The 119391-nt window shown below is 46.9% G+C and overlaps 7 protein-coding genes across 16 annotated transcripts; 4 read left to right on the forward strand and 3 right to left on the reverse strand.

The window, feature by feature from the left end:
* Positions 1-39758: 39758 nt before the first annotated feature.
* Positions 39759-41366, reverse strand: DRD1 (dopamine receptor D1). Its single transcript, XM_082063449.1, has one exon. It carries the CDS (start codon positions 41358-41360, stop codon positions 40005-40007), a length of 1356 nt encoding a protein of 451 aa, XP_081919575.1. The 5' UTR covers positions 41361-41366; the 3' UTR covers positions 39759-40004.
* Positions 41367-53084: 11718 nt separating this feature from the next.
* On the forward strand, positions 53085-73597 carry SFXN1 (sideroflexin 1). 2 transcript variants are annotated; one of them, XM_082063286.1, is made up of 12 exons: positions 53103-53318; positions 55135-55228; positions 60386-60560; positions 61183-61353; positions 62803-62901; positions 63511-63586; positions 65117-65202; positions 65570-65697; positions 66219-66268; positions 71298-71347; positions 72007-72054; positions 73459-73597. In XM_082063286.1, the coding sequence occupies exons 3-12, from the start codon at positions 60397-60399 to the stop codon at positions 73553-73555; spliced, it is 969 nt and encodes a 322-aa protein (XP_081919412.1). In that variant the 5' UTR covers positions 53103-53318; positions 55135-55228; positions 60386-60396; the 3' UTR covers positions 73556-73597. The 2 variants fall into 2 exon arrangements, with proteins under 2 accessions (XP_081919413.1, XP_081919412.1); XM_082063287.1 differs by lacking the exons at positions 71298-71347; positions 72007-72054; positions 73459-73597 and adding an exon at positions 67809-68403 and having other exon boundaries at positions 53085-53318.
* Positions 73598-73891: 294 nt separating this feature from the next.
* On the reverse strand, positions 73892-82619 carry KIF20A (kinesin family member 20A). Its single transcript, XM_082063285.1, has 19 exons — positions 82505-82619; positions 81988-82163; positions 81429-81518; positions 81178-81297; positions 80583-80721; positions 80309-80496; positions 80078-80222; positions 79154-79354; positions 78797-78908; positions 78632-78703; positions 78056-78199; positions 77806-77971; positions 77403-77567; positions 76623-76762; positions 76428-76530; positions 75601-75808; positions 75118-75209; positions 74701-74838; positions 73892-74176 (listed from the first exon to the last, which is right to left on the reverse strand). The coding sequence occupies exons 2-19, from the start codon at positions 82144-82146 to the stop codon at positions 73904-73906; spliced, it is 2655 nt and encodes an 884-aa protein (XP_081919411.1). The 5' UTR covers positions 82147-82163; positions 82505-82619; the 3' UTR covers positions 73892-73903.
* A 108-nt stretch (positions 82620-82727) lies between these two features.
* On the forward strand, positions 82728-98732 carry BRD8 (bromodomain containing 8). 7 transcript variants are annotated; one of them, XR_014185262.1, is made up of 23 exons: positions 82728-82787; positions 83094-83190; positions 83835-83904; positions 84903-84952; positions 86033-86155; positions 86297-86377; positions 86829-86893; positions 87498-87634; positions 88057-88272; positions 89538-89682; positions 90860-91069; positions 91476-91756; positions 92239-92694; positions 93050-93143; positions 93352-93398; positions 93762-93976; positions 94271-94363; positions 94562-94630; positions 95352-95529; positions 96175-96279; positions 97126-97170; positions 97768-97944; positions 98316-98732. XR_014185262.1 is itself a non-coding variant. In XM_082063974.1 (22 exons), exons 1-22 carry the CDS (start codon positions 82769-82771, stop codon positions 98373-98375), a joined length of 2856 nt encoding a protein of 951 aa, XP_081920100.1. In that variant the 5' UTR covers positions 82728-82768; the 3' UTR covers positions 98376-98732. The 7 variants fall into 7 exon arrangements, 2 of the variants coding, with proteins under 2 accessions (XP_081920100.1, XP_081920101.1); XR_014185263.1 differs by having other exon boundaries at positions 93762-93840; positions 94276-94363; XR_014185264.1 differs by lacking the exon at positions 90860-91069.
* A 3458-nt stretch (positions 98733-102190) lies between these two features.
* LOC309444997 (bromodomain-containing protein 8-like) lies at positions 102191-107748 on the forward strand. The gene is made up of 6 exons (XM_082063406.1): positions 102191-103112; positions 103483-103686; positions 105012-105157; positions 105886-105972; positions 106337-106405; positions 107324-107748. The coding sequence occupies exons 1-6, from the start codon at positions 102828-102830 to the stop codon at positions 107556-107558; spliced, it is 1026 nt and encodes a 341-aa protein (XP_081919532.1). The 5' UTR covers positions 102191-102827; the 3' UTR covers positions 107559-107748.
* Positions 107749-108256: 508 nt separating this feature from the next.
* NHP2 (NHP2 ribonucleoprotein) lies at positions 108257-109591 on the forward strand. Its single transcript, XM_082063421.1, has 4 exons — positions 108257-108441; positions 108515-108584; positions 108660-108765; positions 109340-109591. Exons 1-4 carry the CDS (start codon positions 108294-108296, stop codon positions 109463-109465), a joined length of 450 nt encoding a protein of 149 aa, XP_081919547.1. The 5' UTR covers positions 108257-108293; the 3' UTR covers positions 109466-109591.
* A 225-nt stretch (positions 109592-109816) lies between these two features.
* On the reverse strand, positions 109817-115156 carry N4BP3 (NEDD4 binding protein 3). 3 transcript variants are annotated; one of them, XM_082063452.1, is made up of 5 exons: positions 115061-115156; positions 112815-113258; positions 112047-112601; positions 111571-111828; positions 109817-111349 (listed from the first exon to the last, which is right to left on the reverse strand). In XM_082063452.1, exons 2-5 carry the CDS (start codon positions 113226-113228, stop codon positions 110777-110779), a joined length of 1800 nt encoding a protein of 599 aa, XP_081919578.1. In that variant the 5' UTR covers positions 113229-113258; positions 115061-115156; the 3' UTR covers positions 109817-110776. The 3 variants fall into 3 exon arrangements, with proteins under 3 accessions (XP_081919578.1, XP_081919580.1, XP_081919579.1); XM_082063454.1 differs by having other exon boundaries at positions 112815-113221; positions 115061-115132; XM_082063453.1 differs by having other exon boundaries at positions 112815-113261; positions 115061-115116.
* Positions 115157-119391: the final 4235 nt, after the last annotated feature.

A 119391-nucleotide genomic window follows, 5' to 3' on the forward strand; every position in this document is an offset into this window, starting at 1 on the left:
AGTTGCATCTGAAAAGGTTTTATTCTAAGTGATATTTTGTTTACTTCCCTCCTGCATAAATCATCCAGGCATTTCATTGTCTGTTTGGATGCATTTCTTCAGCAAGTTGTCAGACAGGAGTGGGTGCAAAATGATGGCCCAGGAGAGAGGCTATGCTTGGAAATGTCAAAGCCAGTCACACAAGGAGATGGTATCACTTGGCATTTCATTCATTAGAATTGCTAGTCATGGAGATTTCCAGATCCCAAATGTTAAGCAAGCATGTATTTAAGGGGCACTGGTGGTCCATCTTAAACAGCTGATTTTTTTCCAAATGATGCATTTGTTGTCTCTATGGTGATTCTGATGATTCGTGTGACTCAGATGTCCAATTAGCTCAGGAACATGCCGTGCTATCTTTAAAGAAGGGTTCAACTGCAGAAGAGATGCTGTACGAAGCTGCAGTTTGGGGAGGGGGTCACAGTGCTCTCCCTGCCTCCTCTTACTCTCCATTTGTGGAAATGACCTTCCACTAATTCCTTCAACAACTACCAACTTCTTTCTTTTACAGGCTCTGTAGTGCCTCAAATGTGGCCAATGTGCTAACGTAGCCAGCGATGCAAACGACAGGGGAACTGGAGTAAAAATTGCAGTATATTCTCATTCTCGCTCTTCTTTACACACAGCTGTATCATTTGAATTAGTTTCACCCAGTCTTCAGTCGGAGTTTAGGACACAAGTGAGTAAAAGTGATTTTGTCACATTTATTCCTCCTTGATCCCGGCCTGGCTTTAGGCCAGTCCAGCCTTCTTCAACTTGCTATTTTTAGGTTCTGCACCAGCTCACATTTTGAAGCTTTTGACATGATGTGACAAACATCTTTAAGATCTATCAATAGAAAGTTTTGCTAAGAAAGAGCATACAAACCCAATAGCCCAATAAATGACTTTGAGAAAGTAATTTTTACACTGCTGCTGGAGGGATTAATGAAGGGAGGTTGATAAAATTATGAGAACTGTTGATAGAATATGGATTTTTCTACTCTGAACTTCTTTTGGTCCTATGAACAAGTGAGCTGTGACAGAACCAATATGTGTGGTTAGACTGTAGTCAATAAAAAGATTATGTTTGTCTATTAATGATAAATTAAACAAAAAAATGGGGAAGAATTTTTTTAATGAAATGTCAATAAGCTGTTATTGATCACAAGGTGAGGGAATGACTGCAGTTATTCTGCAGCCAGCAGGCATGTTTGCAAGTAGTTTTATCTTTATCCTTATTTTGCATCTCATGCCCACGGACAGTAATTAATTCAAGGTTGTTTTGGGAAAGCAGACAAAATCAACATTCTGGTACTTTTTCTCTCTGTACTAGAGAAACACATTATGAAGGAGCTGCAGAAGCACAACTGGGGGTTCAAAACGCTGGTTTTAAGTAGACATTCACGAACATGGAAGCTGAAGCCGTGTACAAACTCCCAGTCAGATTACTTCCCAAGTCTCTCAAAACACAGACCGGGCTAAACACCACCTGCTGCCTTATGGACTGAATGAAGGCATCTATTTTTATCACTAAAAATTAGCTTCCCAGTGGCCAATGTTTCATTTGTGCCGTAGAAAAAAGCAAGGTGGAGATTCAATACGGATGCTCCACAGCACACATAGGGAGCTCACTGTGTTTCTAACCAGCATTCGCTTTTCCCGCCGAACTGAACATCTTCATCGCCTGTTGTCAGTGCCAGGTACCTCCTTCCCAGCTCGTCACCATCTCATATTGCAAAGACACGCTGGTTTTAATTTGCAGCATTTGCAAAAGAGCTCTCGTGCCTGCCTTGGGGCAGCAGTGCTAATGTCTTAGGCTCTGATTAAGAAGCTTGTCACCATCTTTGAAGATGACGGTTTATACAGCGTTTTGCTGAGATGGAGACCCCTTGCAGCTCAGTCTTCCAACTCAGCAAAATCTGTGTGTATGAGAAAGAATCAAGGGCTTAAGTAACTTAAGCGGGTTGATAGGTGATGCTTCTGGTTTAGGAAGTTGTTGACATATCAGCTTTAGGTGTATGCAAACTTCTCTGGGGATTTCTGTTATGTGTAAAATTAGGCACAGTGTCACAGCCCCTTAGGAACTGGAGTTACAACAGGTCTGATTGTGCTTCCAGAAGGCAGAGTGTCACCATTTATTGCAGGGCAATAATAAAGAGTGGCAGATGCCCTCTGTTAACCCTCGCCCTCCCCACTAAGGAAAGGGAATAAGATGGAAAAGGAGAGAGAGTTAGAGTTGGAAAGGTTACAGAAAAAAAACAATACTAATAATTAGAGAAAATTATGCAAAATATACAGAACCAATATTGAATTTCTTGGAGTTGTCAGTGGTAGTTCTCAGAAATCATCAGGATATTGTGCAGCGGGAGCTAAGGCAGCATCATTTTGCAGATACATAAAAGCTGATGATTCTCATGTCTTTGAGGACGGTGGATGTCCCAGTCTCCACAGCTCGAGATAGAAGCAGTGGCAGCAGAGAAGATAAAAAGGGCAGCTAAAATGATCAAGGGGAAGAAGTTGTTTTATAAGACACTGAAAAAAAACCACCTTCAGCCTGGTGAGAGGGTGGCTGGGCAGACAAAATTCATGAAGAGTGAGAGTAAAGTGAATGCAGAGCTGCAATACTAAATCAAAGTAATTGCACAGCAATGAACAACTGGAACTGGCTGCACTTGGGGACACTAATAGTATTAACAGGATAACAAAGGGATAAGACAAATTCCTGCACAGCAGGTGTCTGAGCGGATATTTGAAGGATTAGGTAGGGACGTGCCCTCTGACATCCTAAATACAGCAGCTGGGAATGCCAGGGATACAGGGGGGATGAACTGGAGGATGTGGCCATTTTTCTGTGTTCTTTCCAACTAGCAGCTCCTATCTCTGATGGATGGAGAGTACTGGGCTATTGGGCCCATCCAGTAGGACATTTCCTATGTTTTCTTACACTATTGCTCGTATTGGAAATGGGACATTCAGAATTAGATAGATATCAAAAATTTAAAATCATCATTAAGTGACTGGCTGCACTTTTTCAATTCTTCAGACAAGTAATGGTACCAGAAGGAAACTGTTTCTCCTAATGATTTGTTTATTCTTTGAGCACTCATGTACATCTGGCCAGTATTGTGACAGATTTCAGTTCTATATTGCAGTTTCCATCTTATTCCTGATTGATTAATTCGTCTTTGCCAGTATATGAAGAATAGATTTGCAAAGCTGCTCATTTTTTCCAGTTTGTCAGGTGTCAGTCCAGCACTAACAGTCTGATTCAAAGCACAGTGCTGTCGATTGACATTACACCCTAATTAATACCACTTAGCAGAAAAGCTGAAAATTTGAATTGCTGCTCTCATCTTCTCCGGTCCAGCCTAGAAACATCATTAAGAGCATACCTTGAAAAAAGGCTTTGCTCCCAAACTCCTTGCTCCAGTCTTTCCCAGGATGATTTTTTGGATGGTTAATTTGAACAAAAACTCCTAGTCTTATCAACTGTATATTTACTACTGGTTATGAGCTGTTATAATGGAGTTATATCTCTTGAGACCAGTAAGATCAGCTGCAGCAAAACTGCACAGTGTTTGCAGTCTAGTTTTCTAGGATAAGAATGGGAAACCCATTGGGTTTTCCATCTCGGATGAGGTAAGAACCTGAAGCTCCTGAGGCTTCATGCCTGAGAGCCCAGAGAACAGATGAGAAGTGCTGCCAGCTCTGGATTGTCACAGTTCTCTTTAAGAAGGGAAGGCAAGACCAAAGCCCCAGGACACTGACCAGAAATACCTGCACTCGTTATGTGCCCAGAACCCCAGTTCTCTTAAAACACAAAATCCAATTTGAGAGCTTTCTTTTAAATGCTCAGACCATTATCCCAGCCTCACCTACCCTATGCTGTCCTAGTGGCAGCAGAATGATATGAAAGCACTTTGATTTTTCTTTGTAGACTCTTGGAGTTTGACAGTAAGTCACCGAATTTGTCTTACAAGACACATTTGTCACACATTGGTTGCTGTGCAATCACAGGCACTGTTCAACAACTCCCTTATACTTGTCACCTTCCAGACAGCAGAGGTCTTCCACCTGAAAGAAAAAAGGTCCTAAAAGTGAATATAGACTGTGACACACAACCAGGCAGCTCTGACTCCATCCATGCATGGTCTCAAATTCATTAGGGTATTTTAAGAGCAGCTGAAATGGATCATTGTTATTTCTGCTTCTCAGAGACTTCTGCTATGTTTATTCCCATGACAAAACGTTTAAAAAAAAAAAAAAAATGATGTGGCAGATGTAATCTGTCTGAGATTTGATGGCTCCTGAAGATAAATGTATGCACAAATCTACAGACTGGATTGCACAAAAGAGCTGCTTCAGAAAACTGTCCTTCCTCATCTGTAATGAATTCACATCCAGAAATCCTCAGATTGTTACAAATTAATACTCTATAAATGATGCTGTTTCAAAATAAAACACAGTCCATCTGGCTGGCAAGGCAAACTGGAGCGCTGTGACATGCAGAGGAGTTTTCATCACACTCTGGAAGGAAACGGTCACCAGTGGTGACCAGCAGCCTCCCACCTTGGACAGATCTCTGCTATAGAGCCGCTGGCATGAGCCTGGGGCTGACCCTGAGATCACTTGTAAATACCAGTATAGAAATAGCCTGGAAGATAACTTTGGCACACAAAGAAAGGGAGTACTTTAATGCCACATGCTTTTGGGTAGTTTCACACCCACTCAGGCTTAGGGGAAAAGAGAACTGGAGTTTGGGACCCCCATGTTCACCAGCCAGACCATCCTTGCTTTCTCACTTTCTCCACACAATTCTTGTGAAGAAACATGCCCGATATCAAACAGGAAAGTACTTTCTAAGAAACACATTCCTGAACTCCATGGTGCGATTCCCCCTATGCACTGCACGAAGCCTCCTGCCTGTCCTTTCAGTTCCTGAGCAAAATACAGTAGGGTGCATGGAGCTGTGTCATGCGAGACCCCAAACCTCTCACCATTTGCAACAGCTATTGGAAATATGACATTCAGGTGCGTGCAAACTCTGGCTAAACCCCAAGCCGCAAAATAAACAATCACTCAAAAAAAAAAAAAAAAAACCTGGCTAAATCCAGAAAGATGGCAATATGTTTGCTATTTTAGGCTTTGCTACCAGGCTGCATGCAGCTATGCACAATGCACTCTTTGGAAAGGCAGGAATCAGCAGCAAGATACTCAGTGAACCATTACATTCTCCATATATCCCTTTTTCCAATTTTATATTTATATATTTCTATCATTTTTGCAGTGTGCATCTGCACAACAAGGCCTCTCTCTTTCCAGATGGTGTCTTGCCTGCTTCACTCTGGCTTCCATCTGGAAGAATTGCTCTGCATCTGCCTCTGAAACTACAGCCAGCTCTGCTCCAGTTATCAGTCAGTAACGTGAAGCAGTGAGATAGTTCATGCTCTCTTAGAGGAGGATCAGTGCTGTGATCCCCCAGCTTTCAAAAGGATTGGCCCTCAAGCTAAAAGCTCTGCTATCTCCTTTTCTCAACAGAGCTGCTCAGAGCAAACCACTGGCCCAGCTTTGCTGTTATTCATGGACCAGAGCTAGATGGGACCTATGAAAGAAAAAGATATTAAATGCATCCATGACATTAAGGATTGGATGACTTGTTTTTAATTCCTGACAGCTGAAGCTAAATCCTGACAGAGTTAAGGCAGAAGCAAAAGATAAGATTGCAAAGTACCTCTACACCAAAGGATTTATCTTATCTAAGCTTGAAAGGAAAATATTTAATCAAAACTACTCATCTAGTCAGAGGACAGAGACAGGCAATTCATCTGGCTCATCTTATCTTGCAGTGGGGGGAATCACTGACAATCATGCTAAACTATCTGTCAAGTCTGGCTAAAATCAGATTATATGAATCCCAGCCCCATATAGATCTTGATCACAATTCAGAGTAGGCTGAAGAAGTTAAAAACTGATTTTCTAGACCTCAGAGTCCTTTCGTGACAGTGTTGGAGATGACAAATGTCATCAAGATGTGTTCACACCAGCTATTGATTTTAGTTGAAGTGTTACAATATTTTCAAATGCAAGTGGTCAACTATCTGATAATAAGTTACAGAGAAGATATCTTCCACGGAACATAGGAAAATGATTGTGCTAAACTTGTCCTGGGAATGCCACATGGAAAAGTCTCTCTTTGCAGTCATTTGTAGCCATCTCCTTAAAGCTCCCCTCCCACTCTCCTGCCATGGATGATGGCATATCGAGAGGAAATCTTCTTGCTGACATGTGTGGGCCCACTGTCTGCTGAGCACACTGGTTGTGTTCACTGTAAGGATAAACGTTGACTAATTAAGGCTTATAAACTATCAGCCACAGATGGTACCAGTTTTAATGCCTCCTTGCATGAGTCTACATATGGCTGGGAGAATAGGAGCCAAACACCACCGGTAAACTTTCATTAACAATTATCCAGGACCTAAAGCAGGTCTTTCCAAAAGACTGAGTTTTATTCTCATTTTCTGAAGTCCCCATGAATTTTGAAGCATGCACCTCCTGTAACTTTTTGGGTGTTGGCATTTCCTTTTCTGTGTGTTTCTCCCTTCTGAATAATCCTGTAGCAAAACTTCTGTATTAACACATAGGTTGGATGTTAAATTCAGCCGGGCTATTTCACTTTCATTTTGACCTATTGTGTGAGTACAGATAGCAGGCGACTCCCATTGATGTTCAGGTGTGTGGAGGTGTTTATCGTCTTCTTATACTTTGAAAAGTCTCTTTGTGATCTTTTGCTGTCACAAATGTAAAATGTTTTTGTATTTAGTCCTCTCCTCAGGCTTGTCTCAGTGGGAGTTTCTGCTGTTCAACCTTCACCTTAGCATCTCACCTTGCTAGTGCATTTCTTTGTGAAGCTATTTTTGGTATCAGCATCTTACCTGATCATGCTTTTTATTCTTCCTGCAAGATATGAGTTGCCTTTAGCCCTTAGGAAAAAAGTTTGTACTGGATTAACACTCAGGAACAAATAAATGAGAAACTGGGCCAAATTCTGCTCAGCCGCAAATGCAGAGGCACACTGAAAACACTGATTGTTTAAAAAAATGGCAGGGGAGGAATCCTGCAAACTTGCTATAATAAAATATATAATGAAAAGAGAAATTACAAAACATGCATCTGTTCATAGTCCAGTATTTATATCCATCTGCTCTTTAACACAGTAATGCCCCAGTAAGATCTGTGTATTGGATTAACTACCTCTGCCAGGTATGAAGCATGGAACTGAGATATAGATGGGACTTATCTCCTGCAGGCAGCTGGAGTGGAACACAAAAAAGCTTCTTCAGTTCTGTGCATGTCTGTACAGAAAACGGTCACATTTGAAATGACAACATGATTGTATTTTAATGGGACAAATTCAGGATGAACCAGCACTGAACAGGTGTCAACCCCAACGTGTGCCACAGTTGTCACAGCCTCTGAGCATTCATACAGACTGTTTGTTCTACTGCTGCAAGAATGGCACCTTTCTGATGAGGAGAGACGGAGACAGCTGGGGCTGTTCAGCTGGAGAGGAGAAGCTGAGAGGTGATCTCATCAATGCTTATAAATATCTCACGGGTGTGTGTCAGAGGATGGACCAGACTGTTCAGTGGTGCCCAACGACAGGATGAGGGGCAATGGGCACAGACTGAAGCACAGGAGGTTCCATCTGAATATGAGGAGAAACTTCTTTATTCTGAGGGTGCCAGAGCCAGGACCAGGCTGCCCAGAGAGGTTGTGGAGTCTCCTTCTCCAGAGACATTCAAACCCACCTGGACACCTTCCTGTGTGATCTGCCCTGGTGAAGATGCTTTAGCAGGTGGGTTGGACTGGATGATCTCCAGAGGTTCCTTCCCACCCCAACCATTCTGTGATTCTGTGATATCCACCCAAACTGTCTTGAGCAACCTTTACCCAGCAAAACCAATGCTGTTACTCAGCTACTGAGTTATCCACACTTGTGGGCAACAGTGGATATACAAACACACCAAAATAACTCTGTCCCCACATTAGCACAACCCAGCACAGCCCACACTACAGCTCACACAAGAAAGAAATGTCTGTGCTGCTGGGCAGTGCTCTCCTCCTCCACCCCACACCAGCACGGTGTTCAGAGCCTTGTACTAAACCAAAGGCAAAAGGCATGTCCCAAAACTCAGCCCTCTTTTTAGCCTCTTGTACAGCTTGGCAGCACAAGGTAAACACCGTCCCATAGTGCTGTTTCTATAGCACACAGCAAATGTGGTACGGGAACACTTGGAGGAGCCCCCCTGGAGAAGAGAGGACCTCAAGGACAGCAGATGTGGTTGGCTGCATGGCATGAGGAGATCGCTTAAAGAGATATGTAGAAAAATGATCCATAAGATGAGGTGATAACACCACTTCAGCTGACTTCTTTTGAATGATTCAAGGTACTGAAAACATCTCACTTCAGCTTCAGGGAATTTTATATCATACCCTATGTTTTTTTTATCCGAAATGAATAAAATATAACATCTCTATTAATAACTGAACAACTTCAGCTTGTCTTCTTCAAAAACTTTTAGAGCATCAGTAATAGAGTAATAGCAGTGGCTGGTAATAGGCCTGCTCCACCTACTCCCTCTAAATAATGAAGTAATGTTTTTAGTACAGCGTTTTAAAGCTGGATTTGCCGACAGAGATTGTTTCTCATCACGTGCTGTGGTTAGGAGTGTTCGGCTTTGCATTTTCCTCTGCAGTTCCAGCTCTGAAGCCCAGCGGTGGGGAAGCTGCTGGATGAGCTTTTCTAACTGTGCCGGGGAAATGGTTGTGACAGTGGTCACTGCAAGTCATACAGTCATCAGATGTAACCGGACATGAAGGAACGCTTGAAGCGTGTCACGGCTTATTTTTAACTCACTACCCTGCCCTACTTATTCATTATTTTTGATGCAAAGTGCTTTTAATTCCATGCGAATAAATGAACAAAACAAAGCATGTCCCCAGTGCTGAGCCTGAGACTAAACAGGCTCAGTCTTTGCAGGGTGGGGGGTTCTGAGCAAAAGGGTAAGAATCCTTCAGAGCTCCCAGAAAAAGGCTGCCTGAGTTAATGGAACATATTCACCCAAGGCAAGAAATGAGGCAGGACAAATAGAACTCAGTATTTTTGAAGGGATGTAAAGAAGCTGAAGCTTTGATAGTCGGTGATAAATGACAGGTCAAATTTCTGTTGATACAGAAATTGGTACAATGGTAACTGGATCGAACAACATAATTAACGCAGTAATAGATCTGGGACAAAAATGGCAGGGAAATAAATGTGTAAGAATGAGAATGGATAGAACCAAGGGAATAACATGGTTTATCTGAATAACAGGGCAAATTCTGGAAATGCTGCCACCAAGCAGAGTCTTCCTTTAGCAGAGACAACCAAAAGCAGATCTGTTCAAAAGACGCTAATACCAACATTATGCTCCATAAAGGAGTCTTCCAGTCCCAGTGCGCTGCTCCTCACAATGTTATTTGCTTAACAGGAACTTAGTAGTTCCCTGCAGCCAGAATTTCCCATCGTTTTATCTCTGAGTGAAACACTTGGATGTTTGGAAACAGATGCTCGTTGTCCCCAGGCTCAAATCCTCACTGCAGGGAGGTTCAGGGCAGCTCTGTTCTTCTGCCTCTGGACAGGAGCTTCTCCTTCCACATTACAGCTCTTCTGTCAGGATCAGATGTGTGTTACCTTGATGCACTGCATGACATTTGATGTCTCAGGAGATCTGTAACTGATGAGCTAGACAACTTTATGTTTCTATGACAGAAACAAAATTTATAAAAAACCTAAAAAATTAGGTTTAGACATAATTAGACAGACTTCTATTTAACTTTACTAAAATTGGCTATTCTTTCTTATATTTGATTGCTTTTTTCAACTGTAAATTGTTCACTTCATAGTCTTTCATCACAGAGACCCCCAGACCTTGTGCTGTACTTGATTCATCACTATTGAAATCCCATACAGGTTTGAGTATTCCAAAATCAGCAATTAGTTTATAAATACAACCTTGCATTATCAGAGTGCAGAAATAGCATATATTTCTGTAACAATATGTCTTCCTCCCCTTACTTTGTATTTTATATATGCATTAAAAATATTCTAAAAGCATTGAAACACTTACTCAAAGAGAAACAAGGAGCATAACTCCATTTGTCAAGCAAACTGTGGTTCTGGAGGTGTTTCTAACACAGAGAAGTCTGGCCATATGTGTGGGGTTTAATTTAATATCTGCTCTGTTCCCATTTTGATTATTTAGGCAGAGGACACTTCCTGGATTTTCCTTTCCATGTTTTAATTTTTCACCACATGAATTAAACTTACCGTACTTTCACCAGTTCATTGAATCTGTGCATATTCATACATATACCAATAAATGAGTTGAGTTCATTTATCCCATATATCTTCTTTAATGAAAGGATTTCCTTCCAGCCTGCATGTATGATGCAAATAAGTATTTTTATGCTCAAGCCTAGTGAGCCTTTCCTTTCTTTGCCATTAAAACAGCAAAGCTATTGGCTGAACTAGGCAGTGAATAAGCTTAGGGAGCTGGAAAAGACCTAATAGAAGGGAGCAAGGGAAGGCACATTAGCAGATCAAAGCTATTCAGTCATTAAGTAATTGTTAGCAGCTCAGGTTAGGAATGGTGCTGCATCTCCCACAGTTTGGCTCACCAACCCACTGAAATTCAAATTGTCACCGGAAAAAATATCCATTGAAACTTTCCAACATGAGCTGAGCCCAGAGAGGGTTTGTTCACATCCCGTGTGGGACTGTTGGACACCAATAGGTGCTCAGGTTCCCCAGACCAATCAACCTGAGCGTGAGCACCTCTTGTCCATGCCAGGTCCCACCTGGTGGACCAGCCCCTCTGCCATCAGGGCTCCGGATGCTCCCTGTGAGCCGCATTAAACCTTTGGTCCCGTTCAGGGTCAACTGGCAGCGACGTTTTCACCTGGGATACGGCCATGACCTCAGTCTCAGCCATTTGAGATCTCGTCTTCAGTGATGCATGTTCTCTGTCACAACAACATGAAGAAGAACAGAAATATTTAGGAGGATGGTTACTATCCTGAAATCCAGCATGCAGTGACAGTCCTGATCAGGGATGTATCAATCACAGGAAATAAATGCTACTCATCAGGTTGAGAGGGATAATTTATTTTGTATCGCTACAACCATAAAAGGCCACTGTGGCTGTGAAGAAAAAGGAGAAAAAGGAAAGAAAACTATGCCTGGCATGTTTTCAGTTTGAATAAGATTTCTTTAGCAGAATAGTTTAGTACTCTCACATCTCCACATAATCAGTGCAAAGATTAATTCAAGGGCACGGTGTTATCACCTTTGGAAAGCTTTATGCTCTTCAGTATAAACTCAATATAAACTTAAATATTAATATTTACACTTCTATGTACACTTCTCAGTCATGAAAATCAGATATGTGCATGGATTCTAGGAGGGGGATGAGTTTTCCTGAAGATCAGAAGCGCTATAATCATAATTACTGATAAACTGACTGATTAATTAAGTATTAGAGAGATATTAATTCATCTAGTGCCTGATCCAGTTTTAATTTAGAACTCCCATTAGTAACATTGATGTGAATTGCAATAGGTATCTCATCCATTTCAGTCTCTCCACCCATTATGCTCTAGGAAGAGTTGATTGAATGCTGCAAAGAGAGTGAGTGCATCTTGGCAAATATTAATTTGCACTTTGAAATGAATTTGCTGTGACTGTTCTAGTTTGCCAGCTGGAATAACCATCAGAACAGGGAATTTTAAGCAGAGATTGGATACCATTCAAGAAAAGTAGAATTAGGATGGTATGATATTCCCCAGCAAAGCTTTTCTGTTTGTTTATAAATTCATTCAAATAAGAAAAATACACTGTATCACTATAATGTGCAATAAAAGGAGTAGTGTTTTGCCACCTGATATCATATATGAGTTGAGGATTATGAACTGCTTATAGCATGTAACGAACCAAGCACTGTTCACATAAATCATTTGATTAATGTAGGCAAAGAACAAAACCCTGCAGATCTGAGGTGATCTGGCTGACAGTTTGCAGTCAGAAAATGACAAAATTCACTGAATCTCCTTTTCATTTCAAAGCCTCCTTAGGTGATTTGAAACCCCCAGAGGAGAGCCCAGCATTCAGCACGAGGCAGAAAAGAAGCTGTACAGCAGCTGTCATGTTGGAGAAATGTGGAACAACCTCTCTGAATCAGTTCACCAGCCTCATGGTCGCACCGTAACTGCCCCAAAGACCTGTCACGTCAAAATCCCCGTACCCTCCCTGTGAACGCGGGGTCACTGAAAAAGCAACAATACATTTATAAGAGAAAAGTCCTTCTGTATTCAATGGTTGGAGAACAAGAGGAAAAATTTCAAAGCATCAAGACCTATCGGTTGACACCTGTCAGTTGAAACATCAGTAGGACTTTCGCCGTGACAAAGCAATTCACATGTCAGCCTGCACACTCTTGCTTAGCCCACTGTTCCCTCATTCATCCCAGAATAAATGACAGGGGCTGGTCTACTCCACCTCTCCATTTCAGTCTTCTAAACGCATATAAATAATGTCACCTCTTCAGCATTATTCAACAATTGCATCATATGAAGCAGTTCCTCAGCTGACTGGAGGCAACATTAATCCTATTGCAATATTTCTCTAAGCCAGAACAAAAAATTAAGTATGGTTAGAAGCATTGCATTCATCACTCACTTTTCCAGTGGACCTCGGCAAAGTGTGTGTTTGAGCCTTTTAGCTCTCTGGTGCAATTTTTTTTAACCAGAAATACATGAATCAAGTGCAGGATCCGAACTGCTGTGTGGACAGATGAAAAAGGGACATCAGCTAATTTTCATCTTCACATCCTATAGTCCCCACTTACTGTTCTCTGAAAACATAGTGAAATAAACACTTTTAGACAATATTTCAGCAAATCTTCCAGCTCAAACCTCAGCTGGGTGGCACAACCCGGTGTGCTGAGGGCCAGGGGCTGTAACTACCTGATGAGTTGGCAAACAAAGGGAAGGCGAGAGCCGCCTGTTACAAAGATGATGCTCACTGTGGGCAACAGAAAGTATAAGTGCTCAGACAACACACACAGCTCGACTTGTTGGCACATAACTCATGGGCAAAGCAAAAAAATAGGAATACAAAGCCCAGTTCATGGCATTTAAAGACTCAGAATGCTGCACATTTAAATACTTTTTATACAGAGAAGGTAGCAAATAGCTTGAAGTTTCTTTTAAAACCTTCTGTTTTCTACTTCTCAAATTTTGGACAGCTCCAGACTCAGGAAAGCAACGATGGAATTTACATGAAAATTAAAAACCATTTTACATGTTCCATCTGTGTCACTTTTTAAAAGTTACTTTCATGAGGGCGGAGGATGTCAGAATGACATCCCTGCGGACTGGCATCTCTACTCATAGCCCAAGGGCAGGGAAAACAAGGGTGGGAGCAGGGCAGACACCTGCCCAGATGCCCTCTTGCTTTCTTCCTTTGCTGCCTTCTGTCTGTCTTGCCTGGAGTCCCTCGGGGAGCTGCAGACGTTGTTTCTCCTGCTCTCCCTGCAGAGATGCCCTCAGAAGAGCTGATGGCCACCTCGAGCCACCAGCCAAGCTGGGGCCGTCACTGTTACCCCACGTCTCCAGGTCCTCGCAGGCCAAAGGTGATCAACCAACGTGCAGCCAACAATATGAAGAGACTGAGGAACACAATAGAGAAACTTGGGATTATTTTTAGAGGATAATGCCCATCAAAACAGCCTGGGGTGGGCTGTTTCCAGGCTAGAGGCAGAAAGTTGTAGAAATTAGGTTGCTGGAATTTAGTGCACAGGACTGGAGAGTGAGCGTTCAACAGCAGGACAATTAATGGTAAAGCGATTAGTGTAGGGCAGGACTGATATTTAGCACAGAGTAACAAGTTTATCATAAATTCATCTGAAGCCAAGGATCAAGGGTAAATAGTCTAGTAAGATGAAAAATTAGTTTCTCAAGCCTGAACCAGCACAGCCTACATAGGGCAATGATTTCATTTCTACAGCCACATTTTTGGGAGGAAAACTTCGCATGCTTGCAAGACTGTGAGCAGTTGATTCAATTGTCAGGTCTGTTTGAATATCTTAGCATCACATTTTGAAGAGGCTCTTGCTTTATTTTTAAATTCTTTTTCCATTTCAAGAGCAGACAATGACATCTCAAGTTGAGACAAGGCTGTCCTTTCTTTTTATTTGCAAATTGAATCAAGGCGATAAACTGAAAATGGCTGTGACAGAGACTAATAGAAATTGGTTAAAGACCACACAGTGATCATTAGATCAGAGATTATTCACAGAATCCCAGAGTGTCAGGGGTTGGAAGGGCCCTGGAAAGCTCATCCAGTGCAATCCCCCCATGGAGCAGGAACACCCAGCTGAGGTTACACAGGAAGGTGTCCAGGCGGGTTGGAATGTCTGCAGAGAAGGAGACTCCACAACCCCCCTGGGCAGCCTGGTCCAGTGTTCTGATACTCTTCCTGAGAAGAAGTTTCTTCTCAAATTTAAGTGGAACCTTTTGTGTTCCAGTTTGCACCCATTACCCCTTGTCCTATCATTGGTTGTCACCGAGAAGAGCCTGGCTCCATCCTCCTGATGCTCCCCCTTTAGATATCTGTAAACATGAATGAGGTCACCCCTCAGTCTCCTCTTGTCCAGCTCCAGAGCCCCAGCTCTTTATTCCTTTCCTCACACAGGAGATGCTCCACTCCCTTCAGCATCTTGGTGGCTGCGCTGGACTCTCTCCAGCAGTTCCCTGTCCTGCTGGAACTGAGGGGCCACAAGTGGACACAAGATTCCAGGTGTGGTCTCACCAGGGCAGAGTAGAGGGGCAGGAGAACCTCTCTGACCTACTGACCACCCCCTTCTAACCCACCCGAGGTACCATTGGCCCAGTGCTGGCTCATGGTCATCCTGCTGTCCCCCAGGACCCCCAGGTCCCTTTCCCCAACGCTGCTCTCTAATAGGCAGGTGGCTTCCCAAGCAGGGAGAAGAAATGAAAGGTGATCTGTCAGACTGTGCTTTCCCTCCACAAATTCCAAAGGAAGCTTTTAAAGCTTTGCTGAAGGCAGCAGAGACTCTGCCGCGTGGTGAGTAAGAAGAGTAATGTCAACACAAAACTGAAGCCAGAGAGAGGAATGGGAAAGAGAAAACGAATGAGTCAGAGTAGCAATTGTGGGGGTGTATCAATATTTATAGTAAAAATCCCCAGGCTTCAACTGACTCTATCTAGTGGCACAAAATAGATTTTCTTTTTTATTTATTTTTTTAGCGCTAATCAGGAAATCTGTTTGACAACAATGAGAACCTGTTGATTCAAACCTTGTGCTCTGCAGAGCTACACAAAGCTCTGAAGATCAGTTTTGGATAACTCTCTGCTATTGGCTGTACATTCCAAAATATAAATGTTTGCTAACAGCTTCCTTAAAGAGCAAATCAGTTTGCTTTTTCAGTGCACAATGACTGCTTGTACTGCTTTTTACCTAATCTGCTATCCTGTCATTAAGGCAAAAGAAACTAAGAATGAAATTAGCTAGATTAATCTATCATTTATTTTCTATGTACAAATAGTTTTTCCAATTGCATAGTTGAAACAATCTAAATTTGCTGAATCTGTTGCTAAGAAATTGAAGCCACCAAAGTTTAAATCTTGAATTCTTATCCTTTATTGTCTGAAAATATGATGCAAGTGAATGGCTCAGAATGTGAGCTGATATGTTCTAATTCAACTTCCAAGGGTGCGTCCCAATCAAATTTCACCACGATTCATATGACAGGAGTAAGCCCATTTTTAAAAGTGACAAATTATTTTCCTGTTAAGCTTTCCCTTTCAAAGTACCATTTGCCAAAGAGACTTTTGAGGGCAAGGAAGCAGCTTTTAATAATGAAACGTATAAATGTATCATCAAGCATTTTAAATGCTTAGAGCACAGCAGTTAGTGTATGGGGAGGCATTTTAAAGAGTGGAGAAAACAACACCTAATGGAACAGACAGTTTCTCACATCCAGCCATTATCTTGTCCCCCAAATGAGTGTCTTTTGCTCACAACAGCTAATGATATACTATGCTCTGGACATGTTTGGAGTTGTGTTTTGTTTCTTAAATACTGATAATTCTGTTTATTACACACAGATATTTAATCACCCGTGGCTTAACTTTCAAAGCACATTATCATCACTTGTTCACTTAATCGCTTGTTTCAGGCTGGGTTTTCAGCAGGAAATGGTCCCCAGGCAGCAGGAGAAGTTTGGGGAGCTGCTGATGGAAGCCGGTTTGGGAATTATCGATTGCTGATATTTTCATACTGTGCATATTTTTATTTCAGGTTGGTTGGGGTTGTGGGACTCTGTGCTCTCTCATGTGGTCTGAAAAAGATTTATACCAATAAGAATGAATATGGTTGGAAAAAGTAAAGTAACATTAACAGCACTCCATATCACGTTTCTGCTTTGATCTGCCTACTTAGTGGGTTTTAAAATGTCGTTCTTGATTTTAGTAACATTTCTGGAAAGTAAAATTAGAGTGGATTTTGGTTTTCTTTTAATGTTTCTATGATTTCAGATAGATATGTAAGAATAATGTCATGTAAAAAATACACAGCACGACATACACAGTTCTTTATTCTTGCAGTCTTGTAATATATAATTTAGTTCAGTGAAAGATATAAGTATAGAATATATACTGGAAAAGATTCATGGAAACCTCTGGGCCTTTAAAATGGAATAAGCCCATGTGTATGGAAATCCTGGGACACCTGCAGGAAGCTCCTGTTTCTACTTTTCAAGTGAAAACATCCTGGAAAAGACTGAGAATTTGGCCTTGCATGAATTCACATCTCTCGGAATTTGTAGACACATCAGACCAAAATAATATTAACAATTGTCCCAGTAATTATGATTATGTGCACCTGGTGAAAATAACGTACGGCAAATAGTACTTTCACTGAGGAACAAAGCAACAGAGGAAAGCATGAGGGGATTGAAGTGATATATGTTCAAAGAAATCCTGTTATGGAGCTCTTAACAAATACTTGTCCACTCCAACACAAAATGTCATTAAACTACATTTGTTTATCATCCAAGATAATGAGAGAACTATGACTCCACTGAGATAAACCAGAGGGTAGTTGTTCTCTAGTCTATTATATGTTACTCAAGAAGGGAAAGGGGAAGTAGAACTGTTAAAATAACCTTGAATTGTTGTGGTTTGTACTCACACCTCCAAAGGTGAATTATCTGATGGGCACTTCAGTTAATGCTTTTACAGCCTCCAGGAGGTGATAGAAACAAAAGGTCTTTCAAAAACGGCAGGTGTAAAATGGAATAATTCAAGGACAGATTAGAAGAGTAGGAGATGAAATCGAAGTATGGGAGGAAAAAAAACTTCTCATTGTATCTTTGTGCATGCTTAACAGAACTGTCGTTAAACCCAGCCTGTGTTAGCCTGATCAACACTCTGCCCATCGTCAGCAGAAGCCAACATGAAGGTCCAAGCACAAAGACATTCCCATTACAGGGTTACCAGCCGCAACAGCTTTTAGAGACCCCTCAAGCAAGAGCTCCAATATGTTCTGGTATCTTTTCGATATCCTTCCTCACCTCGCAGGCTGGTTTGTGCAAAGACAAACATTCCTCTCCTGAAGCACAGGAATCCTAGCATATATTTCAAACTAAAAGATATAATTTCACCCTGGGTTTCCAACCTATCATTTTCACAACTGTTGTGAGATACATGCAAGTAGTAACTTAATCAGTTGATTTGAAATGCAGGAGTTGATAGCTCTACCACAAAGCTGTCAGGAGTCCCTAAACTTTTTGGGCTGAAAAATCACTTATTTGGCTCAGCTAGAGCTGAGCTAGATTCAGAAACCACCGTGTGAAACTCAACAGGCTGTATTAGAGAGAAAGCCCAGTAGATGCTGAACACGGTGTCTTCAGTCCATATAACAGCGATCAGTTTACTCAGTTTTGCCTCATGCTGGACAAAAAGCAGAATGTGTCACTTGAGCAAAACCCACCGGGTAATCAGTCACTGTGGGGGCGGATTGAAAACAATCTGCCCTCCCACGGTAGGTTCAAAACCACCAGCACTGTTCATGGCACATGTTTTATGCATCTGTTATTCCGTAGTGGGAAGCCATTCAACAGATGGGTTTGTCTCACATTAGGTATATAAAGTTGTGAGCTTGTTTGCAACAAATGATAACCAAGTTTGAGCTATTAAAAAAGAAAAATCATATTTATGCCATCCAAATTTTCATTGCAAGTTTGCTACTACATTAATGAGACGTAAAGTTTTGAATAGACAGAGACTCGTGCTGGTAGGGACACAGAAGGATCCACCTGGTGAGCCAGGGTCAGGGCTCCTCCAGCCCCTTCTGCTTTAGCTCTGGTGACAGTAACATCAGCCTGGGATGCTCGGAGATTTTCCAAAATGTTTACAAAACACACCACTTGTTCTTTAATAATTCCAAACTGGAACAAAGACACACCACAAAATTTCAGCACTTGTGGTTTTCAAGAACTTTCAAGTTGTAACCAGCGCTGTCCCTATGCTGCAGTTTGCCCTTGCTCTCTCTTCGTCCCTTTATTACTTGAGGCATTTTCCAGTGTTGTTGTAGGAGTGTTTCAGTCCTTAATTCTTCCTTAGGGAGAGATATAAGTAGATTGGCAGCAGAAAAGAATTGAGTGTGAGAATTTAAGTAGGTGAATGAGCTTTGGGTGTAATACTAATGGGTTTTTTTCCTCTTTCATAGTGAGATACAAGTTCTCACACACTTTCCCGGTGACTCCACCTCCATCTTTCTATGCAGGTGATAAAATAGCTCCATGGCCTGCCAGGGGCTGCCAGGTGTGCCTGGGATTCCTTCCACATCCAGATGTGGCCACCGAGGACAGAAATGAAACCAGCGATCTACTGAAATGGCCAGTGATCAATAGTTTAAATGGAAAGGGCTTTCAGATAGCATCTACCTGGGTTTAATGTCAGTTTATGACTAGAGCGGTGGCTTAGTATTAGAAAGCTGCTAGCTAGGTCATAAGCAATGAAATGCACAAAGTCGTCATCTTTTCCAAAATTCTAATTGCAATCAATAATAAAAACTGAATATTCCTTGATATTCCTTCCTATTCCTATATTCTTGGTGTTCATATAAGCCCCAAATTCCTCTGGAATTCTTGTCTTTTTTTCTCTCAATGACTGTTGCTTAAGTGAATGTCTCATGAAATTATTCCCCACTGCCAGCAGCTTCACACCTTCCAGAGCCCCTTTGTTCATGGAGCACGACACACAGAGAAGCTTCTGATCCACTGCTCATCAGCCAGGTGTTGCTTTGTGCCTTTCCATCATGTTCCTGTCTTCCCAAAATAAAGAATCCATTTATAAATTCCAGGAAAAGAGTTCTAACTATGAGGAAACAAAGTTACTTTATGTTCACATTTTAAGCAAGTAAATGATTTGCACTTAATAGACAAGATGACAGAGCTGAGTTGAAGCACAGTTTCTGAATGCAGATGTTTCAAAAATTCATGTAAAATAGACTCAGAGTGGATTTGTGATGGCTTTGGGGGAAAAAAGTGAAACATTTCTGACAGTGATGGTGTTGGTATTTTTCTTGCATCGTTTTCTCTTTTTCTTTCCTTGCCAATAGCAGGTTTCACCCAAGGTAAAAACAATTTCCATTTCTTGAGGAAACAGACAGATAAGTACTAGTGAAAAAAAATATATATATAATAAAAACACATGAAAGATGAGCAGATATAGGCACACGGCAGTAAAAGGAACCTCCTGAGTCATCAAGTGCAGCTGCTGCTCAGGCACAAGCATCATGCAGTCACTTCCATGACCTGGTGGAGCTGCTGCAATGTGCTCAGAGCCCTCGTGTGCATCTCTCCCACCCACACTGCCCTTCACACCATTTCACCCAACAGGGTCATGAATTCTGTCCTTTGAGCAAACCATTCTGGTAAGCCCCGGATTTGTTGGGTTTGGGATTTTTATGGGTTTTTTTGCAACATTGCCTGAAATATTCAGTTCTGCTGGGGAAAAATGTTGGTTCTTCCGCAACGTTTCCTGGGCTGCTTGCCTGGAAGGCTCCTCTCCATCTCACATTCTGCCTGCAGGGAAGGGAGGGAGCTGGCAGGCAGAGGAGCGGGCAGGGGGAGCGGCAGAGAGACAGGGAGGAGGAGGAGGCTCTGCTCTGTGAATCTTCTAAGCCCTCAGCTGGCACGTCAAAGAAATAGAAGAACAAAGCTATTTTGACTCCTTCAAGAAAGACAGAGACTCGCTCGGTACTGCTGTTGTGGAAGAGGGCAGCATCAATAGCATCTTTACTTGGAGCAATTCTCCTTGTGACCCTTTTTCCCCATCTCCAACCCGCTCTTTCCACCAATGCCCTCTTTGTACCCCCCACTCTTCACAACTCTCAGTTTCCTCATTTGTCCTTTATATTATAATCTCATAAACACCTTCCTCTCTCTTGTCTGCTGGCAAAGCGCCTACAGAATTTCAGAATACGACCAGGCAAGTCAAGCTAATAACAGGAAACTGGCAATTTGCAAATATCTGGGCAGTTTTGTGTAGCCAAGATGCCTTGAGTACATGCGCCAGTGCCTGGGGATTGGGCATACCAGGGTCATTGATAGTAATGGCAATTCCACGGCTCTGTCACAAATGCGCTGTTGGGGAACGCACCCAAACATGCATCAGACACGGAACGTCCATAGGATGGCATACTTTTACATGATGATTCCTCTGTTACTGAACTGTTATTTTCCTGCAAACTGCCTGTCCCACTGAGTCTGTTGACATATAAATTCATGCTTGAATTTGTGTGTTGACTTACTCAGGAGAACTTTCTGAGAAATGACATCCTGAAAGACCTCATGGGAAGAGCCAGAGAACTGTGGGCAAAAGAGTAAATGTCATTTTATTTAGCGGGGAAAAAAAATGCATCAAAACAGCTCCATGAAAGTTGTTAGGACACAGCTTAGCTTTAATTTGTATGTGTAAGATCGCAGGACTCATTTCTACGCTGTCATTTCAGTTATACCGTTGCCATCGTTGCCATCACTCATTATTGGCAGCTTTGAATACTTGATTACAACCTCACACACATGTATGCCTACCAACAGGCTCTGATTTCTTTGTGTCATGACAGCTTAAGCGAGATCCTGTTGGATCTGTCATCAGCCCTAGACCTCTAAAGAAAATTCATGTAGCTGCAGTTTAGGAAGAGTAAAATGTCCACTGTTACCCCACTGCTTAAATCTGTGGAAACCACGTCCTTTACCTTAGTGACAAGTTGTGTTGGGTTTCTTTGTTGAGCAAAAAGGAAAAGCAAAGATCCAGCTTTCATTGCTTAGTAAAGATCCAACAGTTACTATGGAGGATTTCTCCTGCTGAATTTCTGCATGAGCAGTCAGTTGCTTTCTACCTCAAATTCTCCTTCAAAAGTAATAGGTGCAAGATATTTTCTCCCTTCTTGCCCCAGCCTCTTTGCACTGACTGATATGTATTGTAAAAAGCCTGTTATTTCAGCCCAGAAGGGGCTGTGGGGAGCTGGTGAATAAAAGGATGATTTTTTTAGAAAGATCCCTAGAAAGTAGTGCTGGAAAGGACGATAAAAACAAATGTTACAGTGAAACTTGTCCTCAAGATGTTCTGAGGGCTGAGATAAAACATATTTTGTGTACACGGTTGTTCAGTTAAAGTGGACAAAATCACTCTCGATACGTTCAGGAATCACTGCAACTGAATTTTTTTGGAAATGAATTAGCCCTGACAGGGCTGCATCTTCTCCAGGTTTTAATGATCTATGCTACCCAAAGCCCTGGTCTTTGTGAGTCCTTTCCAACAAATACTTTAATCAGCCTTGGAAGCGACGGGGATGCGCTGGATGCTGTTCTGCGTCCTCAGTGAAGCGAGCAGGCGAACACACGGCTCCAGTCTCTCTGCAGGTTCGCTAACACGATCAAAGCAAAGCCTGGGCATTGATTTGATGGAAGGTGCCTGTGCGGGGAGAGGTCGGAGCTGGGCAGAGCTCCTGGAGCTCAGCAGCAGCTACTCCAGCCCTGGAGAGGGAGCGACCCTCCACGATAGCTGCACGACAACGGGAATTCCCGGGGAAAATGTCATGGCAAATTGCCCCCGTTCATGTGCTGAGCACAACAGCGGAGCTGCCGTGTTGTAAAGGAAAATACAGAGGTTTTAAGTCTCTGTTGCAGGGGGGGAAGCTGCGTGCAGGCGCCGAGGAGGAAGAGCAGCTGATGAAGAGCAGAGCTTCGGGGATGGAAAAGCAAAGCTTTTCGCAAGCTCTGCGGACTCTCCTTCATCTGACTGATAAATAGCAATACAACTGGACAACATAAGCAAAGGAGCTGAACCGGGGAAACGCTGTTATTCAAGAAGGGACTGAAAAAAAACCTTCACTAACAAGCCTTCGTGTTGCTTCTAAAATAGCCCACTTCTTATAGGTTATTTATTAATAACCTAGATATTATCTAAAGTGATAAAACCCACTTTAATCTTATGTTACCCTGAAGCTGCAAATTATTTTTTTTTACCTTTTTACTTTGCAGTTTGGGTTCTTTCCATGTATTTTTAAACATACATTAAACTGATGGAGGTTTTACTTTTGCTTGATAAAGCTTTGAATTTGCACTCTGGGCGAATGTGCACTCTGACACATACACAGTTCAGAAAACCTCCTGTGAAAACGTTGCTTGTAAAATATCACCTTCCAACCAAAAATCTCACAAAACCAGCCCCACTCTGAATTTTCAGGGACATTTCAAAAAAACGCTCAGATTTCAGGTATTTCACATTTTGCTGCATGTATTGCATGGCATACTTAAAAACAATCCTGGGCCTTTTGAATGAATTAATACTTATTCTTTTTCTGAAATAGCTTCATTTTATAAGACAAAAGGTTTTACAATTCTCTCTTTTGTTTCAGGAGAATATTCACACTAGATAAGCATTCATGTTGTTATAACCAAATCGTTTATCTTTACATTTTCTGTGGGAGGAGAACTTCTTTATAGCTTGGAATCTCATGAAAATTTCCAAATAGGTAAGGGCAGCATATATAGGAAATAACATTTTTTGTGGCTGTTCTGCATGTACAACAGGACAAGCATTGATTGATGAAACCACCCTTAGCCCACCCAGCTGTATGTAATACATCCTTATTAAAGAGGACCTTGGCAGAAGGAAAGACCAGGTGTAGGAAGAGCAGAAAATGCCTCAACTGCTAAAGCACATGAGGTTGAGGGGCAGAGCCAAAGAGGGAGCATCTGTCCGTATCAGTGGCCTAGATTTGGGTGCTGGGATCACTGAATTTGGAGCCACCTCTATCCAGCCCCAACTCCCCACCAGAGCTTTGCCTGGTGGCTTTTAACATTTGAAAAAATAGCACGAGTTATGTAACGCAGCGAATTCTCTTCAAAGCACTTTAAAAGAGAGAAAGGGGAGGGAAAGGAAAATATTTTTAAAAGCTTTGATACTGGGAAAATTTTGAAAGAGGTTAGGCTTGAAGCATTTGCTTCATGTTAACAAGTGTTCTCTGTGGCTCAGCATCGACACAGCTGTGATTCTGCTTTGGCCCAATGCCTCTGGAGAAGAGGAGCGAGTTGCTGCCCTTGGAGGCGAGGCTGGAGCTCCCCAGGGTGCAGACCGGCGAGCACGGGGCCTGCCAGGGCTTCCTCGGGCACGGAGCCCCAGGACCAAACGGTGACAGAGGCTTTTGTGTCGTTTGAAGTCCTTGCAGAGCTCTCTCCATCCAGCCCCCAGAACGAGAGATCTCACACAGCCAGGGAGACAGGTGCATTCTCTGCTGCACCCCTGTGCACGGTGTGTTAATGACTTTGTCCCCTTCACAGCCGCTAAACAGCAGGGGACATTTCCAAACCTTCCTGGGGAGCCACGAGTCTGGCTCCTTTAGCCTGCACCTCTCCTTTTGACTCCATCCCCAGGCACACAGAGAGAGGTGAAGGTGGCGAGAGCCTCGCTGCAGCTACTCCAAAAATTTATCCCCCATGTCACCTAACAGCCGGTCCCTCCTGCCGGGAGTACAGGCTCGTGATGTCCCCACGCACAAACCTCCCCAAACCCTGTGGCAAAACAGGTGCAGGGGCAGGCCGAGCAGCTCTGTGCACTCCTGTGGGTCTCCAACCTTTTATTTTCCCAAAGTAGCCTCCTCTATTACAATCTTTCCTAAACCATGTACATAATCGCACCAGGACCACGGGTTTCAATACCTCTCCCTGATCTCCCACTGGACATTTCCAGTGCCGAATCTGAAAGAGACGCAACATAAATCAGCTCTAAAGTCAATGCCAAAAGATCCAAAGTGAAGCAAGCATGGATTAAGTAGTAAGACAACACAAGAATGCTCTCTTTTTTTTGTTTGCAGGGTAGGCTAAATGACACTGTAATAGGACCAGAGTTACGTCTGGACGAGGATTTGTCTCAGCCCCCCAACTGAGAGCACGGTGGGCGCTGGAGCAGGTAGAAATCTGCCCTCGGACACCTCTGACGAGCAGCCCTGGGCTGAGCTCTCCTGCTGCTCACGCGCTGGCTGCTCTTCTCCCGCTGCAAGTTTTCCAGTTCCTCTGTGGAATGAGCATCATCAAGTGCCTGCTTGCCTGACTCATTCCTGCATGGAGATGACTAAAAATCTGAGTTCACTTTCTACCTCTCGGGCTTGTGATTGAGTTCCTGTGACTCACATGTTACAGCTTTGGTCTCCTTTGCGTTACGGACATTTTCTAGTTTCTCTCCACAATACACTGTCCATGACCCTTTTTTAAAAATTAGGTTATTTTTTTGCCTTAATCCTCTTCCGTCTTTCTGCTGAATGCCTTCACTCTATGTTGTTATTTCCTGCATCCTAAGCATACAGCCTGAGCCCCATCATACATCTACATACATGAAAGGAAATTTCCCATGTATTATTCAGCCTTTCCTCTTTTACTCTGCTTTCCAGGGCCAAGTTGGCTTCACCGCAAGCACCAAATTGTTCCAGAGACAAACTGCTGATTTTGTTGAGTACATTTTCCAGCAGACACCCTGTTTGGTTTTTCGAGCTCTTGGTCCTGCCTGAAGACAGTCATCCATCAGACATCTTGGGAGCAAATCAAACCTGTCGTCCTACCTGAGCGCCCCATCTCCTGACGAGCTGTGTTAAATACTTCTCCAAACAGAGAACCTGGACTATCTTGTGGTGAAACATGCCTTTCTGTGGTTATTTCAGCATTCAGCTGATGCCTTACTCAACCCCCGGGATGCATTACAGTGTGCTTGAAGGGCAGAAACACATCATGGAAAATAGGATGCTAAATCTGTAAAATTTGTTTTATTGCTTATTCTCAACCACAAGCTGCACGCCTTTTTCTTTATATGTTTACCATAGTCTACATATGCTACAATAAGATTTATATTTCAAATCTGAAAACAGCCATTTCTTGGAAAAATAAACAAACAACAAGCAACTCATTCCAATCAGAGAACTGATATTTTTAAAACCTCCTGAAGACTTATCTATTGCTATCTGAATAATAGATAAATGTAGCAAGGTAAAATATAATTCAAACTAAAATCATAGGTGCACACAACATCTTTTCAGGCAAGTTTAGGGGATTTGGGCATGCTAAAGTATGGCACCTTCTCCTCATTCGCACCCACATGCCGTAGCAATGCTGTTGAAAGAATAAAAGAGAATAAAATCAGATGATGGATAATACAATATAGAAGGACATATCTGCTGTCTGCGTGGGTGGTTGGGCAATGGAGCAAGCTCCCAGCAGACCTCCCCTTTTTAGGAAAATAGATGAAGCATGACAAGAAATGTGGTAGCAAGCTAATATTCATGGACCTCAGCAAAAAGGTTCAGTTTTGCAGTCTGTCAATATTCACAGCCATATTTAAATACAATTCATTCCAAAGGGCTGCTTCAACTTGAGGTGCCAGTTGAAAATGAGGTGCTACTAAAGCCAGTGGAGCTATGACAATTCATACAGAATTCACCGTGAGTGTCCAAAACACTGGTGAAAAATGAGCGTGCAGTATGCAGTAATAAATTTTGCTTTTGGAGCAAGTATTTCAAGGGGGTACTTGCTTTTCATGTTCATTTCTGCCTTCACTGGAGCCTGGCATTAGAATGAAATTATTTCCTCTCATTTAGAGAGTAATATATCTGAACACAGTAAAATGCACATCAGCTTTATTATTATCTAAGAGTGAAAACAGTGGTTAACTGAGGGCAGAATTAAGAGGGATAAAACAATGACATTATTAGTGTTTGCTCCACAGACGGGGTTGTACTATATAATCACAAGTCCATTACAGGGGATTTCTCATTTGCTCAGAAGGTTAAATGGCTGAATGACTTATCCAAAAGTGATTGCTTTTCTGATCCCAGGTCCCTCGTGTTATGGCAACATTATCTTATTACGTTTAAAATCACTCATGTGGCTTTTTTTTAATTATGATTTGAGTCTTCTGTGAGGTACCATGCCGACCATCTGGAGCCCATCAGCTCTGCCCAAGGTATGCGAAGCCACTGCCAGCTCCGTGTGCCAACATGGGCAGGACGTCAAGGCATGAACAACCCCAAGGCTGAAGGGACCAGGGACAGGTTGAAGGTTTTGTGCAGGAACAGCCTTGCTGAGCTGCCTGTAGGTCAGGATGGGGCTCGGCCATTCCCTCCAGCTGACGGGAAATGCTTTTCTCAATGAAGCACGTGGCCTCCCATACATACATGAACACATCCCATTGCTCCCTGTGGGACATGGCCAGGGCTCTGCTTGCTCTGGTTGATGGGGAATATTCCTTTTCCACAGCAGGGGGGTAGGCGAATGGGAACTGCACTCACACAGCAGGAAGAATAATGTAGATGCTGAAAACGTGAGTGAAGGATTGTGACCCAGAGGAATATGAAGTCTAGTTTTGTCCTCTCTCTCCTTTTTCTTCTCTCTCTTTGAGACTGCAGCTTTTCCATCACCTTAAATGGTTTCTTTCTCCAAACTTTCCACAAATTTAGGGGAAAATAAGCAGGCTAACACCAGACATTAGTGCAGGCAGAGAGGAGCTCATCGCTGCACTTACTAGTGATGGGCCAGGAGGGCAGGCTTGGAGCAGGAAGGGATATCTCTTGGGTGTCTAAGGACGAAGTGATGTGGGGGTGGTTGGACCGTTAAGTGAGATCACCCTGCAACACGTGGCAGTGGAGCAGATCTTCTAGGCTTTCTCTCCTCTTCCTAGAAAGCTTCAAACACCGAGTAATTGGTCAGGAAGAAGGTGAGGACATCAGTAAAATAAAATAAAGACTTCTAGGAGCTATGGACAAAAGCACTGAGGTTTTCTGAGAAGCATCTCCTTCTGAGATGCTCCAGAAAATGAAAACTGTAGCTTGATCTGTTTCTGGATTCTTTCAAACTCAGATTCTCAATCTAAGCAATTCCTGTCCTTCTCCCTTCGTATCAGCTCTGTCAAAAGACCTGGATACTTGAAGTGGAAATAAATCGTGTAAAGGAAGTCTGGATTTGTCTTCCAGCTCTGGTGAAGAAAACTTCCTTTGATCCTATAAGTATCCTGCAAGTTGTTACGCTCATGGCCTCAGCATGTCAGAAAACCAAATTATGGGGCTGTCACGCTTTTGCTGCCTCTCAGTTCCTGTGATGCAAGAATTATAAGGGATTCTGCTTCTTTAGGCTCAGATAAATATCAGCAATCCAGTCGCTTTCCTTAAGCCTGGGTTTGCGAAGCTGATGGGAGCATTACGAAAACAGCGTCATTTCAGTGTTTTATTCAGTCAGCTAAGGAAAAAAATGTAACTATGATGCCTAAAGGCATCAAAACTAATTTAAACATTTCTCCCCCCTCTCCACACTCATTTTAATACCTCAAAAAGGACACATCTGATTGGAATACAGAACCAGAATGCAGATTGTTTTTATTTCAGACCACTCCATGCAGTCTTTATCATCAAAACTCCTGTTCAGAGAGACTAGTAACATACAGATTATTTTAAATGTATGACATTTGGCAAGAAAATGCAATCCTACAAAGCTTCTGCAAGCAATTCCTGCTTAAAAACAGGCATGTGCAATGCCTGAAGCTAGACCACGGAAACGCTCTGCATCGTGGGTTGGGAACATGAGTTGGATATGGTAGTATGAGACAAAACGGGTGCGAATTCCAGCAATGTGAGCTGACAGCCTTGTGGGGACTGTTTCCTCCAAGTCTTCTGCCCAAGGAAGGCGTCTCAAGTTGGGTTTGTGCATCAAGGCTGGGAGCAGCATCTCACCGCGTTGATCTTTGCTGCCGGCAGCATGTTACAAATGGGACACTATTTATCCTTTCTTTTCAGATTCACCAAATCCCTTGTACCTCTCCCCCACCTTTTGCCTTGATGTGAAAGGAAGCTCCAGCTGTTTGTTTTCCTTTTTAGTGTTGTTGTTTAAGTCCTCTCAAGCTGTGTCAGCTTTAATAGGAAAGACCTCTGCTGGTTTCATTTCCTGGATGGCAGCGCTGGCGTCACCCTGGGCACACAACTGTCACTTCAACACACGCATGGAAGCAAGCGATTAGCGATATCTTCCCGTTCTGACACTGGTGTATCCTTTCAATAAAGACAAAAAAGAGCAAACAAAACTTCTTCCTCTTCTATTATTTAATAATAAATTCTTAATATTGAATGAGAAAACCCAGCTTCGCAGCCCACACGGTGGGGCTGGGAGTGGAGGGTCCTGAGTTCCCATCTCCCACCCTCAGCGCTGTTTCCCACCTGCCGGCAGCTTTTCTGTCCCATTCACCATGAGGTCCCTTCTCTGGGCAGGAAACCTCAGCCCTGTTATTTCGCCTTTTCTAATAACAACTGAAAAATACCTTAGCTCCTTCCTGTTAAACTACTCATGCAATGAGGTGATTCTGCAGCAAGAACAGCAGTTTTCATCCACCTCATGTTTCAACTGAAATGTCTCAGGTAGATAGACCTCCCTGGAGCATCAAAATGGGTTTTTAAAGGCACAGGATAGAAACTGCTTCTCCTCTAATATGTGATACCACCATAGTCAAGGCAAGCAAAATCCTCCTCTGCCTCTGCAGACCTTGTCTTAGACCATGCCCAAAAGCCCAGTGGAGATGAACCCAGTTCCAGGTGAAAGGAAAGGAGCACGCTTGGTGGGGACGTGTTCATCAGAGATGCTCATCACTCTCCCGAGCATGCACAAATTAAGGTGGTTCCAGAAACACCTATATTGCTGGAGTTTAGGTATATTTTTCCCTGCTGGAACAGCAATATCCAACAGAAGGCACCGCCAGCACCAGCCGCCTGCAGAGCTGTCTGCCCTCCCCACAAAGCGCAGCAGCTTTGGAGCTTCTCCTCACAACAGCCACAAATTTTCACGTGGGAAACGCAACTTTCTTCTTGCTGCTGTTCTCTTACACTGCAGTGACTTCACTGTTGTGACTGACACTTTTGAAAGTTTGTAGATTTGCCTGGGGCACATACCCAGCATAGAAAAATCTCCATCCAAATGGCTGAGGCGCAGCGGAGAGATAAGCGACTGAAAAAAGGGTCTTCTGAGGGAAACGGCAGACGGTCTTAAGGTGATTTGGAATTTCATCTGAATCGCATTCTGCTAATCAGCAGGGGAACCATGCGTGCAGAACTTTGTGGTCTCATATATGCCAGGGTAAATCTAATGCAAATCCCAGGGAATAAATTATATTACTGTGGATTTATTCAGCTGTAATAGATCAACGTTTGTCCCCGAGTGACTCCGGCATTTCTTTCCCGTGTGTACAGTCTCTTCCCTGCTAATGCATCCCCACCGGAGGGAACATTTCTTCTGCTAAGCAGAAAATAGGGCAAGAAACCAATTGCATTTTGCTTGATGGGAGAATTTCAAGTGTACAATTGCTCTAAGACAGGGCCTCTTGTCTCAAATGAAAGCAGATATGTAACCATGCCCCCACATGGAAAAAAGTGATAAACTCAGATTGTGAACATCTGAAACAGAAACTCCTCAGAGCTCAAGAGGATTCGCACCTCTGCATTTCTCTCCTGAAAACACCTTTCACGTTAATCCAGAAAGAGACAGTTTGTCCGGTTTCTTCTAAGCGTGTGCCCCCTTTCCTGCGTGTTTTTGGATGCATCAGAAATTAAGTAGCTGCTCATCTGGCACTGTGTCTTTCCTTAAACTCGCTGATTAGAACGTGCTCCCAGGCAGAGCGGGGATTGCTGAGCGTTCTTTCTAATCCTGTTCCAAACCACGCGGACAGTCAAGTTAACCCAGCGCCCTCCGCACAGACCCCAGCGGCAGAGCTGCCCCAGCCCCTGCCATGGGACAGGCGCGACAGAAGAGTTTTGGTGGGTATTCACGCAGGAAAATAATCTTCCCCAATTTTTTTTTGCTATTATTATTATTTCAGTCTTCATAGGGGTTTTACTGAAATGAATCACAGATATTCAATAATCAAAGATGGTTGTTTCCACCTCAGAGTGAGTTCTGCACTGGTGGGAAGGATGTTTGGGATCTTTTGGGGGGGTAGTTTTCAGTATCGAATCTTTTCTGCCCAGCTCGGAATTCACATTTATGAAGCCTGTATATTTAATCCCAAATCTTTTCTCCAATTAGGGAGCAGTTCACAGCCGGACTAGAACGAAAGAGTAAAAAATTATACCGAATGTTTCTCAATTTTAGCTGAAGGTTGGTGTCCATGTCTAGACACACAGCTTTTCCTGCAGTGGTAAACATTGGTTTTGATTAGAAAATTGTTCTTTCTCCAGTTCTAGCCTCACAAGGAAGAATTACTACTTGGCAGCTGAGATCTGAGAAAGGTCGGAGGCCAGCCAGTTTAAAGTAATATTTTTCTGATTTAATGGAGAAATATTATTTGTTGTATTTTTCGCTTGGAAGCAAATGTTGTTTTACTGCAAGGCTCTGCCTGCAGTCATGCATCACATGGGAGTCCAGTGCTAGAGAACAGCACTTATAGCATTAAAAATGCATTCTCTGTGTATCAAACCAAAAAAGCGTGCCTCTTGGCAGCGCTGGTGGCCTAATTTTGGCCGCAGAATGAATAAAATCAAGGCTTCCACTGAAATTCCAGCATCGGCTCCTGAGCTGCAGGCAGGGAGATAACACAGAGTGGGAATTTGGGCAGAAGGCGCCGTGCTCAGGCAGCATTTGCTGAGCATCCCAAGGGCTCCACGGCCAGTTGCAGTGAGTCTGTGGGACAGGATCAGTAACATTTGTCTCCTGAAATCACCACATTTTTCAAAGCAAACCCACCCGCAGGCTGCCCCTGCCCACCAGAGCAGCTCTTTCTCTCTCTCAGTGGCAGCAGCAGTGGTCACAGCGAAGATTTCTTGTCCGTGATGGTTCCTTTGGTGGCACCCACACTGTCACTCACCGTATACCGGCTGCATGAGAATGTCTCCATCTACTTGAAATGGAGCATTTGGGATTAGCTGACCCTGTCCCCAGAAACAGCTCATTGAGGGACTGTTACAGGCAATTTAATGCTTTTTTTTAACAGGAGAGGCTGATTTCAAGAAGGAACGGAGGAAGCAGGAGTCATCTGGGATGCCAGCATGGGGCACGGCATGATGGCTATAATGAAGACGAATCGGGGAGCGTTACAATGATGCCCTCGTTAGCAAACCTAACAGCAGTGTGCCCCAAACCCACACGCCCGGGGCTGCTGTGATAACAGGAGTGATGGCTCCTTCAAGAATGACAAACGATAATGACATAAAAGCAGCACTAAAACCTCCTCATGCATGTTCCTCCCATCTCAACTTCCCACTGAGACAGATGTGACAGACTGGAACAAGCTGGAATTAAACTATAAAATGTCATTACACCCTGCACCTGCTATAACAAACGGTAACTGTGTCCTCCCTGACATCCTCAGTATAACAATGCACCTTCATCGCAGGATGCTGGCTTGAATACCAGCCACAGAAATGATATTTATATATGTGTTAGCACTGTGAATATCCCCAGATCATGAGTAGGACTGTGTATTGTGAGACCTATTAGTTTGTTTATTTTTCTTGTACAGTTTTTCCATGCGCTGCACACACAAGCTACAACCCAGTCTGTGACTGTGCATCGTTGCAGAATGTAGCTCCCATGTGCCTGAGAAACAACTTCAACATTGAGGAACTACTCCGCAGCATTACATGTCATTCTTTTATATACCTTAAGGAATGAAAATATAAAGGGCATTTTGACCAAACTGTTGAAACAATTACAGGCTGTTCAGTGCACTCGGGCTATGAGTACAACTAAACATCTACTTGGTGCTATCAAAAGCAGCAACAAGACGATGCTGGATTTCCCGTTCCAGTCAGCTGAGTGAGGAGGGAGAAAACCCAGTAACACACTCAAAATACACAATCGATGAGACAAACAGCCCAAGGAAAGGAAATCCTCACTCCAGAAGCCAGAAACAGCTCCTCAGAAAGGAAGGTCCTCCTTCCCAAGGCTGTCCTGCACCTCAGCTTCAGTGTCTCCTGGTTTGTCCACGGCACTTCTGGGGCACCGTTTCTGGAGCACCCAGAGCAGACCTTAACGAGCCAGCTGGTGCCTTTGTTATCCACAGGTGCTAATAGTTTTCAAATATTACACAAAGCACACAGGAAAGCAGTGTTTGGGACTGAGGATTGATTTTCTGTCAGCTGGGAGGAAGGGGAAGCTGTAAAATAAAATAAAACAGCACAGAAGCCCTTCCATTTTGAGGAAAAGTGCATTTTCTCCTCAGTCATCCCACCCCACACGTCCCTCTCTGCAGCAGTTCAGCACTATAAACCCCAGAGGCTTTTCCTGGTGACTCTTTCCTACATTTAATTTTGAGCACAGCCAGCAACTGGGGGTGGAAAGGAATCACCGGTTATTTTGAAAAAGAAAGTGACTGAAATATTGAACGCTCCATTGATTGCAGCCTGTGGGATGTAAAGTGTTTCTTTTATTGTGTTGTTTTTGGGGTGGAAATGCACGTGTACTACAGAGCAGACCCCAGCGCTGTCTCTGGGTGAGAGCCTGGTCTATCTGTTTGCTCACACCGCACCAGCTCAGCACAGTTTCAATGCGGTTGCCCTGGTTTACATCCCTGTCAAAGGGATGGGAATCCAGCCCTTCACTCATGGGGTTTTTTTTCCTGGGTGTCAGGCGTGATAACTATATATTCTGTTTGCTTTTATTGTGTTACTTAAATTACATGTTGGAGATACATGTGTTCATGTGTTAGACCTGAGGAAATACTGCAAAATAAAATAAATCACTGTTCAGCCTGGAGAACAGGAGCTGAGGGGAGACCTTATCACTGTCTGCAACTGCCTGAAAGGAGCTTGGAGCATGGAGGGGGTTGGTCTCTTCTCCCAAGTAGCAAGTGACAGAACAAGAGGAAATGGCCTCAAGTTGCACCAGGGGAGGTTTAGATTGGATATCAGAAAAAATTCTTCCTGGAAAGGGCTGTGGGGCATTGGAACAGGCTGCCCAGGGCAGTGCTGGAGTCACCATCCCTGGAGGGGTTTAAAAGGCGTTTAGACGAGGTTCTTAGGGACATGTTTTAGTGCTGGAGTTGAGTTATGGTTGAACTTGATGATCCTGAGGGTCTCTTCCAACTGAAATGATTCTATGATTCTATAATTCTATGAAAATGTGTTTTGAGCTGGGAAGGGCAGATGCTTGCACTGGAGGAGCATTATTTCAGGGGTTACATATACTGTCACTGATAGACGTGTATGAGCTCGTCAATATTTTTAGCCTTTTTTGAGAATCTCTTAGTCAATACACTGGCTGGGGCTTTTCCCATCCCACTTCCAAATGTGCATTGTTGTCCTGGGGGCTGTGAGTGGGGAGAACATGAATAAAGCACGAGGAAGGGAGAAGAGGGAATTTGCTGCTGCCAACAGGCAGTGAGAGAGACACAGAGGGCAGGAATTCATGTGCTACAGCCTGCGTACAAATCACCACTTTAGAGGGGTAAATGCCCCTCCAAATCCTGGCCAGGACTCCATCCTCTGGGAGTCTGTTGAAACTCCCAGCAAAAAGCCGATTAATTGCACTTATTATGATGGAGGTTATCTTTAGATAATGATTGCATTTATTTTTAAATATGATCGATATTGCACAGCAAGGGGGACTAAATAGCAGAAGTGGAATTGCTAAATGTCTAAATGCTTACATTGTTTGCTGGAAAATGCTTTTACTAGTCCTACATGCTAACAGAAAGCTACCTATCGCTATATTTTATCCTCTCCGGCAAGAAAGAATTATGACTGGAAGTTTCTGCTTTAAACCATTCTCATTAGAAATTGTCCTCTTATTTTGAAGAATGCTCTATGTGAACAAAATGCATTGAAAATGTTCTCATTTGTAAGGATTGTAATGATATTTAATCTGGAATGTTAAGTATTATAATATTAAAGTTTTTCTCACTTAGAAAATACTGGTGTTCCTGAAGCCATAATCCTTGCTTTAGAGAAAACTAATTCAAATTGCTTGCGAATACATCAGGAAAAATATGAAAACCATCCATCACCGCTGCCCACATCAACACTGAGGAAGCCTCTTCACCAAAGAATGGATGGGAACGTCCCTCTTGGAAAGGGGAAGGAACAGCCTGGCAGGACCAAAAGGGAAATGCAACCAAAAGAGAAAAGCAACAGCCAGCAGCACAGCAGAGCCAGCAGCCTTCTCCTGTGTCTTTGCCTAGAGTTTTTTCCTAGAAATATAATGAAAAAAGGCAAGGCAGAAAATTATCATTTTGTTCTGATTGTGACTGTAGAGACAGTAAAGACTGTAAAGACAATCAATGTAAAAATAATCCCAACATATACTCAGTTTAGACACTCAGCCTCAAAACTATATTTGTAGAAACGCGGTTCCAGTGGCATTTTGGGAAGAGCTGTGCCGGGCTGGGGGCAGCGGGGCCGGCAGCACCGGGCTCTGCAGACCCGTCTGGGAAGGCTGGTGTTCACAAACGCACCCCCAGCTTTGGGACCCGGGGTGGGCACGGGGCAGCACCATGCAAACCCAGCAGCTGCCCATGGGGCACGAGGAGGGGAGCAACACCAACCTGATCCGAGGCTCAAACAGTGCAAGAACATCTTCCCTTATATGTGTTTCAGTCTTCTAAAATTTAAGAAACAGATACCCTGTTTCCCCGAAAATAAGACCTATCCCAAAAATAAACCCCAGCATGGTTTTTCAGGATTTTTGAGGATTTTTGCTCGAAATATAAGCCCTACTCCAAAAATAAGTCCTAGTTACAGTTAATTTAAAAAAGTCAATTTAAATACTGCCCAGGCAGCAATACATGTAAAAAAGTAAGCATCTTTTGGAGCAAGGTTATACAAGACCTGTCTTTTTTTCGGGGAAGCAGGGTACCATTATTTTCCTTATTCTTTAAGTTACATTCAATGTGTGGCCACATCAGTGGTATCACTGGGAATATATTCTACTATTGTTATATTAAAAATATATATTTACTGGACTGATATGTCTGTCAAGATACTAATCAAAGCAGTAGTTTGATATTTCGATCAGATTTGGGTGCTTCTGAAAACTATTGCTTTAAAAAATCCAGGCCTGGCTCCCAAAAACTGAGCTGTTAAAACTGTACATCAGCAAAGGCATTTACCCTTTCATGCTCTATCTTTTGTAAGCTTTGTTAAGTCAGAAAGCCAAATCAGCATGAAATGCTTGCTAAGGGAAGGGAGAAATGTATTCAGATTTAATCTAGTGATTATGGTTCGTTCGTTGCAAGCAGCTCCTTCATTAAGGCCACCAGGTGAATTATTAACCTCTTCCATCCACAACTAGAAGAACACCCTCAGTCATGAGGAAGCAATGCCAAAAAAAAAGGTTATACGGGTTATTTGCAGGCACATCGGAAAGGCAAGAAATGCACACAGCAGAGCTCGCTCTGCAGCAGAAAACACTGCTTGTGGGGACAGAAAAGCGCCTGATGCCCCATGGGGTTGACGAGGCGGCGGTTCTGGTGGGAGCAGAGACAACCTGGTGTCCTGGCACTTGTGCGGCAACACGTGGGGAGAAAAACATTCCCGCAGAAGCGTTGCACCGAAGCGGCTGTTATCTCCAACATGACGTTATTGCAAATGAACTGCTGCTGCTCTCAGCCTCCAGAACAGCAGCGATGCTGCTGCCGCCCGCTAGCACAGAGCAATACGTGCTCCTCGCAGTTTACTACAGCCAACCTCACCAGTTAAGTCCCTGCTATCAGTGTGGGTCTGGCACGGCTCCAGCCCCTGGGGTGCACCCTGACATTGGTGCGACCAGCAGTATCAGCAGAAACTGGTTTCAGGTAGCTGTGAGCACATGCAGAACAGGTAATACAGCTTGCGAGTAATTAATTGGGCACATAAATAGAGTAGCAGTTAGCAGGTACTCACTGATGTCCCTTCTACTGGTGTCCAGGCTCTGCAACAGGTAAGAGAGACATTGCTGGGTGCAGGATGTGGGAAGGGGACTTGTAGTTGTGCTGGGGGGGTGGGATTTTAATTTGGACTTACTCACAATCTAAACAGGGCCAGCAGCGGTGGGAGGAAAGGCAGAGAGGACAGAGAGGACGTTCTAAATTGTATATAAGGGAAAGGAGGCAGAGCAAAAATTACCTTAAATGGAATGAGAAAACAATAAAAGCAACTCATCAAAGGGTCTCCCCTGCCCTGTTGCACCGCAGGGCAGTGCCCAGCAGCAATAGCAGTATTTCCCCGTTTCAGCATTTCTGAAACTCGGGTCCACCGGCAAGGAGGGAGGTCCTGGGTGGCTCCTGATCACACTAGAGCAACTATTTGTTTCAGAATACAAATCATCACCGCACAAACTAGCATAAAAACAGCACCTTGTTTTACATTATCTCCTTAAGCATATTTTGTATTTTGCTATTATATCTTATTATATCAGACTGCTGGTAATTTTGAGAATAAAAACTCTTGAAGGCACATGTATGTGAGTAAGCAAACACAGAACTTCATTTTTGGCCTGGGTACTTTTTAAGAGGTACATTCCTTAAAGGTACAGAAATTTTAGGCAAGGAGCAAAGGCAGCCGTGACCCCCCACAGAAGCCACCAGACTTGCGGCACTTTACAGCCCAGGGGAAGCTGGAACTATAGGAGAGGGAATCACATCACAGAATCACAGGATAGCAGGTTGGAAGGGACCACAGGATCATCTGGTCCAGCCGTTCTTTCCAGACAAGACAGGCCTGCGCCCTGTCCAGCCAAATCTTAAAAGTTTCCGATGTTGGGGGATCCACCACTTCCCTGGGGAGATTATTCCAATGGCTGATTATTCATGTTCTCATTGTGAAAATTTCCCTCTTATGTCCAATGGGAATGTCCCAGGAGTAACTTTGCCCCCATCGTTTCCATGTGACTCCTTGAAATCTGGACACGGCCACAGTTCGTGCACCTGCCCAGGTGGATGGGTCACACCGGCAACACTTGAGGCAGAGGAGACCACGTTTGTTTGTGTCTTCATTTCAAATGAACCTGCTGACGGGGGCAAAAGGGCTGCCAGGAGCAGAGGGGCACTGCTGTACCCACCATCACCTCCCTCCTGACACACATTCATTTTGTTCCAAAAAACAGACGCTAACAGTGGGGCTGTATCGGGCTTTCAAAAGTACTGTGCAGCCTGGAGGGAAAAAAAAAAAAAAAGAGAAAAAGAAAGAAAAGCAACAATAAAAGCAACAATAAAATGCTGTAACCCAAGTTCACTATTCTGTTACACCACGGCAGAAAAACTGAAAGAAAAGTCACCAGTAGGTCAAGCTTTACACAGTTTAACGAGTCACGTTATAGCGGAATGTGGTTGTTTCCAAATCGCGTTTACTGCTTTCTAATCCCAGTTTAAGAGCAAGGGCTGAAAGGTCTTTCAGTAGAGAGGACTTTCTCCTGCTTCTAATAAAAACTCCCATCTGCCTCCCGGGTGTGATACCAAATAAGGGCAAATGGAGGAAGAGGAACAGCCCTTGCCTTTCACACAATCGATGCGACTGCCAAAACCCAGCATGTCTTTAATAAATGCAATGTAGATTGTTTTATTTGACCTTCTGTTCACAAAATAATTTTATTATATGTATGAAAGCAGCATACAGGCAATAAAATTATGAAAACATTCACAATACATAAATACACAGACCTGATGCAGGATGTATATAGTTCATTAGACTTTAATTTGTATTTTTCCTCTCAGTTCTCTTTTCCAGACAACACTTTTTTTTTTTGTGATATATGTTATGAAAAAGTTGTTCCAAAGGGTTTGTTCTCCCATTCAGAAAACAAATAGCTTTCTTTGAATGCTGCTGAATATTGACATCCAATGTTCCTGTTGCTAATGCTCACTGAATGCTTTTGGCATTACAAAGGGAAAGCAGCAGGGGAAGGACAATGGAAAAGTAGCAGGTTTTGGAATTAAACATCGGCAACTTTTTGGGAGCTCACAGGACACGTTTGAGGTGGAGGTTGCAGTTCCATCCGTATTTAGAAATGTCTTAATCCAAAATGGTAATGAGGCACTATTCCTGATCGAACGGACTATTGACATGGTAATTACTAAAATGTAACGTCCTCCCATTTTCCAAAGGAAAGCACGAGGTACCTCACTTCTTAATTCTGACCGTGATACAGAAGCAGACAGACGCATGATCCCGGTGGTACTGCAATAATACAGATGAGAACGAGTTTTGGCATGTTTACTACCATTATAACCAATTGTGTTTGTTCAGAAAAGATATCCAAGACTTGAAATAAGAAAAATCTGAGAAAGCTGTTTATCTTACATAAATACAAAACGTTAGATACTAAGAATTGTTATCTAAGAAGCTTTTCTTCTCAAATCGATTCTTCTTAAGGTTGTAGTCATTTTTAAGGTATTTACAGATCCACAAACTTGACATTCTAGCAAAGTCTTTGTAACATGAAACTTTTTTAAAAATAAATAGCAGCAATTCATTTTATTTCTATAAGGGAAGAGAATTCCTAACTCAGTCAACGCTGGTCCTATCTTGTGAAAGAAATCCCACTTAAAACAAAATAAAAGCCCACAAGCAAAAGAACTCCACACAGAATCGGTTTTGTCGATTCCTTCGTTTCTTGCTGAGCTTCTTAACATTCCTCCATTCCCCCACAGGCTCTCCAGACTATCAGAGCTCATAATAAAGTGCTGACTGGTTGACTGGCCAAACCACAGTTACGACACTCCAAAAATATCCCATTGTTTAGACATCTTAAATAACATAAATAAAGCTAGATCTGTTATAACATATGAAAAATAGCGATTTAAAACAATAAATAAATAAAACCAGTATCAACATATTACCTCCCGAAGCTTTAAAAATAACCATTCTCATTATAAGGCTCAATTATTTGTCAGAAATAATTTTAAGAAGGCATCTACTTACCTTTACAATCCCTCAGTCTTTAATTAGGACCTGTTAACACCCACTATCACAAGACACAGCAATCTTTTAACTTCTAGTAAACATTAATCTTAAAATACTTAACATTTATCTTTTGCCTCATTTTAAGCTAGAAATCGGTCTCTCTGTGTAGAGAAGCACTATTTTCTTTGTCATTGCACTGCTTCTATATTGGTGTATTTTCCTTAATATGAACAGTACAGTTTAACATCCTTTTTTAACCAATTTTCAGTATCTCTTCCTGTTTATTGTTTTAAATGTTAAATTTACTTCGAATGCCAGGAAAATTAATTCTGGACTTGGTGTAAATGTGTATTTCTCCCTAGAGCTTAGTTTCTTACCAAAAAATCTTGTATATCTTTTTTTTTTTTTTTTCAGATTATTACAATAAACACTATTAGGTCTTGCTGAGTAAACCTTACTGTTCAGGTTTTATGCTGCCCATTTTGTGTAATGGGATTGATCTTTTCCAAAGAAACATCAGCTTCATAATCCAAGATACTCGACAGTGCTGGAGACATTTTCTCCAAGGTTTTAGATAGTTCACCCTCTTCTTCCTTTTTAAGAGGTTCTTCTTCCGGACACATAATTGCATGTGGAATCAGATAAACCAGATTAGACTCTTTGGGGCTGGAGCCTTTGGGCTCGTGTTGACTTGAAAAAACAACAGCTCCATTATTGTTGATACTAACAGTCTCTATAGCATTGCTGGACAAAGGGCAGAGCCTGTAGCATCCTAGCAGGGTTGAAAACGCCTTGCGGAAATCAGCATTGAAGGCATAAATTATGGGATTGAGGGAAGAATTGGCCCATCCAAACCAAATAAAAACGTCGAAGGTCGTGGAATTAATGCAGAAAGCTTCTGCTCCCTTGGATGGTTGGGTGGGCTCACAAAAGGGAATCATGCAGTTCAATACAAAAAACGGCAACCAGCAGCACACAAACACCCCCATGATCACTGACAAAGTCTTTAAGACCTTCGTTTCCCTCTTGAAGGACATTTTGAAGTTGCTCTCTGGTTGCTGGCAGTCCATACTGCTTCTGTTGCCGGTCGTGTTCTGGCAGTTCTTGGCGTGCACTGCTGCTCTCTCCAAGGCTGAGATGCGGCGTATTTGCTTCTGAGCAATCCGGTATATCCTTGTATAAGTTACTATCATGATGGCCACGGGTATATAGAAGCTAATTAGAGAAGAGGAGATGGCATACATCCTGTTCAGGCTAGAATCACAGTTGTCCATGCTTATACCTTGTAAGGTGGCATTTAGGTCCAAAAAGCTTGTGGTTGTAGCCTTGTGCCAGTTCAGCTGCACAGGGATGAAGGAGATCAACACAGACAAAGTCCACGCCACGCTGATCATGATGAAGGCTGCCTTGGGGGTCATTTTCCGCTCATACCTAAATGGGCTGGAGATGGCCCAGTATCTGTCCACACTAATGACACAGAGATTTAGGATGGATGCTGTTGAGCACATAATATCAAAGGCCACCCAGATGTTGCAAAATGAACCAAAAGGCCAGAAACCAGCAATCTCAGCCACAGCTTTCCACGGCATGACCAGAACTGCCACTAAGAGATCGGACACAGCCAAGGAGATGACAAAGAAGTTGGTCACCTTGGACCTGAGGTGGCGAAACCTAATGACAGCTGCACAGACCAGCGTGTTTCCCAGCAGCGTGGAGAGGATCAGCAGCGAGAGGAAGCAGCCCGTGAGGATCCGAAAGGAAGAGTCCCTTTCCACCAGCAACCCTTCCCCATCCATAGTGGTGTCGTTCCAAGTCATAGTTTCTCCTGAGGGAAAATCATATCATGATTTTCATGACGACATCAGCTCCTTTCCTTGCAGAGATCAGAGACATCAGACATCCATTAATTACTCACCGCCAAACAGACCAAGGGTCCTTTCTTATGATCCTTTCATCCCCAAATGGACTTCACCCACTTTGAATCATCCTGCACACTGAAAGGTCTATGAGCAGGAACAGAAAATGCACAAATACAGTCCACCCTACAGACTGTTTTTTAAGCAGTCCCTTCAGAAACACACTGCACCACCCCAGCATGAAGTAACCTAATTCAGACAGCTCACCTGCAAGTGTTCTGCTGCTGCCCTCTGCAAATATACCCCACAGACAGGAAGGCAATCACTTTTCCATGCTTGCATATATTCCCACTTAAATAGGCTATTGATCGAGTGTTTCCAGTGTCCATTGCACTAGCCCTTCCTATTTACTGGAGCGTACTATACGAGGTGCTTTTTCTCTAGTTTCCTAAAGGTCTCACTGACAAAACACTCCATCCTTCCTCCCCAGTACACTCCTGTTACAAAATGCAACAGTCCTCTATTTCTGGACAGCGTCAGAAAGCAAATCTTCACTTAGTTTCAAATTGGTTTACACTTCCAAGACAAAGAAAATAAATATACAGTAGGTGTGTTTTGAAGGTTTTCGGTAAGAAGTAGCTCATGTTATTTAGTTTTATTTAAACGAGAAATGCTGGCTCCTACCTTTCACCTCTGATTCTCTGTTTTCTCTGGGGTGCAGAGCTGACTCTCCTCTTTTAGTTTTGGAATTGCATAGCAAATCTTATATACAAAATCAACACAGAAACACTGCATTGCATCAGGTGAGTGTGTGGTTTCTTTTTTCCCTGAAAGTGCAAATTGGCCGGGGAGAAGTAAAAACAGGAGCTGGCAGAGTTCGACCATCAGGAGTCAGTTTTCAAGGGAGCAGCAGGTCTGTGCTGTCGGACCGTGCGTGACGGACCCAGCCGGCGAGCGCTCAGTTGCCTCCATCCCACGGCCCCTGCTGATCACCCTGCAAACTCTGTTGGCCGCATCTGTCCCAGTGGCACTTTGTACATCCCGTCGAAGCAGCACATCAGGGCAAATCATCCCAGGCAAAAGGCACGGTATTCCCAACACTGGCAAGAGCCAAGTACCATTTCTTTCTTCTGTTGTTCCCTGGAAGGAGAAAGAAGGGCGAGAGGAGAAGAAGGACCTGAGTGACCTCCCCTCGGCCACGATGCAGGTGCGACACCAGCGGTACCCGCAGCCGGTTCCTCTTCCAGCGGGGACAGTCGCTTTAACGCTCCGCTGTCGGGTTGTAGCTTTCCATAACTACCCTGGAATAATCCCACCAGCTGCTTAGCGGGGCTGCACTCCGGGCATCGGGTCCAGCTTTTAATATGCCTTTTCCGTCTCAGAAAAGCGGGGGCGGAGGCAGCTCCTCATGCGTTCCCGCAGCCTGCCCCGGGCCGTGCATCTCCGGTGCCGGGGTGTCCCGGCGGCAAAGCCTTTCTTCTGCCCGGGGCAGGGCTCGGCAGCATCCTCCGTCCTTCCAGGAAAGGTCTGTCTGCCTGGCGTCTCCTCCTAAAGGATTAAGACGATGGAGGGAAAGGCATGGAGGCACGCAGCGGGCAAAATGCGAGCCCCCTTCGCCTCCTCTAACATCTTCGGCTGGACTCAGCTTCTTCTGGGCAGCCTTCCCCCGGTTTTTCTGCTTTCCTGGGGAAAAACTTCTCAGGCAGCCGGAGAGGAAGGCAAAGCCGGGCTCCTGGAGCCCCTGTCCTGGAGTTTAGCGCAGCCGGGATTACTCTGCCCCGTCTGAGCTTCGCCGAGCTCCGGGGCGCTGCGTGATGCCTCGGCGCTACGAGCCAGCTGAGTTCAATTCATTGATGCGGAAAGTAAGTACCGGCACTAACTTGGGGCTGGGCGATGCTCAGGAGGCGGGGTGCGGGCCGCAGCACCCGCGGCTCTCCCGGCCCCCAGGGGAGCAGCGTTACCCCAGGGCACGCTTGGGAAGCTGGCGGGGGGGGGGGGGGGGTCGATCAGGACCTCCCTCCCGGCACAGCGGGGAAGGGGCGGCGAGCGCGGCGGGGCTGAGGCACAGCGGGGAGGGCCGGGCTGCCGCCGGGGCAGCGCTCCGCGCCGCCTCCCTCCGCGCCGCCTGGCGCAGCCGCGGCCGCCGGGCTCCCTCTCCTGGGCGGCCGCGGCCCCGCGGCCCCCCCGTGCCCCTCTCCGCGTCCCCCCGCCGCCGGACCGCAAGGCAGCCCCGGGGGGGCGAGCCGCGGCGGGACGCTCCGCTTTCCACCCCCCGCTTCCAGCCCGAACCCGCCGCCAGAAACGCTTAAGCCCCGGGTTCATAACATCGTTATCCCCGCGTGTGGACAAGGTGGGGGGAACCCAAAGCCCCGGTTCGCAGCTACACAAGCTGCCTGAGGACCCGCATCCCGACTAAGTTGTTGGAAATCAGGCGAGGGGAGAGCAGGGAAACAATTTGGGACCCGTCAGAGCCTCGGAGCGGGGACCCCCTGATGGTACATGGGGAGGTGTTCGGGGTTTGTGTCTGTAGAGAAAACTCGGTTCACTGAACTGCTGCCCTTGAGCGCAAAAATCTGCCACTCTCTTCACACCGTGTTTTCTCGTTTTCAAAAATCCTTCACGTTCGGTAGTAAGCACCAAAAACAGAGCAGTTACATCTCAGACCCCTTCTTTCTACAAAAGGGATTTTTCTTTCCTGTCTTAGCCACAACAGGCAATGAAAGAAGATGAACGTGCTGATTTGCAAGGTGCTACGTTTGTGTAAGAATCTTACTCAAAGAAAACCAGAAAATGAAGATAAAAGATATCGCAGGGAGGTTAAAAACCTCATGGAAGTTTTTTAAGCTTACTAAGTTGTCAAGATAAACTTTTAGGGTTCAGCATTAGTGAAATTGCTTTTGTGCCATCTGTAATTTTTCACAATGTCAGTCAAAGCAGATACAGTGCTACATTAACCTTGACTAGCTAACTAAAACACTTGTTTTCCTTCCCCCTCTCTTTATTTTTTTCCAACTGTTTCTCAGCAAGTTCTCATTCTCCCCTTCTTATTATCATGTCCTTTAATCATCATTCACCTCCAGAGGAGGATGAAAATACACAAGAAAATGAATCCTGTATTGTTTGGTAATAGAGATTTCTAATGAAACTCCTTGTGAGTTTTCTTTTTCTGTTTTCAAGGTCGTCTTTTTTTTCCCCTCCTGTTCTTAAAGCACAACAATGGTGAGGTTTCCTGCATTAAAAAGATCTGTAGCACACTTCTGGTTTTGAAGTAGAAACCCTAGGCTGAGGAGAACATTGCCCGCGTAAGAACTCACTGAGCACGTTTGATTTTCTTTCCACTACAACTGTCCTGGATTATTCCAGGAGAAATCACAGCTCCAGAGCACACAAACAGTACAATCTTCAAGGCATACTGAGGACACATTGCAGAAACGAGAGCTGTCTGCTCTCAATCACCCGCTTATCTGAGAGAAATCTGAGTGAAATCTTCAGCTCAATTTTGCTCGGGAACAGCCTTTCCTGGGGAAGAGGCTGAAGACAGCATTGAAAGGCCCCAATGCTGCTCACATGGGTGAGGGTTTAAATTTTTCATTTGAATATGAGATTTTAAAAAATGCCATTTATCTTCCTACTCCCAGCAGCTTTTAAGAATCTCACGGTCTTTATTCATTTGGCAATTCTGTGTCTGTTTCAGAAGTCAGAGCCTCTCTCCTGTCTCATCTCTAAATGAGGGATGAACATGAGGTCTGGCTCAGCCGAGACCGAACCAGCGGAGCAAAGCCCCTTCAACATTTACATAGGTTTCGAACACCAGCATTTCATGCAGGGCACCCTGCTGTACTCATTTGTCACTCGAGCTAATTTGCAAGCTTTTAAAACTTTCATGACTTAATAGTCATACCCAGGTGAGGAACAAAAGTGAAATCCATTAAACCCCTATTATTATTCAAGTAAATTTAGTAGTGGGATTAGGCAGCCAATTCACACTCTGGGAGCCAGTTATACAAAGTACAGGGTAAATTTTCCTCTTGCTGCCTCCAGCCAATGCAAGAAAGATCCATTTTCATCCAGGTCAGGACTTGCCTAAAACTGCCAACAAGAGGATGATAGTGCAGGTGTTTTCTCTGAGATTCAGAAACAAGCACAGGGCTTGTTTAATTCTCCCTGGGTACATACATTAAAAATTTAATGCTTTTTGATAACTACTGACCGATGCTGGAATCAAAGCAATGCCCAGCAAAGCAAAGCTTTTGTGTCTCTAATACCACCCTGCGAGGCACCTGCTCCTCCCAGGACACTCTGATTGGAGAAAGTCCTATTTGGTCCATATGAAGCTTTAAAAATACAAATACTGAGTAGTGTCTTGATCCAAATGATCTTAATCCAAACAGTAATTAGCTACTGGAAGACCAAGCCAAAGCTGAACGAGGTCCAGATCTTGTATTGAGAGATAAACATGCCTTAAGCTACAAAATAGCACACATACTAGAGCTGGAGAAAGGCAGCTTAATTTCCAAAACAATGCACAATGTGTGGATACAAATTGTACTCATGTCACTCTCGGGATGACTTTTTGAGTCTGCATGCATAGGATTTATTAAACATGAAATCAGCTGAGGCATGTTAGCAGAAATAATTTTAGACAAAATAGCTGTCAGGTTTGTAAATAACAGGTTATACTAATAAGCCAAGATAACTTTAGCCTCAGCTTAACCTTTGCGGGAAAATCAAGGGCTCCTGGAAACTGAACAACAGCTATGAACTCTCTTAAAGATCAGTGAAGCACACTGGTTGAATTGATATTATTATGCTGGATATTCCACAGGGAAAACCACAGTAATGAGTACAAAAGCACAGAGCAAAAAGTAGCAGCAGGAACAACTATTACGTTGCTGCTAAAAACAAAACAAAACAAACTCCAAGGATTTCAAATTCGTTCTTGAATGATAAAGACCCACCAGCAGGGAAAAAAGGATCAGTGAGAGAAATGATTTCTAGTCCCCAAACGCTGCCAACAAGAGGCCTAAATATTCAGTATTTTGATTGTAGATTATGGGCATGTGCATCTTCAGCTGGACATTACAGTCTGGAGGATTCAATAGGGTTGATCTCAAAAAGCACATCAGTGCCTTTGTGAATGTTGACTTTTGGACTCTTTCCAATGGCAACCGGTGCACAAAGCATCCCTGGGTATCAGGTCACTGGTGAACTGTGTGAAAGAATCTGGACACTAGCACGTAAAAAGAAAATGAAAAAAAAGCCCAAACAGAAAAAAAAAAAAAAAAGAAATTCTGAATTTAAATGACTCGTTTGAGGCAGCTCATGCGGGCAGTGGCAGAGCTGGGCACAAAGGGTGATGCAAGGAGGGTGTAAATGGGCAGGATTTGTTGGGCGGTGGTGCTGGCTGCAGGATGCTGGCCGGGCAGGACCAGGCTCTGCTGCTCCTCTGGCATCTCCCCTCCCCTGCACATTGATGCTCAACTGCCAGAGCTCAGGCTCTGCTCCCCTTTCCTTTCGTCACGGGCAACCCCTCGCTGCATCTGCAGCACAAACCCAGAGCAAAGCTGGTTGGTTCAGCTGTAACCCCACCAGATTGTGCAACAAAATGGTTCTTTTGGGGAGCGAAGGGGAAGACAGGAAAGCAAGAGAAATGCTGAACCTGCAGCTGCCAGCTGAACAGTCCCCAGCCTCTTGCCACGCAGGAGCCACGGGTAATTTAAGCTCGGTGTGATGCTGCGAATAACCGTGTTATTGAATCGGCAGAGTTTATGCAGTGACTTTTTATGGGGTTTTTCCAGTTCCAACCCCTCACTCCCACAGGCCCACAGAAAGAGAAGCTTTCCACAGTGAACATCTGGAGTGACTCTTGCTCTCGCAGCTTGACCTGCTCCATCAAACCAAACTGGATCTTAAATCACCCTGGAAATCGCTGAGACGGGAAAGCCGAAAAGTTCCCCCCTTCTCTTTGTGAGATTTCCATCTGCTGCAGATATGGGGTAGCAGAGTGATCACTGCCCTGCCAACACTTCCCTCCAGAGTGGGTAGAGAGCCAAACTGCAGAGGATTATGAGAATAAATTATATCTGAGAGGAGAGCTCTAAAGAAAGAAAAACACTTCCTCTGGCTGCCCAGACCCCTGCTTTAAAACCTAAACTAAAGCAACAAATGCAAAATATCTCAGCATTTCTGATCGTTTAATCAACAAATGTAGGCACTTGATGCATTGCTGAATTTTATATCCTAATCCATGTGTATAAAAACCCGACCCCTACACAGCTGATTGCTGAGGTCCTATTACATGAAATAGCACATAAACTAGTATGTTAATACAATGTTAGACTGGCCCATTGCCTCCCAACTTATGCTTTATTTGCATGTGCATGGTTTTTAAATACTATATAACATGCATTTTTTCTTTTGTTCCTCACTGGATGGACATTTTAAGTCCTCTGAAAAATCAAAATCAGATGAATCAAAAGAAAAGTCACGGAAAAAATGACAGCACTTCTAATGCTAAAGATGGCTTTGACATATTAATTAGTATCTCAGAAATGAAATAAAGCCAGTGATACAGAGTGATTCATTAGAATGAAATTAATCTGAGGAATAATTAATTCTGAGTGGATGGATAAAAAGAATACAAATAGATATATTAGCAGCAAAACTCTTCACAGATGAGTGCTACAGTGATTTCTAGCAACAGTGGATGAGACTGCAGCTAACACAATTTTCTTAGCAGATGGCTTGGTAGGTGGCACTTTCCCTTCCTAAAGTGGTGTTACAGATTTACTCCTGAGCTGCGTGCCAGCATAAAATTCATCCTTCCCCATATTCCAGCCCAGCCCCCAAGTGATGGATGGAGAGGAACAATTTAACTTCCGCCAGCAGATCTTTGTGGGTTTCTGATGCGAGGACGTGTGATGACAAAGAGTGCACTTGGTAGCTACCGGAGCCCATTGCCTCTGAAGGTTAGTGGAGCAAGTGAGCAATAGTTTGCACAACAGTTGATTACGTTTAAGTCCACATTATTGCACATTCGGTATGGTCGGGAGCTGCAGCCCTTTCATCAGCAGACTGCAAATCTTTGAATTAAAAATAATGACCAGACGACTCCAAATGTCCCAGTCCTGGAGCTCTGCTGTGTCAGGCTGCATTTTCCCCTCTGAGGCTCCCCAGACAACCCTGCAGACATTGCAATGTTGCAGCTGCACCAACCCAGGGTCTCACCTTCAGCTTCTGGGATTCAATTGTTCTTGGAGGCAAGATGTTGGTTGTCAAAGTCCTTACCAAATTGCATAGTCTGGGCTTGATGGCAGTCACAAATGTTTCACCAAGTTAAATAAAGCACTAGAAACGTATTCCAAAGAATAATCCACACCAAGGTATAAACCTTGGGCTGCTTCACTCCTCCTGCCACGACTTCCATTTGAACTTTCGAAGGACCCAGTGATCTAACCGGATTACTCCAAACTATGATATAATCTCAAATCCACTTTCAACCTGGCTCATCTGGCTCTGTTTTCCTGTTCCAGCCTCCGTGCCTGTCCCACCATATCAGGCAGGAGTTTCATCCCAGCAACATAAGCAACATCTCCCTCTTTGCGGCCCGCCTCGGTGCCCTTGGCTTTTCCCTGCGAAGAGTTGTTGCTGTGACGGTCTGTAACAGACAGTACTGGAAATGTTCCCTGAGTTCATCACTCGTTTGTCAGAATCTGCCTCAAGGTCATGGGCTTTCCAAGTCAGCTCCCTCCCGCAAAGCTCAGCTGCCCAGGGCTGGGCTTAGTGCACATCAGGGCTCAGTTCCACCAACTCAGGTTTCAGGGTGAGCTGGTCCTTACCATTTAGAAGTTCAAATTAGGGATGTCTTCTATGTACAAGTTACATTTAGGGAAAGCTATTGGATCTGATCCTATCTGCCTTCTGGTTTTGCTTTCCCCCCACTTTCCACAGTAGTTGATTTTCTGTGCTTTTCTCAGCATTGTTTCTAAAATTGTCCCCCAGGGCTTTAGGAACCACAGGATATACAACTCAACCGTGAATTTTCCATTGCTTTCTTGCATTTTTCTGCATCTTTTTAGGAATTCCATGTGCCTTTCTACAGTTTTCCTAGTGATGTCTGGGAATGTTCCTTCCATCTTTCTAGGAATTTCTGCCCAGCTTACAGGGAACTTCGTATTGTTTTCCCATTGCCTTCCAAGTACATCTTTCACCTTACTAGGAATTTACATTTGCTTTCTAGGAATTTCCAGATGCTTTCAAGAAATCCCTAATACTCTTCTGGAAACTTCCCTGAATTTTATAAGAATTTCTAAGAATTCCCTTCCACTTTCCAGGAGTTCCCTCTTGCTCTTGAGAAATTTCCCACAGCTTTCTAGGAACTGTGCATTTCTTTCTAGGGATCCTCCATTGCTTTATAGCAATTCCTCCTTACTTTATAAGAAATCCCCTCCAGCTCTCTAGGAATTTGTAGCTAGCTTGCTTGGAATTCACATTTTGCTTTCCTGGAGACCTCCCCCAGCTTTCTAGGAGTTCAATTCTGCTTTCTAACAATTTTCTATAATTTTCCAGGGGTTCTCTTTGGCTTTCTAGGAATTTCCCATGGTTTTCTAGACACTTTCCATACCTTCCTAGGAATTCCCTCCTGTTAGGAATCTCCCTCTGCTCTCTCAGCATTTTCATCAGCTCTCCAGGTGTATCTGTCGTGCTGTGGCGTGGTGTCAAGTGTTGTTCCGTGCTGTATGTGATATTGCATGCAAACTTGAGTTGTGGTATGTTGTGTGCTATTCGGAGCTGTCCAACGGTGTCTTGTTTTGTCATATGTTGTGCTGTTACATACAGAACTCACCTGTTTGCTTGTGTCACTTCATGCCTTCCCATGTTGCTATGGCACGTTCTTGTGTGTGACATCTTCTGCTTCCCTGTGCTGTCTGAGGATATCACAGAATCACAGGATGGTTGGGGTGGGAAGGGACCTCTGGAGATCACCCAGACCAACCCACCTGCTAAAGCATCTTCACCAGAGCAGATCACGCAGGAAGGTGTCCAGGTGGGTTTGAATGTTTCCAGAGAAGGAGACTCCACAACCTCTCTGGGCAGCCTGTTCCAGGGCCCTGGCACCCTCAGAATAAAGAAGTTTCTCCTCTTATTCAGATGGAACCTCCTGTGCTTCAGTCTGTGCCCATTGCCCCTCATCCTGTCGTTGGGCACCACTGAACAGAGTCTGGTCCATCCTCTGACACCCACCCTTGAGATATTTATAAGCATTGATGAGATCACCTCTCAGCTTCTCTTCTCCAGGCTGAACAGCCCCAGCTCTCTCAGACTCACAGAATTTTCCAAAGCCATTGGAAACACTCAGGAGGTGATATCTGGTCCTTAGAGGATGGTGAAAAAATATTGTCAGGCCTGGTTGAGGCAGTTGTGAGATCCTGTGGCTGTTACCGGTGCCCTGTGGGGTGGTGCTACACCTTCTCTTTTTCCCATCCTACATCTATAGCTGCTTATTGCCATCCCCAATCAGTCTGCCCAGTCAAGTGTCTTCTGCTGACAGCAGCTGGCACAGATGCTTCAGGGCATGAGCGATCCCACGAGAGACATTTATAAAATAGACACATCAGAGAGGAAATGGCTTCCTAATCCCCTTGAAAGGCTGGTTTATCCCTTTAAACGTAGCTTAATGCCTCTTCTAAATGCAGATTGGCTTTTCATGTCCATTCCCTTCCAGTCTTATCTGATATAATTATGCACGTTTTTATCTAGATAAATAGGAAAATTCAGTATGCATCAATTTAGCTTGGCACAGTATAGCATGAGTAACCTAGAATTGGGTTCAAATACTACAGATGAAGCCAAAACCTTTAAATGATTTTGTAGGCAGTCCTCTATCAGCTTATATAAGGGTTTCATTACAATTTATATTGCCAAAAATTGTAGTGTTACTTGTCTGCTTGACCAAATTTCTCTAGATAATAGTTTATTCATTATCAGCTGAGACTGGGAAAAGAGTGGTGGGTTTTGATACACTGACACAGACTCAGAAATCCCTGAATCACTTACAGAAACAATCTTTGAACTGACGGGCATTTCTCAGTCTGTACTGATGTCCCTTCCAGTGCGGGGTTTGGATTTTCTCCATAAATGTGCAGTAAGTCAGCAGACCATAGGAAATGCTGGATATACATGGTTCACCTTGACCAGTATTCTGCTCCTGATAGCAAAACCCACCACGGAGCCTTCACCGGCACCTCCCATCAAGTGAGTACTAGAGAATAGTTCCCAGAAATGTTGCTGGTTTCTTCTGACAAACCCCTGATAACCGTCACCATGGTGCCAAGGCCAGTTCCTAACACCACCCTTCAGAGCCAGCAGCTGAATACACCCCAGTTCCTTGTGCTGAACGCTCAGGGCCATCACCAAATATTGTTTCCCTCCTGCTCTACAACTACATTTTTCATGGAGCAGAAAAGTCTTGATATATCCTACGCCTGCCTTTACTCTCTCAGACTGCACTGTTTGTGATCCACGATTGTGGAAAACCTGGTACTGCAGTGCCGCTTGCTGGACATTTATATTAATAAACGCGATGTGCAGCAGCACTTCATTTTCCTCAGATAACGCCCAGCGCCGGTTTGAAATGGTAAAAAACATGAAATGCATTAATTTCCAATGTAAATATTAGGAATACAGGAAAGCTTGAGGACAGCAAATACAGTAAAACTCATTCCTTAGATGAGGCAGTAATTGTAGAGGAACAGAAATCCTCCTTTTCTGGTGAGCGTAGGGAAGACTGTGCTCTGTAATCAGGTGAAAACAGGCAGGTGGATAAATTCACCCTTAGTTCAGCAAATGCAAAGGACTGAATGTACATGTGGAGGTTTGCAGGAGTCAAATGCATTCCTTGGGAAATGCAGGAGTTAATGCATTCCTTGGGAAATAAGGCAACTGAAAGGAATGTTTCAACAGGCGCCAAGGTAGGGCTTATTTGATGAATCTAATACTTGCCCTGTAATTTAACCAGCAAAGTGCTGTACTCTGTGTGAACCTGTAAGAAAACACATGCTTGAGCTCACAAATGAGACTGACCAAGTTAAGTTACATGGATCGATCTCATGGGACTGAGACCAGCTCACGTGTTGCTGACTTACAACACTATTAGGCTTAAACATTAATGTGCAAATTCTTGAAACACGTGTTAGGGATCGAGTTTGTGCATTTGGCACCGTGTTCATTAGGAAGCTGGGCTGGAGAAACAGTAGGAACAGCGTAATTGAGTATCCCTACTATTTTTATTAAACCTCAAGTGATCGCACACCTAATCTCAAACAGAGAAGCTATCAGATGCTACAAAATGTGGATTGGCCATAATTACAAAAAGAAACGCTCTCAGCCTTCCAACAAAATCCGGGATACACGTTTATTTGTTTTCTGGCTGTTTTCTGCAATCGAAGCGGGAGCGACAAAAACGTTAAGGCAGCAGAAATCCCTCCCTGCCCCCGCGCCGCCTTCGGGCCCCCGGCTCCTCCGCCCCTCCGCTGACCCCCCGTTAACCGACACCAGCACCGGCGGAACCGGCCCGCGACAGCCCGCTGACCCTTCCGGCAGTTTCCCCGTGTCGGTTACACGAACACCGCGGCCGGGGCTGTCTCCGGACCGTTAAACGGCCACCGGCCGCTCCCGGAGCCGCCGTGCCCGGCACCCCGGGGCCGCCGATCCCCCCGGGGCGTCTTCGGGACTTCAGAGCCTTGGCCGGAGGGAGGCGGGCGTCAACCGGGAGGCTCCGGCGGGACCCCCGGCTGTCTGCCCGGCCCCGCCGGGGCGGAGCGAAGCGGCGCGGGGCGGCCCCACCGCCTCTCCCGGGCCCTGCGCCGCTTCCGGGCAGCGGGGCCAGGGCGGTGCGGAGCGGGGAGAGCGGCCGCCGCGGTGAGTACCGGGGCGTCCCCGCGGTTCGGGGTCCCCGTGGGGCTGGGGAGCGGGCCAGGAGCCAGCGCCGGTGTCCCCCTCGGTGTCCCCCCGGTGCGCTCCGCCGGGGCGCAGCCCCACGTGTCGCCCCCGGACCCGCCGCAACGGCGCAGCCCCATCTGTCACCTCGGCCCCTCCGCAGCGGCCCAACCCGCCGTGTCTCCCCTGCCCTTCCCCACAGGCCCGGCCCGGAGGGTGACCGCCGTACCCTCCACAGGCGCCCAGGCCCATCTGTCACCTCTCATCTGCGTGTCACCCCCGTCCCCTCCATAGGGCCCAGCTCCGTGTGTCACCCCATCCCCTCCATAGGGCCCAGCTCCGTGTGTCACCCCTGTCCCCTCCATAGGGCCCAGCTCCGTGTGTCACCCCCGTCCCCTCCATAGGGCCCAGCTCCATGTGTCACCCCTGTCCCCTCCATAGGGCCCAGCTCCATGTGTCACCCCTGTCCCCTCCATAGGGCCCAGCTCCATGTGTCACCCCTGTCCCCTCCATAGGGCCCAGCTCCGTGTGTCACCCCTGTCCCCTCCATAGGGCCCAGCTCCGTGTGTCACCCCATCCCCTCCATAGGGCCCAGCTCCGTGTGTCACCCCTGTCCCCTCCATAGGGCCCAGCTCCATGTGTCACCCCTGTCCCCTCCATAGGGCCCAGCTCCATGTGTCACCCCTGTCCCCTCCATAGGGCCCAGCTCCGTGTGTCACCCCATCCCCTCCATAGGGCCCAGCTCCGTGTGTCACCCCCGTCCCCTCCATAGGGCCCAGCTCCGTGTGTCACCCCTGTCCCCTCCATAGGGCCCAGCTCCATGTGTCACCCCTGTCCCCTCCATAGGGCCCAGCTCCATGTGTCACCCCTGTCCCCTCCATAGGGCCCAGCTCCGTGTGTCACCCCATCCCCTCCATAGGGCCCAGCTCCGTGTGTCACCCCTGTCCCCTCCATAGGGCCCAGCTCCATGTGTCACCCCTGTCCCCTCCATAGGGCCCAGCTCCGTGTGTCACCCCTGTCCCCTCCATAGGGCCCAGCTCCGTGTGTCACCCCATCCCCTCCATAGGGCCCAGCTCCGTGTGTCACCCCTGTCCCCTCCATAGGGCCCAGCTCCATGTGTCACCCCTGTCCCCTCCATAGGGCCCAGCTCCATGTGTCACCCCTGTCCCCTCCATAGGGCCCAGCTCCGTGTGTCACCCCATCCCCTCCATAGGGCCCAGCTCCGTGTGTCACCCCCGTCCCCTCCATAGGGCCCAGCTCCGTGTGTCACCCCTGTCCCCTCCATAGGGCCCAGCTCCGTGTGTCACCCCTGTCCCCTCCATAGGGCCCAGCTCCATGTGTCACCCCTGTCCCCTCCATAGGGCCCAGCTCCATGTGTCACCCCTGTCCCCTCCATAGGGCCCAGCTCCGTGTGTCACCCCATCCCCTCCATAGGGCCCAGCTCCATGTGTCACCCCTGTCCCCTCCGTAAGGCACAGACCCGTGTGTCACCCCCGTCATCTCCATAGGGCCCAGCTCCATGTGTCACCCCATCCCCTCCATAGGGGCCCAGGTTCGTGTGTCGCCCCTGTCCCCTCCACAGGGTCCCAGCCTTACTTGTCACCCCTGTCCTCTCCTCAGGGTCCCAGCCCCATGTGTCACCCCATCCCCTGTGTGGGAGCACAGCCGGTGTCCCAGCGGGTCACCCCTGTCCTGGGGAGGTGCTGCCACAGCCCTCCCCTCCCTGCACACACAACAGCTCCGCTTCCTCACGCCCTCCCCAAATCTCCCCCTGACCACGAGTCGCCCTGTGTCACAGGGGCAGCCGCACGAATCCCAGAGCTGCAGGACAACAAGCCTCCCTGCCGAGGGATCATCGTTTCCAGGAGAGGAACACCACAAGTAACTTGGAGGTCAGACACCTGATATCCAGAGGCAGGGATATATAACTACTGCCTTTTTTTATTTAATGAATTATAAGTAATTTATTGTTATTATAATGGGTGTTGGGGGTGGGAGGCTAAAGACTGGCTTTGTACCTATGTGCAATTTAAAAAAATCACCTGTATGGATATCAGAAAACAATACATGAAATAGTGGAAAACAACACAAGAGAGCCATGAACATGTCTGGGTAGAGCCAGGTAGTGCTACTTCCACTTACCAGTTGGGAGGTTAAAAAATAAGCAGCAGAGACAAGCTTGCAGCAGTCAGGACTGAAATAAGAGCTTGCACTAACCCTTTTTAGCAAAGAAGCTTTGTTTTTCTTAACAAAGAGATGATGTGAACGTGTGATGTGTCTCTGCAATGTACCCCATGCGATGGGAGAAAACGCAGCAAATTGAAAAGCAACACCGGTGAGCTGGCTGTGGCAACTTCTAACATCTAGAGGCAGCTTTAATGCAGAATGATGAAATCTCTCGTCAAGTTACACGCCGAAGATGGCTGCTGTTTTGAGGAGAGAGCCACAGCAGCAGGCTCTATCCATTTCACACAGACTGCTGCTTTTGTTGCTAGGCTACAAGCGGGACGCGCATTTATAAGCAAAAAAAGGTATCTCCTAGTGTTGCCATGATTTGCCTTCTCCAGCATTCAATTTGTTTTTATGATTGCAGCAGGAAAAATCACAGTGCAGACAAAGATCTTTTTTTTCACTTGTGATTTAAATAGATATTTACTGATAGAAGCTACTTTGAGGAAGGAAAACTTGGCAAGTGGCTTTGTTACCATTTGGTGTAAGTACGTTGCATCAGACTTCTCCCAGTCATCAGCTGTGCTGCTTCTTTCAAACCGTGGTAGCAAACATAGTACAAATAGAGAAATACCATTGCTTAATGACCCCGGTAAGTCTGATAAGTGCTCTTTTGCCATCACACAAAAATGCTTTCTTCCCCTAAAAATCTATTATTTCTTCTCGTTTGAACTGATTATTGTGCCGTGATTGTCATCTGTGGAGAATGCATTGTGTTCTTTTCTCTGCCAGAGCAATTAAAATATGGGTAGTAGATGAGTTTGCCTTTCCGCTGTTGCTTTGCCAATGTGTTGTAAAATAAAACAGGTCACATTTTACTAATCAGTAAGTAGTTAATTTCCTGTCTGTTCTCCTAAGCTAACATAGCAGCTTTTGTGCTGGGCATTGCTCCTGGAAAAGAAAAATCTAAGACTCTTCAGGCAAAGTAGCCCCCAAAAGGACCGATCTCTTATTTGAGGAATAAAAAGGCCTAACAGGATCCTTAAATATTGCTCTATCAAAACAGCATGGGAGGTGCTTCAAAATAACATGCTCTACAAAAGCAAACAAGAGGCCATTGTGCTTTGTTTATAAATATGTCAGAGGATGAAGATAAACTGTTCCTCTCCCCATTTTATAGCAACAGGTACTTTTCTCAACTTGGTGTTTTTCTAGACTGTATCTCTCATTTCCCAGAACAGGGCATTGACAGCTGGACATCAGGCTGTCAGGGAACTGCTTTGAAGAATTGAGATCTAGGGGCCCGAATGTGTCAAATCTTTTTTTCCCTCTCCCAGTGAATCTGCACATGAAATGTTTTCAGCAGCACCTGGCTCTGACCTGTGAACTATTCCTGTTCTATAGCATTCTGGTAGGAAAGAGGAATTGCCATTACCTTCTATTTTTACAGAGTTTCAGGGGAAAGGCTTGCTCAGCTTGTTCAAAAAAGGAATGCTTAGCTGCCTTTAGGAGATTTTATGAATCATGATCTAACCTGAGCGCCTTTACATCACCTGCAGTTGGGATCTGAGTCCTGGTAGAGGACACCGTACAAGTTATAGCATTTTTTCAGCAGTTTTTCAGCATTATTGGTGCCTAGTTTTCTCCCTTGCCCTCCTGTATTCAGGCTGGTTTGAGTTCTTTTTTAAGCTACAGTGCCCAGCACAACCCGTGCTTTGTAACAGGCTTGCAACATGCAGTTTGAGAGTCAGGCACCAAGAAGTGGGATGTCAAAATGTTCATTATCACAACTATGTGCACATTGCTTTTGGACATAGACTTCTCCCTCCCCCAGCACTGTTTTTGCTGACTTTCTGGAATTGTGTGCGAGGGAGGTGAAAGGCCGCTCTCGTTAATAGAGTCCACTTCTGCAGGAGGCTATAATTTGGACTCCAGACCCTGTAAATACAAAAAACAACAGAAAATTCTGTGTGGAGAATGAAGCAGTACCCTATCCGGTACCCAATCTAAGGATGTTTGCTGGAGGATCTTCAAGAGAATTCAGGCTTTTGTATCTGTTGAGGAAAACCAGCTGCTGGAGTAGTTCTCAGGCGAGTTTCTCTCACATTCTCTCTGACAATATTGCACTCCTGGCCACCTAAACTGCATCCCTTAAGGAATGTCCATTTTGCCATTAGGGATGGTTCTCGACTCAGAACAGTGACTGTAGCTTTAAAAATGTGTGTTTAGATCAGACATGGAGAATTTGGTTCACAGTTATACCACCAAGAGATTTATTTTTCTGTCACTCTGTTCCCAATTTTAGCTTAAATACTGGCAAAATTAGTGACATACCTGATAAAGTTTCTTAGTTGTGGATTTTTTTCAAGACTTGAGGTAAATTACGAGGTGTCAGTAACACAATGTCCTGGTAATAAATATATATATAATATAAATACATATAATATTTATATATGCACTGCTGCATGAGCTTAAGTTGCCCAGAATCTCAGAGATCATGTGCCCATCTCGATTATCTAGTCATGCAGTAGGGTTTAAAATAAAGGAGCAAATATCTGGGTTGTTTAAAATTGAGGGGTATCATTTCTGAAATAAATGAAATGGTCATTGCTACTCTTTTGGCTATTGCTTGGGTTTGAAAAGTGGTTAAATGACCTTCAATGTGATGTTTAAAATGTAAACTTTGAAAAGGAACAGCAGAGAGTTGAACTCCTGACAACTCCTGAACCAGCGTTTTGTAGAATTGCTGCAACTGCTGTTGTTAACCTCTAAACGAGGTTTAAAGTCTTCTGCTGTGGCTCTGCCACGAATCTAAACATGGCCTTTGCGCTAAACTGGTGATCAGGCTTTGTGCAAGTTTTTATGTACTTATTTTTTAAGAGAGGCTGCTCTCACTTAAGCCCTCTTTCTCCCTCCAGTTAATGTTAGTATTAAACATTAGGCCATGAACTAGCAGATGGTTCCATCTGATGAGAGAGGGCCAGAAATTTTGGGGTGCTTGGTGCTGGGCTTCGAGCCGTGTTCAAAGCTCACCGGTATGTACAGGAAAACTTTAGGAAAATCATCAGTTATGATTTGGAAAACACACCTGGGTGTATAGGAAGAGCCGTGGCACGAATCGTATGGATAATCAAACCTCTGTGTCAGTGCCAATGGCGTAACTGTGCCAAAAAAATGCTCCTGGTGACAGGAGCGCGGTCCCTGGGTTGTCGACTCTGCAGTGGTTCTGCCGGGACGGCTGATGCTCCCCCAGACAATCCGGCAGCGCAAGGGGGATTTAGCTGCCGTTCTCCACGGGCCATTTGGACACAGCCGCCCGAGTTTGGAAACAAAGGGTTTAACAACTTGAATGTGCCAGAGAGCAAAGTCCGTTCCTTATTACTGGTTTAATTTGCCAGTGCGGACTGTTACCAGCCTCAGGGTTTGCAGGCACAAGTGCTTCTCTTAAATACCTTTCCAATTGATCTGTTGTTTGACACAGCAAAAATGTCTATTATTTCCATGTTTACTGTGTATTTTCCACATCGATGTTAATGGTTTGACTGGGTTATGATGTCGTCTTTTATCTTTTCCAGTGATGCTGGTTCTCCTGTTCTGTGAACATGGCATCAAAGTGACATTTCAGTATGAATTATGATAGTAACTGAATTTATTGTTCCCATATCTGTTGATATTCAGTAAGTACCGACAGAGGGGAGACCAGTGTAAAACAGGACAAAGCTGAATCAACAGCACATTAAATTTTAGGGTAGAAAGATAACCAACGAAATTATCCAATCTGATCTTGAAACCCTCTCCTCCTCAAACAACTCCATTAACAGAGGATTTTGGGAAACAGAAAAAAACAGTCTTTTCCCTGAATAGTCCCCGTTCTATGAGCAATTCTGGCTGGTAAGAGGTTGGTTTGATTTGGTTTTTGCTAGAAAAGTTGTTCTATAGTGTCTTCTAAATATTTCCTAGTTCTCCTTCCTGTTGCTTTTAAATCTGCCAATTTAGGGCTGGTTGTGATAGACGTGGAGACTTAAGCCCTTCTTTCATTAGATGTTGAAGTAAACTTAGTCATCCTGAAGTAATTTTTAATTTTCTGGGCTTTAGGCCCCATAAATGCACAACTGTGTTGGTTCCGTGTCCTTTATTGTCATTCTTTAACCATCTTTGAAGTATCATTAGGAGATCTGGTCATGTGTTCATAATGTGGCAAATGGTTGCATTATATAATCTTTGGTTTAAAACATGGATTTAGAGAAACAACATTTATTAAAAATAAATGGTTGGGTTTGTGCTCCTAATTTTTTGTTTGGCTGCGCCAGAGAGGTTAACTGGATTTTATTAAGTATTTCTTCTGTCACTGCACCTTACAGCAGCTCTTCAGGCATCTCTTGAAATATTTAATTTCTCCTTCCCCTCAAGACAGTATTTTTGGCCAACACTAATTCAACATTGAAATAAAGCACCGTTCTGATTAGTATATTGGGTTTTAATACAGCTATTTATTCATAGATTTCTATACTTCCTCTGCATCGGCCTCATCCTCAGATATTTGTACCTGTATATGATGCGCCTCTACCTCATAATCAGATACTCATACTCTTACAAAGATGTAATATATAAATGTCTGGGGGAAACAGGCACAAAGTCATTTCTGTAGACATTTAACTAAGTTCTTGCTTTTCTGCTTCTCATTAAAACCCATGATAGTAACTGACATCATCTCCTTTCTGGGTATGTACTTCCCCCTTTAACGTTTAGTTCTACAGGTTGTTTGGTGTTCGTTCTCTGCTTTTTTACTCTAAGCGTAACCACTTTTCATCTCACCGGTTGCAGATACGTTGTGAAATAAGTGGAATTCTGAATTGCAAATGTTCATGTTTTCTTTGCAGGGTTTTTGAAGATGTCAGGAAGTGTACCACGAAATATTAATATAAAGGAGCCCCGATGGGATCAAAGCACTTTTTCTGGACGAGCCGCTCACTTCTTTACTGTAACAGATCCCCGGAATCTTCTGTTATCTGATGCCCAGCTGGAAAATGCAAGAAAAATTGTGCATGATTACAGGTATGTCATTGACCACTTCTGCTGCTGGCCCAAAAATTCCATGTCATTGATAAGTACATGGTTATATATTTAAAAGGAAATATTTGAAGCACTGCGTTCATTGCACCACACTTCTTAGTTTGGAGATTGAAACACTTTTTTTTAAGACAAATTTGCCAGTCATTGAGGTAATTCTGTCATCTGAGAACATCTATCAAGTATTCTGAAATACAGAAGTGTATAATTCTGAAAATAGTTACTATGACAACAGAGGTTAAAACTTCCTCTTATGTGTGATATTGTTTGGAGTAAGTAGTTTCTTAAATACTTGGAAAGTAAATTTTCAAAGTTTCATGCTGATGACTCCAGAGATTTTAGCTCTAAAATCTAGTACAGCTTTGAGTAAATAGGAATTTGATGCTGGAGATAACAACTCAGCCAGCGTACCCACTGCTGGGAGTTTCAATTCTTTTTATTTTACCACTCCATTTAAAAGCTGAAGATCTACAAGCTCACTATGAGGCTAGGTTAACGTATTATGAACATCCCAAAGTCCTCTGATACCACATTTGTCACCGGAGGTTGCAGCATTTTGTAACGATTGTGCTTTTTGCTGTTGTCTCGTTTTTTAACTTGTCCCAAGACAAGGTATTGTGCCACGTGGCTTGACAGAAGATGAATTGTGGAGGGCAAAATACATCTATGATTCAGCCTTTCACCCAGACACTGGTGAAAAGATGGTTTTGATTGGCCGCATGTCAGCTCAGGTACCCATGAACATGACTATCACAGGTTGTATGATGACCTTTTATAGGTAAGTGATGGCAATATACCACATAACTAATTTGTAGGCAAATGTTTTAAGCGAAAATCAATGTTATTGTCAAAAGAGCATTTTAGAAGATTTATCGTAAATATTTTAAAACATAAAATTTCGCTTCCTTTTCTCTCTGCATTCCCTCCCACTGCTTAGTGGTTTCCTCCAGAAGTAGCTGGGAGATAAACTCTTAGCCCTTATTCTTCACCATCCCACTTTTCCTCAAACTGGGGAAGTTAAATGTTCCAAAACACCATCCTTGTAGGAGGATTGTGTGGGGGACAAAGAGGAGGAGATACCTGGGAGTTTCTAGTCTTAGAGATCTGCTATGTAGGATGTTCTGTCTGCCAAGTGAGTGATCTGTACACTTCGGTTCATCAGTCATCGAGTTTCTCCAGCTCCTGTTTGATCCTGCCATTTTCTCAGTAGTTCTTGAATCACCTCTTATGTCCAATTGGAATGTCCCCATGAGTAACTTGTACCCATTGCCCCTCATCATTTCCATGTGACTCCTTGTAAAAAGGGAATCTCCATCTTCTTTGTAGCCACCCTTTAAATACTGGAACATGGTGATAAGATCTCCCCTCAGCCTCTTTTTCTCAAGGCTGAACAAACCCGGTTCTCTCAGTTTTCCCTCATGTGGCAGCTTCCTAGGCCTTGGACCATCTTTGCAGCCCTTCTCTGAGCCCTCTTCTGCCTGCCCACATCATTTGTGTACACTAGGGACCAAAACTGAACACAATGCTGAGTAGAATGGGTTGATGACTTCATTACCTCTGCTGGTCGTGCTCTTGTTGATGCAGCACAGCATCCTCTTGGCTCTCTTTGCCGCAGCAGCACCCTGGTCACTCATGTTGAGCATGTTGTAAACCAGGACCCCCACATCCCTTTCCACGGAGCTGCTACCCAGACAGGTAGATCCCAGCCTGCGCTGCTGCTTTTTATCTGGTTCTACATGCAACTGAATGTTTTAATGTCATAGGGATTTACTAAAACAGTGGCATCGTTATTGGCTTTTTGAAAACACAGAAGATAAACACTGTCTCTAAAATCCACTTCTCAGTCACTTATGGAGCTTCCAACAGAACTAGCAGACTGCAAGGGAATAATAATGCTGGAAAAGTATCATAGAAATTAGACTGTTTCATATTCCTCTGTGTGGTTTTTTAGGGAGAGGTTTGCTATGATGCTTTCATTATTACAACAAACCTTTGTCCCAAGTGAACTTTGCTATTTAATTACAATGCTTTTAAATTCTGTTCTTAGAAGTAGCTTGTACTTTCATCATTAAGACAGTATCTCATTGTCGGTATTGTTTTGTTCAGATAAACTAGAACCTCTGCGTGATTACTGCTTGCACTTGCTTTTCTTGGTTTGCTGTCATTTTTCTGTACTGTTGATTCAACTGTATTTTCAATAATAATAATAATTGTTTCTCCTTTCAAGAACAACACCAGCAGTGGTTTTCTGGCAGTGGATTAACCAGTCCTTCAATGCTGTAGTAAATTACACAAACAGGAGCGGTGATGCCCCAATTACTGTCAGGTCAGACACTGAACCAGATACTTCTGATGTGTTTACAAATTGCTCTTTCGTGTACTGGAACGTGGTTGGGCTTTAAAGTTTGAGGTGGCAGAGGGATAAGTTTTTCTGTCTATGCTTATTATTAATTTGATATGTGCAGATGAGAAGTCTGAGAACGATGGAGGCAAGGACTCCATTTCTGCCATTAAAGATAAGCCCAAGCACCTTGATCATAAGCAGTTAACAGCAGTCTGCAAGTATGGGGTTTGGTACAGTTGATTTTAATTACTATTGCAGGCATGGCCTTAGAAATCCAAACTGATTTTATTAGTGTAAGCAAGTTAGAAATTAAGTACAGAACTAAATCTTCAAGGTGCTCATTCAGACACATGAGACGGTGCTGAACAGATAGTGACACAGAACCAGCAGAACCTGGCTCCATGTTAAAATGTTGCTTGCACGTGAGTTTTTACTGCTAGTGAGAGAGAAGCAGAGTGTCCCATTTGAATCTTCCATCCACATCTTATTGCAGTATCACAGAAAGGTCTACTTCTTAACTTTTGAAAGGTATAACTACATATATAAAATGTAATTATTTTGCATGTGCAAATGTCTTTATTTTTATTTTAGCCAGCTGGGAACAGCCTATGTTTCTGCTACCACAGGTGCTGTCGCAACAGCTTTAGGACTTAATGCCCTGACAAAGGTATTGCTGATATTTTTTTCCATTCTGAACTAGACTTTGGTGTTCTATGACGTGCTCATTTCTCCTGTGTATCTGTGTCATGTACAGCTCCCAGTAACTAGTTATGATGCCTTTTGGCAGCTCCTTTCTTTAGATCGCAAGCTTATTTTTGCCCCATGTAGATGGTTTTATATGTATATCAAAGAGCCTTGTGTTTTAATACAAACTGTATATAATAAGGTGCCTTTTTTGCCATTTCTTTTTGTATGTCAGAGTATCTGATAGCCCTTGAAAGTTAATTGCAGTGGATATGTAATTACAACAATGTGGACTCATTATCCTATAAACTGTATAGGGTGTGGTTTTAAGGTGCAGTATCATTTCTGCAAATGTGGATGCCTACCCTAGATTGGCTGAAGAACTTGTAAGGAGGTGTCACTCTTAAATGCAGAAAACTCTAATTCTTTAAACAAGTGCACAAAACAATCAAGAAAAAAGATCCTCTACAAAAAAAAAAGACACAACAACACAGCAATAATGTATTTTTTACCCCTCTGCTTATGCTTTATACTGAGTGGTATAGGATTGACAAGTTATTTGAGAGACTGTTCTAATCAGAGTAATTCATATCGTATGAGACACTGACCCAATGAACAGTCTCCACAGCCGGTGTCTTTCCATGCAAAGCCACTTGCTCACTCCCCCCGGGTCCCTGGGGGAGAGAATCAGATGAGTGAGAAAACTCGTTGAGATAAACACAGTTGAATAACTAAAGCAAAAGCCCCGTGTGCAAGAAAACCAGAACAAGGGATTCATTCACTGCCTCCCATGGGCAGGCGTTCAGCGTCCCCAGGAACACCAGGCTCCAGCACGCACAACCGTTACTTGGGAAGACAAATGCCACCACTCCAAACATCCCCACCTTTCTTCTTCTTCCCACAAAATATCTACTGAGCATGAGCTCCTGTGGTGTGGAACATCCCTTTGGTCAGTTGGGGTCAGCGGTCCCGGCCGTGTCCCCTCCCAGCTCCTTGTCCTCTCCCACCATCGCTGGTGGGTGATGTGAGGAGCTGCAAAGGCCTTGACGCTGTGTAAGCCCTGCCGAGCAGTAACCAAAACATCCCTGTGTTATCAACCCTGTTCCCAGCACAAATCCGAAATATAGCCCCATACCAGCTACAACGGAGAAAATAAACTGTATCCCAGACAAACCAGCACACTTTGCCAGCGGAGACAGTGAAGTTGAGGTGTGTTTAGTGTTGCGGTTGTGCTGACAGGCATACTGAGAAGCTGACAGTGCTCTGCAGTGATGCTACTAAATTAAGATTGGTTTTGCCAACCTCTTATCACTGCTCACTCTGAGAGAAGTATCTGACTTAAGTATTGTTTGTTTGTTGTCTTGCCTCTGCCCCACCAGTGAGTTTTCATTGAATTTCAATTTAAAAGAAAGAATTCTGGCCTATCATTAGCACATGAAGCATTTTAATATGACCTTTGGGAAAGAAAATAATTATGTAATTATTTTTCTTTTTTTCCCCCTGTGTTTTACAGCATGCCGCGCCTCTTATAGCACGGTTTGGTCCTTTTGCTGCTGTTGCTTCAGCTAACTGCATTAATATTCCACTGATGAGACAAAGGTAGGAAAAAGAACTAAGATCACTCATTCTAGAACATGGTGTCAAACTCATTTTCACCGGGGGCCACATCAGCCTCACGGTTGCCTTCAAAGGGCCGAATGTAATTTTAGGGCTGGATACATGTAGGACTAGTTACATTTGCTGTTGCAAATACTCAATTGTTTGCTTTTCAGCATAGTTTTCACCAGATTTTTCACTGCCTTTTAATTTTTTTTTTGCCAAAGAGTGTTGCAAACAGGCTGATTTGAAAATAAAATAAAACCTTAATTCTTTTAATTTAGAGTTTTAAGGGGAGAAAGATTAAAAAAAAAAAAGGGTGGATAAATGCATGTCAATCAGTGCTTTATTTTTACCCCTTAATCAACAGGGAACTCAAGTTTGGAATCCCTGTCACGGACGAGAAAGGGAACAGGCTGGGTGAATCAACAAAAGCAGCTCAGCAGGCAATTGCCCAGGTGGTTTTATCAAGGGTTCTTATGGCTGCTCCGGGCATGGGTAAGAATAACTGACTATCACTAATGTGAAAGAGATCTTAAATTCTATAGAAGTGATTTTTCTCAGCAGCCAAATCATCTTACAGTTATGCAGGCAGTATTTACATTTCTGTTAAGAAGTTCTACAAAGAAATGCACATTACTTACGGTGAAAACATCCACAGTGTGTTACATCAGAAGAGTTCCTGGGATGCTTTTGCAGAAAAGATGCAGGTAGTAAAGGAAAGGTGACAAATTCTGCTTGAGTGGAATTAGTTTAGTGAAGGGCAGGTGCTTTGACCAGTGCCAAGTTACTGAGCTCAGGTTTAGTTATGTGTGAAATTAGAAGTTTTGCTTATTGGGAGAATTTACTTCTGTAAACACCAATCCAGTATGTTGAATTGTCACAACGTGAAATGAAAGCTCGGTGAATGACAAAAGGCTGTGAAAATTGTGTTACGGTATTAGCTGATCTTAGCAGAAAATGAAAACCAAGTGCCTTTTTCTCCAAGGTTAATGTGGGTTTTTTTCCTTCATTTGCAGCAATTCCTCCCTTCATAATGAATGCCTTGGAAAAGAGAGCCTTTTTAAAGGTTAGTCTTAGATAATCTATGTGTATGTATTTCATATTCTAAGTTAATATTTTCATGAATTTAAAGTGTTCTTAGTCTTCATATTTGCCTCCCAAACACTCTGGGAGGACATCACCGCAGAGCTGGCTTTATAGCTATTGCGTTCTTTATGCCTTTCTTAGGCAGAAATAGCTTGGTTCTTTTAATCACAGTGTAAAATAACATTAAGAAAATATGAACTTTGTATTATTTTTATAATTGTTCTTAAAATGCAGAGTCCCTCCTAGTAAATAGTAAGTAAACCTTCCTTGAGCTGAGACTTGTAATAGAGTTTATTAGAAAAAACATTGAAAATCTTAATAATGCTTTTCTTGTCAAGATGTCAATAACTTTGCTTAGCTGCTCTAGGAGCAATTTGACTTTGGGAACAACAATGGTAAAAATCTCCTTTGAAAATGAGTCTTTAAAGTTTACTGTATGAGTAAGTGCATAGAATGGGCATACATCTTGAAAGATTATATGTTTGCTATATTCTGTTTATACTAAAGTACTGTAAAAAGTCACACATGCAATGTTAGTATATATACACATTAAATCAGCATTATGGACTGTGTATGCATGAGAGGGAAAAGAACAATAATGAAATGAATTGTAGGATTGTCTGACACAAGAGAAATAATATTCCAATGACAAACCCTATAATCCTTTACCAGTAAAGGGAGTTTCGTCTTCCCCAGCTGATATCCCTGATTTATTTCCTTGCGCTGCTCCAGGCGAACAATCGTCTCCTTCCTGTTAGAAAAAGTCAGGAACAGACAGTGTAGTCTGAGTTTCCAGACCCTCACTTGGAAAACTGGTTGGGGTGGGGACTGGGAGGACAAGCAGGGGAAGTCGCCTCATTTTGTCTAAGGCAAAGCTTTCTAAAATATTTAAATTCTATTTCTTATTATTTCTGCCTTTCATTCTTCGCATGCAGAGTTAGATTACCCAGTTACATACGTTCTTGGAAAGCGCTTCTGTATTAGTGGCTAAACATTGCGAAGAGGTCCCAAATATCTTCCAATTTTAGGGTGTTTTTTTCCTGAAGTGCTTTGCTATTTTCCTCCCCTTGTCAGCAGAAAATGCTGATGCTCAGAATATAAAAATGGGAAATGTGGCTGTTGAGTTTTAGCGTGAAAGCCAGTGTGTGCTGCTTAGTGCATCCCAATAAACCGCCTGCAGCGTGAAGAGCCCTGTACTGATGTAGCTAATTCTTAATTGCCGATGTCTTTTGACCCACACCCCGTTTGCAGCGTGGCTTTTAGCAGTTTGCGATACCGTTATGTTCTTGTTAATGTATTGCTCAGGACATTAACCCTTGTTTAAAAAAGAAAAATAATTTGTAAATTTAAAGCAAAGATGATTTTATATGTATTTGACACAGGAGAAATGTCACAAATGCTATCAACTCAACTGGAAAATAAATTTTCTGAAGAAGTTGCAGGAATTCTCAGAGTTTGGAGACAAATATCTATTGGTTTTGTGTGGCATAATCAATATAAGGGTGTTGTGAATTTTTCAGATCAGCAAAAATGAGCGATTTCTTCAGTGACTTCCCACTGGTCTTTGGGACCATCATGACCGTTTATGCTCATCCGTTCCTCCCCCTCAGCATCAGAGACTGTGAGTTCAGGTGCAACTCTGCTCTGCAGGTAGTCAGTGGTAACACTCGGTAGAGATTAGTATTAAAACCATTAAGGAATGAGCTGCGTTTTTAACAAGCAGCTTCTGCATGTCGTCTGGAGGTCTCAGAAGCACCATCCCATTTGCACAACTCCAGCACCATCCACAGAACGCTTTACTAACTCATTTCCCTTTGCTTTGCGCACCATCACTCTGGAAAATAATTCTCGTACGCGTGGCGAAGCCTTTTGAGCAACACACATGGCCAGACAATAGCCAAGTGGTTGTGAAATGATGAGGACAATAGAATTATGTTCTTCAGGAAGATAAAGAGAAATAAGTGCCTCTGGAATGCTGGTCTCAGTGATAGCAGGCTATCATCCTCTGCTATTTGAAATAAGATGTAGGTTAAGTAGCACTATTAGTTCTCCATATTCTGACATTGTTTCGCACGAGGACATTTTGTTGGTAACATCAGTATTAATTAAAAATTTTCCAGGAAGGTGTTGCTAGAAATTGACTCAAGAATTATTTTAGAACACAAGCACATCCTTGTTGATTCAAAAAGAATCTGATTACTTCTTCACTTGAAAAAGTATTTTATATAGATATATATATACGTGCTTTTGCGATATGTTTCAGCAGTGGCCTTGGCTGCCTTTTGTGCGCTTACCCAGTGTCGTAGTTCTTGATCGGGCTGTATAGTGTCTGGTCGTTATCTCCGTTGTCACACACTTGAGTAGCTCTGTGCCGAACCCACTTACTTTATCTGCTGAAGGATCCATAAACAACCTTGCTCTGAGGCACAGCTTTTATAGATTTATTTTAGTTACAGGTAACCATAGAAACTTCTGAAGATTCCAATCAACATTAAGGTTTAATTTATGTAACTACTCTTAGAGGTTCAGCTACTGTTTCTCTCCTGTTCTACATGCTGGGTTATAATAACATTCACGTTGATTTCAGAAATTTTCTCATATATCCTTAAAACAAACTCCTCGAGGTCTCTTAGTCTGCAACTAAAATATGTGTTGAAAACTGTTACAAAACTAGAGCAGAGCCTTTTTTTTTAAGCATCATTCCTGAATGTCTTATGCCTTAGAGTCCTCCATGCATTCCTAATTTAACTGTCATTCCATTTATTAATTTTTTTTAAAAAAAGGCATAGTGGAAAGTTGACAGATTTTGAGACCCAACAATGAAAGGAAGCAGTTAGAAAAAAGCTGATTCTCCTTATGGCTTTTGTTTGCTTAATGATCATTTCTTCATTTTCTCTGTTTGCACTAACCACTAAAGATGCCATAAAGACATCTGGAAATTAACTCCCAGTTCATCAGGAACTGCCTTCTCCTGGAGGTAAATGACACATCCCTAACACAGTAAATTCTTCTGCTGTCTTGTACTTCTCCATTTTATCTCTTCGTAGGGATGTACAGACTGCACTTGTTTTACGTTGTTCCATAGGCAACTCCAATTCTTAATATTGACTTCCCAGTGTTAGGGTTTCACCTCACTGTCTTTCCTGATTAATGCAGCCTGGTAACATTCTTGAAAAAGGCTGCAACTCATATCAAGTACCTTGGCAAAAAATGCTCCACCACATGAAACAGCTGCTGTTTGCATTGTCTGTGCTAGCAGACACCTCTCTCTCCCTTAGATTTACGACCAACTCTGATCAAGGCATGAAACCATCTATTATTCTCATGACAGCCTCAAACGTTCTTTACACTTATAAAATCGTATTTGAGGCTTTTGTTATGTACCTCAGGTCCCGTGCTCGCGCTTCAACATGTAGCTTCGCTCTCCCTTAACTGTCCTCAGTCTGAAGTCATCTGCAGCACAGTTTGATTTGTGTTCCCAAACACACGTAGCATTTCCTGATGCCACAGCCCTATATCCCATCCATGGCCAGTCACACCATCTCGTCTTGAACTGCCCCAGTGTATAAAATGTAAAGCATTTTGAGTGACTTTATCTCAGCTGAGAGTCAAACAAAAGTGTGTTTAGTGGAACGCCAGAATAGCCGAGCGCTGCAGTCCCTCTGCATCCTTGTTGCTATTGCTGCCTTTTCCATTTTTTATCTATTGTTGCAGGTTATTGCTGAATTCCACACTTCCTCCTGCGATCATTTCTGGATTACACATTGACTCCAGGGCAAAAAAAAGTCTTCTACATGATTTCTTCTCCCTCAGGCTTGTTTTCCATGCTTCTTACGCTGCTGCGACCTTCCTTAACACCAAGCTTTGTCCTACCCAGCTTTCTAAATTCCCTTCTATTTCTACTCTCAAATAGTGCCCATTTTTTGTTCACCAGTTTCCCCTTTAACTTCTACATCTTGGGAAATACTTCTTGCAGAAAAAAAACACCATCTTTGTTGTAAACATCATCCCCTGTAACATGTGATTTTTAACTCATTAGCTGTTTTGCTTTAAATTCGACTTCCCGTTGTCGTAGCGGTTGTGTGCGTCCTGCGTACTGGAGACGCTGATTTTATTGTAGCAATGGGCCGTTGCAGCGGTGTCATTTAAATAGGTCTGGCTTTGTTTCTGTAGTAATTAATTTCAACTAAAATTCTTAACATGGGGGGGGTAGATTCCTAGATCATTTAAAGGCCTACAAGAAAATTATCATATTTCTTGGCATATGTTCAAGTTCTGCAAAAGTCACGGTAATGAGGAGTACGCTAAAAATGCAGCCATAGCTTGTTGCTTTTTCAGCGTTGTTACCCCCATTCTTCTACCATTTTCTCCTGTAATAAGAGGTGAATTCTAACCGAACTGGAGCGTATCAGACTGTGCTATGGGGGTGAGTGCCTGTATACCAAATCACAAGACAAGGAATAGGAGAGGCAGACTTACATTCTTCCTTGACACTCCCTTCTTCATGCTTGGTGGCCGCAGCTGCTGTTGCTCACATAGGAAATCTCCAGTTGCAAGTTAAAGCCGTTCGATGTCACTGGAGGGACAGGAGCTGTAGCCAGCCCTGGCTCTTGGCTGGGATGTCCAGGCAGAACTCCCTGAGCCCGGTACCCCAGCGCTGCTCCAAACTCGGGCTGCACTAGCAGCTGCTGTGGGCTCGTGTGACACAAACAAGTGACCAACACACTCGGGATCAGGTCGTAAGTAAAACAAGCGCCTGTCGTCGTTTCTAAGGGCCGCTCACTCAGGATAACGGCATACATTGATACCAGTGGGAATTTTCTGATTACTTTTCAAAGCTCTCAAACCAGAGCTCAGCTTTAAGGTGTGTTGGTAATTGTTTTGCCTTCATCACGCCCAGGAGTCTTTTAGGTGCAATTTTTCTCTTGCAATACAAGAATTCCAGGAAGGTGGGAAGGGGCAGGGAGGAAAGACACTCTGTTCACTGTGTGTGGTTTCTTTTCTAACAGCGGTTTCCTTGGATGAGTGCTCCTATTCAAGTTGGATTAGTTGGATTCTGGTAAGTGATTTCTTTGAGCTACGTCTGCTATTTTAAGATATACCTGTAGGTTTTTTGGAGGAAGTAGCAAGGTTTGCACTTTGTGAGAGATTATTTGTTTCTCCACTGAGCTGAGAAGTTAAGGAAACTACAGCAGTGACTTCACTTCCATATCTGTAACTGATAATACCATTAAAAGCCATTAGTAATAAAGAAGCAGCCAAGAAAAGCAGAGAAAGGGAGTGGAAAAAAAAACACCACCACACAAAAATCACATAAACCTGTAGCATTTAAAAAGATGCTTTGGCTGCTACCTCCATAAATAATAATTGGAATCCAGCTCTGTAGGTTGATGAATTCGTGAAACATTTGTTTAATGGAGAGGTTTATTTGCTGTTGTCCAGCATTTTATGTTGCGATACACACCAATGCAAACCGCTGAAAGGCCATCAAATGATAATTTTATACACATTTGTAAGCATGGTATTGGTACGTGTAGTACTACATAGTAAGTAAATGATTTCATAAGGTATAATGCAGCAAGAAATAAAGGTTACATAGCACTCTGTAAAACTTCACCTCACCGTATACATCAAAAAGCTCCTAGAAGACCATGCCTAAGGGGTTTGAATTTTGTTTTAGCACCCTAAATATTTTAAACCCATTTTTGTCTCCTCTAGTCTTGTGTTTGCAACACCCCTGTGTTGTGCACTGTTTCCTCAAAAAAGGTACGTATTATTCTTATTTTATTACATTATTCTTTAATGTTACACTCTCAGATGCATGCAAGGTACCACAAAAACACAGAAACAAGTGGTCATTGCCTCCTGGAGCACAGAGTCTCAATTCCCATACGACAAGTGTGATAAACTTGAGAATATTCAGAAAAGTAATAGTTCTGTTACTCATCAGTAATATATAATAGTTTATTTACAAAGTCCGAGCAGCTTGAGATGCAGCTATATAGAGTGAATAAGATATTTGTGTGAGTAGTTTAACCATGCTATTGCAAGCAGAGAAGTATGAGCTTGGTAACACTGAAATTACTCATCAAAAAAGACTGATGTGTTATAAGCAATACATTCATGTCCGGTAAGGTTATGGCTTCATTAAATACAGAGTCCATTTTATTTTTAGCAGGAAACTCCTCTGGTTATACAGAACAGCACTCGACTATACGTGCTTAGTTGTAATTTGATTAGTATTTTTCCAGAAAGAGTTTGTCTACATACAAATAGCTGAGTACCAAAAACTGTGTTAGAAACACTATTCATTATAGCTGAAACCATAATGAAATGTGGACGGGTTACCTATAAATAAATTCAGCTCAATTTGCAATATGATGAGGGTCTTAAATTCAACTAAGCTGTCCCTCCCATATTATTAGTGGTTGTGCAAACTTGAGAAGCTGCCAAATGTAGCTTAAACAATGCAAACTGCAGCCAAATCCATTAAAACAGCAAGCAACTAAAGTAGCTTTTGGCTTTCAGGAAACAATACCCAGTTCTCATCTGCTTTAATGGAGTACAGCAAAGCAGTCTGACACCACCCCTTTCCCCACCTGGCACAGAATAGAGAATTGCAGTAAATAAGTGTCATTAGGCCACCTGGAGCAGACTTGACCAACAAGCACAGCAAGTGTGGGACAGTTCTTGATTTCACCCAGGGCTCTGCACAGGAAGATTAGACCTTAAACTGGATTTAAAGAAACCACAGCTGTTTAAGTGACCTGGCAGCTTAGTTCACTTTACTGTGAGATGACTCCTACAAAAATAAACCTTTTATTCAGGAAAATGAGGCAGTAAGTTAACTATGCAAATACATTATATTGAATTAAAACACCTTGAGGAAGGTAAGTTTCTGTTGCCAGCAACAACCTCAAGCAACTGAGTAGATTCCTCCACCCTCATGGTGGCAGCAACAGCTGTTTCTTGACTCTGTAGAATATCTTGTTGCCTTTTAAGCAGAGATTCATTTGCCCAGGTCTGTGAGTATGATTCCTTCACAGGGAGTTAAAAAAAGATCTGAACACTTTTTTCACAATGCAGGAAGTTTAACTAGATGCATCATCCATCATCTTTTACATTCAAGTGCTTGTTATATGTAACCATTTTACTGTTTCTTTTGCTTAGTTCTATGCCTGTTACATCCCTGGAGCCAGAATTGCAAGCCAAGATCCAAAAGAGCCACCCTAGACTAGAACGAGTATACTTTAATAAAGGATTATAATTCAAGGAAGGGAAGATATCTGCCAAGGAAGATCTTACGAACTTACTTCTTAATTTTGTGCCAACATAGTTGAAGATGAGAACTTGTCCCTCTGTTAAACAAGTTTGGTCATCTGCATTGTTTTCTATTTCAAGACTTTCCTCATTGTAGTGTTTAAATGACAAAAGGTCGTTTTGTCCACTTTGGTATCGATTAAAAGTTTAAGTATACATATCCAAAAATGTTTACGTAAGCTCTCAACAGCTACAATGACAATAAACAAGCACACAAAGAAAAAAAAATGATGCTATTATATTTCATTTGCCACCTCTTCCAGTAATGATGGGGCAGGGATCTCTTTGCAAAAAGTCATAGAGCAACTGAACGAAGTTGCCAGCCCCTGGCAGCCCCGGGCCGGGCCGCCGAGCGCGTCAGCAGGTTGTGCAGAAAGGGCCTTTTACCAGGAGGCTGAGTAGGTTGTAGGTTTTCCCTGTTGGCACAGAACCGTTTCTTTAAGGCAGACGTTGGAGGAGCCTGGAGCTTCTGCACGGTGTGGTACTGTTCAGCAATACAAGCCGCTTTCTTCCGCAGATCTAGTTTTACCAGCATCATGTTGTTCTGCAGTTCTGCCAGTGTTTGGTCCTGAGAAAGGGAAGGCAGTATGTGAAGATATGACAAGTTGCCTCACTCCCTGGTTACTGTGAACTGAAGAGGAGAAACTGCCTGTGCCAAAATTCACTGACTGGTGTGTTAAATAAGGCCATGCATAAAAGCTTCTACTGTCAACAGTGTAGCAGTTCAATAGCAAAATAGGAACAGTAAGGCTAGGAAAAAGCTGAATCCAGCCTGCTGTAAGTGTGCTGCCATAGCAACTGTGATTGAGTGAAGTGGATAACAAAATAAGAACCCTGAATTCTCCTGCTGTAAGTGCAAGCTCTCAGTTAACTGACAGGAACAATTGGGGGTCTCCTTTGGAGAGTTAAATATGCAGCCTCACCTCAGCCATTGAAAAAAATTAACAGTATAGTTCCCTTAATGTAATCAATGGTGTCTGGCTAGATAAGTCATTTTTCTTTGCAGCTGCAAGAACCTAGGTTGTTTTGCTGATTATGGCAAAGCGCATAAACTAAATCCCCCTGTGCAACCCACAATAAAACAGACATTACCTGTTTAGCCAGAATGTCGTCGCATGTACATAGGGCTTCTCGAAGTTTCCCTGCACTCGTGCTGTGGCAGCACGCCCTCTCTGCAGACTGAAGAGACTCCCCAAGCTTTTGCAATTCTGAACGCAGCAATCTGACATTCTACAGGAGAAAGAATTTTAATACGACAGCTGGTTTTGACAGCGCTCTGCAAACAAAGCCACTCCAGAGATGCGGATGAGGGAGGGTCCCCTCTGAGTGCATCACTGATACCAACATCTCTCACAGATGCCACATCTCTAGTGAGGGTTTGTTTTCAACAGACCCATTTCAATATTGACCATTTGTTTAAAAACCTGGAGACAGCAGCTCCAAACACTGCTTGAACAGGCAGCCACGTTGCCCTGCAAGCACTCCTTTCTATAACAGAGGTGGAGTTACCTTCTGTCCATCCTCCAGCTTCCTGTCTACATCCACAGTAATGGGTTTGGCGGAGGGAGGTGGCTCCAGTAATTTCTGGTACTTGCGTAATTCTAGAAACAGACAAAAAGTAGTGAGCAGAAGGACATTCACAAGCTTTCAGTTGTTCTGAAGTCAGGACTTCACTTGAGATAAGCTGCCACAGGCAAGCTTAGAAAAGCTGGGACTTTGTGTAGACATGCACAAACATTCCAGGCTTCTCCCCTTCAGTTACACAAAGGAACTTTAGAATTTGAACAGGGAGATGATCCTGCCCTGAAGTCCATTTTCATGTGAAAGTGAAATGCTGTCCATCCAGCACATTATTCCCATCATCTACAGCTCAGAACAGTAGTTTCAGGATGTCTGAATCCACTGTACCCTACTGAAAAAAAAAAGTACCTCTAACCCTCTACAAGGATTGCTCAGGCACAGTTCAGAACCAGCACAGCATCGCTGCCTTACCTGCTGTTGCAGTATTTAACTCCATTTGACATTGCTCCAGTTTGGCTTTAGCATCTACCAGCTCCTGTTGCAGAGCGCAGGCGGAAGCCACTCTCTTTGATCTCCGCAAGCCTTGCCCTGAGTCCTTTGGCTTAGTATCCAGGCTCTCCAGTTTTTGTTTTGCCTCCTGCAGAGCAGTTTGGAGCTCCTCGATCTTCTCATCGCGCTCCTTAAAAAGCAAGTTTGTTCAAATATTCAACACTATTTTCTTAACGCATTTTTTCCGAAACTTTCAATGTCTTTCTTCCGGGAGACTCTCTCAGTCACACACTTCACATGTTGGACCAGCCTTTAATGTCCTTTAAGTGAAAACACTGAACCCATTTCCTGGGAGCCTAAACCACTTTTTTCCAGGTGCTGAAGGGATTTTTAAGAGTTGTCATCTTCAGAGAGGTCTGCAACAAGTCCTAGCAGGCACTCACATGCCATAGCATGAAAAATATTGACAAGCCCACACCCATCTTCACAACTAAGATTAAGAACAGAAATTCACAGAAGTCATGTTAATCTGAAGAGTGCAAAGCAAACCACTAGCAAAAAGAGTAAGGGGCAGGAGAGAATAATGTTGAACAGCAAAGTCAGAATAGTTGCACATTAGCTTCCAGATTGAGGGCTGAAAATCAGAAAGCCTAGTGAGCCACATAAAGCGGTAGACAAGAAGCAAAAATTGTGGATGAAACTATCAAATTATATCACAAAAAGCAAAGCAACCTGAAAGATTCAAGTCACCTCAAGTACCCCATGTCCCCTCCCACTTTCCTGATGTTATTCCATTGCCCTCAACAAACCTGGATCTCCTCCTGGTAATAGTCAGTCAGTGACTCCTTCAGGTTATTCAGTTTATCCTCATACAGTTCCTCCAGCAGCTCCCTCTGAGCATCCACGTGTTGGCTACAAAGAGAACAAACAACTCCATGTCAGGGTCTGGCACTTCTTGGTACTGTAGCTCACCCTCAACAAAGGGAGATCAGCGTATACGGTACCTGCACCATTGCTCCTTCTGCTGCATGTGCTCCTTCATCTCATTGCAGATCTCCTCACGGAGACGCATTTCTAGTTGCAGCTTCTCCTGCCGCTCTTGCACCAGAAGTTCTCGTGCAGCTTCCACTATACGCAACAAGTCCTGCAAGAATGACACAAACTGCATTGCCCACACTGCACAAACAGAATTAAGACTTAGAATAAACTAGGCAATCCCTTATCATTAGGCTGGAGTGATCTGGCTTCGAGATTCTTTTAGTCACTTGGAAAGAGACGTTGCCAGGTTTGCTCTTAATTCCTCCCCATGAGGTGGCTCAGACACCACTGCACTCCAGATGGAGCCATCTCCAGAGCAGCTTCCCCTGCTGCAGCGCCCAGGGCTGGACCTGCATTTGCTACCTTGACACATTACAACTCAAGTCTGTGTAGGTGTATGACTTCAAACTTTCAGCTATTCCAGCTGCCCACTTTGAGTACCTAGGAAGTTCAACTATTTTTCCTCAAATTAGCCATCTGTTTTGCGTGTTTTCTGATCTCTAGATTTCCCTTGCAGAGTAGCTCTTAGTCTCTCTATTCCACAGATGACAAAGTGTTTCCAAATGAAGCATGTGCTTCGGATTTAGACCAACTTTGGAATGGTTTCCTCATGGATTCTCAGTTTCCTGGGTCCTCAGCTGATGTTCTCTGTCATCTCTTGGTATAGTGCCGAGCTGCAGCCTCACGCTAACAGTCACGTTCTTGCCCTTTTATCAATAGAGGCTGTAAAACAAATCACAGCTCACCTCCTTCTCATACATGGAGACATCTGCTTCATCCTCACTCTCTTCTTCTGATTCCACTTCTTCCTTTGCCGCTGCCTCTACTTTCTGGCTGGTTCGCCTCTTGTGCTCTTTGATGATTGATTGGATGGATGGAAGTCCCAGCTTTGTGGGAGGTGCCTGGACAAGCTGAAGGGGAAAAGACCATCATTACTCATCCACAAAGCCTGGAAACTGTGTAGTCTTTAAACATGGTGCTTCTCTTCCAGTTTAGCAGAACCTGGAGATAACTGTAAAGGTAATAATCCCCTGGAAAAGCACAGGGAAGGCTCACAAGCATTCCCCCTGAATTGTGATGGAAAGGGGTCCATTCCCACAGAAGCAAGATGTGTCTGAGTGTGCCATGATCCTCATGTGTACGACTTACCTGGCTGGCAATGGCTGAGAACTTGGCTACATGGAGAGTTTCATCATATGTAGATGCACACTGATTAATGTTGACTATCATGCAAGAGCGTCCACGTCCAGTGAAGAAACCCTGGAACACACGGGTCAGCTTGCTGTCCCGGAAGGGAACCACAGTCTGCTTCAACCTGTGGGGAGAGACAAGAGTGAGCCCAGGGAACGCAAAACAGCTTCCCCACACACTCGCTCCCTGCAGGGTTCTGGCTGCTCACTTGGAGTGCTGGTTCTGGCGGAGAGCAGTAATGCAGCGACCCAGCGTGTGCAGGGAGGTGTTGATGTTGTTTGCTTCCTTCATTCGGTCCCCACTTTTCTGGTCTTTGCAGCGCTCTGAGCCAGCCAGGTCACAAAGGGATAACCTGAAGAAAACACAGGCAATATTCACGTGACCTACTAGGTTTATCCTATTCTATCCAGGTTTACTATTCAGATACCCTGCGATATCTGCCATGCTCATCTTCCCAGCTTACCCATAAGGGGACAGAAAGCTCTTCTGGGGCATATGGGCTATTGCTGGACAGAAAGGTCCATCCTAAGTGTGGTGGATACACAAGGTAACACCAACACAAGCTTTGTGATGTCGAGTTCAAAGATCCTTCACCAGTCAGCATAGCCACTTCCCAGATACTGAGAGAGCCCATTTCCAGATAACTACATCCCTTAAATGTGGGACATTGCAAATACTTTCAACAAGACCTTCCTCAAGATACTTCCCATCCTCACAACAAAAGAGACAGGAAAATTAAGCCCAGAGAGAACTCCCCCAAAATCATAGAGAGCATGAAACTTACTCGCTGATTTTTGGAACAGTTTCACTGCCACCTCTTTGCAAGTGCAGAATCCGAATGGAGAAGACGCTGTGACTATAAAGAAACATGCAGATATTTTAAAAAGGGAATACAACCTTTAAAAGCCCCTCAGACTTAGATGTTTTTCAGAACATCCCCCCTCCAGACCTGCGACTGGAGTTCTGGTTCATGTGGGTGCTAGCAAAACTCTGGTTTTTCCGACCCAGTTTCAGGAGCTTCCAGGCCTCATCAGCATCGTGGACATTGATCCAGTTCAGATCTGGAAAAGCAGGCACGGATTGGGGAGGGTAATTAGGAGGCTGGCAGAAAACTCAGTTATCTGAGCCCCAACTTCACCATTGCATTTGCTTGCCATTAACAAATTTAGCACTCCTGTAATCTAGAGGTCTCTGAGGAGCCATAGATGACATTGTGCTCCCCAGCATATCACTGCTGAGCCACCCACCTACTCAATCCTCAAGTCTCCTTAGCAGGCCACCAAAAATATCTTGGAGGTGAATCTACCTTTCACATAGGGGTTGCCAGTCTGGTCTTCACAGAGCCGCAGCGTCTGCTTCTTGCGGTTCTGGCCAGGTAAAGGTGGTTCTAACAAGTCATAGATTAACTCATTGTAAATCTCAAAGAAGGAGACCCAGATGGAGAACTGTACGTCTCCTGCGTTGGTGAGTGAAATGCGATCCAAGTCAGCCCACCGAGGGCCCAGGTCTGGGGAAAAGAAGAAAAAAAAAAAAAAGGGAGGGGAAAAAAAAAAGTCACAATTGCAGCTTCTCACAGGTTCAACCTGAATGGCTTAGCTCTGGAGTGAGATATATTTCTTCAGCAAGAACACCACCCCAGACTCAAATTATTCTGTGTACCTACTCATGTGGACCTACATTAATGCCAGTCAGACAGACTAAGGTTTCCTTTAACGGTATCTGCTTTGTGCAGGGACTTTTTAAATACTTGCTCTTGACTCCGGAAGTACAGCATATTTCAGACAGGAACTTTTCCCAGTATCAGTGAAGTTTTAGTCTTTGTTACCTCAGTCACACCATACTTTTGGATACCTAATCAGCTAGTAGATCCTGAGTTTGAAAGTGTGTGTGGAAAGCAACACAGCAGTTGAGCACCCTGTGTTCCAGCTGCCCCATCCACAGCGTTCAGCTGGTCAGTAACTATATCACATGAATGAAGTAAGTGGGTATCAAGTAACTTTTCATTTCACAAAGTTTGAGTTATTATGCAGGGGCATGTTCTTTGTATGTTGGCAAGACATGTACAAAGCTCTTCAGCCCCAACATCCTCATCTTTCAAAGGGAAAATCTGGGAGACTACAGCACCTTAGCTCCCTTACACACAACACAGCACCCAAATAACCATCGCCCTTTCTTCCCCCATCCTCCAACAGCACACAGCAGGTAGCACCCAGTGGGCTTCCAGACATACCTTCTGTCTGGCTGCTGTCTGAACGGTTGGTGAGCTGGCTGGATGAAGAGAGGCCAGCAACTCCACTGTCAAAACTGCCACTGGTGGTGGCCTGGAGCTGAGATTCGGCACTATGGCTCCTCTTCAGTGGCGTTAACAGCTCCTCCTGGAAGGAAAAAAATAACATGAGCAGGTAGTACGACATCATCCTTTCCCTGTTATTATTAAGCTGCCCAGAAGCCACACACTTACCTCCCACAGACCCCCTCGCAGCAGGGTCTGCTTCTTGGTCTCCTCCTGTCGAACCTGCCTGCTGTCCAGCCAGATCACTTCGTTGGAGAGGGACGGCTTCAGGTCCATGGCTTGGTACAACCGGTCCCCCACGCTGTTGAAGATGACCGCTAAGGAGCGCGGCAGAATTCCCCCATCTTTGTGGCTGCCTGAAGCAAGAACAGCGAGCTGAGGATTCACATGCAGAAGCAGACAACTCCCTCAACAGGCCACCAACACCTTGTGCGTTCCTTACCCTGAATAGTGTGAGTCTTCCCCGAATTGGTGATGCCATAGGCGTAGACCAGCCAGTTCTGCCCGTTCAGTACATCCTTCACCACCTGCTTCATTGTCTCATCAAAGAACAATTTCTGCCCTACATCTGGTCCAAAGATCTGCAAACAAGATGCATGAAAAATGACCGCGTGTAGATCTTATCTTTTGACTGCTGATGGTTATTCAAGTGATATGACCTTAGTTCCCTCCACAAGCCCCAAATCACATGGAACAGACCCACCAGCAATTCCAGTCAAAGCCCCCTACAAAAACAAGCTGTTGACTTGCTTAATCCAGTAACATCTGATATCGCTACAGGCTCTAGTGTGTTTAGAGTCTCATAAGCAAAACAAGAGTTTGGCATTTGCTGCCAGGAAAGTTGCCAGGATGAGCTTAAAAACAGAAGAACTGAGGAAACAGCAGCAGAAACAAACTTCAGTAGGAAGACTGTACAAGACTACGTAGTTCGCACAGTGTACTGGAATCGGTATGTATTAGTAAGCCAGCTTTTCAACCTGCAAGGCTGGTTTAAGCTTGAAAAAGTTCCGGATGGATTGTTTGTCCCAGTTACCTACCTGGGTGAAAGAGAATCTGTGCGCTGCTTGTCCCACTCCACGTTCCATGTTCCGCATGGTGAAGGAGTCTTTTGGGGCTTTTAGAAGGAGATTCTCTGAATTCTCAATGCAGACACAGCCCTAAAGAACACACAAAAACCCGTCATTGCAATGGCTTACAAGAGACAGTGGCACAGCCAGCAAAGGCGAACGGCAGCTCTCAGCAAGCACATAGGCTACCAGCTCAGAGCCTGCTTAGTTCAGTGTCTCACCTGGTCTTCCCCTTTTTCCACTTCTGTAGGTTTCAGAGGTCGAACTCTCAGATACACCTTTAATTTTCCATTGTTGTCTTCAGCTACAGCCTGCAAAACTCAGCACAGGTTAAACATGGGAGCTGTAGAGACGGTGCACAACCATCCACGAGAACACTGACAGGAACCACAGCAAAGAACAGGCGTGTGGCTGCACTGACCGGGTGCTCAGTAACTAATGGACCCTTCTCAGGTCCCAAAATTCCCAGCAATGCCAGAAGCCTTCTTGGGCATTTCCACGAACATCAGCACTTCTTTAGTTTATCTAGTGAGTCAGAGCAACAACCTGAAGACCTGACACTAAGACCAGCCCCCAGACTAAGGGCCACACTACAAGACATTGTGTTAAGATGCAATTACTGTGCCCTTCATAGTACGCTGCTGTTAACAGGAGCTGCTCCCCCCAATGCCACATTTTGTTCTAGTCTCTTCTGAAGAGTCTTTGTTGGCCCTGCATCACAACACAGCAGTCCTAAGTCAAAACACTGCTCTGTTCGTGACAGATGAGCCCCAGCCTCACCTGCTGGGAGCCCTCCAGGTTGGGCGAGATGGCAGAGAACTCCGACAGCAAGTCCTTGCGCACATCAGCCCCAAACCCCGTTGCTGTGGATTCGAAAACGGGGGACACCGCAACATCGTCATCAGAGAACAGCCCTGGGGAGGCAAGTGCTTGTGCCATGGCGTCTCACGCTGCTCCTGGCAAAAAAAAAGCAGCACCGTAAGGATGTGGTAACGTTCCAGCAGGCTCCAAGCTTTGCTCCCCGTGCATACACCCCACTACAAACAGTCTGCTCCTCCTGTCACAAAAACAAGCACAGACTGGCACGGGGAACCCTGCGCATACACAGGATGCCGCTGCAAAGGCGCACACACCCCCACCAGCACGCAGAACCAGACACCACATAACAGACTCCCCCCAAAACACGCCCCCACTACATAGAACCCCACAGACATAGCACAGACTCAGGACACCTCCAGACCCCAGCACACGGGCCCGCCCGCGCCTGCCGCCCCCGCTCCGCTCTCCCGTTACCGACCCGCCGCAGAGGCCCCGCTCGCTCGTTCCCGCCGCCCCGCGCCCACCCCGCGTCCGCGCGGCGCCGACTGCTGGGGTTTCAAACCTCGCCGCCCGCCCGCTCCGCCAATAAGGGCCTGCGCCCGCGCGGCCGCCAATCAGCGCCCGCCGTGGGGCAACGGGGGCGGGGCCTGGGCGACTGTCCGCGCACCCGGGGACGCGCGCGCGTCTCCCGGCGGGCCTTGCGCGCGGTTCCGCCTCGCCTCCTTCGGGCCGGGCGGGGAAGATGGCGGCGGGGACGGGCAGTGAGTGCGGGGCCTGTCAGGAGGGGCGGCGGGGAGCCGGGGGGCGACGGAGAGGGAGCGGCGGCGGCCCGCGGCAGCGAAGCTGGGGCGGGAAGGAGGGCAGGGAACGGCCCGAGGAGCACTGAGCCATTCGGAGGGGAAGGGGCGGGGCCAACGGTGTTGCGAGGGTGGAGGCAACGGGCCTGGAGAGGGGCGGGGCTACGGGAGGTGTGTCTGTATGAGGGGGCGTGGCCGGCCGGCGGGGCGGGGTCTGCGGCGGGACCGCGCTCGCTAGTGCACCCCGCGCACCTTCCGCTGTCCCGGCAGAGCACAAGCTGCTGAGCGCCGGCCCCACGGAGCCCTGGTCCATCCGCGAGAAGCTCTGCCTGGCCTCGTCCGTCATGCGCAGCGGAGACCAGAACTGGTGAGGGAGCGGGAGCGCCGGGTTGTCCCGGGGCCGCTGTGCCTGCGGGACTGCGGGCACCGCGCTGGCAGCTGTACCGGGGCAGGGCCTTGCCAGTTCATTGGGCAGCAGCCAGTCATAAACACTTCTGTGTGCTTTCTTTTCAAAACGAAGTTGGGCTATTGAAGATGGGGGTATTCGAGGTGAACCTCGACAATCCTTTTGCTGGTTTTGCAACTACTGTGTAAAAATGAAAGTGTGTTAATGAGAACAAAGAGTGACATGTTCATAAGTTGGAAGAGGTGAGTTGTGGTCAAGAAGGATATTTGATAACAGGTTCTTGTGCACTGCTGCTGAGCTTGTAGCTGTTTTGCTGCCTTTTTCCCTTCTCTGAAGTTTCTGTAGACATGTAATGGTGTCAGAAACTAGAAACTTGCTTTTCAAAGCAAGGGAGGGAAACTGTTGTTTGTTCGGAACTGGGCAAAGGACTAGTGTCCTAGCTCAAAGACTACACTTGAATAATTTCCAAACATAACCTCTTAGCAGGTTCATTGTGTTTGTGGGGCTGTTCAGTGATGAACATCAAGACAGGTCAGCATCTTTTCTCTGCATGTTGCTTGGGGAAGAAAGCAAGTTGATAGTGACTCACCATTTCTCTCCTACAGGGTCTCGGTCAGCAGAGCTATCAAACCTTTTGCAGAGCCAGGACGCCCACCTGACTGGTTTTCCCAAAAGGTAAAATACTGACATTTGAATCTTGGAAAAAAAAAAGTTTTGTATGGGGTATGTAAGACAGCTGCCTAAGAGACTGTATTTGTTTTTTAAAAAAAAGACAGCAAAAATAATTTTTTAAAAATCCATTTTATTTAAATCAGATTAAGTACTTTTTCCTGTTTCTGAAATGAAATTTGAGTTTATATTAGAGTTGGATAAAGTTAAGAAAAAGACAAGGGTGGTCAAAAACACAAAACAGCTTCATTGTAAGGGATGGCTAAGTAAAGTAGAACCCCTAACATACCAAGGAGATGGGTAATGCAAATTCAACAGACATCTGCACCATCAGAAGTGGCATGTTGAGGGTGAATAAGGATTAATTGTTCAGTGCTTTGTCCAGTACAAGATTTAGAGGCTATTAAGTCAGACTAACAGGAGGCAAGTTCAAAGCAAACCTAAAGAGATTGTTCTTCACCAGGCATGTAGTTAAGCTGTGGAATTCCTTGCCCCAGGAATTTGTGGATGCCCATGCATTTTGGTGTGTCCTGCTGTTTGGGCAAGCACCTGGGATTTTTGTTGAATGAAGGACAGAAAGAGATTAAGAGAATCAAGACAGGAGTAGTTGAGGGGTTTATTTTGCTTACTGTTTCTGTTCAGCTATGAAACTGGCCTTGATATGTTATTCTGTCTTCTCCATTGGAATATTTTTGCTTTATGTTCACAGATGGAAGTACTACAGCTACAGTTCTAATCATGGTTGCTTGCTTTGATTTCTAAATCATTACTTGAGACCATCTGTTCTTTAGCTTTGTTCCAAAGATCAGCTTGGGCAGCACTAGAGTAAAAGAGTCAATATGCTTCCTCACTTTGAGCTACACTAAATTATAGCCCTGGAAAAACTCTAGAGACGACTGTTTGCTACATTCATAAAGTGTAGGAATAAGTGCCTTGTAGACTTTGTGGATAGGTGTTTGAAGGTGACTCCTTGCTGTCCTCTGACTTTCTTTGTTTCTTCTTAGCACTGTGCATCTCAGTATTCAGAGCTCTTGGAGACTACGGAAACCCCCAAGTGAGTACAAAATCTGAAGCAAGTGCAGTCTGCAGCGGTTTTGGGTGGGCTTGTCGGTTTTTACAGCAGAGTACTTGCTAGTGTTCCTCCTAAAAGGAGCGTTCAGGAAGGAGGAAATTCAGTTGTGTTGCTTGGGTGGACAGTGGGATTGGGGTATGGCAGATGGGGGCGACAGGCAAGCCCAACGTATTTCCTAGAATATGCTTCCAGTATCATCTTCATCTTGTCTTCTCTTTTCATAAGACCGAAGTGTTTCAGTATTACGTGGTTCTAAAACTGGTCACTGTGTACCCGTTAGTATCCTCCCTATGCCCCTGCTGTCATTACAATTCATGGCAGGGTAATTGGGGCTTCTTTGCCACAGCTCCATTTGTAAGAGTTGAAACGTGCACTTGGGGACTTAATGCAGAAAAAAAAAAATACTTATTTGGAAGGAATAAAACACTACATATTAGTATTATTGATGTGAAGCTTCACACATAAAATTATCATTCAGAATAGGGGTAGAAAAGACAGCAAGAGTGAGACGGGGAAATGGTTTGTCTCTTATTTTGCAGTGGTTTCTTGTAGTTTTCTATCAATGCTGATATTTCTCACTCCTAAGTCCAGGTATTTTGTTTTGAGACTTCAAATTAAATGAAAGGCAGGAGGTTTAAAAGCAGTATTTGTTTGTGATAGTGCTGAATGATCTTCAGCACTAGAGTTGCAAAGCCAAAGGACTTAGTAGAGTTATTGAGGAAAAAAAATAGATGTTTCTTCTTGGGTAGTAAGAACCTTATCTGAAGTTGAATGATTGACTTTTCTCAGGTTGAGAATTTGCACTGGGCTTGCAGCTTTGATCTATTTCTCAAGTCTTTGACACTGGACACATTTAAGAATTATATAAAGTTTTCAGAAGAGATTGTTTGAACATTGTTCTGTCCAGTATCATTTAAGGGAAATTACAAAAGGAGGTTGTTTTGTTTCGTTTTGTTGGTGCAGGTTTGTGTCAGGAATGGCAGAAAGCAGACATTTGTGAAAGGAGAACTGGGCTTTTCTGTTTCATGTCTGAACTGTTTTTGTTTTTCTCCTATTCTATAGGAGAAAACGCGGTGAGAAGGGAGAAGTTGTGGAAACTGTCGAAGATGTTATTGTGCGGAAACTGACTGCAGAACGAGTGGAGGAGTTGAAGAAAATTATTAAAGAAACACAGGAGAAATACCGGTGTGTTGGCAGAGGCATCAAGCTGTGGTGCACCTGAGAGTCCTGTCTTGAAAAACTGGCCTAAATGTGATGGTGCTTGGGGTGGAAATGCTGCTGAAGGCGTATTGTTCAGCGATAAGTAAAGAGATTTTCTGATTGCAGGCAACTCAAGAAGGATGCAGAGCTGATCCAGGCCGGACACATGGATAACAGACTGGAGGAGCTGTGCAATGAGATTATGACGTGGGTTCCTTAATTATTTCCCTGTCACACTTTCTGCTGAGTTGTAGTTGCCTGTGTGTTTGTCAGACGCCTCTTGCTCCACCTACATGGGGTTAAGAGAAACAGGGCAGCTGGGCAGATGCTTTTAGCTCTGAGAGTGGACTTAGTTTGGACTGGGAGGCACCAGCTCGTGTGGAATATCTTGAAGTTTCAGTGGAGAGCTCAAGTGATGGCTTGCAGTGTCTTGCTTGCTCCTCCGTTTTGATAATCAGCTGGAAGTGAATTTTCCTGCCAAGTGTGTCATTCTCTGACTGAGCTCTGACTCTGCTCCCCTCCTCAGAGGAACTGAGCCTGAGTCCGCAGAGACAGGTCATTGTTGTCTGAAGATAGTGGGGTGGGGATCAGTAAGCTGCAGGAGGAACTAAGGGCGAGTGGGACACTCTGTGACCGTAGGTTTTGGTTCTGTATACAGAAAGAAAAAAATGGAGGAGGAGGAGGCAGAAGTCAAGAGGAAGGCTACAGATGCTGCTTATCAGGGTAAGCTGGAAATTAGCTTCCTTACTCCTCAGAGAGAGATGCATATGTTCATAACAATCAGGAAATATTTAAATCTTGTTAAGATCTGTTCAGGAGGAATTCCTTGACCCTAGGAGTTGAAAAGAAAGATTATATTATCTTCCTAGCACTGTATTTGTAACAGAGCAAAATGCTGACACTTTTGAGAAGGGAGCAAATTCTGTGGAAAAGGTCTAAGAGGAAGCAGGATTAACAGGGAGTTCCTTGTTAGAATCTCAGGCTTTCCACCCCTTTAGTTTTCCTTATAGTTTTAGTATTGTCTGAAAATAAGAGGAAGAGAGACATGTTCCGAATGTTTATTTATCATTCTTGGGGCAATTCTGTGTACTAACCTACCAGTGGTGGGAGGTGGTGAATAACCACCTGCTACTGAAATTAGCATTACCAGCATGCTAGTATTACCCAATGCTAGTATTATTTGTGAACTGAGCCTAGTGTGGTGTAAGAAATTCCTACAATATAGTTTTTTTTGGAGGGTTCTTTAGGATGAAGTCAGAGGTAACTCTCAGGGACTGTCCAAGATGGAATCATGGAATCTCACTTTTTTTTTCCTGTTCTCTTCCAGCTCGTCAGGCCATTAAGAATCCGCCACGACGATTAACGGGTGTGATGGTTCGGTCCCCTGCAGGCTCAACCTCCCCAGGGGGAGACTATGCCCTGGGAGATCTGTCTCAGCCCGCTGTGGATGAGGCCAGTCCGGGGGTAAGGAAACTTCACATGGTGAGAGCAAAAAACCAGCTTGGGACATGGGGGTCTGTGTCCATTGTGGAACAGGAGCCTGGGGAGACGCCCTTGCCTCATTTTGCAGACTTTTTGCTGTGGTAGTGCTGTAGTGTGGTTGGTGTACAGTGCTGCTGGAGATATGTGTCCTCCTCTTGTCTGTGATGATCAGGTGTCTGGATCAAAGGCTACGTAGGGGCATCAGTGGGTTGGCCAGACAGTCTTCGGTGTGTGCCCGGGCAGTGGCGCTACAGGGCAGGGAGAGGGTGAGGGCGTATGCCTGTTGTAGGTGTAGCGAGTGAGTGGAGCAGGTGTTGGATCAGTGCTCTTGGGGGAAGGAGCAAGTGGGGCTAGTCCGTGTGGTGGAGTGTGGCTTTGAACAGTGTGGTTTTTCTCTTTCTCAGGTCACTCCAGGGACATTGCCCAGCACCCCAGTTGCCTCCTTCATTGGAATCCCTGACACCCCTCCAGGCTCTGCTCCCCTGGATGCCCCCATGACCCCAGTCACTGACGATTCACCCCAGAAAAAGATTCTAGGACAAAAAGCAACTCCGCCTCCTTCCCCTCTGCTCTCAGAGCTGCTGAAGAAGGGCAGTCTCCTGCCCACAAGCCCCAGGCTGGTATGGAGCTCTCTGCTCATATATGCAAGCACACAAACAATTTGCTCCAGACTTTCTCACTGAAAAAGGGGGAGCTGCAAAGGCTTTTTCAAAACATACAGTTCTTGTGAGAGTCCAAACAGAAGTGATACCTGAAAGATACAATTACCCCCTGTGAGCCCGAGAGGTGGGACCCTTTCCCAGCAGTACTGTGGGTGCAGGGCTGTGGGGTTACTCAGCACGCAGGAGTGGCCGTCTCCCCTCAGCTGTAAGGAGCTGGAGTTGCAGGTTTTGCTAGAGAAAATCTTTCTCCCTGGAATAGGGGGTGTGTTAAGTCAGTATCATCCTGATCAATCTCCACGGAGGCATTCTTGGTCATTTCTACTTTGGGTTCACAATTCTTTATGTCTTGCCAGGAAGTTGAGTTTCGATATTTGTAGTGGGTCTTAGCATAGGAGAAGGGAGTCCTTTAGTGGGGTTTATGACCAATATGGAAGTACCTCAGTCTCCTTATTGTTGTAGACAGTTTTTAAAATCACTGTGATGACAACAGCTTTGACCCTTCTTGTATTAGTGACTCTGGAAGTCTCAGACCATTGGTGACGCTGTTCAGAGCCCAATCTGAAAACAGCAGCCATCAGCCCATGGCTCGGGTTCCCTGTGTTAGTACTTGTGTGATGGAACAGGTGCATTGCTGTTGACTTTGGTTTTTTAATAGTCAGATTTGGTATCTTCTCTATTTGTTAGCTTGGGTAAACATTCCATGGGTTCTGTTTGCAGGGTGCAATGCAACACAGGGTGGAGCAAGGAAAGATAATGGCTGTGAAAGACTGGGTTTGCTTTGTATCCACGGGATGGTTTATATCTGCTTCAAGGTCCATCATAGATTTACCGTGTGACCTTGATGGAGTTACTTTCCATCTTAGTGCTTCAGTTTCCCTCAACTCAAAATATGGGCTAATTCCATGCCATCTCAGGGGGTAGAGACTGGTGTCTGCAAAGGATTGTGAGGTCCTTGAACAGAGGAGCTAAGGTAGAGCAAATCCTGTATTTGGCCTGACTTCAAAGGAAGGTGGCACTGCAGCTGTATTGTAGCTGAAAAACAACTAGTTTCAGATTGTCATGTTGTGCACTTGCATAAGGGGCCTCTGGCAGGTTCTAGGCTGGACAAAGAGTGCAGAAGAAATTCCAGGACAGTAAATGATGGACATATTCATGCATATCTGGCAGATAATCACTGATGTGATGGTTTCTTCAGGAACTTCAGTTGTGTCCTCCCTTGGCAGGTCGGTGAAAACGAAATGGCAGTGGCTTCTGGCCACATGAACAGCTCAGGAGTCCTGCTGGAGGTAGGAAGTGTCCTCCCAGTGCTGCACAGTGGGGAAATGCAGTCGGCACCTGGTGCTGTCCCTGCATCTCCTGCCGCTTCAGGTAACTTGAGACTCTGCCTGTACAGTTCTCCCTTCAGATGTACTTTAAGGCTGTTCTGTGAGTTCTCTTTGGAGAGGGGTGAAGGGCATCTAGCCTGACTGGTTTGGGGGCTTCTTGATGAGTCGTATTCCTATTTCTGTACCTCCGTCCCTCTTACCCCTACTTTTTTTGTTAAGAATACTTTAATCCTTACCAAAAAAATAACGCCTTGAACTAAAATGACTGAAACAATTAGATTTCATTTGATCCTGGTCCATGCAGTCCAGTTTTCTGGTTTTGACACTGGCTAATACCAGGCAATTTGGTGTAGAAAGAAACTGTTGACAGGGAGCTGGAGAAAAATTGGTCTTGTATCTGGTTCCCCATGTGTCAAATATCACTCCTTGTGAATCTGACGAACTCATGTTTTACCTGTGCTTTAGCTTAGAGGTCCGTTGAGGGTTAGACCACAGTGTACTGTGAGCCCTGGAGTAAGTTCCACAGAGAGGGGTGAGAGGGACGGTGCAAGAGTCTTTGCATTGGGCCTTGTCAGAACTACCTGCTTCAGGTGAAGTTTCTTCTCAGCTCAAGCTAACTAGTGGTTTAGTCACATTGTGTGCAACTGAGGATTTATGCCATTCATTCGTATATAATTCCATATGAATAATCTCACTTTCCTTATCCATGTCTATTCTGACCTGTTAATTTGGTCCAGACAGTTCAGTAAATTCAGACTGAAAATTACAGCCAAGATGCGTGGCAACTTTTGATATAAGAGAAATTCTCCAGGAAGGACCTGCAATGAGATCTCTTCTGCTCCCTTCCAGCTCCTGTGATGACTGTTTGCCTTGGCTTACCTTGTGTGGTGCTTTCAGCCCTGTTTTTCAGATTTCCCATAGTTTATGGGGATGAGCCTTTGGAAGGGCATCTCTCTGCATGTGTGGCTTAGCCTGTCCAGCCCTTACACTGAACACAGTGTCCCATAGTCTGCATGATTCTGTCTCAGACTGCACACACAGAGGAGTTGTGCGTTTTCGGTGCAGGTTCTCCAGGTAGCTTTTGGGACCGTTTACAGGTACCTCTCCGTGTCTTTACGCAGAAGAAGCCACCAGACAGCGAAGAGCCCAGTGGTGGCTTTGTGGGCTTCAGTGGTGGCTGCTTCTTGCTCATGTTGCATTTGCCTTCTACTCTCTGTTAGGTGCTCCTACGCTTTCCCGGCTTTTAGAGGCTGGTCCTGCACAGTTCAGCTCACCTCTTGCTTCCTTCTCCGCTGTTGCCAGCGAACCTCCAGCTAAACTCCTGCCACCCCCCGTAGAGCCTGTGTCGCAGGCAACCATTGTCATGATGCCCACGCTGTCAGCACCGCCCGTTGTGCCACCAGCTGCAGCTCCAGAAAGCGTAGCCACAGGTGCGTTCCTGAACTACGCACTCGTAGGTCGTGCACTGCTGGAAAGCAGAACTTCCGCTGGGATCAGCACCCAGCGAGTTCTCAGCTAGCCTTTTATCACCTCAGACTCACCCTCCTTGCTGAAAGGACTGGGTTCTGGAGAAAACAGATGGTTTTAAACAGGATCTGCTGGGTGGGGGCGGGGGTGCTAATGGTGTGTTGCTGGATTGCAGTTCAAGCACTGGAATCCTTGTCTCTACTGTGGGAAAGCAAACCTGTATTTCTCTTTTATTTTTCTAAGCCCTGTTGTGGTGGGTGGACCTGGAATACTTGCCGTTGGTCCTTTGCCTTGTCCCCTGCAGCATTTGTTTATGTGGGCTTGACTTCTCCAGATTAGTCTCTGATTGTCCCTCTCGTCCCTGTGCAGTAAGCCAGACAGAAGCCTGCGTTTCCATGGAGGCTGTGGCTGATTCCCACACCGTGACGGTGTCCATGGACAGCAGTGAAATATCCATGATCATTGATTCCATCAAGAAAGAGTGCCTGGGTTCTGGGGCTGGCAGCGCTGCAGGCTCTTCCAAAGATCACTGCATGGATGGGAAAGAAGACCTGGATTTGGCTGAGAAAATGGATATTGCAGTGTCCTATACAGGGGAAGAGCTGGACTTCGATACTGTTGGAAATATTATAGCCATCATTGAGGACAAAGTAAGCAGAGTGCCAGTGCCTTTTGTTCCACATCCAGTTAGGTTAATCTCAAGTGATTACTGTTCACCAGTTAGTTTAAACCAGCAAGAAATAAGTATTATAAAATGCACATTCTCACCATCATTGTCCAGATCAGTAGGAAATGACCCTGTGACACCACCGCTGCTAGTCTGCCAGGTTTAGCCTCATGCTCCTCTTCAGAGTGCAGGAAGAAATCTCTTTCTTCCTCATGTTAGGCAGGGGTTGGGTCATGTCTCTGGCAGACAGATGAGCACTGTATTTCTGAAACTGAAGCTCCACAGGAGACTCCACAGGGAATGATATGAGTCTGGCTGCAAAAGGCAACTTTGTAAACCAGATACACTGTGTTTTCCACAATTGTCTCATTACCTCATAACTTAAAGTTGTTTGCTTGTTTGTTTGTTTTAATCCCTGTTTCTGACCTTGGCCTGCACTGCTGCTTGTTTGTTTTGGCAATAAAGGTAGACGACCACCCTGAAGTCCTGGATGCAGCAGTTGTTGAAGCTGCTCTGTCGTCTTTCTGTGAAGATACCGATGACCCTCAGACACTGCCTGGCCCGTGGGAACACTCAATTCGTCAGGAGCACGAGAAACAGGCCCAGATACCCCAAGTGTCTGTGACTGTGAAGCAGGAGAGACTGGAGTGTGAGGAGCCAGAGGCAAAGGGAATTCGAGACCTAATGGGCATTGGCGAGCTGGGGTCAGAAATAAAGACAGAACCTGCAGAGCAGGAGCAGAATCAGCTGGGCCCTGAGGAAATCATACCAGCAACTGCAAGAGGGACGGAAACACCGGAGCTTAGAAGTCAAGAGATAGAAGAAGATCAAAGAGCAGCTGTAGCAGCAGGAGAGACGGCTGAAATTGAGATAGAATCGGCCAAGGGAGAAGACGCAGTGCACAACATAGTGAAGACAGAGGTATGTGAGCAGAGAGGCTGTCTGGAACTGGTGTGGGGAAAGAAGGGAGCAGTTGTGGCAGGTAGGAGAGAAGTTTAGAGGAAGGATGACTGCTGGGTTGAAGGTGACCCTTCAATGAGTGTGCCTGACTGTTTTCGTGGGAGTCATGCTGCTGATCTCTTCAATCTGCAGGGAAGTTCTGCTTTAGGCAGTACCTTTGTGTATCTCCCCCCGCCCATGTGCAGAATTGCTGTTGGGAAGGTGCTCAGTGAACTTCATTGCCTTGAGTTAGGTTAGGATGAGTGAGATGTGCCCACACCTTCACTGAAGTAAGCTGACACAAACATCTAGATATGTGCATTTCTCTTCCCTCCAGACCCCACCTGATGATGATTCATCCCCTCCACAAGTCCCAAATGTGAGTGAAGACTCCTCACAGGCTGATGTTCAGCACAAATTTGAGCTGTCAGGTAACTCAATTCAGCTAGGAAATCTTTTACATGCAACATTATTAGTTGGATAGTTGTCAGTGATCTGCTTCAGGCTTTTTGGGGAGGAGGGAGAAAAGATGTGTAGGCACAGTGGTAATTACTGCAGGATAGTAGGCATTGGTGCAGGAGCTTTTGTAGGAAAGACTGCTTTGGAGAATCAACCTTTCTGGTTTTCTTTCTTTCACAGAGTCAATGAAGGAGGAGGCCCAAGCCCTGTTTAGGAGTCAGATGAAGGTAATTCTCAATTGGTTGTAGTCATCTCGAGTTAGTAACATCTCACTGCTGCTGCCTCCTGGCTCCCATCTGCTGAAAACCAAAGCTTGCATTCATCTTTCTGCACTGAAAAGAATAGCGGGCAGTCTGCAGCTGGAGCGAAAGGGGAGATTGCTTCAGGCACTGCAAAGCTCTGTGTTTGTGTGTCTGTGTCTGCAGGGGGAGGCAGGGCAGGATAGAGCAACTGGGATTTTGTGAAAGTGCCTGTACAGTTGTCAGCAGCTTAGCAAGAAAATCACTTTGCTTGCTGCGTCGTGGTTGCTTTGGAGGCTCTGCGTTGCTGCTGTCGCTGGCTGTGCAGGCTCATGAACTCTTGTGTTGCAGGATGCACAGGGCGAAGAGGATGATGAGGATGGTGCCAGTGAGGCGGCCAGTTTGGAGGAACCCAAAGAAGAAGATCAGGGTGAGGGATATCTATCAGAGATGGATAACGAACCCCCCGTGAGTGAGAGCGATGATGGCTTCAGTGTCCATAACGCACCTTTACAGTCTCACACGCTAGCTGACTCCATCCCCAGCAGCCCAGCCTCCTCACAGTTGTGAGTATCAGCGAAGCTCTTAGGCACACAGGTGCAAATCCCAGGCTAGTTTGTGGAGGGAGCATAGGAATCTCATTTCTGTTTTGCTGACTGGGTCCAAAGGGGGAATTTGTTGATGATTTGTCTGGTTCTCCTTGCTCACAAATGTGAGTATGCAGACAGCGCCATGGTATCAGATCCCATTTTTTTCTTTCCGTCTTTGGTGTGGATTAGCGTAGGCATGTCAGAGGCAAAATAAACTGTAAGGTTTCTGCTCTGGGGCAGCATGCAGACTCCAGGTTCTCTTCTTCCCAGCTCAGTGTGCAGTGAGGACCAGGAAGCAATACAGGCCCAGAAGATCTGGAAGAAAGCCATCATGCTAGTCTGGAGAGCAGCAGCTAATCACAGGTGAGTTTGTCTTGCGAACTGGCAGAAAGAAGTGACTAATCCCAGACAAGTCTTCACTCTCCCATCTTGGAGTCTCATCTGCCTTGGTACCAGGAGATGATGAATCATTGTTACTGGTAGCAGATAAATAAACATGAGAGCATGAAATAAATATTTGCCAGCTGGGAGGGGGCACTAAGTGGGTCCTTCTCTCTCCAGGTACGCCAATGTCTTTCTACAGCCTGTAACTGATGATATAGCACCCGGCTACCACAGTATTGTGCAGAGGTGAGTCTCAGCAGTCTTCTGTCATTAGAACTGTATATATTTGCATATTTTATAGGGATTTGTGGCAGAAACAAAGTAGTTTTTGGCTGTCATGCAGATTGCAAGACTTGGATTTTTTTTTTTCTGGCATGATTTGGTCAGAAGCAGGTTTCCCTAAGAAAGGGATCATCTTCAGTAACAGGTACGTGTCTGTATGCAGCCCTGTCTTTGAATGAAGTACACTGACTTACAGAGAACATTTTCTATAAGTGAGGTGGTATAGACTGATCTCCTTCTCCCAGTTTCTATCCAAGGGTAGGATTTAATCTTTGAAATTCCAAAGACCTATCTTTTTAATCAGCACTTCTTACTGTCTCAGATAGTGGACTCTTCTGGAAGAATTACCAGAATCCCCTGCTAGCCCCTGAAATCTCTGCTGAAGAGTTCAGTGGCTGCAGCTCTAGCTCCTTAGTGACTCCTTCAGTGATGCCTGGAGGAGGCAAACACCTCTCCTGATGCATCTGTCACACCATAGATACTGCTGGTGGCAACTGCTAACCAGCTTGTGTCTTCTGACTCAAGACCCTGGTACTCAGGAACACAGCCTGTGTGAGGGAGAACTTACTTGGCTAAATTAAATGAATGGTCTAACTAGATCTGTTAGAGATGCAGGGCTGTTTGCAAAAGAGAGAGGAAAGGGTTAAATATTTCTGTTGCTATTTTGACTGCATTTCTTTCTTAGGCCAATGGATTTGTCTACCATCAAAAAGAACATTGAGAATGGGCTGATACGAACCACAGCTGAGTTCCAGCGTGATATTATGTTGATGTTTCAAAATGCAGTGATGTACAACAGCTCTGACCATGACGTGTACCACATGGCTGTGGAGATGCAACGAGATGTCCTGGAGCAGATCCAGGTAAAGTACTGAGCTGAGGCCGGTGCAGGACAGAGCATCCCATAGGTGTGGGAAAGGCTTCTAGAAGTAAGACCACAGTTCACTCACAGTGTCTTTGAATGCCGTAGTCCCCTCTTTCCCTGCACCTCTCTTGTGCTACATCAGGTGTTTGTGGTGAACTAGACTGTGGATAAGTTGAAACTAACGCAGCAAAATGGTTTTAGGTTCAGCCCAGACCAATTTCAAGTCTCATTTCCTTCAGGGAAATGTTAGGCCAGCAAGAACCAGGGTGTGGTTCTGGAACAAACAAGCAACAAGAATGGTGAATGACAGGGGACGCGATTGCTTCGTTAGGTGGCTCTGCTGGTTTCTGCTGGTGTAAAGTGTATATGAAACTGTGTCCTCTGAATACAGGGCATTTAAAATTTGTTGTGAAGTAGAAAGTCCCAACTGGCAGGGCTAACAGAGTTTGAACTGGGGTTTTGTAGTTCCACAGGATTTGTGTCTTCTAAGGTAAAAGGGGGAACTTATTCTGAGCTGCAGACAAGGAACCGAAACTGCCTCTGACCCAGTGGCTCCCAGCCTGTGGTTTGTGATAGTTAACTGACATGCCCTAACTGAGCTTGTTTCACCTGAGAATCTTAACAGAGTGTGGTTTTCTTGCAGCAATTTCTGGCCACTCAACTGATCATGCAAACATCAGAGTCAGGGATCAGTGCAAAGAGCTTGCGTGGGCGAGACTCCACTCGCAAGCAAGATGCTTCGGAGAAGGTGAGAGTGCTGCACCCTGTGGAAGGGCACTTGGTATGTTTTGAAGAACCCCAAGATACTGCATGAAGTTCCTGTACCAAAGAGGCAGAATGTTTTTTGACATGGTGATGGCTCCAGTATCTTCATGTGAACTCTTTTTTTTTTGTGTCCATTGATTAGATTCCAGCTCTGGAGCTGTACATCATCCCAGGGGCAGGTCTTAGGAGTTTTTTCCCATAATCCAAATAGTTCTATTCCCTGTTTTTAAAAACAGGTGATGAAAACTGTAGGGAAATGAACAGAGTATTGGAAGAGGTGTGATAAGGCAGGAAGATGAAGGTATAGAGAACTGAAAGACTCGTCTCTGCTGGGTTCTTCACTTCCTAGTCAGGTTTTTTAGAACCAAGGTATCACTCCAGTGTGGTTTGCTGTGTAAAACACACCTGAGAACCTTTGACTTCCACACTGATCTGAAATAATAGTAATGTAGGTTTGGTTTGGTGTGGTTTTCTTCTGTAAAGACACATCCGATTGAGTGGCCTCCAGTGCTCTCAGCTGGTGCATACAGCATTGTGACAGCAAGGACTGCCTGCTTAGTTCTAGTGGCCACTGCACAATGCAGAAATTGTTTGGTAGACCAGGCCTTGCCACGGCTGAGGAGGGAACATCCCTTTCCTGGCATTCTGACTCTCGCAGTATCTGTCTTTTGTCCGTTTTTGTGTTCCTGCTGCATAAGGCTGATGCCATGCGGGAAGGGGAGTGGGGCACATGTTTCTCTATGCTCATGTGTGGGCTCAGTGCTTCTGTGTGGTGTGTGCATTTCCGTATCTGATATCTGATAAGTCCTTCTGTTTGGCCTTTTAACAGGACAGTGTCCCAATGGGCTCTCCTGCCTTCCTTCTCTCTCTCTTTGTAAGTATTGAAAGGCTCCGGCAGGTACCGCAGTACTGCTGGCAGCGCGCTCTGCTCCTTGTCTGGGTGATCACTGCACTGTCACAGCATCCTAAGCGTTGCAGCGGGGTGTGTTTAACTTGGGGGCTGTACAACCATCATCATAGAGAAAAAACATCTCAGTCCCGTATTCTCAGCGTGGGTGAGTGGGAGGGGCTTCAGCCTTTTCTTCTGGTTCCAAGTGTTCTCATTTTGTCATCTGCCTTTGCTTTTTTCCACCACTTCTCTCCTGCTTTCTTTCCATGTAAGTGGGAAGACAGACCAAGTGATGCAGTATTGTAGTTCTTACATCTCTCATGTTTATACAGCTACCCCTTCCCCATGTTTGAGACAGTCCACAGGGTCTTGGGAAAGTGAGGAGTCAGCTGTGTACTCCTTTATCATTCATGGTCCAGAAAGAAATAAGATACTCCGCAGAAATACCTTGCTCTGTGCCTGTGGTGACGTGGAAGTGTTTGGAAAAATATTCCCTCCAGGAAACCCCAAGTCTCTGAGTTGCGGGAAGGAGAGAGGGAAGGAAGATGGAGAGTTGTTTTTTTGTCTCGCATATATTTAAAGACAGAGGAGTACTCCAGCAGAGTCAGCATGTCAGCCAGAGGGAGAGGGCAGCGGATCAGAGGAAGCTCTCAGCTCGCCTTCTACTCATGGAAAGGAGCTGTGCGGAGAAACTAGGGAGCTAGTGCCAGGGTCACTCAACTGGAGGAGCACTTCCCGTAGGGATCAGCAGCTGATAAGGTAGGTTAGTCAGCCATTTCCTCTTCCCATCTTAAGATCCAAGCTAGAATCTGCCGCTCAGGAGAAAGCCTGCGCTGTACAGGCTCCAAAATGCCTGTCTGGGTGAGAGCCTTGCTGCTTCTCTCTGCCCTGGCTGCCAGCAGCGCACAGAGATGCTGCAAATCCCAGCGCCTGTGCTGTGTCCAGAGTGAATTTTAGGTAGGTCTGCAGACAGGCCTCCCCAGGCCTTCCTAGGAAAGCTGCCCTTTCTCCTGTTCAAAAGGCATAAAAAGTTGTTACCAGATGCCCAATTCCTTACCTCCCCGAGTGCTGGAGGAAGCATTTTGTGTTCAGGGTGCATAACTTTCTCTTTTCATTTGCCTTGTCACTAGGACGGAGGCACCAGAGGGCGTCGCTGTGCCATCGAGGCAGACATGAAGATGAAGAAATGATGCTGCAAGCAGACAGAAAATCCCAGCACCTGGCATCCAGAGCTGGGCTGCGGGCAAGATGCTGTTAACAGCTGTTGGAGGAGGAAGAGAAGCTGCAGGTCTATTTCTGGGGCCTGATCCACCTTCTTCACTTGCCTCTCTGGAAAGCAGTCTCCTTGGAATGTGTAACCCAAAGAAACTTCCCCGGAGGGGAAGACCAGCCCCCGTGCCTGTTTTAGGGCAGTCATCTTGGGCTTCATCAGTGTTCTGGTGTTAGCTAGCAACTGGTGGCTCGTATGTACTGTAATGTGAAGTGTACAGATTTTTACTAGTGATGTGTAAATGTGTATGTATATTAAAGTCTGGGAACAAATCCAGCGTGCAGTGTACTGAGCATCGCAGCTCTCCACAGGGAGTAACCCTGGTTTTGTGCAAGTGTTTATACCTGTCTTGAATATGTGCAAATATAACTCTGTTCCGGTTATCCATGTAGCACACAAGTATGGCAGAGCTTTGACACTAGAGACAGTCCGTTAATCATGGGAATGTTGGAGAGTGCTTGGATTGAGTGGAACATTCCCTGCTTGAGTGTCTGAGAATATGGCACTATTGTGATGAAACGGGAGATCTAAGGAGAAGTTAAAAACTAGAGTCTTGTCAGAGGTTTCCTTAAAAGATTTGATGCATTGAAACGCACCTTACAGTGTTTCCCCGGAGATCTGTAAAGGGTACGCTAGTCAGAGTGAAAATCTGTGATTCCAGCAGCTGTAAGCATCCCAGTACCTGGTATCACATCGAGCTTGTGAACTGTTTCTACTGGAAATTACACTTTTCCTCAGCAACATGGATGCTTAACTGAGGTTTAAGTTCTCTGTGACAATTTTCAAGTCACCTTATTTTCTGCTCATATGACCTGTGAGATAAAACTTGTGTATTTTCTGCCCCTGTGACCTTCTGGGGGTGGGGGGGAGTATATATATGTGTATATAGATAGATAGATAGATATATATCCTTCCTGTTGCTTGCAGCAGCTGGGAGTGGTTTACACTTTGAGCAGCATGTACAGGGTGCAGCTTTCTGACACACAAGCTGCAGGAAACTGAGTCACTGCGATTTAAGACCAGAGGAATGTTACCTATTGAGAGCTCTTGAGTTTTCACAAGTTTTTGTTGGAGTTGGTCGCGCCTGCTGTGTTGAGTTCCGTGTAGAGCTGAGGCGTATTTCCACCAGGAGTCACTCTACTGGTGCTAGAAATGTAGAATCCTGTGGTTTGCTTACTGGTTAATTGTCCTTTACTCCTAAAACTGGGAACAAATTTCTGATTTGAATGTTTATGTTTTCGGTTTCCAGAGATTACAGATTCTACATTCCATAGCACAAAAAGTTACGGGTTTATTTGGCTTTCATGTATTTTATGGAATAATTCAATTTTGGGTTAAACTTTTTAGTAGGGCCTGTAGCAATAGGACAGGGGGTAATGGTTCTAAACTAGAAGAGGGTGGATTTAGACTAGGTATAAAGAAGAAATTGTTGCCCCTGAGGGTGCTGAGAGCCTGGCCCAGGTTGCCCAGAGAGGCGGTGGATGAACCATCCCTGGAGACATCCCAGGCCAGGCTGGACGGGGCTCTGAGCAACCTGAGCTGGTGAAGATGTCCCTGCTCATGGCAGGGGGGGCACTGGGGGAGCTTCGAAGGTCCCTTCCAACACAAACCACTATATAATTCTAAGCTGGAAAGGACGACTGCACGTTCATCTCGTCCAACCTGCTGCTCAAGGTAGCTCAGGCTGCTCGGAGTCTTGTCAAGTTTTGAACCAAGGATGGAGATTCCCTAACACCTCTGGATAACTTCAGTGCTTACCCTCCCTCGTCGCTGTTGGCCGCTGAGAAGAATCTGGCTCCGTCTCCTCTGTAACACCTTTGTCCCGTCTTTGTGTTGAAAAACTTCACAGTTTTTCAACACACAAAAGTTACGGCACATGATAAAACCTTTATCGCGCCCACGAGTAACTTGCTTTCGTTGTGAAAAGCTTTGCTGTGTGTTCCTACCCTCAGTTGCTTCTCTTAACCAGGTAGTTTCCCCTCAAAGAGCCTTTTCTGTTGTCCCATGACATTTTAATAGCCTTTAGTGATTTGTAAGGTCTTTAAAAATCTAAGATGTGATTTGCTCTCCAGAGCCCCACTGCCTCTTTCCCAGTTCATCATCTCGTGCTCTGGCTAATTCTGTTTTTCCTAATACTTTGTTCTAATCTGTCTAGTGCAGAGCTCAGTCTCTGCCCTTTTACATACAAATCCAACAATCACATTGTTCTGCTTTTCTTGTGCTAATTGAAATGACAGGTCGCAGAGCATTGGTTTGCTCATGTTATATTTAAGCTTCTTTAGGACTCCCGAGTGAATCCCACCAGGCTCTAAGCTTTACGCCGTCCCTCAAATTGTTCTAAAACCTCCCCTGTTGACATTTTAATTAGAAACCGTCTCTCAGACCCATCCCAAGAGAAAGTCTGGTGTGATCTCCTCTGTGGCAACTGCTGATAATGATGATTAATTTGGTTTTTCCAACTGGCCTAATTTTCCGCCGAGATGTTTGGCACTGATCATGCGTCACCCCACTGATCATCTGGCAGCTCTCTGTTGTTTCTGATGAGGTTTGTTGTTGTTATTTGCTTTTATGTCTTTAGCAAATTGTTCTTTTTTTGTTCTTTTTATTTTTTCCTACTTTATTCTGGATTCAACGTTTCATTTACTAGAGCTCAGGCTTTTATCATTTTTCTTGTTTTGACATAGAAGTTCCTTTTAAAGGCTGTCTTTTTTATTTCTAACAGCTTTTTCTCATCTCAGTGAGGGTGGTACAGTGTCTGATCTCTGCAAAGCGAACTAAAAGTTTCCAATTTGATAATGATTCCTTGCTGGTGACTTATGTAGGCAACATAATTAAGAACTGTCAGGCAGTTTTTAATTAAAAGTTGAAGTCTATCATTTTGTCCCTTATTTTTTGCACAGAATTAGTGTGGAACTAAGCAGCCTGTAATTATTTCACTCATTCCGCTTGTCTTGCACTAACACTGCTGTTCTGCTCTCTGGCATCTTGAGTCTTCCATGATTTAGTAAAACTCAAGGCCACACATCGTTTTAATTGATGCTTTTGCCCAAGTTCCCTGGGCTTCCTGAGCTTTAAAATGCTTGGATTACCTTAGGCTAAAGCTTTTCTGTTCTTCAGCTGAGCTGAGGTGGCTGGTTCTGCATGTCCGGCCAGCTCTGCTGATGGTGCAGGAAGCACTTTAGGCGTGGGGTTCATCTGCAGATGAAATCACAGTTTGTCCAACTCCTCTAGCTGCAAGCTGAGAGCAGGTGATGTTATCTCTTACCTCATCAAATTTTATCTGCTTCTGCTGAAGTTCACTTTGAGAGAGGCTCCAGAAGGACAGCCTAGCTCGGCTTTTAAGTTCATAAAATAAACAAGCAAGTTCTCTCATCCCAAACCCAACGGATTCCTTATTTCTCCCTGTTATGCACCGTAAGCTGGATTTGTAGCTGCGCTGGCAGTCCTGAGAATGCAAAAGGAAATCAGTGAGAAATGTGCTTGTTCAAAATTCTGGAAAAATTAGGTTGCACATAATTAAATGAAAACTCAAAAGACACTGCTAATTAATGCATAGAATTCTCCATAGGTACAGCGTCCAGGCAGCTGAGTTCAGTGGCAAGATACAGGTTTTTCTAACAGCTTTTACTGTTGTTACTGTGACTCTGCAAGCAGTTCCCCAGACTTAGAGAAATCATACAGGACTCGTGGATTAGAAGACAGGCATGGACTAACAAAACAGAGATTAAATGAATGGTTTCTTCCTTCTTAAGAGAATGCAACCTTTTATTTTCTGAAATGTCTAGAACTATCCCATAAGTGTGTGACTGTGTGGTTGTAGTTCTGGATCAGGTACACAAGATATCACCATCCAGCTAAATCACATCCGTCACTTTCAAAACAAAGCGTCTGTAGGGTTTGTAGTAAGTTATTTCCAGTTTTAAAAGTTCTCAAGGGGCAGCAGAGGGAATTGCAGTGTGTCGTCCTTGCTGTCACTGGTTGTTCACACCTGTCAGCAGCTCACGAGGGGATGACTTGGTTTGAGCTTGCTGCTGGATGCCTTTGGCACCTTAAACCTGTAGCATCCAGCAAAGCCACACGCTCTGAACCAGCTCAGCATCCCCCGAGCACAGTAACCCATGGACTCATGGGCAGGGGACAGCGCAGCACAGCGGAAGCACCAGAAGACTTGAAATTCGGTTGCTCTGACGGCAGTTAGTGTTGCAGAGCTACAGCCCTGCCACGTGCTGCAAAGCGTGGACTCAGGCGTAGGCTGCTCGCTTCAGAGCCCTTCCCACGCTTTGGCTCTCCGAGGGTGTCAGGAAATGAGCTGGGCTTTGCGGTTCTGGATCAGGGCACAAAGAAATCGCTGTCTCTCTATGTTTGTTTGCAGATGGGCCGTGCCTGGGCCTGGTGGGAGTCTGAGACCGAGTCCACCAGCGAGTCAGAGAGGAACAGCGACTTCCAGTCTCACCTCAGCTGGGATTCAAGCCTGGATCTGGACGTGGGGAGCTGGAGGAATACTGAAGAAGTGGCCATGGGGAAGCTAGAGGAGAGCAGCCGAGAGGCAGACTGTGAGCTGGACTTCAGTGAGCCTCTCTGGGAGGATGATGGTGAAGACTACCAAAAGGCAGAGACACCACGTGAAGATGACAGTCTCCTCCAGTTCTTCTCAGAGGTAGAGCTGTTTGGATGACAGGAAAGTGGGTGGTGTAGTTCAGGTCCTCCTGAAACATGAGGGTTTTCAGGGCCTCCACCATCCCGTCTGGGGAAGGAGTGGGTGCCCTGTGTTCAGTTGCTCCCTGTTCCAAGCCAAGCCTTTCCTCTTATTTCAAGCTGACACCGCAACCAGGCAGCAGCTTTGCCAAAACACAGCTCACCCTGAAGCACAGCGATGTCAGTAAACTGACACTTTAATAATCAGAAGATTTTGTGAGGATTCCTAAAAATGGAAAGGCTTTCATGAGTGAAAGCAAAAATAGCATCTGTGCTGCTTATTTCTTCTTGCATTTGCCATCACAATTTGAAGCAATAAATCTCTGTTGCAGGTAACCCAGATGTTGGAACCTCTCCGCATTAGCAGCACAGAGTCAGTACAAACTCGGTGGGTTTATTGTGGCTCAGGGAAGCAGAATGATGGGGAAGATGTCAAGGGCCAGGAAAACACCACAGGGACAGCAGTCTCAGGAGCAGAGGAAAGTCCACTATGTGTCCTGGCAGAAGATGAGAAAGAACACTTCCCAGGAAGAGAGGTAGGGGAGAGCTGGTCCTAAGAGAGCCTCTGTCCTGGATGAGACACAAGAGACAGTGACAGAAATAATCTCTAGAAGAGATGGGGAAGTCCCAGGTTCTGAGTGGGGAGATGGGGGACACAGAGGAGAAGACAGCAAGGGGGGAAATGCAAAAGCAATGTATGAGGGGAAGGATGGGGTTTTTATGTATGGAAATGTATTTTCATGAACAGGAAGCTTGTTACAGATCAAACCCTCAGATGTGAGTTGGAGGCATTGCTCTTTGGCGGTGTAAAGGTGACTCATGAGAGCTGGCAGTCTGCTCTCAGGTTGGAGGCAAGACTGGAATACTTGCCTTGTTCTAATTGCTGTGTTATGCAGCAGACAGCTTGGCTGGTTTCAGGCCCACGTGGCTGTGACAGCAATAACCATCTGCCCCTGGAGACCGTCATGTCTTGAAGCCAGCACTGTCTAGCCTGGGTTTGCACCAGTCCTGTGACTGGGGAGACTGGGATCTCTCACCAGCCTGCCAGGTGTTGCTGGGACAGGTGACATTGCGGGGGAGGAACGGTGCCATTTTCTCAGTCCCACACTCATATTTGTTCCCTTGCAAACATAGACAGTGGAGGTAGAAATTACGTTCAGGGTTCTCATATTTCACCTGTTCAGCCAGAATGGTGTTATTCCCAGCAGTTCCCTCACAGTTCTCCCAGTGATCACAGCCAAACGCAGCACAGCGTCCCCTTTCTTCCTGAGGAGTCTGCTCCACGCTTCAGATCAGTTGAGGAATTCTCAGCTGCCCCTGCACATAATCCCACTTCTAGACTCCAAAGAGCCCCGTTCCCCGCACTCTCTGCCTTTTATTGGCAAATCACTACACCAACGGCACCGCTCTCCTTCCTGGCTGAGTCTATTCTCTGTCATATTCATGTAGGAGGTTGTGAGGAAACAACCTTGTTGCACTCTAGAGGATCCTCTTATCTGTTTTGAGCTTTAACAAGCCTGAGGCAGTCTTACCTCAGCTCCCCGTTGCCCTCTCACATCCATGACTCTTCCCAGAAAAGCAGACAGACACAACACCAGGCACCAGGCAGCTCCGCGGTGTTTGTATTAGCCAGAGGCAGCTCTGATCGAGGAGATCAGACCCAGCTTTTACTGGAGCGCTGGACGGCACAGTGAAGGTCTGAACAGGGTCAAACATCATCCTCCAGAATAACAGAGTAAGCTAGTTCCCAGCTGAGACTGCACACAGGGAGGGAATGCGCTGCAAGCTGCCTTGTAGATCAATAATTCAGGTGATAAGCTGCCATTTTAGCCATATCTCCCTTTCCCTCTGTGCTCTTCAGGACAAAACTCAAGAGATGCCTGGAGAACAAGCTTTAGGTGAGGCGCAACCACCAGAGACGAGCAGTCAGGCCCAGGATCGGGATGATAGCGGCAGCACCTCTGCAACCCCCGTACGGGACTCCATGAGCCCTGTCAACACGCAGCTGTAAGTAGTTCGGTCTGCTCTCGTGCAGATGCAGCAGAACACAGTTGTTTTCTGTCTTACGTGAGAACAAGTGTGTGGCACTGGTCACTTCCAGGAAAGTGAGAGGAGAACAGGAGGGCAGGAGGTAACTTGTGCTGTCTCTGTGGGTCTGCCAGCATTTTTGGGCATTGAACCTAAGCTGAAGTGAGAAGAGCAGAGATTAAAGAAGAGATTAAATAGAAAATGCATGTTTTCTCAAGGCAGCTGGGCCTTGTGTAAGCTGAGCATCACACTTTGTCAGGCAGCGTGCAGTCCAGCTCCCAAGAGAGGCGTCACCAACCCCCTTTAGGCAGGTGCAGGTGTCAGTCCCATGCTGGCTCTGCCATGTGTGTGATCACCTGGGCTGCCTTTCAAAGGAAAACGGTGGTTTATTGGGATGGAAAACTGAATAAAAACCACCTCGGTAAAGTTTGAACTTCAGAGTAGCATGAGCTTTTCTGTGCAATTTGATCCTGCCTTTTAGAGCTGCTCAGCTCAGATCTTGTTTCTACCTGCATCTTCCCGCATTCTGGACATCCAGTTGCACATTCAGATGCAGAACGCTCCTACCATCTCACTCTGAGAGGCTTTGCGCAGCTACAGCAAAGGGTCTCTGAGCTTCATCCACCTGGATGTGGTGGGTGCTTGCAGAATTGCCACCTCCTACATTGTCTCAAGTGTGATGATCTGGCGATGTGTTCCCTCCACAGGGTGCAGCTGAGCTGGGAAAACCCCCTGCAGGGTTTGCTCTTCAAAAGGACTCTGTTGTCCATCTGGAAGATGATAGCCAGCCACAGGTAGGTAGGGGCAAAGGGTAGGATTGATGTGGCTCCTGAGCACATCACCCTGACCTCAAATTCCTGTGTCACCAGCCCTTGTCCCCCCCTCCACAACAGCCATCGCAAGCTGACTTGTCTCTCCCTGGCTTTGCTTCTGGCTGCCCTTGCAGCAGGAACAGCCGGGTGCTGCAAAGCTGGAGAGAACACTGCAGATTTATTTCTTCTGCTTCATATGGCAAGAGCCCGAATGTTGCTCCCTACACAGCTGGCACAGCTGGCTGTGGCCATCAGGGCAAGTAGGGAGAAGCAAGCACTGGCGTGTTGGGATGTTGTCTGAGGTGGAGAGGCAGACAGCGGTTATTCTTCGTGCTTGTCCCTGTAGATACAGCGGCCCGTTCCTGAAGGCAGTGTCAGAGAAACAAGCCCCTGGATACAGGGATGTGGTGAAGAGGTGAGTTTGGGGAGGGTGCACTCACTACTTGATTCCTCTCTGTTTTTTTCCATCTCCTCTGGTTTCCAAAGGGTGAGTGGGATGGTTTCCTTCCTCCTTTTCCAGAGTCTGGCTGTTGCCAGCATCTCCCACTGATTTTTTTCTATTAAAACTCCCTTCCAGGTGGTTAGAACCTGGAAGCTTTGCCGTCATTGCATGGCTGACATGCTCCAGGCAGGATCCATGCAGCTGTGAGCAGGGCATTCAGCTTCTGCAGATCAACCATCTCCTCTCCCCACGGTGCCTCGGTCGATACCCTCTCCTCATCCACTGCTTGTTCCCCAGATGTTTTACTCTCAGTGGAGAAGTGGGTCATAAGAATATTTCCCAGAGAGATTAAGGGTATTTTTCAGAGCTGACTCATATTCTATTCTAGTCACAGTTGTCCTGTCTGCAGCCATTCATTTTCTCATTCTGTCAAAATAAGGGAAGTAATATTTATTCTCCATCATGTTCCTCTTCTCAGCACTGCTATTTTTGCTAGTGGCACCATTTGATTTTAAGGGGTTATAATAGATACCTATTTTAGTAACTTTTCTTTCTCCACTAAGACCTGGCCTGACTTCACGAAGACTAATTACTGGAATCGCTCTGCTTGCCTTCTCTGGAGCTCAACATCAATTTTCTTTTTTAGAGGTGACTGCTAATGACCTCCCAAGTTGATTGGATAGCAGGTGTCGCATTGGCTAAACTTACTTTTGTCTGACTTAGAAGAAAAACATTTCTTGCTCCCCCTTTTTGTCCTGAGCAATAAAATTGATTGAAAATAGCTGTGCTTTCAGGGCCAGGCTGAAACGAGAACAAGCACATTCATGCAGAGCCTGAAGAATACCTGGCTGTGGGTTGCAATTTAATTCTCCTTCTTTCTATCTTTTGTAGACCCATGGATTTAGCTAGCATAAAGAGAAGATTGTCAAAGGGACACATTCAGTCCATGATCCAGTTCCAGCGCGACCTCATGCTCATGTTCCAGAATGCAATGATGTACAACAGCTCCGACCACCACGTGTACCGCATGGCCGTGGAGATGCAGCGGGAGGTCCTGCAGCAGCTGCAGATGTTGGCTGAAGCCCTCCTGTGCCCAAGGGACCCGCTGGGGTGGGGGAGAAGGTAACAAGCCACGTCTGAGCCCTGTTTGCGTTGGCGCAGCGTTGTCTCCCTAGTTCAGGAGGTCTGCTGGGGCTTGGATGTGCTGCCGCTGCCCCGTGGCCTGCAGCAGACCTGGTTACCCCCAGTGCACCTGCCAGGGCGGCGGGATGAGGGGCAAAGTGGTTTCTAGGAGGAGCACCAGGAGGGAAACCCCCTTTCTCATGGGGAAAAGCAGCAGTGTAGCCCCGCAGTGAGAAAAGATTCCCTGGGACACACACAAAAAAAGGGAGAAACTCATGGTTGTGAGCAGCTGGCATGAGTCAGGCCTGAAGGTGCCGTCTGTCCGCGGGGGCTGTGGGAATGCTGTGTTGTCCAAAGCCGTCGGTACGTTCGCGCTGTTGCTGTGTTGGGGTTTGCACTGAGTTGAGCGTTATCCGCCTCAGGCCGTGAGGGGGCCCGGCCTCCCCCAGCGGCTGGGGCAGCGCTGCCAGCACTCAGTAAAGACCCGTGTTGAAATCCTGTCCCCGCGTGTTTGACACCGCGACCCGCGGCCGGTGAGGAGAAGCGGGAGAGGTGCGGGGGCCGCGGGGCGCGGGAGGGACCTGGAGCCCGCGGGGGCGGGAGGACGCCGCTTGCCATTGGCTGGCGCGGTGGGCGGGCAGCGCCTGGCGGGGTTGCCGATTGGCTGGTGGGCCTGAGTGACACCTCCCGGGCAGCGCGTGCCCCGGAAGCGGAAGCGGCGGCGCGGGGCGGCGGGGCCATGGCGCGGGAGAAGCAGGCGGAGGCGGCCGACGCGGAGGGAACCCCCGAGCGATCGTACCGGGAGCAGCTCGACTTCCTGAACCCCATCGCCCAGCCGCTCGCCTCCCGCAAGCTGACGCGCAAGCTCTACAAGTGCATCAGGAAAGGTTTGGCAGGTACCGGGGCATGGCGGGGCCCGGCCGCGGCGGCGCAGCCCCTCACGGTGTGTTTGTCTTGCAGCGGCCAAGCACAAGCAGATCCGCCGCGGTGTGAAGGAGGTGCAGAAGTTCATCAACAAGGGCGAGAAGGGGTAAGCGCTGCCGTGGCCCCGCTGCCCCGCCGTGGCCCGGCTCGGCCCGGCCGCTGACACGGGCTTTCCCCGCAGGATCACGGTGCTGGCCGGCGACACGCTGCCCATCGACGTGTACTGCCACATCCCCATCATGTGCGAGGACAGGAGCCTCCCCTACGCATACGTCCCTTCCAAATCGGTGAGGGGCTGGGGCTGCGGGAGGATCCAGCTGCAGCGGGAGGGAGCCCGGTGGGCAGCCCCGGAAAAACACAAACCTGGTGCCTGGGTAGAGCAGCCGGTGCCTGGCTGGGGCCGGGGCACAACAGGGACACCAGTCACGGTGCAGACATAAGAGTGTTTCACTGTGGCACCACAGCGTCTTTTCCCCCGGTTGAGTCCCTGCAGCATTTGGGGATGGGAGGTTTCTGGGATGGAGCCAGAGTGAATTTTCCCGCCTTAGATCTGAGCTGGGGCTTGGCTGCTTGCGGAAACGAGACACCGGCCAAGGTGTGGTGTTGGTTGTTGGTAGACTGGAAGCTGGGGGGGGGGGTCTGTGTCTTTCGGCTCCCTGTTCTAGGGCAGGAGTACAGGTGCCGGTGCAGGGTGTAGGAGGCAAGCTGGGAAAAGGGGTCTTAAACCCAGCGCGAGTCTGGAGGGCTGAGGGACCGGCGGAGACATCCTCGCTGTGTTGGAGCTGGGCACGGAGCGTGTTGGCCAGTCAGGACTCCCCCTGCGCCCCCAGCCTCCCTCATGGCCTCCCCCTGTTGCCGCAGGACCTGGGAGCTGCAGCCGGCTCGAAGCGCCCGACCTGTGTGATCATGATCAAGCCCCACGAGGAGTATCAGGAGAGCTACGATGAGTGTCTGGAGGAGGTGGCGGCCCTGCCTCTGCCGCTGTGAACGGACTGCGGGGTGGGGTGGGGATGTGCCCCCCGTTTGTGGGGATCCCGGGGGTGGGCGGGGATGCGCCCCCGCTGTCTGTGGGGGCGCTGAGCGCTGTGAATAAAGGTGTTTGCGGTGTTTGTAGGACGTGGTACCGGCGAGTGGCGGGGACCGCATCGCAACCGGGTGGGCGCGTGTGCGGGGGCCGCCGCGCCGGCAGGGGGCGCTCGCGCAGCGGCCCTCCCCGGGGGCGGGGAGGAGCAAACCATTCCGCGGCTGAAGGGGGAGCGGTTTGGCCGGGTTAAACCATTTGGGGGGCGTGAGGCCTGTCCCTCGGCACCGCCCCGGGCTCTCCAGCCGCCCCCGCGGGCCCAGCCGGTCGGACCGGGCCCGGCCGCGCCGTGACTCAGCTGCTGCGATGTCCCGACGGGTTTTTCCGCCAGCCCCGGGCCGCCTCCCCCCACTTGGCGCGGCTGGAATCCCCGGGCCCCGCGCCGCGCCGGAGGAAGCAGAGGCCGAAGAATGAAACCCGGGTTTATTGCAGGGAAGGCCGAGCGGAGCGGGGCCGGGCGCGGGGTCCCGCAGCGCTGCTCGCCCTGGCCTCCCGCAGCACCGCCCGGCTCAGCCCCGTCACCCCGCGAGGGGACCCGTGGGGACACCCCAGCCCAGTCCTCGTTCCCCTCCCCAAAGGCCTCCAGCGTGGCAGAGCACCTGGGTCCCACCCCTCCTTGCACAAGTCACCCCTCTCAGCTGCGGGGTCCCTCAGGGAAGCTGCATTAACCGCCCTCCGTTACAGAGCAGCCACGATGCTGCTGACATGGAAAACCAGAACAGAGGCATTGGGGCAGCCGTCCCCCTCCCAGCAGCACCAGCACCTGCCTGCCTTTCCTCCTGTGCTCCAGCGGTGCAGGCACAGGGCGCTGCCACACCGCCAGCTCCAGGAACCGTGCGGGCAGGGCGGCCACCGCGACCAGCGGGGTTGGGGATGAAGCTTGAGCCTCCCCTTAGCAAGACACAAAGTTACTGGGTTGTAGGGAGTGGAGCAGCAGAACAGGAGGGACAGGGAATGTCTCACAGGGCAAACGCTCCTGCAGTCAGAGCACGGGGCACATGCAAGACCCCCCCACCCTGGCACAGGTGGCCCCTCCATCTCCAGAGACTCCCCCTAGAAGGGCCTGAAGTGCTGCAAGAAGGAAAAGCTCCCTTGTCGCAATCAGTCCTTCGCCCCAGGGCAGCGCTGAGCGGCCGGTCCTTGTGCAGACCCTGAGATCGTCCCATTGCAGCAGCAAGAGACCTTCCCCCTTCACAGTCCCGCAGGCATCCTGCCACTCAGATCTTCGAGGACTCCACCCGTTCAATCCACGGCGTGTCAGCCCCGACGTCCCTGGGCTCCGACCGCAGCTGCCGCAGCTCCCGCTCCAGCGCCTGGCTCCGGTGGTACATCTCCATGTAGCTGGCCTGGAGCTCCCGCTGGTACCGCAGCACCTTCTCCTTCTCCTCCTGCCAGGTTTTCCTCTCCAGCTCAAAGTTCACAGCCTGCAGCTGGCCCTGGCGCCGCTCCCGCAGCAGCTCTGCCCACAGCCACTCCACCTGCCGCTCCAGGGGTTCCGCCGTGTCGCTGTGAAGGCCCCGGCACTTGGAATCATCAGTTTCGCAGCCAGGGAAGTCCTGGCACACCGGCATGGGGTCATCGCCCAGCGGCAGCGAGGCACCGGGCTCTGGGGGTCTCTGGAGGGAGTCTGCCAGTTGTGCCAGCTGGGAGTCCCTGGCCTGGACCTCCGCCTTGGCCTCCCGTAGCTGCGTCTTCAGGCTGAAGATCTCCCCCAGCTTCTGAGCCATCTCCTCCTGGGTGTCCCGGAGCTGCTGCTTCAGCAAAGAGATCTCCGCTGCCTTCTGGCACACCTGCGGTACACGGACAAGGGGTGACGGTTAGAGGAGCAGCACCCCAGGGGTGGCATCACCCCAGGTTGTCACCACAGCATCCCTGAGAGACCATGAGCATCACGTCTGGCTCACCCCCTCTGTCCTGTGGCCACAAGTGACACTAGAGCAGGGAACCACTGCCCCCATCCTGGCTCCACAGCCAGGAGGGTGGCAACAGAGAGAGAAGGACGGGGACTCACCTCCCACTTGGTCTCTTCCAGCTTGGGGCTGACGCGCTCGCCCTGGGACTGCCGGAGCTTGGCCTCCTCGCACTGGCACTGCTGCATGCTCAGCTCCTCCTGCAGCCGCTTCTTCTCCTGCTGCGCCTTGTAGAGCTGCAGCTGCAGCGCCCGCTGCCCACGCTGCGCCTGCTGCGTCACCTGCTGCAGCCTGGCCATGTACATCTGCTTCAGATCCTCCAGCTCATCCAGCCACAGCCGCTGCTTGTCCTCAAACACCTGCCAGCACAGGCAGACGCTGGTGAGGGTCCACAGCCTGCACCTGGGCAGGGCAGCCCCAGGGAGGGATCCCAGAAGGTCCTGTGATGTTGGGTCCTCCCATGCTTAGACATTCCCAGCCCATCACCCACCATGGCAGGACACGGGCTCCTTCACAGCTCCCTCCCCACAGGCACCATGGCCCCACACCCCAGCACAGCCCCATCTCCACGGCTCACCTGTGTGAAAGGGTCTTCGGTCTCGCTAAGGCTCCTCTTGAGCTGCCGCAGCTCTCCTCCTGTCTCATGCAGCCGGTCCTCCAGCTGCTTCACCGCGTCCTCCAGCGAGTAGGTGAACTCGTAGGGTGGCGGGGGCTCCCCGGGGCTCTGCAGCCGGCTCAGCGTGGCCATGCTTTTGCAGGACAGGGGTGCCTTCTCGGGGGCCAGGGGGTCCCTGGGGCTTCGAGACACCCTGTCCAAGGAGCCCCCAATATGGTTGATGTGGCCCATGGAGGCGCTGAACTGGCTCTGGGCAGGCTTGAGGCGGGAGCCGTAGGAAGGGAAGCTCTGGATGGAGTTGTGGCTGGAGTCAGAGGCCTCATCCAGACTGATGGCATGGAGCAGGTGAGTGCGGACTGGGCCCTGCTGGGAGGCCGCAGTGCTGCTCTGCGACAGCAGCGTGTGCAGGCTCCCGTTGCTCTTGGACAGCTTCTGCCCCTTGGACGAGGACAAGCCCTGCATGGAGACCAGCCCCTTCCCGGCTACTGCCTTGAAGGCTGAGGGCCTGATACGGCACTGAAAAACAAGAGCGGGGTCAGGATGAGCCCAGCAGCCCCCACCAGCACACACAGGGCCCCCAAGCCAGGGAGAAACCACTCACTCCCAGCCCCATATCCTCAGACATCCCCAAGTCCCCATATCCCACCCTGGGTATGGACCATTCTCCTCCAGCCCCATCCCCTCTCGGATGTATTTCAGGGCCCAGCATGGCACCCACAGCCGCCTCACCTTGTCGAAGCGGCCCCTCTCAGGAAGGGAGCTCTTGGAGAAGTCGGCCCCATGGTGATGCTCGCGGGAGCAGCGCTCAGGGGACCGGTTCTCGCGGTCGCTCTCGTAGTCCCGCTTGTAGCAGGCGCCCGATGTCTGGTGCTTCCGCTCCAACCGCGTCTCCTTCTTGGCCCCGTGCAGGTAGCTGAAGAGCTCCCGCTGGCTCGGCCCCTTCCGCAGCAAGCCATCGGGCTGCCGAAGCCCCCGCGAGCCCCCCAGCGGGGCCCGCAGCTCCAGGGGGGACAGATCCTGCTTCTCCACCAGGCTGCCCACGCTGCCCATGCTGCCAACAACACCGACGGGCTCCGAGGAGAGGTAGGTGCCAAGGACGCGGGTGTCAGGCTCACAGGTCACAGGACCCTGTGCTGCTGCCATGGAGAATTAGAGAAAAGCCCGGTACCAGCACTGCTGGAGGAGAGACAAAGTCAGCAATGCCAGGCAGCTGGAACTTTGAGCCCCCTGGCACCCCCTTTCCCAGCTGGCCCCAGGGACCAACATGGGCTTCTGGTGCTGGGAGGGACCTGCCAGGTCCCCGGGGGACCTGGGAGCCAAGCGAGCAGGGCACCGGGCACAGCGCAGCACCGGGCACAGCGCAGCACCGGGCGAGCCACAGCGGGGCGGGGGCTCCCCGCTACCGCCCCCCCCACGGCAGAGCGCCTCCCTCCCACACCCAACCCCACCTCCCGCCCGGGGCCGGGGCCGACACCAAAACAGGCACCTGCCGCCCAGCCAGGCGGGCGAGTTCAGGAGCCGGCAGCACCTGCCTGGGCCGGGTGCCAGCCCGGCCCGGTGGCACCGAGCCACCCCGCCAGGACCCCACCGTCCGGACACACTCCAGAGCCTGCCCCAAAATTATGCTGGGGATGCACAGTCCTGGGTCATTGGCTCAGCCTCCCTCGGGTTCGCAGGGGATGAGCATCTCTCCTGCCCCACAGGGACTCTTTCTGCCCAGCACGGGCTCCTGCCCCATGCAGGGCAAGTTCCCAAACCCTCCCCATGGCCCTGCTGCATCTGCAGGTGCTCCCAGCCCAACACTGGGCAGGGATGAGGCGGCCACAGCTCAGCTGCTACGTGCGTGGGAAAGACCCCGTGGCCAGAGATCGTGGGAAGGGGCAGGATGCAGACAGGACAATGCAGCTTCCTGCGCAGGTGGCCGGGGAGGAAGGACGGGAAAATGCCTTCAGGCTCAGCTCTGGCTCCCCAGGGGGGAAATGATGGTGCTCACAGCCCTCTGCGGGCAGCCCTGGCAGAGGGGACGTGGCAGGGGCCAGGCAGACCCCCCGCCGCGGCTCCCAGCCCTGCCGAGGGCTCCTGCGCCGGGTTACACCCAGGAAGCTGTCCTGGTTCTCAGCACCACGCACCAGGTAAACAAACACCCCGCTTTTAATTGCTGCCACGCACAAACCTGTCTGACAGCTCCCGGCCTGCGCTGTCACCTCCCTCCGCGAGCCCAGCACCTGCTCCAGGTATCGGCACCACACGAAGGGCAGCAGGGATGGATCCTTTGGGAGGGTCTGGGCTGCCTGTGGTGCTACCGGTTGTGCGCTGGGATGAGGGACATGGATGTCCCCGTGGGGGGAAGCTCACCGCATCCAGCCCCCGGCACTGGGGCATCCGCGGGAGCAGCTCGGCCGAGCCCTGCAGTGGCTCCTCCCGGCACAGGCGGCCGAGGAAGTAGGTCAGGTTGTGGGAGGTTTGGGAAGCGCCGGGGGAACCCGAAGGTGTCCTGCCTGCGGCGGGAAGGGTGTCACCCCCCAGGCGGCAAAACACCGGTCTGGCCAGCCTGGCTCCTTCCCGCCCGGCTCCTTCCCGGAGCGGCGGATGAGCTCCGGTCCCAGCCCCAGCCGTGCCCCCGCCGAGCCCTGCCCGGGTTCCCACCCGCTCCGGACGAGAACCCGCGGGGCTGCGGGGAACCCGCACCCTCCTCCCCGCAGCCCCCCCTGCGCGCCCCCGCCGATCCCGGCCGGAATTTCCGGCACGGAGGAGGCGGAGGGGAAGGTCGGTCCCCGGGGCCGGCCCGGCTGAGCGCGCCGCAGCCCGGGACAAAGCGCCGCGCGGCGGAGAGCACCGGGGGAGGGGGGGGGGCACCGGCAGACGCCCCGCGGGGGCGCATCGGGGTTCCCCGGGAGGCGCAGCGAGGCGAACCGGGACGCGAACCGGAGCGCACCGCGGGGGGGCTCCCGGGAGCGCCCCGGGCCCGCACTCACCATGCCGGCGGCGCTGCGGTCCCGCTCGGCTCCTCTCCCCGCGCCTTCCCTCGCCGTGTTTGAACGCGCCCCTCGGCCGGGGCCGCGCGGGCAACGGGCGGAGCCGGCACCGGCAAATCGCGGCGCGGGGGCGGGCGGCGGAGGGGCGGGAGGAGGAGGAGGAGGGGGCAGGCCCGGCCGTGCCCACCGGCGGGCGGGGCGGTGGCCGGGGCGGTGCCCGGGGCGGGCCGGCCGCCCCTTGCGCAACCCGCGGCGCGGGGAGACCCCGCGACCCCCTCGGCTGCAGCCCCGGGACTGGCAGCGGCTCCAGGCGCCCCTCACCGTGGCGGGGGCCGGTAGGAGGAGGCCGTACCGCTCACGCCGGGCACGGCCTCGGCCGCCGCGGGAGAAGCGTTTTTCTCAGCCTCGTTTACCGCACCAAGCCCCCGCGGAGGGCAGAGGGGTCTCGGCTCCGTGGGACGCTCTTTGCAGCCTCCTCTTGCAGGACGGTCCCGTCTCTCCCCACCCCAGCGCCCACGGGTGCGCAGGAGCTGCCGCAGGTGCCTGGGCAGTGCCGCTTGCCCCACGGGCTGCAGCGTGCATGGGGGGCAAGGAATAGCCCTGCGGGGCTGCCACCCGACCCAGCCCCCTGGCCTGGAGCTGGTGAGACACGACACATTTCATCCCTCTGAATCAGCCCTGCCATGTCCTGGCTGGGAGCCGGTTTTGTCACTCACCAACCCTACAGGGTGCTCGACTTGGGGATGCTGGCATAGGCGGTGGGGGGGGGAAACCTGGTCACCCAGTGTCCCAGCCGCCTCAGGGACTGAGACACCTGTAGCAGCCTTGCTCCGTCCCCACGGCAGCCCATGCACAGCACCCATCACTCCGTGGGGAACAATCACACCCGCACTGTCCCCAGCCTGGCTTTGGGGACACACGCATCCTGTGTGCTCGCACACTGGGGCCCTGCTCGCTGCCAGCTCCCCCCGCCGCACACCAGAGTCCTCAAGCTGTGCTGCCAGTGCTCACCCACACACACACACTGTCCCCAGTCCCTGTTCACCAGGCTCACATGTGAACATTCTCCTCGGTGCAGCGCCAAGGCACCCAACCGCTCCCTCCATCCCGGCCTCCCTGCTCCCCACAGCTCCTTTCCACCGCCCAGCTACACGCTGGAGCAGCAGCGCACGCAGCCTCTGAATAGGGGGACACTTCACAACGCTGATATTTCCCATCCTAGCAGTACTGCAAATGCATCTGCAATGCCCCATCCTGCTGCTAGAAGGACAGACACACGCCCATGGTTACAGGCAGGAACGACATCCCACCACAGCCTTGGTCCGGGCAGGTCACAACGATGCCGGGCTGACTGCAACGGGTGCTGGTCACAGCCGCACCCCTCCTTCCCGTCTGCCCCGTTTCCTGCCACCACGGCCTCACCGCTCCCCAGGCACATCTCCATGGGATGGCAGCTCCCCTGGGATCTGCCACCCGCCAGGGATGTTCCCTGGGCAGAGATGCTGCAGCCCCCCAGAGGCTTTTCCCAAGCCCTCAACCTCTCTGCTCCCCTCAGCCCCCTGATCCCCCTGACACTACAGCAACTTCATGTGGCTGCCAGCAAACTGCTCCCAGCACTACCCGGTTCAAAACAACTCAGCAATAAAAAAGAGCCGATTGCCATGCCTGCAGCAGCCCCCACATGGCCTTGCTGACAGCAATTTGGGCGCCAGAGAACATGTCACAGAGGGGCAGGGCTGGGTCTCCACAGGCTCTCTCTGCCTCCAAGCATCCTGACCCCCTCCTCAGGGTTGCGAAGAGCACAGGAACACCAGGAGGGCTCCGGCTCGGCTCCACAGGGCTCCCGGGACAGCAGGCAGGGTGTTCTCCATCTGCAGAAAGGTGATGGGGAAAAACCTCATTCCCTCCCGCTGGGCCATTGCTAATAACGAAGTGCGTGGGGGGAAACGGAGCTGAGCGACCTCCGAGTCACATTCAGGGCTATAAAAGGAAAGCCAGGTCTCCAGCACGGCGCCTCTTCCACAAAAGCAACTGGAGGATGAGGGGGCTGCAAGCGGAGCTGAGAAATAGCTGCCAGGCAGCGGGAGAGGAGCCTTCAGCACTGAGCAAAGTGCGAGGTGCACATATGCTCTCTGTTTCTGCACATCTACATCTTTGTGAAACCTGCTCGAAACTGTGCCATCTATTTTGAACGGCTCAGAGAAATACTTTGATCTGCCTCCACCATGCCTGGCCGCGGTTCAGGCACCAGTAAGCAGCTGGTGGCCAGGTGGCCGATCCCAAAACCTGCACGATGGAGAGACAAGAGCGGGGCTGCTGGGCCAACATCTTCCAGCTGACCACAGTGAGGGACATGACGGGTCCCAGGAACAGCTCCGGAGCAGCGCACCGTGTGTCCGAGCCTGCCTGCACTCTTTATGCCAGACACCAGTGCTGCTGTGAGGCTGGAGAGGCCATTGGGAGCTCTTGGGCAGCAGGTCCCCACATCACCCTGTAAGGAGCTATTAAAGGAAGAATGTTGTTTTCGCAACCATAAATCTGAAACCTGACCCAGCGCATCAAGACCAAGACACCCACTATCAGACCTTAAATGTAAAACAAAGCCTCTTTGCGCTAATCACGGAAATGTACTAATGCAAACCGGTTTCTGTGGTTAAAGGTTAAGTCAGAGGGGAAGGTAGTAGCCAGAGAGCCAAGAAACCATACATTAAATGGAAATAAATAAATAGGGAGAGGGAGTCATTAGAATTGGAGTAGTGACAGAGGTAAACTGAGGCAGGACATCTGGGAAGTGTCAGGGAGGCTGTAAACCCCGGAGTACCCAACCAGTGGGGAACGGGAGGGAATTTGTGGCTGGGATTAGGGGGAATATAAGCAGGGGCTTTTGCTGTGTTCAGTGTGCCTCCCTTAGATAGAACACTCAGTCTTGCAAAATCATTAATAAAATATGCTTTGCCGAGAGACCCCGCCTGAGCCTGTTATATTGGCAAGATAATAGTTTCTTACAGCCCTGGGGCGCCGACGAGGCCGCGAGCTGGGGAGGAGCCCACGCTGGGCCTGCCTGTGCCGCGGAGGGCGCAGAGCAGCGCAGCCTGATCCTCGCTGCCCTGCGCCACCCCCCAGACCAGAGGCAGCCCCTCGCACCCCGGTCTGCAGAGCTCCAGACTCCGCACAGAGAGCAGACAGCGCCAGGTCTCTCCCGATGCTCCATCCTGCTGCCCTTACACTGTACACGACCCCCACACTTGGCTCCGATTCTTTTTCTTCCCTCATCCCAGCGCTCCTCCCCGGAGCTGCCATGTCGCCAGGGTGACCTGGCTTCCCAGGATGGTGACGGCTTTAGTCTGGGGACATCTGCAGGCACCCAGCAAAGCAACCGCTCCGGGAAGCACCAGGGAGGAGGACAAGGACAGAAGGGGCTCAGGAAATGCAGAGGGCTCAGTGCCAGCGCTGGTGATGGGGCTGAGCGGAGGGGAACTGGCTGCTTGGCTGGGTCTGCCCAGCATGAGGAGCCAGCAGCACCCAAAACACACTCCAGGACCCCAGAGCAGTGCAGTGCAGTCCCACACCCGGCTCCCTCCGCTCTGGAGCGGCACAGCACCCACCCTTCCACCCACCAGCCTGAGTGGGCAGCCAGGCCAGGTGCTGATGGAGGAAAGGAGCCCAGTGCTGGCAGGGGTCTCCCCTGAGAGTCTGGGTGACGCTGCCACCCCTCAGCAGATCAGGGTGAGCAGCAGCACCCTGTGCCTGTTCACTGCCAGCACAAGCAGCGCAGACCAGGCGCTGCTCCACAGCCACTGCTCCCGCCCGGGCTCGAGAGCCAGGACCCCAGCAGGACGTGGCCCCCCTGCCCAGCTCTGCACACCCCACCTCCCAGCAAAAGGTGCTGGTGCAGCTGATTTCTACCAAACCCAAACTGGCAGCCTCCAGGGCCCTTCCTCACCTGCCGAGCGCTCCCTTCTTCCCCAGCTCGTGGATCTGGCCCTGCAGAGCAACCCAGGCACGTTCCCAGCAGCCAGAGGACGTTCTCCTCCTCCTCGCATCTCCTGTCCCAGGGCACTTTCCCAGCAGTGCCAAGTGCTTCAGCTGCCTCCCATGGGCTGCTCTTGTCCACAGGTCACCACACAGCTTTGGCTCCTGGGGTTTGCAGGGTGCAGCTGCCTGGCCCCCTCCTGCTCACCAGCACCCCATGGCCGACACACCTTTTGCCTGGGCACCTTCCCTGAGCCGTTCACTCACCCAGGCCACATCCACAGCGCAGGACCTGAGCCCAGAGCAGAGCCCTCACAGGCCCCACCAGCAGCGGGGGACCAGCACTGTGACACACTCCA

Source organism: Streptopelia decaocto, assembly GCF_964273445.1.
Source record: "Streptopelia decaocto genome assembly, chromosome: 12".
In the NCBI taxonomy this organism is placed as follows: Eukaryota; Metazoa; Chordata; class Aves; order Columbiformes; family Columbidae; genus Streptopelia; species Streptopelia decaocto.

Bases quoted from the DNA above. Each gene is read 5' to 3' on its own strand.
- SFXN1 (XM_082063286.1), top strand. From the start codon at position 60,397: ATGTCAGGAAGTGTACCACGAAATATTAATATAAAGGAGCCCCGATGG. The intron at 65,698-66,218 runs GTAAGAATAACT...CTTCATTTGCAG, and splicing joins TATGGCTGCTCCGGGCATGG to CAATTCCTCCCTTCATAATG. The intron at 66,269-71,297 runs GTTAGTCTTAGA...CTTTTCTAACAG, and splicing joins AAAAGAGAGCCTTTTTAAAG to CGGTTTCCTTGGATGAGTGC.
- NHP2 (XM_082063421.1), top strand. From the start codon at position 108,294: ATGGCGCGGGAGAAGCAGGCGGAGGCGGCCGACGCGGAGGGAACCCCC. The intron at 108,585-108,659 runs GTAAGCGCTGCC...CTTTCCCCGCAG, and splicing joins ATCAACAAGGGCGAGAAGGG to GATCACGGTGCTGGCCGGCG. The intron at 108,766-109,339 runs GTGAGGGGCTGG...CTGTTGCCGCAG, and splicing joins CATACGTCCCTTCCAAATCG to GACCTGGGAGCTGCAGCCGG.
- N4BP3 (XM_082063452.1), bottom strand. From the start codon at position 113,228: ATGGCAGCAGCACAGGGTCCTGTGACCTGTGAGCCTGACACCCGCGTC. The intron at 111,829-112,046 runs GTGAGCCGTGGA...CTGTGCTGGCAG, and splicing joins CCGAAGACCCTTTCACACAG to GTGTTTGAGGACAAGCAGCG. The intron at 111,350-111,570 runs GTGAGTCCCCGT...CGTGTACCGCAG, and splicing joins TGGAAGAGACCAAGTGGGAG to GTGTGCCAGAAGGCAGCGGA.
- KIF20A (XM_082063285.1), bottom strand. From the start codon at position 82,146: ATGGCACAAGCACTTGCCTCCCCAGGGCTGTTCTCTGATGACGATGTT. The intron at 78,909-79,153 runs GTAGATTCACCT...CTGCTTTTCCAG, and splicing joins TGGCAACCCCTATGTGAAAG to ATCTGAACTGGATCAATGTC. The intron at 77,568-77,805 runs GTAAGTCGTACA...TTTCCCCTTCAG, and splicing joins TCTCAGCCATTGCCAGCCAG to CTTGTCCAGGCACCTCCCAC.
- LOC309444997 (XM_082063406.1), top strand. From the start codon at position 102,828: ATGGGCCGTGCCTGGGCCTGGTGGGAGTCTGAGACCGAGTCCACCAGC. The intron at 103,687-105,011 runs GTAGGGGAGAGC...TGTGCTCTTCAG, and splicing joins AACACTTCCCAGGAAGAGAG to GACAAAACTCAAGAGATGCC. The intron at 105,158-105,885 runs GTAAGTAGTTCG...TTCCCTCCACAG, and splicing joins AGCCCTGTCAACACGCAGCT to GGTGCAGCTGAGCTGGGAAA.
- BRD8 (XM_082063974.1), top strand. The intron at 83,191-83,834 runs GTGAGGGAGCGG...TCTCTCCTACAG, and splicing joins CGCAGCGGAGACCAGAACTG to GGTCTCGGTCAGCAGAGCTA. The intron at 87,635-88,056 runs GTAAGGAAACTT...TCTCTTTCTCAG, and splicing joins TGGATGAGGCCAGTCCGGGG to GTCACTCCAGGGACATTGCC.
- DRD1 (XM_082063449.1), bottom strand. From the start codon at position 41,360: ATGACTTGGAACGACACCACTATGGATGGGGAAGGGTTGCTGGTGGAA.